The sequence below is a fragment of the Equus quagga genome, chromosome 10, assembly GCF_021613505.1.
Source record: "Equus quagga isolate Etosha38 chromosome 10, UCLA_HA_Equagga_1.0, whole genome shotgun sequence".
In the NCBI taxonomy this organism is placed as follows: Eukaryota; Metazoa; Chordata; class Mammalia; order Perissodactyla; family Equidae; genus Equus; species Equus quagga.
The window spans coordinates 15,125,864-15,270,042 of NC_060276.1; the positions used below are offsets into that span (position 1 = coordinate 15,125,864).

General features: G+C 41.6%; 1 protein-coding gene across 1 annotated transcript; it reads right to left on the minus strand.

Moving 5' to 3' along the window:
- Positions 1-2,630: 2,630 nt before the first annotated feature.
- Positions 2,631-97,879, minus strand: ADGRG4 (adhesion G protein-coupled receptor G4). Its single transcript, XM_046673739.1, is given in 23 exon segments — positions 2,631-2,707; positions 8,239-8,403; positions 9,341-9,442; positions 14,530-14,810; positions 17,453-17,531; positions 20,875-21,143; positions 22,998-23,119; positions 25,786-25,889; positions 27,610-27,655; positions 28,850-28,969; positions 33,946-34,080; positions 44,832-44,994; positions 46,265-46,481; positions 55,664-55,782; positions 57,571-57,703; positions 59,177-59,340; positions 60,874-60,953; positions 62,785-62,833; positions 64,415-64,479; positions 70,392-70,486; positions 71,488-77,499; positions 92,246-92,860; positions 97,825-97,879. Coding segments are annotated over 23 exon segments (9,267 nt in total).
- Between the last annotated feature and the right edge of the window lie 46,300 nt (positions 97,880-144,179).

A 144,179-nucleotide genomic window follows, 5' to 3' on the forward strand; every position in this document is an offset into this window, starting at 1 on the left:
AGAGCCTGTGCCCTGAAGCTCCAAGAGGCTTTGTAAATTTGTTGACTAGTACTTAATAAGGAGCATTTGCCTGTGGTGTTGAGAAATGGAATCCTGCCGTACCCAAGCTGCCCTCCTCCAAACCTGGAATGCACCACTCTCAGCCTAACTAAACACCGTGTGATTTCCTGCCCGTGAAGGACTTCTCTTCCACCATGTCCTTGCTTTAATCATTCACTATTCCAATGTTTGTAGCTGGTCTCCCCAGGTAAACATTAAGCTGCTGGAGGTAGTGGTCTAAGTATGACACGTCTGAATCTTTCTCTCCATGTCAGGGCTAAATGAATGCTTGGGGCTTGATTGTTGATTGAAAGCAGCCCAAAGGTTCTAGGGTCTCTTTTCCATAATCGCTTGAGTCTGTCTTCACACAAGAGTGGGCCATTTTGTGGGCCCAGGAAGAGCAAACCAAAGGATGCCTGAAAGATGTTTAAGCAGTGTTTGCCCTACAATTTCAAACTGTCGACTAATTTGCAAAACACCCATGTTTTACTAATTAGCAGGAGAAGTCATGACAGGAATCATGAACTTTTCTATAAAATAACATTTCTGTTCTTGACAGCATGTCAGGTCATTAGAGAGGGGCTGCATCTTCATCACTCCCACAGCAGCAGAACAATCAGAGCCCCATTGCTCAGTGAAAATCAACACAATCATGGGCATTTTCACAGCCAAAAATGATCCCCCAAATCAAAGCATTTCTGGAATGTATATATGCGTAGACTTGCTTATTACACCCAAATCTTGTCCTTAAATCTGTTTTTGAATGAAGATGACTTAATATTCTCAATTCAAAGACATTTTCTAACATTCAAGACACTTTGTTCATCGTTTATGTTAGTCTTTTCGCACTCACTCACTCACTCACCTTCCTCGACAACAAAGTACCCATAAAGCCCTATAGGGAACAATGGTTGTGGGATTTCCTCAGGACAAAACTTCCTGGGCAAAGGGATTGACTTGGAGGCAGATATTCAGGGGCCTAAGGGCCTACATACTTTTTTTAATGTTGCATGAGATGTGGATGGGGCAAAGAGGAGCCTAAGAGCTTGGTAGCAGTGACTGGCACCAGTCTGTTTGGCAGTCAGTGATGAATCTTGCTTAGGGGATCCAATGTGGGACCTTTAATGGAGCAGACATAGTGAGTGGGGCCACGAGGTGTGAGAGGTAAGTGGTGGAGGTTAGAAAGAGAAAGGGGTTAAGATGTACTGTTTCACTGTGCTAGAAAATTTATAAACCTCATCTCACTTAAGCCTCACCTCAACTCTATAATGAATATACTACTGCTATTACCACTCCAAATCTCACGTCTAGAAATCTCTCTCACCTCTCCATCAAGAGCTTGGATTTGAACCCAGATCTGCTGTCTCCATAGCCCACCGCACCATACATATTCACAAGGGTAACTGGGGACTTGGCTTATGGTACTGAAACCCAGTTTATCTTTCTTTCTTATTGGAAGGGTCCGACTGTCTTTATTTATTTATGTCTTCATTTATTTATTGCTTAAAGAGGTAATATATTCTCTCAGTACAAGATTCAAAAAATATAGAGGTATATGGTGAAAAGTAAATCTCCCTTCCTCCCTAGCTACCAGGCCCAATTCTGCATCCTGAAGTCAACCACTGATACCAGTTGCTTGTGTGTCCTTCCAGAATGTTCATCTCTTTACTCATTTCTACCCAAGGCCAAATGCAAGCAGCCTACCTGGCTGGAAGCCTCGGTGGCAGTATTTGGGATAACATTAAGAACACCACCCATGGTGCTTAGCCGCAGAGTGCAAAGCAGGTAAAATTCATCTTCAATGCTCACTCTGTTGCGTTTGGGTGGTTCTTCTCACCTCCATCTCCCTACAGTCCTGCTCACCCTGACCTGTTCTTTCCTCCCTAGGGGGAACCACCAGCTTTAAACAGCTCCTGTTCTGATACATTCCCTCAGGACCCTGCTTGCTGTTCCCTCAGGAGATGTCTTGGCTGAGAAATTCATCCCCACTAAGGAATTCATGGGTGTCTATGGCTTGATGAGCCACCCTTTTCACAAAACGAGTTTACATTTTATCAAGGGGCTTCAATCAAGAGAGTAACTTGAATAATGGAAATTTCAAATGACAGCCCAACAGGATGGAGTTTTTTTCCAAAAGGTATGACCTGGTGGCTCTTCCTCTTTACTTCCCCTGTGGATGTCAGGCCACCTGCGTATGGGGCAGCTTTGGCCACCTTTGTTTGGCTCTCAGGGCAATAAGGGCACTGATTTTGATTTTTTTCCTTTTAGAATGTGAACACTTAGAGTTTTTGAAACAAAATGTCCAATGCTGTAGAACTTTCTCCCCTAATATATCATAACTCTAGGCTCAAATCTTACCTAAAATGAGAAACTATAACAATGAATAGGAGAATTATTCTGATTTTAATATTCACTAAATGCTATCTCATTCTGCCCCTTCCAAAATAATATTTAGAATATGAAGTTGGAGCAGATGGCGTCACAAATTCAACATTTTTCCCAATCTAGGGGTGAAGGGAGGTGGGTCTCTCTGCTGGGAATTATTGAAGAAATCTTTGTTTGTGAATGGAATTCATTTTTAATTCATCAGGTTATATTCTTCTCACACAAGTAGGCACAATTTCACAACTCAAGGGAGAGAAACAGTAGGGATTGTCATCAAAATGATCTGCATTAAAGAAAAAAAGAACATTTTCAGCCATGGCATTGGGGACTTTGCACATAGTAGGAGCATAAGAAGTTTTTTTTTTTTTTTAAGATTGGCACCTGGGCTAACAACTGTTGCCAATCTTTTTTTTTTTTTTCCTGCTTTATCTCCCCAAAGACCCCTGTACACAGTTGTATATCTTAGTTGCAGCTCCTTCTAGTTGTGGGATGTGGGACGCCACCTCAACGTGGCCTGACGAGTGGTGCCATGTCCGCGCTCAGGATCTGAACCCTGGGCCGCCGCAGCGGAGCGCGCAAACTTAACCACTCAGCCACGGAGCCGGCCCCAGAAGTTTTTATCAAATGAAGGAATGAATAGAGGAATTAGAAAGGAAGTGAAAGTTATGGTGCTTTCCTTGGATAGTTTAATATGAATCTGGGATGGATTAATTCATCCTGATGGCACTGTTTAGGCAATTACAGGTGCATGTGTTCTTCCTGCATTGTGAATAACAGGCTATGTTATTCAAAGTAACCTTAGCCTAGGGGGAGATATTCATGGACAAACCATGGAGTCCTTCACGAAGAGACAATATAAAATGGTAACACACATAGCTATATCCCATATGAGTTTGATATTCTTGTTCTGAAGGTTTAGCTGTTTCTCAAGACTGAGGATACCCAGTGGTATAGAGGGTGTAATTTTTCATTCTGTGCTAATGGAATCGAGCTTCTGGCTGCCACAAGTCTGATGGCAGCATCCAGATTGCAGTTTTAGAACTGTGGTCCAAGATGCTGGACTACTTGCCCTACTGGCTGCGTTACTGTCACAACTGATGAGCATTTTGATGCTGGCTGCAGGCCCCTGGGCTCTCCAGGTCTATGGCTCGGTACAGCAACATTCAAAATCCTGTACATGGTATTTGCTACTGGTCTTCCAAAGAAAAATATGTACATTTGGGCTGTAGATGATTTGCCACTGAAACAATATCCCCTGGGGACAGCAGGGAAGCCAATACTAACTAACCCTCTTGAAAAATATTTCCCAATCAGCCCCAACTATTATCTGCTAAGGAGCTTCCATAACTCAAGCCCTCTATCTGCCATGGTTCCCCAGTGCCTCCATATGAGCATCAGAACCTATCCACAAGTTAGCTGGCCAGAGTCTGAGGGATGCTTTGGCCAGCGAAAGACTTTCTCCATATGCGCCAACTTTCCCATACAGAAATGGAGACTGAGACTCTATACACTAGTCAACCAGCCTAACTGGAAAAAAGTGTTGCCTCACACAGTCCTGAAGCTGGTAGGCACTTTGGAGATTGCCCATCCTAGCCCCCTCATGTTGAGGGTAGAGAAAATGTAGCTCCAAGTAGGGAAGTGATGTGCCAAGGTCACAGAGTTAGTGACAGAGCTTGGACTCAAGCCAAAGCCTTTGGACTCCAAGTTTGGTGCTTTTTTTTACCTACCACGCTGCTTCTGGATTGGCTGCAACCCTTGGAAACAGAACTGTTGTGTGGAGCCAACATAATGAAAACTACAAGTGGATAAGGCAGTTCTACCACCAGCTCTGAGAAGGTGGGAGAAGGACTACAGCCAGGCCACCAAAGGTGTTCTCTGTGTGTGAGCCGGAGTCTACTTTGGTCTTTAAGAAAGGAAACCAAAGGCCACCGCACCACCATTTAGATGGAAGTACACAACACAGAATCATCACAACATCAACTTGAGTTCTTAAGTTCTTGCTCATTTTGCCTTTCGCTTTACTTTTGATCTTTAGACCAATTCTTAACCTGCATTTTTCCTCCCAACACCACCTCCACCTCAACATCTGTCTCTGTACCTAGAAAGTGGGCTTCCTATGGAAGAAGGTGAGCATCTAAGAGTGGTGTGCAGCTCGGCGGGTATTTTTGGTGGGGTGTGATGAGCACTAACCCGAGAGCCAGGAGACCTGAGTTCTGGCCCCAGTTCTGCTGCTGATGGGCTGAGCGACTGTCCGTAAGGTGTTTTCCTTTTCCTGCTTAAGGTTCCTCATCTGTAAAATGAGGGGATTGTACTAGACAATGCCTAAAGTTCCTTCTGCTTTTTTTCTTTTTTTTTTATTAGTGTAACATTGGTTTATAACATAATATAAATTTCAGGTGTACATCGTTATATTTTGATTTCCATGTAGGTTACATCATGTTGACCACCCAAAGACTAGTTACAATCCATCACCACACACATGTGCCTAATCACCCCTTTTGCCCACCTCCCTCCCCACTTCCCCTCTGGTAACCACCAATCCAATCTCTGTTTCTATGTGTTTCTTGATCGTTGTTTTAATCTTCTACTTATGAGTGAGATCATATAGTATTTGACTTTCTCCCTCTGACTTATTTCACTTAGTATAATACCCTCAAGGTCCATCCATGTTGAAACAAATGGCCGGATTTCATCGTTTCTTATGGCTAAGTAGTATTCCATTGTGCATATGTATACTGCATCTTCTTTATCCATTCGTCCCTTGACGGGCACCTGGGTTGTTTCCAAGTCCTGGATATTGTGAATAATGCTACGATGAACATAAGAGTGTATGCATCTTTATGCATTCGTGTTTTCACATTCTTTGGATAAATACCCAGCAGTGGAATAGCTGGATCACATGGTAGATCTATTTGTAATTTTTTGAGGAATCTCCAAACTGTTTTCCATAGTGGCTGCACCAGTTTGTACTCCCACCAGCAGTGTATAAGGGTTCCCTTCTCTGCACATCCTCTCCAACAATTATTGTTTCCTGTCTTGTTAATTATAGCCATGCTGACGGGAGTGAGCTGATATCTCATTGTCGTTTATGTTTGCATTTCCCTGATAGTTAATGATGTTGAACATCTTTTTATGTGCCTGTTGGCCATCTGTATATCTTCTTTGGAGAAATGTCTGTTCAGATCTCTTGCCCATTTTTTAATTGGGTTGTTACTTTTTTTGTTGTTGAGATGTATGAGTTCTTTGTATATTTGGATATTACCCCCTTATCTGATATATGGTTTGCAAATATCTTCTCCCAATTGTCAGGTTCTCTTTTCGTTTTGTTGATGGTTTCCTTTGCTGTGCAGAAGCTTTTGAGTTTGACGTAGTCTCATTTGTTTATTTTTTCTATTGTTTCCCTTGGCCGTTCAGATATGGTACTTAAAAATATGCTGCTAAGACGATGTCAAAGAGCGTACTGCCTATGTTTTCTCCTAGAAGTTTAATGGTTCTAGGTCTTACGTTCAAATCTTTAATCCATTTTGAGTTTATTTTTGTGTATGGTGTAAGATAATGGTCTACTTTCATTCTTTTGCATGTGGCTGTCCAGTTTTCCCAACACTGTTTATTGAAGAGACTTTCCTTTTTCCATTGTATGTTCTTGGCTCCCTTGTTGAAAATTAGCTGTCCATAGATGTGTGGGTTTATTTCTGGCTCTCAATTCTGTTCCACTGATCTGTGTGTCTATTTTTGTGCCAGTCCCATGCTGTTTTGGTCACTATAGCTCTGTAGTATATTTTGAAATCAGGGAGTGTGATACCTCCAGCTTCGTTCTTTTTTCTCAGGATTCCTTTGGCTATTTGAGGGTTTTTCTTGTTCCCTATAAATTTTAGGATTCTTTGTTCTATTTCTGTGAAAAAATGTTGTTGGAACTTTGATAGGGATTGCATTGAAACTATAGATTGCTTCAGGAAGTATGGACATTTTAACTATGTTAATTCCTCCAATCCAAGAGCACAGAATATCTTTTCATTTCTTTGTGTCTTCAATTTCTTTCAACAATGTTTTGTAGTTTTCAGTATACAGATGTTTCACTTCTTTGGTTAAGTTTATTCCTAGGTATTTTAGTCTTTTTGTTGCAATCATGAATGGGATTGTATTCTTAATTTCTCTTTCTGCTACTTTGCTGTTAGTGTATAGACCATATTCATTTATTTTTCTGAAAGTTTTTTAGTGGGTTCTTTAGAGTTTTCTCTATATAAAATCATGTCATCTGCAAATGGTGACTGTTTCACGTCTTCATTTCCAGTGTGGATCCCTTTTATTTCTTTTTCTTGCCTGATTGCTCTGGCTAGGACTTCCAATACTATGGTAAATAAGAGTGGTGACAGTGCGCATCCTTGTCTGGTTCCTGTGCTTAGAGGGATAGCCTTCAGTTTTTCTCCATTGAGAATGATATTAGCTGTGGGTTTGTCGTATGTGGTCTTTATTATGTTGCGGTACTTTCCTTGTATACCCATTTTATTCAGAGGTTTTATCATAAGTGGATGCTATATCTTGTCAAATTCTTTCTCTGCATCTATTGAGATGATCATGTGATTTTTATTCTTCATTTTGTTAATGTGGTGTATTATGTTGATTGATTTGCGGATGTTGAACCATCCCTGAATCCCTGGAATAAATCCCACTTGATTGTGACGTATGATCTTTTTGATGTATTTGTTGTATTCGATTTGCTAGTATTTTGTTGAGGACTTTTGCACCAATGTTCATCGGTGATATTGGCCTGTAATTTTCTTTTTTTGTGTTGTCCCTGTCTGGTTTTGGTATCCGGGTAATGTTGGCTTCGTAGAATGAGTTAGGGAGCTTCACCTCCTCTTCAATTTTTTGGAAGAGTTTGAGAAGGATAGGTATTAAGTCTTCTTTGAATGTTTGGTAGAATTCACCAGGGAAGCCATCTGGTCCTGGACTTTTATTTTTTTGGAGGTTTATGATTGCTGTTTCGATCTCCTTACTGGTGATCAGTATATTCAAATTCTCTATTTCTTATTGATTCATTTTTGGAAGGCTGTATGATCCTAAGAATTTATCCATTTCTTCTAGATTATCCAATTTGTTGGCATATAGCTTTTGATAGTATTCTCATAATCTTTTGTATTTTTGAGGTGTCTGTTGTAATTTCTCCTCTTTCATTTCTGATTTTATTTATTTGAGCCTTCTCTCTTTTTTTGTTGGTGAGTCTAGTTAAAGTTTTGTCAACTTTGTTTGTCTTTTCAAAGAAGCAGCTCTTGGTTTCATTGATTTTTCTATTGTTTTTTAAGTCTCTATCTCATTTATTTCTGCTCTGATTTGTATTGTTTCCTGCCTTCTAATCTTTTGGGCTTTGTTTGTTCTTCTTTTTCCATTTCCTTTAGGTGCACTGTTAGATTGTCTACTTGAGATTTTTCTTGTTTGTTGAGGTAGGCCTGTATTGCTATAAACTTCCCTCTTAGAACTGCTTTTGCTGTATCCCATAGATTTTGGCTTTTTGTATTTTCATTTTCACCTTCTGTTTTTAACAGTCTGTGACAATTGTTTTAATTATCCATGGATTTTTTTGGATCTTCAGTCTCTTCTCTCCTCCGTTATTCTAATAGCCTACCAGATTTATACAGACTAAGTTCACTAGGTGCTTCTATACACACTTTCTCAGCCAAGAATGAACCCAGGTATATACATGCACATGTGCATTTCCTTCTGAGGAGGCAATATTTCCCAAGACCATTTATGTAGCTTCACATTCATTCAATATCTCTGAGACATCAGTGCAGGCGACATAGCATTTTCTCTCACCATTTGGGAAGCTCATTTGTGAAGGAGTGCCTTGTGCGGAGCCTAAAGACTTGAAAGTGGAGCTAGTTGCAGTTGACTTGAGGGATGGTGTCAACAATTTTTGCTTGAAGGTTTTCTTCAGTCTTTCCTTTTTATACCCAATATTTAGCCCATACCTGCTGGCATCTGAAAAGACACCAAAAATAGTTAAAAACATAAACCTTACTAAATTCTACACTTCAAATGGGTAAATTATACCTTAAGAATTTTGTTAAAAAGTATAAAGCCTGATGTACAGAGTGTTCATTCTGGGTATCTCAAGGAGTCAGCTTTTCTATGAAGTTGTAAGAAGTAAGTTTGAACTGTAATGTATGCTACAGGCAAAGTCAATTCACTTACCAAGGATGCCTGCTTTCCCTAGAGCCTGGCACAGGGGCCAGCAGGTTACTGACATGCCCAACATAAAGGAGCAGGATCTCTGTGCTACTTATAGAATCTTTGAGTTCAAGCATTGCCTTCTCTAAAGGAAATAGACTGAGCTTTGCATTGAGACTGAGTGAAGCTGCCTGAATTGGATGGAGGAGCCTTTTGATACATAGAAAATCAATTTGCCTGGACTGGAGACATCCTCAGAGGCAACGTCAGAGTCCTCTACATTTCCCACTGTGCAGGAAAGGTCCTCAGTCCGTGTGGGAAGCCCACTAGCTGGGCATCCTAGGGAGGCTGCAAGTTCTCTCCATCTCCACCATCACTCCTTGCTTCCCACAGCCACTCAACCCACTGTTGGCTACGGGCCAGAAAGACCCTGTGACTCAGTGCGTAGAACACAGAAGGCACTCAATCAATGTTCTTTAATTGAATTGAGACTCAGTAGACAGCAAGGGCAAGCAATCCAAGGAATTTGGGCCAAAAGAGAAGCTTTATTAAGTTAAAATATGGCCCAAATCACATCTTTCACCTGACTTCATTCATCTCGGCTCAAAAGTACAAATCATTTTCATGACATGAAAACAGCCTCCATTTTGATGTTGATGCTGTATGAACTCAAATCAGGAGACAAGTTAATCTGATGAGTTTTGTAAAACCTGTAGAATTCAAAACCTTACCCAAACTGACATCTTACCAGAAGAGTCACTCAGTCGAAACCACCTGCAACAGAGGTGTATCTGCCACTGCTCCCGGACACTCTCCTTCATTGCACAGTGGAATACAAAAATGAGGAATCCTAAGCCAGGAAAAGAAGGTCAGTCTTTTTCAGCTTCTTGCATTCTGTCACCAATGCTCACACTCAGGCCTGCTGTTGTCATCATTAATACCTCTTCTAAGGAACCCCAGGGTCATTACTGACTTTCTGCGCTTATCTTTCCAGCCTCCCTCCCAAAGTCAGTGATGGCAAAAAGGTCTCAAGACTTCATGTTAACCACAGTATTCCCCCTGGGCTGCTGTCCATCCTGGAGCTTGAGAGATGAGGCCTGCAATGGGAGCTAGCCTCTGAGACGGTTCTCAATGATCCCCACATCTTGGCATTCACATCCTTATGGAGTCTCCTCCCACATTGTACCAACAGAATATGGCAGAAATGATGGTGTAGTCACTTCCAAGATTAGTTTATAAAAGACATTGTGGCTTTCTCTCTCTCCCTATTATCACTTACTCTGAAGGAAGCCAAGTGTTATGTCTTAAAGACACTCTGACAGCCCTGTAGAGAGGACCACATGGTGAGGAACTGAAGCTTCCAGTCCACGGCCGAGTGAGTGAGCCTTCCTGGAAGCAGATCCTCAAGCATCAGTCAAGTCTCCAGATGACTGCAGCCCGGCTGACAGCTTGACTGCAACTCCATAAGAGACCCTGAGCCAGAACCACTCAGCTAAGCTGCGCCTGAATTCCTGACCCTCCGAAACCATGTAAGATAATAAGTGTTTGTTGTTTTAAGCTGCTAAAATTTGGGAGTAATAACACAGCAATAAATACCTAATACACATGTTCTTTGGCACAATTACACTGTGTGGAAATCATGAATTCGGTGCCCTCAATTTCTACTGCCAGCTCTGATTTTTGTCCTGCAAGTGAGGAAGGGGTGCTGATGGTATCCACTAGCAATTTTGGCCATTTCTCATCCCCTAAGTCTAAAATATCTTCTTGGGGGATGAAAGTAGGACTCATGATGATCCTTATTGCAAATGCCCTGGAACGCCAATTGGATTTCCTAAAGTTTGGAGGAGAAATTGTCAACAGCCTGGCTTTTATTTATGGTCCATGCTAAAAGTCTTTATTCACAAAGCCTTTCCAGATGCCTCAAACTGAAACTCAGCTTTCCCACTCCTGAGCTCCCATAGCACTTTGTTTCTTATAACGTTTGCCATGTTTAGCCATATTATTCTCCATGCACTGCCCATCTCTCCAGCTAGCTGTCAAGTCTTTGAGGGCTGAGGTAGCTTTCTCTTCCGTCTTTATATCATTTCTCCCTTTGCCTCCAGTATTCTGTGTAGCAGCTCAATAGATGTTTGTTGACTTGAACTCCAAAGCCCTTAACACACAAACTCTCATGGGTTTCTGCAACCTTTGTGATATCTTCTTGGGCCTCAAAATATTTCTTTTGGTCCAAGTGCAGTTTGGAAACCTTTCTTCTCTATATAAGGTTCAGCTTGCCTCCTCATTGGCCAGTTGTTCTGAAGGTAAATGATTAGTGATGGATTGGAGTGGTCTTAACTCATTGCAAGGTGAGCACGAGTCACTAGTAAATGCCCCCAAAGCTCATTTAAGCCAGGGAATTAGTGGAAGTAAAGAATCTTGCATGAGGAGAGTAAGCATCTCCTGCCATTCTTCCCTGGTTTAGCCCTTCCTCCTACCAGCACCAAACTGAGTTTGGGAGGCTTTGTTTTAAGAAGATGATAACAAGTAGAAGTATTCAGGAAGAGAGCAAACAAGAATAGGGATGGACTTGAGGAAAGGCTGAAAGAGCTGGGGTGCTGTAATTTGGATAAGAGAAAACTTGGAGTGTGGAATATAGGGTGAGGAGAGATGGTAGCTACAGTCACAGATCTGAAAGGCTGTCAGGAAGAGGATAAGCTAGGCTTGTTCTGTGTAGTTGTCAGGTTGGAACTCAGAGCAATGGGAGGAAGCCACAGAGCAACCGTGTAATGAAAAGTCAAGCTAGTCTTCACTAAGCAATGACTGTGTCCTAGGCATTGTGCTATTAGTCTCATTTTTACAGATGAGAGGCCTCAGAGTCCAAGTCTAGTAAACTTGACCGAGTCACAGAGCCAACATTGATCTGGCAGCCTCAGGACTGAACTCAGGCAATCTGAATGCAGAGCCCAAGGTCTTAACCACTGCACTATGCTACCCTCAGGAAAGGATGACCCAGATAAGATTAAGGGCTGAGTAGAAGTTACAATAGCAATCATGTACAATATGTAAATTTATCTAATCAACATGTTGTTTGCCTTAAATTTACACAAGGTTGTATGTCAAATATATTTCAATAAAGAGAAGTTCAATGCTCTGCTTTATGAAATGGTGAGCTCTGTGTCTCTGGGAAGTTTGAGGTAGAGGCATGTGACTTCTGTCACTCACTGGGAAATTGGATTGGGAAGCTCTTCATTCCCAGGTCCCAGCCCTGAGACTCTCTGATTCTGGATGGGAGGCAGCAATCGGGAGGCTAAACGGAATGACATGTTTCACTATGTCCCCTGAGGGCTTTATCTTCATTTGTAACCAAACAACACTGGTGATGAATCTGGCAGCGTTCACTCTTTTTCTGAGCAGCAGCCACCTGGAAGTTGTTGCAGCCACCGAATGAGAGCAAACCCCCATCTCAGAGCAGCTAAAACCTCTCCATCTTCAGCGCAAACAAGGGGCAACAGTGGCGACAAGCACCTATGGCTGCTCTGATTTCCTGCATGGGGTTTAGTTCGTTCTCAGGCTTAAAGGTTATTCTCTGAATTCCAATGAGCTGCCTGCCAGCTCTCCCTCTCTGCCTGACAGCCTTCTTTTTTCTTTCCAATAACAGATTGATCTGCTTACTCACTAGAACATAGGCATGCGGGAAGATGTCAGGTTTTTGTCACCTGCATTTTTATTTGTGCGTCCCTCCTTCAGAAATGGCTCATCATGGGCATAATTTTTTCACACCTGACCACAGGGCAGCCCCTTTCAGCCAGAATTGCAAACTTGCCATCTGTCTTTTAAATGGCTAATTTGTTAACTCGTTTCACTGCATTCTTGTTTCGACTATTTGGGGTGTGTATGTTTGTGTGTGCAACTTGAGTTTGAAACTCAGGGCTCTGAAAACACCCTCTCTGCAAGATGGCACAGTCTATCTTGTAGGTGGGACTAGCAACTAGAAATGCTTGGTGATTGATTGACATAAAGCATGTCTGACAGACAGACAGCTCGGCTCGGTTGATGCTGGGTCTACAAGGCTCTGGTTTCGGTTCTTGGGAGGTCCTCCTTGGGATTCTGCTTCTGCCAATGTAGGCTTCCTGCTTAGGTACTAGCAGTCCCTTCTACCATAGGAATGGAGCTCGCTGTTTTGAAAACACCTCTCCCCGCTTTAAGCTCTAAACTGCTTTCCCTTTCACCCCTCTTTTCATAGGGTAAGTGTGTTCCTCCTCAGAATTAGTGAGCCAAGCGAAGCCTGGAGTTATTGCTGAGGAAAAAGTCTGCACGGGCACCTGGCTCCTAATCCACTTCTCTACACATTCTACACCAAGGCTGGTTGGTTCTTAAAGCATGCTACAGAGACCAGGGTGTCTCAGCGTAGGCCAGGTAGGTCTGTCAATAGGGAAAGTATAGAACTATTACCAGGGCCTCAGTCAGCAATGCAGGAGACAACCAAGTGCTGCCAGCCTCAAAAAGCGAACCAAGCGAGAGGGGCATGGAGAGCTCCTAAAAATGTCATCCTCACCCCCAGAAGGCAGAAAGTAGGCATGCGGGGGAAGAACAACACATTTTGTGTCTTTTTGCATTGCAATCCGAATATGGCTAGATCAGGTTGGCAGAATCTGGTGGGACAGAAAGTTTCAGTTGATACACTTCATTGCTCTAAAATGAGATGGTTGCTTGAATAATAAGACATGAGGGCAAAAACTGCGCCTGATTCTAGATTGCTTCCCCATCTCTCTGCAGCACCTTGCAAATGCCTGGCATATAACTGCACACCCAATTAATATTTCCCAAGCTTCCTCAAGGGTTAATAACCACAATGACAAAGTGTTCTGAAGTGTTTTTAAATGCTGGGTTAAAACGAATCTTTGAAGGTTTTTCTCCCCCAGCAGAATTCCTCAGACCTTGACCATTCTAATGTATATTGTGCCATTTCAAGAATGGGGGAATGGGGGCCAGCCTGGTGGTGCAGCAGTTAAGTTTGGCGGCCTTGGGATCGTTGGTTCGGATCCCAGGTATGGACCTACGCACCGCTGGTCAAGCCATGCTGAGGCAGGCATCCCACAAATAAATTAGAGGAAGATGGGCACAGATGTTAGCTCAGGGCTAATCTTCCTCAAGCAAAAGGAAAAGAGGAAGATTGGCAACAGATGTTAGTTCAGGGCAAATCTTCCTCACGAAAAAAAAATGAACATCAACAATTACTCACAGGTATATTAACCAGATCCCTTGCTTTTACTTATCATGTCATCTTGGCCTACCATTTAATCATTTCCTCATCATTTGCTCCTTTCACCAGAAAACAGGAATGAGATTAAAGAGCTATAGAGCCATTCACTTAGGCTCATCTAACTCAACAAGTTGTGGTGACTTTTTCAAGGTGGATTTGTAGCAAAACGAAGACTAGAACCTTGGCCCCTTGCCTTGGTCCACTGCTTTTTGCTCTTTACCTTTGTTCCTCGATGACTCTGTAATTTCCTAGCCTGGCTCTTTCCCACAGTATTAGGATATCTAATGCAGCCAGAGTCTATGTGGTCAAAAGTTTAATGTTTCTACTGTCCAATAATTGCTATGTTCAACTGGATTGTGCATTTCGAAATGTCAGCGTAAGTGTGAATCTGGACACCTTACTGTAAGAAGCATTGTGAAGCAGCATTTGATATAGGCATTGCCAGTTAACTAGGGTTGGGTTAGCTATCTAGGCTTCTCTCTGCATCCCTGAGCAAGAGAGAGTGGGCTCATTTAATGAAGCCCTAGCATCTAGCTAATGTTTCCAATGGCTGCCTGTCAACTCATTGACAGCAGAAGCCTCTTGGAGTATCCTCTCCTCCTCCAAAACCCTGAAAGGTGAGATTATTTTCTAAGGCAGCAAAAGCTTTGGTGGAGGTCTAGCTAGCCACAGAAAGTGCAAAGAACAGCAGTTACCTTGCAAAGTGTTAAAAATGGCAAAAAGATACAAGAAAAAGATCCTCACAGGTCCCCAGGCAAAAAAGGCAAACCCCCAGGTGAGGCCAAGTAAGAATGTCAGGCTTGTTGTGCCTTTGAGATCATGCAGGATCATCTTCTGCCGAGTCTTCTGGCTATGGGCTTTCATGGAATTCAGTTTGGCAAAAACAATGCAGAACATGGAGAGATTCATGAGAAAGATGAAGCAAAAATAAGCCACAACTGAGATGTAAAAGATAGAATCGTCTTTAATCCAACAACTGCAAGAGACAAAGAAGAGAAGACCATTGTGAGGTAGAGAAACATAAACTCCTATTTTTCAGTAAGACTCTGAAGATCACCTAGTCACAGTTTCATTTCACCTGAGAACACCTAGACCTAGAGAGACGAAACAACTTGACACAGTTCATTCACACTCACTAGGGGCGGAGCTGGGACTAGGAACTTAATCTCCTGAGCCCCACTCCAGGGTTCTTTCCAGTGCCTAATTAGAAATCCTAGAGGATATTTCTGCCCTATATGTGCAGAAACCTCTCAATCCAATTTCCTAGAAGGCTACTGTCTTCCTCAACAACAGAAGAACAAATTATGTATTTCCCCCCAAAGTGGCTCTCCTCCCCCATGTCTTACACCTGAGCTTTTATTTGAGGGATGAATTCCGCTTTTCATGATAAGTATCACAGTAAAAGGACAGTAAGCAATGACTGGCTTTTCTGAATGCTGTATCAAACAATGATAAGATTATCAGAGTTAATGAAAATGCAACAAAACAGCACAGCTCTCGTTGCATTGCTTTAAAATATGATGTATATGTTAAACGTCCCACCACATTTACAGGTTAGGACTACAAAAGGCAATACTGGCCACTGGATTGATTAATGGCTCCACAGTTTCTATTAAAGAAGAAATATGTGAGCCAGCCCTGATGGCCTAGCTGTTAAAGTTCAGTGTGCTCTACTTCAGTGGCCCAGGCTAAGCTACTGGACGTCAAACCACACCACTCGTCTGTCAGTAGCCATGCTGTGGGGGTGGTTCACATAGAAGAACTGGAAGGATTTACAACTGGGATATACAACTATGTACTGGGGCTTTGGGCAGGGAAAAAAAAAGGGAGGAAGATTGGCAACAGATGTTAGCTCAAGGCGAATCTTTCTCAGCAAAAAAAAAAAAAAGAAGAAATGTGTAGTGATCCCTATGAACAAATATTTTAGCCAACATCATTTCCAATTACTGGAGGCATCACCTCTGATTTTTGAACATAGACAAGCTTCATTAATTTAATCGTGTGTCAACTTAGCTGAGATCTCTTTTCCAGAACCAAGAAAATCCCTTGTGGTCACATTGTTCATGTTGGTGTGGATACTTGCATGTATTTGTGAGTTTGTGTGTACTGGGAGGGGGCGAAAAAAGCATTTAATTTCCCTAATAGAGACTAATACTTAGGGTTCCTTGAATATCATCTTCAGCCTTAAAGAAGGATATAGAAAACTCTTGAAAAGTGGCAGAGCTATATGTTTGGATAGAGAATCATCTCCTAAACATATTGTTAAGTATCAAAAAGTGTATCTCTACCCCTTAGGTAACAAAGTGTGCAAGAGAATATGTATGCAAATTTGATTGCTGGTAATAAGAGTTGCATCAAGGGAGAGAAGCTGGGTAGCTGGGGTTGGGACTGGGGCTTACTTTTCATCCTCTACCCTTTTGTACATTTGAATTTTGTACCGTGTGCATGTATTACTTCTTCAAAATATAATTATTTTTCAAAAAGCTCTTAGAGCAATCTACCTCTTACTAACCAACGCACATATGAAAGGGCTCTACTCAGGGCGAGTGGAGTTGGTTTTGTTCTTGTTTTTTCTTTTGCTTTTGATCTTTGAAGAACCACCATTAGACAGACACTAGGGATCCTTTAAGCCACAAAACAGGCAAGGAGGGAGGACAAAGGAGGAGATGAGAAGGAAGGGAAGAGAAAAGGGAGAGAAAGAAAGGATAACAAGGAATTATAATTAGACGGCATCTGCTGGAAAGGGCAATATAATTTTGACCTTCTGGAAACTGTCATCTCAATATGAAAGACAGAGGAGTCTCGGGGGCAAGACCTCCTACGTTTCACGCCAGTCTGGTGGGAGGGAAAATCTATAGCAAAAAATAGCTTGGGAGGCAACGATAAAGAGAATAGCTATGGGTATGTAAAAAAGAATCAGAGTGTGAAATGAGACTGTGCAGTCTAAAGGACTACATGGTTACTACCTACAGGTCTGTAAAAGAAGGTTCTAGAGAGGTGGGGCAAAGTGAATGGCTAGTCTCTTGTGGCTGTGGATGAGAGAACCAAAGAGATGGGTTTATATGTTAAAAAGAAAAGAAAAAGAAAGAAAGAAAAGGATGTCTAGGACAACAAAGCTGAGCCAATTTGCAAAGGAAAGTGGTGGAGTCGTCTGCAGGGGAGAACTTTGTTGTGGAAAGGTAGAAAATGTTTTCCAACTCATCTCCGTATTTCCTTATAGTGGCCACTCCAACTCCTTCCACCTTCTGTGAGCTTTCTAATCATAATCACAATAGCTGCCAGTTATGTAGCACTTACCAGGGAACAGGCCACATGATGAGCACTTTATATATATGATGTCATTTTAATTTACGCACAACACTGAGAGCAAACATTATTATACCCATTTTCCAGAGGAGGAAATGGAAGTAAGAGGTAAGGTAACTTGCCCGAGGGCATAAAGAGCCCAGGCACCTGACCATTATGTGAGTGTGCACATGACTGTGTTTAGATCAGAAAGACTGAGGCTGAGTCCTCCCTAAAGTCAGAGTCAAGACTAAGCCCTAGGCCGGGAACACCCCACCGTTCCCTGATGGTCAAGAGCATCACCACCTGAGAAGCAGAGATGCCGGTACTTACAATGGAGTCTTTGAGCTCTGAGTTCCATACAGATCTCTTTTCACACTGACTATAACTGCCACCATGATTGCTGGGATTCCTAGAGTGAGGAAGCAAGCCAAAGGCATCCCATTAGGAAGCGGGGGAGAGATCCTGATCAATGAATGTGGGCACTGATACATTAAAACACTTTAAATGAACCACAGATGTGCGGGCATCAAAATACCATTGTTTGCAGAATGTTTGTGAATTCTTCCAAGTGAAACATTTCTAGGAGTTCCCCAATCTGCTAAACTAGACAGCATGCCGATGGCTCCAATACAACGCCCACTGGTTATTAAAAATAGCTCAAGTGCCGAAAAATCAACTTGGCAACAGAAATATCTCGTTCATCGGAATATAAGTTCGCATCAAGCATTTCTTCTCAGATGATGGGCCGCCACTTTTTCTCCCTTTCCCTCACTTCCCAGTGTCTTTGTGTCTAGGTCACCTTGGAGGCAGGGCACAGGCAATCATCAGCAACCTTCAGTGCCTTTCTGACAGGGGAGCTGTTTCCACACTCGTTACTAGTTTGACATTTTGACTAGATCGACCAGTTAACAACCAGTCAATTCAGCCAGACTATAATAAAGCAATCAGTTCGGTCTAAGTGGTCAAACGTGACATGAGTATAGATACAGGGTTTAAAAATCCAATTTCACGTACATTTGCAAAACTTAAACGTTTTTCTTGTTTCTAACAATGCATTGCTCCTAAACTAAGAGCGTTACACCCGCACACATTTTAAGCATTTTGTAAGATATATCCAAAGCTGTTCCGAACCCCAGAGTGCCGAGTATGTGTGTCCTATTCTGTGATAAACTGGACAGTCCCTTCCAATGTGTGCATCACACCTAACACAGTGCCTAGCAATAATGTAGATGTTTAAGAATATACCTGTTGGAGGCCAGAAGGGAGGGGTGGACGGAGGCCTCACATTTAGGATGGAAGTTGTGAGGCAGTCTCTAAGCTGTGTTTACACTTTGATAATTAAAACAAAAAAGATCCCTAGCGCTTACCAAAAAGAAGGTGGACAACACTATTGCCTTGGGCCGGGATTTAGATAAAGGAATAAAACCTTTTCAACAGGTTGCTTTGGCATTAGGAAGATAGAACTTCAAATACAAACAGATGCCAATATTTATTTTCCTTACAGTTGATTGCATTTGTCTAATATTTATTGATTTAATTTTTTAATTGAAATATAATTGACATCCACTATCCCATTAGTTTTAGGTGTACATCATGGCGATTCAATATTCATATACATTATGAAATGATCACCACGATGAGTCTAGTTGCCATCTGTCACTGTACAAAGTTATTACAATATTATTAACTATATTCCCTATGCTGTACATTATTTAAATGCTCTGAAACTCCCTGTAGCGGGACAGCTCTGCAGTGGCTCCCTGGCGACCTCGCAGGTATCCACGTAGACTGAGTAGGCAAAGGCTTGAACAGCAGCTGATTTGAATGTGGGCAGAACGCCTTGTGATCTTCCACGAATTCAAGAAGACGGCAGGCCAGTGAGGAGGTGCTCTGAGGCTATCTCCTTCTCGCCTGCCTCTCCTCTGGGAGGCTGTCAGGACACTGTCTCTCATCGCCTCCCAGGTTCTGAGGCAGTGTGGTGCTTTGCACCCTACCCCCTCACAACAGAACTGTGGAATATAAAACCACATAGCTTCAGTTTCGAACTGGCTCCTCCGCAACAGGGAATCCCACAGCTCGTGTGGCAGCCATCTGTTCCCTTTTGTTTTGGTGTCGTTCTTTATAGTGTGTGGGACAAGGACTTGGGAGCTGGCACCTTTAGCTACTCTTCCTTTCGCCGCTATGGAAGTAATCAACTGAATCTGAAAGTGGCTCGTTGTATCTTTACTGGTCGAGCCAATCAGCCCTTGGCCTTGGCTTGAGTGTGTACTTGACACCCCCCAAGTTCTTCCTGCCTCCAAGTACCAAGCCTTAGCCTTTCCTGCCTCTCCTTGTACCCCAGGAAGTGTGTGTGGAATGAGAAGATCAAAGAGGTAAGAAGCATGCTCTGGGGAACACCAACATTGAAGGAGGAAGGGTCTGAAAAGGAAGCCGAGAATGAATAATGACGAGGGAGAAGGAAAGCCAGGATTGAGTGCTATTTACAGCCCCCCCCCACAGTCAGCCATACGGGGGTTATCTACTTTCTGGATTATTCATGAAGACTCTTCCACAACGTTTTTCAATCTTCCAGTTGACTGGAGGTGAGGGCTGCCAGGCATAAAGCGGAGTGTATTGACTGCTTTTGGCTCTGTGTTTCTGATGGATTCCAAAGTGTGCAAAAACAATTTTTGCGATTATCCTTTGTTAAGCATTTGCCTGTCTTTGCTCCCTATATTAGCGTGGATAATAGCACTGACTGCGTACCCAATGAAAGCATGTGCTATGTTAATGAACTCACTAAAAGGATGGGTAGCTAATTGGGAAGCTATTGTCTTCACAAAGGCAATGGAAGATAAAATCTATCTTCCTATGTAGCCTAAGCATCCCACCCAGTGTGCATCTCCTATGTGGCCAAGGCATTTTGTGAATTCAAAATCTGTCTTGAACAGGCAAAGGGTGGGGGAGGAGCTGAGCTGTGTCAGTTAGAAATACAGGAAAGCAAACCAAAGAAATGACATTTAAATTAGGAAATAGTCTTGCTGAGGCTCATTTCTGCCCCCTTCCATAGGGCAGCAGTGAGAGTGACAGTCATGAGGGGTGGTAAGAATCAGGGTGTGTCTGGGTGAGCACGATGTCACACATTGCAAGTCCTTTCCCTGTCCCTTAAATCAGGGGGTTAGATCAGATGGAGTGAAAGCCCAAACTATGGAGACAGACTCCCTGGTTCAAATCCCAGTTCTGCTACTTGCTAGGCTGTGTGAGTTTTGGCAAATTACCTAATCTCTCTGTGCCTCAGTGTCCTCATCTATTAAATGAGAATAATGATGAAGCCTTTCCCATAGAGACATTGTGAAGATTAAATGAGTATGTAAAGCTCTTAGAACAATGTCTGGCACATGTAAGCGCTACCTAAGTGTTGGCTGCTGTATCAGTAAGTATTTGTTGTGACTATAACTTCTACAAAGGGAAGGATAAAATCTGACAGGTTTACTCCCATAGATCCAGCATTTAGCTGAGTACACAAGCAGGTGTTTATAAATATTTGTGAACTAATCCCTCCCCATAAAGTTTAAAAGTTGAATTTATAGAGCAACATAGGCAGAAGAAGGGATGCACACCCAACCTCAGCGAGGTAGTTCTTAATTCCTTACCTATGATAATAACAGAATTTGGTCCCCAATAATTTGTCTAATAGAGCTAGAATTAGAAAGACACACACAGGCTTTTAAGGTTTTAACATAGGCATCGAGGACAATGGCAGATATACTTACCCCAACCAACTAGGCAAAATTTAAGGATATAATTGGGAATGTATACATTGAAGACTTGGACTAGAGCAAAATACATGTGGAGCGCCTCCAGGCCCATCCAAGTCAAAGAAACCAGCAGGAAGTAATGAAGCACGACTGCGGCTGTGATGCAAAGTCCCTCTTTCTGAAATGATGACGACCAGGAATTGACCAGAAATACCAGGTTTAGCATCAGTAGTGCTGTGCACAGGTTGATCAGGATTTTGGAAGGATGATCTTTGCGAAGTTTGCTAAAAGAAAAGGCAAGATGTTTAGTTAGGTAGGGTCTCTATTTTTAATGAAGCGTTGCCACATCTTATTTGCATAACGAGTGAAAGAATGAAAGAACTGCCTGTTAAAATTAAATTACTCATGGTACCTTACAAGTACTGAATTTTAGAGTTCCCCACCCTCTTTCCAAATTGAGTCAAAGTATCCTAAATATAGTGACCTTCACTAACAGGAGTAATAATAGCCTCTCTCAATTAAGCAGTATCCCCTTTTTTTTTTCTTTTTCTTTTTCTCTTTTGGAGAGAAGGAAGGAGTTTCCTGGATAGTACAATTCTGTCTTCACTCCTTCAGCAGACTCAAGGCTGGATCTACATATGACCGAAGAGCAGGATGACCATGAAAACCATTTCAAGTATTGGGTGTTTCCAAAGATTCAGACATTTGGCATCACTAAGTGATCACAATTGTACTTTGTGGAAACTGACCCAGTATTTTCCAAATTAAATATGTATATTTCCTTTTCTTTCTCATTTCTAATAAATAATTCTTGATTTAAATTTTGCAATTTTAATTTTGTGTGTGTAGGTTTTATTAAATCGAGGTAAATAGTAAAGTACACAAGTCTTAAGAATGTAACTCAGTGAATCTTTTCATATGAATACACCTGAGGAACTTCCACCCAGATCAAGCGATAGAATGTTTTCAACATCTCAGAAGGTTCCTTCATTCCTTCTCCCATTCAATACCCCCCACTAGAGTAACCAATATTCTAAATTCTATCCCCATAGATTTAGTTTTGCCTGAACTTGGAATTTCATATAAATGGAAGCATACAGTGCGTTCTCTTCTTTTTCTGCTTCCTTTGCTAAACTCTATGTCTACGAGATTTAGATATTATGTTCCATTGTATAGAAGTTCATTCATTTTCACTGCTGTGAAGCATTTCATTTTATGAATATACCACAATTTATTCATCCAGTCAACTGTTAATGTACATTGGAATTGTTTCCAATTTGGGGCCATTATCAATGAAGCTGCTGTGAATATTCTTGTATATTGCTTTCAGTGGCTATATGCACTCATTTCTCTAAAATAGTGAAATTTCTGGGTCAACAGCTAGATATATATTTGTGTTTAGTGGGTATTGTCAAAGAATTTTCCAAAGTGTCTGTGCCATTTTTGCATTCCCACCAGCAGTGTGTAAGAGTTTCCGTTGTTCCACATCCCTGTTGACACTTGCTATTGTCAGAATTTTTCATTTTAGTCATTCTGGTAGGTGCGTAAAAGTATAATTCTGGTTTTAATCTCTGAGGAGTAATGATGTTGAAAACCCCGTGATGTACTTATTAGCCAGATGGGTAGGATTTAGGGCTAGGCATGGATATCCTCTTTTGTGAGGTGCCAGTTCAAATCTTTTACTTATTTTTACTTGTATTGTCTGTCTTTTGCTTTTGATTTGTAAGAGTTTTTTATATATTTTGCATACAAGTCTTCTGTCAGATATATGCATTGTGAATATCTTCTCCCAATCTTTGATCTGCCTTTTCACTTCTTAACAGTGCTGTTGAAAGAAGTTTGTAATTTTAATGGCCCAATTTATCAACTTTTTCTTTTATGGTTAGTGTTTTTGTATCCTCTTAGAGAGATCTTTTCCTATGCTAACACTCTTGCTTTTTTAAAAATCCAGTCACAATCTTTTTTTTTTTTAAGAGGAGAATTGGTTGTTGTTGTTGTTTTTTTAACCTGTTCACTTCATAACCTAATGGATCTGACTTCTTCCTATTGTGATGAATAGGAAACTTTGTACGAAGTTAACATGGTTCCAATGACAGCAGCATCCACCAAACCAAATTAAACTTACTCTATCAACTTACTGAAAGGCTATGTACGTCACCACTGCAACTCCCAGGAAAATGGAGGAGATTCCACATCCAATGTATGTTATAAGCACTAATATCCGTTCATTCACTGCATCCACTGCAGACCTGGATAAATCCTAGGGAATGCAATGTGTTGTATTTTATACATTCACCAGAGCAAGTTTATGGTAAAATGCTTCCAGTGCCCATTAACGGGAGGTTCCCAGGATGTGTAGCATCTCTGCTATTGCTCTTATAAAACCAGAGTATGCAGATGGCTATATGATAAGACCGTATATTGTTTGTTGAGTGTGTCTGGTGCGACTCACTGTGTACAGGGCCTGAAGAGCCATCAGCAGCACTGGAAGAACATTTAGTCCTTGGTTTTATTGTCATTAACATGTTCCACACTTAAAATATAACCAAACTAATAGATGTGAATTTGAGATGCAAAGTGAATCATTATCTGAACTGAGCGTCCCAAAACACTACACAGAACATCAAAAAAAAGATGTTCCTTTTCCTTAGACCTTACATAACTTTCATAAAATTAAAAGACAAAATGGACCTTAGGGAGCACATAATCCAGTAGTTCTTAGCCTGAGGACCATAAAAGACCCAAAGGGGCATGCAAAATTATTTGAATATATGTGTACACTTTTCTGGGAAGAAGGCCCATAGCTTTCATCTGATGCTTATAGAAATTCATGACTCATAAAAGGTTAAGAAGCGCTGGTCTACCCTGGTAGTTCTCACTGGGAGCGATTTTACCCTTCCCCCAGGGATATTTGACAATGTCTGGAGACATTTTTGGTTGTCACAACTGGGGAGGATGCTACTGGCATCTGGCGGGTAGAGGCCAGGGATACTGTTAAACATCCTATAATGCACAGGACAGCCCCCCAAAACAAAGAATTATTTGGCCCAGAATATCACTAGTGCCAAGGTTAAGAAATCCTGGTCTGCTCCAATCTTTCACATTTTAGAAGACAACTCTAAGGTCCAAACAAGTGAAACAACCTGACCAAGGTCACACAGGTAGTTAGTGACAGAGCTGGAACGTGAGCCCTGGTCTTTTGACTCCTACTGTAATGTTCTACCCAATTTGGAGGGAGCTAAACAAAGTTCTTACAATTCAATGAGCATCAGAGGAGCATCTCTTATTTATTGAATAGATTTGGTAAAAAAAACAAAAAACAAAAAAAAGAATAGAAATATAGAACAGACTCTCAGCCTTCACAGAGCTTACCATTAGCAGGAGAAACAACTCATGCATGACACATTCAGATAAAAGCGTACGATAATATATAATAAAGTAACTTAAAAGAACTAAGAAAGTACTCAGGGGCGGGTAGAGAAGAAGGAACACATTTAAGAGCTGTTTTAAAGGAAAACTCAGCAAGTCCCAATGTTAGGGAGGACCAGCGGGAACAAGGGAAACTATAGTTAAGGAGAACTCTGAGGCTCTATGCCTGGATATGCGAATTAATGAGATAACTCTTGTTTGGTTAAGTACTACAAATGTTAAAAAAAATACCTCTTCCCCACACTGCAACTTGACAATAACTATTAAAATTAAAAATTATAAGGACCATACCCTTGTGGTACATATATACAATGGAATACTACTCAGCCATAAAAAAGGACAAAGTTGTCCCATTCACAGCAACGTGGATAGACCTTGAGAGTATTATGTTGAGTGAAATAAGCCAGACAGAGAAAGATGAACTCTGTATGACTCCACTCATAGGTGGTAGTTAACATATGGACAAAGAGAACTGATCGGTGGTTGCCAGGGGAAAGGGAGGTGGGGGGAGGGCACTAGGGGTCAAGTGGTGTACCTACAACATGACTAATAATAATGTACAACTGTAATTTCACAAGGATGTTAACTTTTATAACCTTAATAAAAAAAAAAAATTATAAGGACCATACCCTTTAACCCAGCAATTCAACTTCTGTCAATTTATCCTATAGAAATACTTACATCAGTGTTAGAAGATAAATGAATAAAAATGTATATTACAACATTGCTCATAATGGAGAAAAACAGTAACAACTAAAATGCCTACTTAGGGTGGATTGGTTAAATTCATTGTGTTAAATTGTCAGAATGGAATACTACAAAGGTGTTTTAAAAATTTAAGTAGATGGATATGTATTTGCCTGAAAGGTGTCCAATATATATTGCCAGGTGAAAAATAAGTGGTAAAAACAGTGTAAATAACTTGATCCCATTTTTTTTTTTTTTTTAAGATTTTATTTTTTTCCTTTTTCTCCCCAAAGCCCCCAGGTACATAGTTGTATATTCTTAGTTGTGGGTCCTTCTAGTTGTGGCATGTGGGACGCTGCCTCAGCGTGGCTTGATGAGCAGTGCCATGTCCGCGCCCAGGATTCGAACTGACGAAACACTGAGCCGCCTGCAGCGGAGCGCGCGAACCCAACCACTCGGCCACGGGGCCAGCCCCAACTTGATCCCATTTTTATAAAACAAAAACATGTTAATATACACATAGGAAAAGAATCTGAGAGAATATACATGAAGGTGTTAAAGGTGTTAATTTCTTGGGAGGGGAATTATAGGGACCTTTTCTGTAATGTTTGAATTTTGAGCAGCAGGCATTAATTTTATAAGGAGGAAAATAAATATTTGCTTCAATCTGCTCTACTTTGGTTGAACAAAGTGGGACTTTTTCCACCCACATGCCATTTTTCCATTCCTTAGTTCACATGTATATTCCTGGTCTGTAATTTAATAAAAGTTGTCAAAATTCTATGAAGGAGTGATTAAGGGAAAACTTACCATTAACACTCCAAAATGGGTGAGGTGGTCACACTGGCAGATTGTGTGATTTACGTTTGTTTCCTTTACTTTACAGCCTGATGAATTCCATCCACCTCGCCCATCTGCAGGAGACAGAAGGGAATTTCAAAGCAATTTTGTTTTTCTCAGAAATATTTAACTTTTTGTTATATGCACCTTCTGAACGTGTGTTGTAATTTTCATTGTTTGTTAAGACAGCAAGATAGAGGTATAATTGAACACGGAAATTAAGTCTAATAGGCTAAATTGACTTGTTAGGAACTTTGTGAATGGCATAACTTTGGCTCTTACTTTTCCTGTTCTTGTACCATACTTCTACAGATTAGGACAGACTCTTACCATGAACAACAGTCCTGCCGCCATGCTGTGGTGACAGAGTAAGGACTGTTTTTGAAAGTAGCACAAATAGGAAACAGGTATTTCTTGAACTTTTTGAAGGACATGAGCTATGGAATACAGTCTGACACTTGAGCCAACTCAGTGGCATTGCGATAAACATCTGAAACAACTAATTCAACCCAGAATTCAAATGGTCTCGAATGCTTTACACTCAAGCCAGATCATGTTCTGGAGGTCCTTAGGGCCAAGGAAAGCCTCTGGTCTACTGGACACCTGCCTCGTTTCTCACTCCTGAGCATATTCATGGTTCTAGAATCAACTCTCAGACTTCCATAACCTGCAGGTCTCGAGTAGTAGACCAGGTGTAGAGTCGAACCTCCAGGGTAGCACTAGACCAGAGTGCTTATCCTAGGGCAAGCAGCTAAGTGTGCTCAAAGTTTGTCCATCCAGGATAATTCCATAGATCCCAGAGGTTCTGGATTCATGGACAGAGGGGTGGGAGCAAAGGGTGACCTGGGAGGAGCCCAGCAACTGGCATTAATGAACACACGGATCAACTTCTTGAGGCTGTGAGAGACAAAGCTCATCATTTTATCCTAGGAGACTTGGAGGGGACCCGGAAAGGACAGTGCTATCTCTGTTGTAGGAAAGGAACAGTATTCCCACATCCCAGGGAGTTGAATGGGAAGAAAATGTCTCTTTCTCCCAGAATTCCAAGGATACTAAAAAGGGAAAAGTTGCCAAGCAGAGCTTCTACAGGTGGAAGGACTGGTCACATAGCCACTCCTGGCATGCCAGGGGAAATTGATTCTGTGTGGGAATTCTCTGAGATTTGGCGATATCCCTGGAGATTCCAGTGGAGATGGCAAGCCTAAGAGGAATCTGTTCAGTAACCCTGATCCCCAGTCCTTTCCATTCTCGTCCCTAAAGACTCATACCTAGCCAAGCAGGAAGGACCCTGAGAGACCAACCAGGAAGTCTTATGCCCTCAATGAAAAGATAAAAAGATTGGGGCTCTAAGAGAATACATGGACTATCCACGGTCACACAATCAGTCTAGAAGAAATGAGGGGGAAAAAGGGAAGGAGATAGTAGACATTGCAAATCTCCATGGGAAAGCACAGATCAAGAGCCAGATGTTCACTCCTCAACTTTCTTCAAACAGCTCAAGGCTGCTCTGCACTAGGTCTTCCAAATTTTCTTCCAATCTTGCCTATCCCTGAGTTGTGTGATTTTTCTGATCTCCCAGATAAGTCTCTTACCAAAAAGAAAGGTTTAAACTCGCATTCCCTAATTAGATATAAGACTCATATTTGGATTTTGGTCAGTCAGAGTTCTCTGTAGGCTCTGATAAGATAGTAGCTTCAATATAACTCCCTCCCATCCAACTGCCGAATAGGAAAATGGTCAGGGGCAAAGTCTTGTTGAGAGCCAAAGACAAAGCTTGCTAGGAATAAAACTTACTGTTACTCCCAAAGTCCCAAAAGGCACAGTGAACTTGATCGTAATTCTAGATAAAAGAAAAATCAGAGGTGAAATACCTTTCCTTGTGATAGTTCCCACACAATGACAACTACACCCGTGTTTTTTTCTCAATGTTTTTCAAACAGTAGACACACACACACACACACACACATACACACAGACCATTTGTGAGTTGTTTTTAAGACTCAACCCAAGTAACTTGGGGTTTACAAGTGAGAAAATAACATATTAATGCATGGTGATCTGGCACATGTCCTTTAAAATGTTTGGTAACAGGAATTTGCCATACCCTCCTGGTGCAAGGCCCAAGAGGAGGCTGTGGATGGCTGGCGCCCGTCTGATGTGTGGTAGGTACGCCTTGTGGAAGTTGGGAATTTGGGGCTCACAGCTGAGATCAAGCCTTGTAGAGTGAAGGTTGGCTGCCTCCTCATTAAGCCTGGTGAGCATTCCTGAGAACTCACCAGCTCCCACAATCTTCAGGGGACTGGAGGCAATGAGAAATTGGTCATTGGGGGATGCTGGGAGGGCTGTGGCCCCAGTGGGAATTGAGAGATCTTAGCCATTTGTCATGTTTCATTTGGTATCTGGTTGTTTTTTTTTTAAGTTCCCTCTCCCATTCTTCCTTCTTCCCTTCTAGAATAAGATCTGTGAAAAAGATGCTGTACCATATGGTCTTTTAGATTGGGAATAAAGGAAGCTATTAAGACGTCACACTGGACATACATTACCATCAAAGAATGGCATAGTAGTTCGTTCTTATACTGCAGCTAAATTTGATCATTTAGTAATATATACCTTATGTTATGCCATATGACTATAGTTTTAATCCTTTGGTGATAATTAATACATATTTTAATGTTCTTCATGGAAATTCAAAGGATAAAAATTTTCAATTATTTCAAATTAAATTGTTTGCCTCACTCAAAAATAAATGGAATTAAATATCATTTAGTGTGATGGAACAGCTAAAACATCCACCTGCCCCCGATCACTCCTCAGCCAATCTGTCACAGTGCTAGAAACCCACCATCAGTTACCCCTTTAGGCTAAGGCATTATTTCTAGAAGGCCCCAATTACAACAAACCTCTGCTACCTAGAATGGGACAATCTTCATTAAGTCTTAGAATCACATCTGTTAACTAGGCAATTACTTTTAACAGGAAAATCATGGAAGAGTTCCGAGGCCTTTTTATTCTGACATGCAAATGGATATGTTACCTGGTTGCCTTCAATGTGCTGCAGAGTAATAACCACTGGGTCAGGCAAGTTTTGAATGGATGTATCTGAAAGGCTGGCACTCACAACATATGTGGTTAATGATTTAGTGACGTTTTTGATCTGTAGATGAAACATGTAAGAAAGAGGGTTCAAGTTCTACATTTCTAATTTCTTGCGTGTTAATAATCTAGAATTTTGAAGTGCTACACATTAGGTACTGAAATATGGAAAATAAAATCACAAGCTAAGGGGCCGGCCCCATGGCCGAGTGGTTAAGTTCGCGCGCTCTGCTTCGGCGGCCCAGGGTTTCACCGGTTCGAATCCTGGGTGCTGACATGGCACCACTCGTCAGGCCATGCTGAGGCAGCGTCCCCACATGCCACAACTGAAGATACACAACTATGTACTGGGGGTGCTTTGGGAGGAAAAGGAAAAATAAAATCTTTAAAAATAAAAAAAATCACGAGCTAGGAAGAAATTTTTAATTTTTTTATTTCTTTGAGGAAGATTAGCCCTGAGCTAACATCTGCTGCCAATCTTCCTCTACTTTATATGTGGGATGCCTGCCACAGCTTGGCTTGCCAAGCGGTGCCATGTCCACACCAGGATCTGAACCGGTCAACCCTGGGCCCGCCAAAGCGGAACGTGGGAACTTAACCGCTGCGCCACTGGGCCGGCCCCCAGAAGAAATTTTTAAAGGTCGTTTAGCTCATCTCCTGTCTTCACATAAGGTCTCGATTATGCCAAGCTAGAACAGTTCATTAATCCACCCATGCATCCAGATATCTACCCAAGAAGCATTGGTTTTGCTCCTACTACTCAGGACTGCGCTGGCAACAAAGTGAAACTATTCCCTACTTTGATAACTCTCTGGACCCTGACATTTCACAACTTATCCCGGTTCTAACTCTCAACCATCCTTACTTACTTTTAGGGGACCCCTCCTTACAAGGAACATAAATCCATCACGTGTTAGTTATAAACCACTTCCTGTTCCATCCTCGCTGGAGATGGAAGCAGTTGATTAACATGCGGCTTGGAACAAGTCTCTGAGGACGGTCATCTCCTCCCTAGAGGACCATGAACCCTGAGGCCGGAGCCTAGGCCTTGGGTGTCCTGGTGTCCCCTGCATGGCCTAGCACATAGCAGGTGTTTCATCTTATACCCACGGTGAGCCAATTACTTTGTTAAGTGATTTGCGCACACAGTGTCTTCAGCCCTCACTGAAACCATATAGGCATTTTTCAGATAAACTGAGGCTCTGGGAGGCTCAAAAACTTGGACAAAAGTCACATGGCTAGTGAATGATAGGACAGGGATGCTTAATAAATGTTGGTTTAAAGGGAACAAACTAGAACGTAGCCATTGAGATGTGGAGCTTGCTAATTAACAGGGCCAACGTGCCACATGCCAAGGCTCTGGGAGGCAAAGCAGCTGGGAGACCGCCTCTCCTGGGGCACAGGTGAAGAGATGAGGGTTGGGCAGATCCAAGACAGGAGGGAGAAGAAGCAAATCCTCTGAAGACTTGCCAAGAAAGCCTAGAGGAGCTGGGCCCAAATAATGTCCCTTGGGGAGACTGCCAGGCAACTTTTAGAAGACTGCAAGTCCTCCTATTTCCGAGCCTTGCAGCCATTGAGAACTGGGTAATTGGGAATGCAGCCTGGGGCTCCAGTGGGAAGCTACGCACTTCCTGTTCCTGACCAGCTCTGTTCATTCCAACCAGCCTGATGGTGCTCCCGTCCCAGAAGAATTCCCCTGGGGTAGCCTAATGCAGAGGGCAGTCTGCAGTAAGATATGGTGGAAAGGGCCCAGTCAAAAGCCAAAAGACCAAGTGTTAACCCAAGCCTTCTTGTTTCTTGAAATTCCCTTCTCCTTTCTGAGATATTGGTGACATGAAGGAAGGTGAACCAGATGATATTTAACAACCCCCTCCCCAACTTAGTATAATAGAACAGTTTTCAGAAGTGGAGAGGCCAAAGCAGGAGAAGCACACGGTGACCCAGGACTTAGTTAACCTGTTCTCTGGCTTTATTTCGCTTACCTACAAAATGGCGGCCATGCAGAGAAAGGAACTAAATCATTTTTCGCTCCTCCACCCTTTGTGCTCTAGGCTCAAGTTTTACCTATTTCACTTCTGAACCTTTACAGAAGCTGCTCTCTCTGCCTGAAACACTCCCCCCTCCTTCTTCTAACCCTCTTTCATTGTCTAGCTCCTACTCAACATCAGGTCTCAGTGGCCACCTCTCTTACACTAGGCTTTTCCTATCTATGCTCCCAGAGTCCCTGTGCCATACTAGACTTGCCTAGTGCTTCATCCCTCTGCCTGAGGAACGCTAGTGGAGGAACGGAGGATGAGGTACGTGTTTTCCAAGAGTGGTGTCTTATCAGTGATTTTTAAGGTAATATGTTGTAATGACAGTTACAATTTTGATCAAAAGACGGTAGAGGAAACAATGTGAAAGCAAGGCTGTGAGACACAGGAGTCCGGGGAAAAGGTAGTTAAAGGGTGGGTTCTCTTGCAAGCATTCACTCCCCAACAACCAATGGCAGAGGTCCCAGCCTCAGGCTATCCCCTTCAGTGTTAGAATCTTTAGGTCTCTGTTTTCTCCCATCAGACTGTAGGTTTCAGGAGGGTAGGCACCACGTGGATCTCTCTTGCTCACCACTGTATCCCCAGCACCCAGCACCACACAACACACATAGTAGGAATTCAATAAATATTTGCTGACTGAATAAGTAACTGCATGAATAAATGAATAAATTGTGTCACCTCCAGGAGGTCCCTTCCCCTTTCTGGGTCTCAATTTCTTCATTGGTAAAATGAGGAAATGGGACACTATGAGCTATAATTGACCTTCCAGCTCTGAATTTGATGGCAGGCTATTTCTAATCCTTCATCTAGCACTATGACGTCTGTAGGCTAATTTTGTGAAAGATCTTTAATATCTTTCAGTGGAAGGTATGAGTGAATAAAAATTACTTATTAGGTGTGAAATCTATGCAAAACAGGTTTCTCTTTTATTCTATGAGGAAGCACAGCCCTTTGAACAAAGGAGAGAAATTAAGACCAAAATAATGACATCTCAGGAGATACAGAGAAATTACAAGCCTAACAAAGGGTCAGAGTGTTATGAATCACATTCTTAATTTTTATTATAATTTTATTCATTAGCTGGCTTGTCCTGGGTCCAACCTAATTTTTTCCATTAAAAAAAGGTCTAATAAATATATTTCTACCAAAAACATATTGGGTACCTAGCCCTGTGCTGGGTGCCATGAAAATAAAAAATGTCTGGGCCATGACATATGCCACAACCTACTTGGAGAAACCAGTCTAGAAACTAGGCAGAAGTATAAGACAAGAATACAAGCAGGGGTTGGGGAGGAGAGCAGGGGCTCACAGACTCTGGGCAAGCTTTCTGAGTAGGATTGGAGCTAAGCCCATAGGAGCAAATAGAATTTAGAGAGATAGAAAGGGGAGAGGCTTGAGAATACCAGGAGACCAGAATGTCTTGCAGACACAGCTGGAGATAACGTGGTATGTTTGAGCTGGTGTGTGGTATAGGTATGTGGTATATTTTAGTTGGCCAGGTACAACCTCCCCCAAAATAACTCTGAATATTTGACCATTAGAAATTCATTCCTCTGGGTAGTCTCTTTGGAAAATGCAAACACACCTGGACAAGTTAATGTATTGACCTCTTAAACACTTGAACTTTGGAGTCAAACAGCCTGTGTTTGATTCCTAGCTGCGCCACTTCCAAGCTGTGTGACCTTGGGCAAAATTACTTAACCAATTTGTCTTATTCTGTTCAGGCTGCCAAAAAAAATCCCAGACTGGGTAGCTTCTAAACGACAGACATTTATTTCTCACAGTTCTGGAGGCTGGCAGTCCAAGATGAGGGTGCCTGTGTAGTCAGGTTCCGATGAGAGCTCACTCTCTGGTTCATAGGTGGCACCTTCTTGCTGTGTCCTCACATGGTGGAAGTGGTAAGGGAGCTCTCCGGGGCCTCTTTATAAGGGCGCTCATCCATTCATGAGGGCTCTGCACTAGAGACCTAGTCACCTCCCAGAGGCCCCACCTCCTCATACCATCACCTTGGGGATTAAGATTTCAATACATACATTTTGGGGGAACACAAGCATTCAGACCACGGCACGCTTTGAGTCTCAGTTTCTTGTGAGAAGTAAATGAGACAGTAAGTGTAACTGTTAACAATTAATAGCGATCATCAACAACTTCATGCAAATTCTGATCGCTGTCTTCCCCGTAGCTGGATGGGACAGAGCGGGCTGAAGGAATGGGCCTTTGTTAGGCAGAGCCCCAAGACAGACAAATAATAATAGCAATACAAACATGTGGTGCTTATTACGTGCCAGGCAATATCCTAAGCACTTTCTATGAATTAACTCCTTTAATCTTTCAAAAGTCCAGTGAGGTACTGCTATCACCCTGTTTTACATAGAAGGAAACTAAGGCATGTGGAGGTTGAGTAACTTGTCCAAGGTCACACAGACAGACGATGGCATAGCAGCTTTCAATTCAGGCACTTTGGCCCCAGAGTCCACACTTTTAACCGCGACATCATATTGACTCTCTGTTTTAACAATGGGTGAGGACTGGAGCCCTCAGAGAAGGTTCTGTAGATGCGGGGGTGAAGAAGCAACAAATGCCTGCAGGCAAGTGTTCTGCTGGACACCACTTAGCTTCAGATACATTGGCCCGAGGCGGGGGCATGTTGGCTTTGAGGAGCCGGGGAGGATTTGGGAGGGAAGCACTGACAAGCTGAAAGGGCATTTCATTGGAACTTGCTGTTCTTTTCTGGCTTTAAAATATCTTGAGGCCTCTGTTTGGTCACCAGATAATCCTTCAGGTTCCTTCAGAACTGAAAAGCTGTGAAAATTAAAAACTGTGGAACATCATTAAAGCAGACGTTGATTCATGTTGAGGGCCAGGGGTCGTGCTAGGAGACTTGTGGAATAAATCACACAGCATATTCTAAAGTAAACAGAACATCATGAAAATAGCAAGAGTTCATAATTACAATGAGTCACCGAACGTCGGTCCATGACAGTTACCAGAGGCAAGGACTTACCTTAAAGAGTGAAGTCTGGCCAAAGAAATTAAACAAGATGGTCTGTAAGTTGCTAAGAGAAATTTTCTCCCTCAGTGATTTAGGCAAATATATGGAAGCCAAAACCCTCCCCAGAGGGACTTCGCCTAGGTAAATCTGCAAAGAAAAGCCAGAAAATGAAAACTGGAGTCATCACCCGTCATCTTGAAGGTCCCCCCCACCTCCCACTGCAGCCCCAGCCTCAACCCCAGAGTACCACGTGGACGGCTGAAGGGGGGGAACTAGCTTCACAAGCTATGCTGCACCTTTCACACACACACACACACACACACACACACACACACTCAGATCACAGACCAAGACGTGACCTGGGTGCATGTAAACAGACACACACACACATACCACCTTTTCCCTTCTGAACCCATCCTTGAGTTTCTCCCCCTTTGATCTGCTTCCACCCAGGTATTTAGAGAGGTGGAAAAGGGAATGACACATTAGCTGATTTTCCCTGATTCTCAGAAATAAAGGCCAGTCTTCGAAAGCAGGCCACCTTCTGCCATATAGTTCTGAGAGAGAAAACACAAAACAAAAAAAAGCCCAATATAATGGCGTTAGGCACTTGCCCCATAGTTTATTGAGCAATGCTTTTGTTAAGAAGTGGGGCAGGGAAGAGGGGCATTAGGCCTTAGGAATTCTAGGGGCTCACTCTCAGAAGATTTTGCTGATTTGATTAGTAATAGTATTTAATAAGTACTGGAACATTTCTGAAAGTGAAAGGCGGCTTTACCAATAATTATACTGGGACCACAGTTGTAAACTCGGACCCCCTCAGGCAAAACAGGGTATGTGAGCACTCCCACATGCATTCTCTCATTTAATCCATCTATCAGCTCTGAAAGGTATGTTGTATTATGCCATCAGGAAATGGACACGCAGAGAGGTTAAGTGACTTGTCTAGGGTCACACAGCTGGGATATAGTTCAATAAAGATATATGTGATTTAGGCCCACATTTTTCTCCTTATCCATGCTGCCTCTCAAGGAACTCTTATCTAGCTGGGGGTATCATAGGGAGATGAAAGTTTATAATATTTCTAAAAATGACTCATGAGCCCAAAAGGCATATGACTCTTCTCCTGACATAAATGGATTCTGCTAGAGCAGTCAAGTACTGTGGAGAGGTTACGATTTAGCTTCAACGTGTAAGCACTTTGGTACCAAGAATGTGATTGGGGTTGGTTCACTTGTTTCTCCACCCAGGCCAATAATAGAAAACCCCATATGTAACCAAAAGGCAATGGGAAGTCAACATCTGCTTTCAGTATGGCTGAGTCGCTCCTGGTGGACTCGACCCTCTTGTATATAACAACTATAGAAAACAACCGTGACTCAAAGGCATTGCAAAATGAACAGAAGCGGGCAGATTCTGGAGAAGAGTAGACACTTGGAAAAAGGTAACATCACAAGATCAGTTACTTGTTTTTATAGGTTTTAGCCTGACGGCAAGCTGAGACCAACGCTGTGAAGGACACTCAAAATTCTGATGGAAAACCTGCAGTCCTTCTGGCATGAAAAATCAGAGAACAAAGGTCAGGGCAACCACAGCCACTGGAAGGTCAGGGGGGAATCCTGGAGAGGAGAGAGCTAAAGAGGAGAAGCCAAAATTCTGAGTATAAACTCTGTCTGACCTCTGAACCACGTATGTACAGGACAGAATCCAACTAAGGATAAAGGAACTTAACTGAGATTTGAGCTGCCATCCAAGAGATGGAATCTACAGTTTGATTCCAAAAAAATTAATTGTTGGGTATAATAAAAATCAATAGTCTTGAGAGGAATATAGTGGAATCCAGAGTCTCCACAACGTAACATTCACATTATTCAGAACGTAATCCAAAATTACTCACTATGTGAAGAAAAAGTAAATGTGACCCATTTTTAAGTGAAAAGACAATCAATGGAGATCAACTTTGAGATGACCCAGATGTTAGAATAAGCAGACAAATATTTTTAAAGTAGCTAACTATAACTATGCTTGGATTTTTTTTTTTTTTTGAGGAAGATTGGCCCTGAGCTAAAATCTGTGCCCATCTTCCTCTACTTTATATGTGGGACACCTGCCACAGCATGGCTCGACCAGCAGTGCATAGGTCCGTGCCTGGGATGCAAACTGGTGAGCCCTGGGCCGTCAAAGTGAAGCATGTGAAATTAACCACTACATCACTGGGCCAGCCCCAAACTATGCTTGTGTATTTAAAAGAAAATATGCTTGCAGTTAATGTAAAAAGAAGAAAAAGCAGAGAAACAGGAGCGAAAAAAAGAAAATAAGGAAATTCTAGAACTGAAAATACAATATGAAAATTTTTAAAATTGCACTGGATGTCTTCAATAGTAACATGAAGGTGACAGAGGTCAGTGAACTTGAAGATAAGAAATTATGCTATCATAAGAATAGACAGTAGAAATGATTAAACACAGGAACAGTCTCAGGGAGCTGTGTGGCAGCATCAAAAAAATCTTACATACATGCACTTAGTATCCCAAAAGGAGAGGAGAGAGAGAATGGTGAAGAAACAATATTTGAAGAAATAATCGTGGAAATTTCCCCAAATTTGGTCAAAAACATAAATTTACAGGTTCAAGAAGCTCAGCAAACCTCAAGCAGGATAAATACAGAGAAAAACATGCCTAGGCCCATAATAGTCAAACTGCAAAAAAAAAAAAACCCAAAATTCAAGGGAAATACTGAAAGCAATCAGTGAAAAATGACACATTACACATTACACACAGACAAACAAAAATTCAAATGATTACTGACTTCTCATCAGAAAACGTGAAGGCCAGAAGAGAGTGAAACAACATCTTTAAAATGCTGAGGGGGAAATGCTGTCAGTCCAGAATTCTATCATAAACAAAAATATCCTTCAAGAATAAAGGCAAAATAAAGACATTTTCAGGTAAATGAAAACTAAGAAAATTCATCACCATCCTGATGTTCAGGAAGGAATGAAGAGCATTGAAAATGGCAAATATCTAGGTAAATACTAAAGACTATTTTTTCTCTCAATTTCATAGAACTTTTAAAAGTAATGAATATAACATTGACCTGTGGGGTTTCTGATCTTCTTAGATAGAATGTATATGACAACAATAACATGACAGACGGCATAAATGGATGTTGAAATTTCTACGTTTTATATGAAGTGATACAATGTTAACTCTAAGTAGGATGCAAAAATATAAGGATGTATATTATAATCTCTAGAGCAACCATTGAGAAAATAATGCAAATAGATATAACGAAAGAGTCTGAAAAAATTAAAATTCAATTGTAATAAATACTAAAATAAAGCAAGAGGCAACATAAAAGAGGAACAAAATTCGGAGGGGCAGATAGGAAATAAAATAAAATGGTAGACCTAAATCCAACCATGTCAAAAATTACATTAAGTTTTAAAGGACTACTCACTCCAAATAAAAGGCAGATATTTTCAAGATGGATAAAAAAATGAAACACAAACCATATGCTATCTACAAGAAGTGCACTTCAAATATGAAGACATATAGAAAGCAATTAAATGAAAAATATGTATAAAATAAAAACAGTAAGCATAAATAGGATGCGATGATTATATTAAAATGAGATGGGGCCGGCCTGGTTGCGCAGTGGGTAAGTGCGCACGTTCCGCTTTGGCAGCCTGGGGTTCATCAGTTCGGATCCCGGGTGTGGACATGGCACTGCTCATCAAGCCATGCTGTGGTAGGCGTCCCACATAGAAAGTAGAAGAAGGTGGGCACGGATGTTAGCTCAGGGCCAGTCTTTCTCAGCAAAAAGAAGAGGATTGGCAGATGTTAGCTCAGGGCTGATCTTCCTCAAAAAAAAAAAATAAATTAATTAAAAAAATAAATAATTAAAATAAAATAGACTGCAAAACAAAGAATAGTACCAGAAATAAAGAGGGCTATTTCATTGAGATAAATAGGTTAGGACTAGAGTTAGTATTAGGAAGATATAACAACATAAATGTGTATTCACTTATTAGCAGAGCCCCAAAATAAACAAGGCAAAATTTGAGAGGACTAAAGAGAGAAATAGACAATTTCGCAATCAAAATTAGAGATTTTAACACCCCTCTAAACTAGGATCTGAACAAACATTATCAACCACTTTGAGGCCTGATTGATATTTATAGTATACCATATCCAACAACTGTAGAAGGCACATTTGTTTTCAAGTGCACATGGAATACCAAGTTTTTCAAGTGTATGAAACACTTGAAAACACTCATATACTGGGCCATAAAACAAGTCTCAATAATTCTAAATAGATTGAAATTATACTGAGCATATTCTGTGAACAAAATCAAATGAACAAGAAATCAATAATAACAATATATCTTAGATATGTCCCAAATATCTGGGACTTAAAGAACACACTCCCGAATAATCCATGCAGCGAAGAAGGAAGTAGAAAATATTTTGAACTGACTAATCAAGAAAATTGGGGCAAGAAGATTGAGGCAACTTCCTCAATCAAATAAAGAGCATCTGTCACTATTTGCAGATGACACGATTTTATATACATAGAAAACCCTAAAGAATCCACTGAAAAACGTTTAGAAGTAATAAATCAATACAGTCAAGTTACAGGATACAAAATTAACATACAAAAACCAGTTGCGTTTCTACACATTAACAACGAAGTAGCAGAAAGAGAAGTTAAGAATATAATTCCATTTACAGGGCTGGCCCTGTGGCCAAGTGGTTAAGTCCACATGCTCCACTTCAGCAGCCCAGGGTTTGGCTGGTTTGGATCATGGGTGTAGGCATGGCATGACTCATCGGGCCATGCTGAGGTGGAGTCCCACATAGCACAACCAGAGGCACTCTCAACTAGAATATACAACTATGTACTGGGGGACTTTGGGGAGAAGAAGAAGGAAAAAGATAAAAAGAAGATTAACAACAGATGTTAGCTCAGGTGCCAATCTTTAAAAAAAAAAAAAGAATACAATCCTATTTACAATTGCAACAAAAAGAATAAACTATCTAGGAATAAACTTAACCAAAGAAGGGAAAGATCTGTACACTGAAAACTATAAAACATTGTTGAAATAGGGCCTACAATGGAGAAAAGAAAGTCTCTTTAACAAATGCTGCTGGGAAAACTGGACAGCCACATGCAAAAGATGGAAAATTGACCATTCTTTTTCACCACACACCAAAATAAACTCAAAATGGATCAAAGACCTAAAGATTAGGCCTGAAACAATAAGTCTTCTGGAAGAGAATATAGACAGTACACTCTTTGACATCAGTTTCAAAAGAATCTTTTCAGACACTATAACTCCTCAGTTGAGGGAAACAATAGAAAGAATAAACAAATGGGACTTCATCAGACTAAAGAGCTTCTTCAAGGCAAGGGAAAACAGGATTGAAACAAGAAAACAGCCCACTAATTGGGAAAAAATATTTACAAGCCACTTATCCGACAAAGGGTTAATCTCCATAATATACAAAGAACTCACACGGCTCAACAACAAAAAAACAAACAACCCGATCAAAAAATGGGCAGAGGACATGAACAGACATTTCTCAAAAGAAGATATGAATATGGCCAATAGACACCTGAAAAGATGTTCATCCTCGCTAATCATCAGGGAAATGCAAATCAAAACTACACTAAGATATCACCTTACACCCGTTAGATTGGCAAAAACATCCAAAACCAAGAGCGACAAATGTTGGAGAGGTTGTGGAGAAAAAGGAACCCTCATACACTGTTGGTGGGAATGCAAACTGGTACAGTCACTATGGAAAACAGTATGGAGATTTCTCAAAAAGTTAAGAATAGAAATACCTTATGACCCAGCCATCCCATTACTGGGTATCTATCCTAAGAACCTGAAATCAGAAATCCCAAGAGTCCCTTGCACCCCTATGTTCATCGCAGCATTATTTACAATAGCCAAGACGTGGAACCAGCCTACATGCCCAGAAACTGATGATTGGATAAAGAAGATATGGTATATATACACAATGGAATACTACTCAGCCATAAAAAAAGACAAAATTGGCCCATTCGCAGCAACGTGGATGGAGCTTGAGAGTATTATGTTAAGCGAAATAAGCCAGTCAGAGAAAGATGAACTCTATATGACTCCACTCATAGGTGGAAGTTAGTATATTGACAAGGAGATCTGATCAGTGGTTACCAGGGAAAAGGGGGGGTGGGGGGAGGGCACAAAGGGGGAAGTGGTGTACCCACAACATGACTAACAAAAATGTACAATTGAAATCTCACAAGGTTGTAATCTATCATAACATTAATAAAACAAACAAACAAACAAACAAAAAAAACATTGTTGAATTAAGTTGAAGACATAAAGAAAAGGAAAGATACTCCGTTCTCTTGGATTGGAAGAATTAATATAGTTAAAATGTCCATACTTCTTAAAGCAATCTACAGATTCAATACAATCCCTCTCCAAGTTCCAATATTTTTCACAGAAATAGAACAAAGAATCCTAAAATGTATATGGAATTTAATCCTAAATAAATCCATTTATATGAAATATAAATCCTAAAATTTATAGCCAAAGGAATCCTGAGAAAAAACAACAAAGCTGGAGGCATCACATTCCCTGATTTTGAAATATACTACAAAGCTACAGTAACCAAAACAGCACTGTTCTGGCACAAAAACAGACACACAGATCAATGGAACAGAATCGAGAGCCCAGAAATAAAACCACACATCTACGGACAGTTAATATTTGACAAGGGAGCCAAGAACATACAATGGAAAAAGGAAAGACTCTTCAGCAAATGGTGTTGGGAAAACTGGACAGCCACATGCAAAAGAATGAAACTAGACCATTGTCTCACACCATACAAAAACTAGCTCAAAATGGATTAGACTTGAAAGTAAGACCTAGAGCCATTAAACTTCTAAAAGAAAACTTAGGCAGTACGCTCTTCGACATTGGTCTGAGCAGCATATTTTCAAGTTCCATGTCTGACCAGGCAAGGGAAACAAAAGAAAAAATGAACAAATGGGACTACATCAAACTAAAAAGCTTCTGCACAGCAAAGGCAACCATCAATACAACAAAAAGACAACCTAACAATTGGGAGAAGATATTTGCACACCGCATATCAGATAAGGGGTTAATATCCAAATATACAAAGAACTCATACATCTCAACAACAAAAAAAGTAACAACCCAATTAAAAAATGGGCAAGAGATCTGAACAGACATTTCTCCAAAGAAGATATACAGATGGCCAACAGGCACATGAAAAGATGGTCAACATCATTAACTATCAGGGAAATACAAACCAAAACTACAATGCAATATCACCTCACTCCAGTCAGAATGGCTATAACTAACACGACAGGAAACAATAAGTGTTGGAGAGGATGTGGAGAGAAGGCAACTCTCATACACTGCTGGTGGGGGTGCAAACTGGTGCAGCCACTATGGCAAACAGTATGGAGATTCCTCAAAAAATTACAGATCTACCATGTGATCCAGCTATTCCACTGCTGGGTATTTATCCAAAGAACATGAAAACATGAATGCGTAAAGATACATGCACTCCTATGTTCATCGCAGCATTATTCACAATAGCCAAGGCTTGGAAGCAACCTAGGTGCCTATCAAGGGATGAATGGATAAAGAAGATGTGGTATATATACACGATGGAATACTACTCAGCCATAAGAAACGATAAAATCCGGCCATTTGTGACAACATGGATGGACCTTGAGGGTATTATGCTAAGTGAAACACATCAGAGGGAGAAAGTCAAATACCATATGATCTCACTTGTAAGTAGAAGATGAAAATGACGACAAACAAACACATAGCAACAGAGGTTGGATTGGTGGTTACCAGAGGGGAAGGGGGGAGGGGGAAGGGCAAAAGGGTTGATTAGGCACATGTGTGTGGTGATGGATTGTAATTAATGTTTGGGTGGTGAAGATGTTATAATCTATGCAGAAATCGAAATGTGTAATGATGTACACCTGAAATTTATATAATGTTATAAACCAATGTTACTGCAATAAAAAAAGAATAAAAAAAATTTTAAAGATTAAATAAATAAATAAAGGGCATCTGAAAAAACAAAATAGAACAAAAACGTGGCCAACATCACAGTAATGGTAAAATAGTGAATACTTTTCTTCTAATATCAAAAACAAAACAAAGATGTCCACTTTAACCACTTCTATTCAACATTTTATTGGAAGCACTAACATCAAAAGAAGGCAAAAAAGCCAAATAAAGTTCAATAAGGAAGACCTAAAACTGTCTCTATTGACAGATGACGTTGGCTTACATAGAAAGACCTAAGCAATCTCTAAAACAGCTACGATCTCTAGTAGGTGAGTTTAGCAATTTCACAAGATACAAAATTTAGATAGATAGATAGATGATAGACATAGAATATCAAATGTATTTTTATATGCCTGCAGCAAATAATTGGGAAATGAAATTCAAACATGATTCCATTTCCAACAGCATCAAAAAATGTAAAATACTTAGGAATAAATTTCACAAGGACATGCAATGCCCCTCCACTTAAAACTACAAAACATTCCATTAAAAAAAACTACAGAACATTGCTGAGAGAAATTTAAATAGACCTAAATAAATGCTTCTGAATTAGAAACTCAATATTCCACTGCTATATGGTATATTTGAAAGTTTTTAAGAGAGTAGATCCTAAGAGTTCTCACCACAAGGAAAAAAAGCATATTTTTCTTTTGTGTGTATGTTTCTATACGAGATGATGAGTGTTAACTAAACTTATTGTGGTAATCATTTCACAATATGTGTAAGTGAAATCATTATGCTGTACACCTTAAACTTATATGGTGCTGTATGTCAATTACATCTCAATAAAACTAGAAAAAAATTTAAACAAAAATAAAAAACTCAATATCACTAAGAAATCAATTCTCCCAAAATTGATCAACAGCTTCAACTCAGTCTCAATCATCATCTCAGCAAGTTTTTTGCACAAATTGATAAGCAGATTAAAAATTCGTATGGACATGCCAAAGGCCCAGAATAACCAAACAATCCTGAAAAAGAACAAAGTGAAGAACTCACATGACCTGACATCAAGACTACAAGAATCAAGACAGTGTGGTAACGGCATAAGAGTCTCCAAAAAATAAATGGAACAGAATAAAATGCTCAGAAACAGACTGACTTACATTTCCATGAGTATTTGATTTTTTGTCAAAGATGACAATGCAAGCCATTGGAGAAAGAAAAGTCTTCAATACATGGTGCTGGAATAAGTGGATATCCATAAGGAACAAAATGAATTCCAAACCCTACACCATACTATACCCCATACCACACACAAAATTCCATTCAATTAATTAAGATTATAGTCCTAAACGTAAAAGCTAAAACCACAGAGCATTTAAAGACAAGCAGAAGAGAATATCTTCATGACCTGCTGATAGGCAAAGATGTCTTAGACAAGTCATAAAGGGTTATTTATAAAAGGAAAAAAAACGATAATTTAGACCCCCATCAAAATTAAAACTTAGGCTCATCACAAGACACCATTGAGAAAATGAATAGGCAAATCACAGAGAAAATATTTTCAAAACATATATCTGATGCTGTATCCAGAACATGTAAAAACATACTTACAACTCAATAATAGTAAGACAAGCAACCCAATTAAAATGGCAAAAAGATTTTAACAGATACTTGACCAAAGAAAATATACAAATGGCCAATACAAAAACGAAAAATCCCTCCACATCATTAACCGCTTTAGAAAACAGTATGAGAGGTTCTTACAAATTTAAGCATACGTCTTATGAACCAGCAGTTCCTTTCCTAGGTATTTACTCAAGATATATCAAAACATATGCCCACACAAAGACTTTTACATGAATGTTCATAGCAGCATTATTCATAATAGCCTAACCCTGGAAACAATCCAAATGGCTGTCAACAGAGGAACAGACAATCTGTAGTAGATCCATACAATGGAATACTATTCAGCAATAAAAAGGAATAAACTACAGAAACAAAAGAATGAATCTCAAAAAAAACCACCATTATGCTACATGAAAGAAGCCTTCTACAAGACAGTACATATTGAATGATTCCATTTACATAAAATTCTAGAAGAGGCAAAACTATAGTGGAAAAATATCAAAACAGTGGTTGCCAGTGGAGATCGGTAGTGACAGGGATCGACTGGGAAGGGGCATGAGGGAACTTTTAGGGGTGATAGTAATGTTCTATATCTTAGAGGAGTTTGAGTTACACAGATGCACACATTTGTCAAAATTCAGAGAATTTACACTTAGAATTTGTGCAGTATTCTATATGCAAATTTTATAATTTTTTAACTGTAAAAAAAATATGCTGCTCTCCTGAATTGTTGTCAGCAGGGGTTGGTGGTCTATGGCCCGCCAAAGGCCGAGGTAGCGTGGTGTGGTGGAAAGAGCATAGACTTGCAAGCTAGCCAGACGTAACCCTGAATCCTGGCTCAGCCATTAGGCTGTGTCCTTGGGCAAGTTATTTAACTTCTCTGTTTCCTTATCCACAAAAAGGAGACAGAAGAGCAACCCTCAACATATAACCAGTGCTCAAAAAATGGTAGCTAATAACAAACTGACATTTGAGTTGATTTGGGGTCACAGGGCCAAAGATGGTATTACTGCCCATCTCATGGACACCACGCCAAGGTGTTAGCCTACTAAGGGTTGGATATAAATCTTCCCTAGGATATTTGTATTTTCACAAAGTCTCTTGAAATTAAAATCTTTTAAAAAGTACCCTCAACCCCTTCCAAAAAGTAGGTGAATGAAGACTTGAAAGAGTGCTTGGCTGATTGGCTCTCAGTTTCCTGAGCGGCACTCACCTCAGGGTCTATGCCTTCTTCGTAGGAGCGGATACTGAAGGCCGTGCCTTCAAACGTGTGCTCCACCCGCAGGACAGCCAAAGCCAACCTGTCCACCGTCAAATTTGCTGAACTCCCGAAAAACTCCATCTTGTGCCCAGTACGCTCGATTATCTTCAGAATTCTGGGAAAAAAACAAGCAGGCAGAGCAGAGCATTCCTACTTTTTCAATGTAAAACCCATCCGTCCTCCTTACAAGATTTCCTCAATGTAAGACTTTGTTTGAGTTTTAATCACTATCTTTATACTGTTTAGGAATTATTAGATAAGAGCATGGGCTTTGGAGTCAGCCAGGCTAAGGTCTAAATCTTAGCTCCTCTAATTTCTAACTGGGGGGGCAAATAAAATAACCTCGATGGGCTTCAGATTCCTCACCTGCAAAGTCAGAGGTAACACTGGTACTCATCTCAAAAGACTGTTGTGAAGATTAAATGAAATTGTTGTATGTAAAGCCAGATCCTGCAGGGCCTCATAGGCCAAGAAATGTGGATTTTATTTTATATTCACTGAGCGGTTTTAAGAGCGAGAGAATGACATGGTCTGACATGCACATTAAAGATTGTTCTGGCTGCTATACAGAAGAGGTACCACAGAGAGGCAAGAGCAGAGGCAGGGAGACTAGACAGGCTATTGCAGAGGTCAGCTGAGAGAAATGGTGCTGGGACTAGGGTGGTGCTGATGGAGATAGAGAGAAGCAGATGGATTCCAGGAGTCTTTTTTTTTTTATTGAGTTAATGATAGGTTACAATCTTGTGAAATTTCAGTTGTATATTAACGTTTGTCCTTCGTGTTGTAGGTGCACCACTTCACCCTTTGTGCGCACCCCCTACCCCACCTTTCCCCTGGTATCCACTAAACTGTTCTCTTAGTCCACATTTTTAAATTCCTCATATGAGTGGAGTCATACACAGATTATCCTTCTCTCGCTGGCTTATTTCACTTGACATAATTCCCTCAAGGTCCATTCCAGGAGTCTTTAAGAGACTTTTAAAAAATTAGGTACAGTGACTCATATCGGACTTGGTTATTGATTGGCTGTGAGGCAGAAGGAGGTAATTAGCATTATTCTCAAGTTTTTTGCTTGAGCACTGGGTGGATGCATTTTCTAGAAATGGGGAACATTAGAGGAGTACCAGGGCTGGGGGAAATAGATTGGAGGTTTGGTTTAGGGTAACCTATTTATCTGGAAAGTCGCTATCATTAAGATTCACTTAGAGTTTGAAAGCATTCTTTGACAATTGGGATTTGAGCAGGATGACCCCATTGCATTGTACTAGCTTTCAGGGCACAGCTACCTGACCTTTAAAACTGAGGATGACTGTATGCAAAGGAATTAATCACAAATATTTTAAATTTTATGAAATAATTTATCTTACCAAACTATTAGTACTTACTCATTGCTTACTTCATGCAGATGAGATGTGGAATTGTTTTGCTTTCCCAAAGCAGCATTGATTATTTGTAATATAATCTGGGTTAGGTTCATACTTATCTCATCACATTGTGAAATATCAGATACTTTAGAAACAATAATCTTTGTTTCTTCTTCATCCAGAGTGGGGCATTCATTTATCAAATTTAAAATGTGTTCTGCAACTTCATCTGCATTCTCTGGGGAAATAAAATTGAAATGGAAAGCCTGCATTACTTAGTTTTGGCCCATGCTGGTCTGCTCCCTTCTCTTTAATCAGTAAAGGCAGAGAAATGGAAATAGATACCAAGATAACAAAGTTCACAGAAGGAAAACGCTGGACCTCAAGGTCTCCAGTAGATGGAGTCTCAGAAAGTAGCACGCAAGTCAAGTTTTTTATTCATTAAATCCTTTTTTAACGCAACAGGGAAACCTTTTTGTCACTGAAGAATTATCTCGCAATTAGATTCTAATTAAGTTAAGACTTTTGAGTATTGGGTTGAGTTAAGTAGATCCCACCTGTACTCAAATATCAGCAAACACTCAGTCTATGTTTTCGTAATCAAGGGTGGTGATTATGTTTTTCTGTCAAGAACCAGCAACCCGCAGGAAAAAAGTTAATATGGCCCACATAACAATAAAAAGCCAATTAATTTAGGTTTTTTTAGAGAGGAAGAACAATAGACATTAACTCGCTCACTTTTTTCTTCACTTTTTATTATGGAAATTTTCCAACATGCACAAAAGTAGAAAGAATAGTATAATGAATCCCCATTTACCTCATGAATCACCTAGCTTCAACAAGTGTCAATGAAGAGCTAATCTTATTTTATCTACACTCCCGCCCACCTTCCCTGAACCCCAGCTAATTCTAAAGCAAATCCTAGACATCATAACATTTCACCCATAAATACTTCAGTATGCATCTGTAAAACGAAGGACCTTCGTTTGTCATAACCACAACACCAGCATCATGTCTTTAAAAGGTTAGCAATAATACTCAAAATCATCAAATATCCGGTCAGTGCCCCGATGTCCTTAATTGTGTCATAAATGCTTTCTCCAAATAGTTTTTTGTTTGAATTATCACTCACTTTTAAAGTTAAAGGCTTTGTTAAACAAATACAACACAAATTAGATGTTAGTTCAATATAACCCACATAAAGCTGAGCTCCCTTGTGGTGCCATCCTAGCTTAAAGCAGTCACATTCGAGTTCAGTAATCATAATAGTGGAAAATAATTGAAAAATACAATCTATTCAGAAAAATTCCAGAGAGAGATTACACTCAAAACACACTTAACCCGGGTTACATTACAGATAACCAACTTTGCTTGGGAAAACAAAATAACATAGCACAAACTTCATTTTTTCTCTCTCTCTGTTTCTCCTTCTCTTTCAGTGTCCTCCACAGTTGGCAGCATCTCCCCAAATCTTTCTCTTCTACCCCCAAACCCCCTACATCTTTACCCCCAGCACAGCCTGCACAGGCTATTTTTTCTCCCTTTTCCACTCATTTTCTTGCTTTATTCTCTCTCTCTCTCTTTGCAAATGACTCTGCCTTTGTCAATGTAAATTAAGCAATCCTAACTATGATCCTCTCAATTTCCCCCTCTTAACCATTACCCCAATCTGCCCAACAATGGCTTACACTGGAACTGACTTGGCAAAGAGAGTTCTCCTTGAGATGGAAGGAAGGGAGAGATCGCACAAGGTTGTAATTACTTGAACAAGACTGTAATTGCGTCTCAATTAATATTTTTTCTCTGTTACATCTATCTTCTGGGCAGTTAAAGAACCTGAGAAAACAATAAAACTAGAGATGGAAGAAAAATACAGTGTGCTCACTCACAGATCTTTCTAGTGCTCTTATTAAATTGTTCGGGCTTTGTTGTAAATGGGATAGCCAGAGCTGCCTTCCTGGGGTCATTATTCTTTGGGCTTCAGTGGTGCAACCTTACCTGATGCAGTCCCTGCTGTGGCAGAATGAAAGGAAATCACAGGACAATGGGACGCTAACTATATTGTGGAAAGTAATTACAGATTTTCATCTAGAGTTATATGGTTTTCAAGCAAAATTTAGGACAAGTTACACTCGTGTGAAAATTCTAGGTCCCCAAGCAAAAGCAATGAAAGGAATCCTCCTTTATTAGTTGTAGAGTAAATAGATCCCATTGCTTGAAATAGTTATAATTAATCTGCCAGTAATTGCAATAATCAAAACAATAATATCTGTTATTTACCAAGCAATTTCTGTAAGCCCATATTTGAGTTATCTATTGTTGCATAACGAATCACCCCAGAACTTAATGGCTTACAACAACAAGTTGTTATTATCCCTTATGGTTCTGTGTATTGTCCGGGCTCGGCTGAGCAGGGCTCACTCGAGTTCTCTGATGTAGCTGCTGTCAGATGGCAGCGGGGACTTGAGTCATCTGAAGGCTAGACGGGGATGGAAGTCCAAAATGGCTCACTCACGTGGCTGGCAGGTGATGCTACCACGGACTGGTCAGGTGGGGCTGTTGTCATTTGGGGGTCACTTGGGCCAGTTGAGGCTGTTCCCTACACATGGCCTCTCCTGGTGGCTTAGGCTCAGTGGGATGCTGGATCCGGCTTGTGGCGTACTGGAGCCAGCTTGTATTAACTTGTGAGAACTAGCTGTTAAATTTTCAGGAATTTTGTGAGCTGGTTGTTAAACACAACCATTATTAAAAATTAAATTATATAAACTTACAATTAAAAACAATGGTGATACTCAAAACTCATCACTTCCTAATTATTTTGCTGCATTTGAATAATCTATCCTCATGTGATTATTTACATCTACTGTATCTGGTTGTGCATCTCTTATCAACTTCATGTTCACTGACTACATTTTGTACTTTGTATTCAGCCACGGGGGGCGTATTACACCAAGGAAAGGAGCAAATGTTACAAATCATTACCTTTTTTCGGTAGAACTGGTTCTTAGGCATTTTCCAGCACACCACTGTTTGGGCTTCTTAGAGCATGGTGTCTGGGTTCTGAGAGGAAGAATTCCAAATGAGAGTGTACCAAGAGAAAGGAAGCAGAAACTTCCAGTCCTCTTAAAAATTAGTCCCATACTTTGCAGTGTCACTACTGCCAAGTTCTGTTGGGCTAAGCAGCCACAAGCCAGCCCTGATTCAACTCCCAATCGGCAAGGAAGGAATGACTCGATGATGGGCATTTTGGAGACAAGATATGACAGCAAGGCATTGTACATACATTTTACCATTTAATCAGCATAATAATCCTATGCAGTGGATACTAATATTATCCACTTTATACAGATTAAGAAATTAAGACACAGAGAGGCTCTAACTCAGGCCTGTTTGATGTCAAAACTTGAGTTCTTCAATAACAATTTCTACTACAGCATCTGTGCCTTTGTCCTTTTTCTCCACGGTGTTGGGGGTTGGAACAGCTGTGTTGGGCAGTTCTTCTCCCTGACATCCTGGGAATTACATTGTTCCCTTTCAATCACGCATTATCCTGCCCTGATGGTGGGATGGACACAGACAGGAGATGGTTTTGTGAAAAGTTCAGCCAACTTCATTAAAGTGTGACGCATCTTCGATACCGCAGAAGTAACAAATTTGAGCATGTCAAAGAACCTATAGAACTTTGAAATAAGGGTAACTTTTCTAACTCTCTGGTATTTTGGGCTAAATAAAATGAGCATTTTCACGGGGGAATTGATGAGTTTTTCTCCAGCCAAGATATCTAATGCTTGTCAGCAACATTGAAAGCTAAAGAAAATAGTTTTAACGTGAACACGTTTTTCTTTCCTTTACATGGTACTCGTTTTCATGAGCTCCTAACTTACAAGGAGGAGAGAAGGATTCCTCCAAAGCTCATCAACTTGAGAGTTTACTCTTCAGTTAGATGCACTACAGCCATCATCCAACTGTTCTCTTTCTCTGCAGTAGATTTTTTTTTATAAAGTGATTTCTGACAGTTCATTTTCTAAAACTCTCAGCCCGATGCGATGCTTTTGTTGTTATTATGGTTGTTGGTTAACTTTTCCTTCCACAGAGAAAATACTATTAGCATGTCTAAGAAAAATGTGTCATTCAGAGGGAGGGAGGTCAGCATGGAACACAGACCTCTCTATCTTGCTGCCCACTCACTTCAAGCTGACACATTCCCTATTGCCCTGACTCATGATTTCGGATCTAGAAACCGTCAGAGCTATGCTTGCTTTCCTACTTCTTCTAGATATTCCTTGGCAAGGATCTCAAATTTACATCTTCTGCAGGGAAGACAAGTCGAAGAATTTCACTGCCTCAAGGCAATTTAGCTCTTCTGCAAGACATTGGAATGCCTGTGCCTCCATTTCCAACTGTTCATTATGGGAGGGACCCACTTTATGCAGGAGAGTCATGCCTGACAAGGTGTGTATAAACTGAAATTCTATAAGGAAAACCTTTATGCATACTTTAAAAATACCAATAAAGAGGGGCAGGACTTTCTCTTTTTTTTTTAAAGATTTTTTTCCCCTTTTTCTCCCCAAAGCCCCCGGTACATAGTTGTGTATTTTCAGTTGTAGGTCCTTCTAGTTGTGGCACATGGGACACTGCCTCAGCATGGCTTGATGAATGGTGCCATGTCTGCGCCCAGGATTCAAACTAGTGAATCCCTGGGCCGCCGAAGTGGAGTGCACAAACTTAACCACTCAGCCACGGGGCTGGTCCCGAGGACTTTCAGAACGGTGCTGTAAAGAGGAGCTTGGGGAAAAGTTCTCTAAGAGAGACACCTATTATGCGAGAAAAATTAGCAAAAACAATCATTCTAGGTCTCTGGAGATTGATGGGAGGGCTTACAACAAATTGAGATGCATTTATTCAACAAAATCTAAAAAAAAAATGGAAGTACAGTAGGAGGCCATGGCATTTGAATGAGGAACTGCACCCATTCCCCACAGGTCTGCCTTGTGGAAGACTTGTTCCATTGGGTTAGGCAGCCAAGTGGCAGTTACCATCTTGCCCAGGTCCCTCGGGTGGAAGAACTATTCTGAGTGGATTTGACAGCCAGTGAACATTGACAGTTCCCATCTTTCTAACTCTGGGCTGTGGAAGATTCATACCAAGCAGTGGCAGCAAGAAGTTCCCCCTCCCTGCAAATATACACATTGTTCCCACTCCATAGGGAAGACCCTGGTGAAGTGCACATTCACCACCACCACCACCACCCCTCAAGCTCTTGCCCCGTTGGACAGATATTTTGCCCAGAGGAGGGTAGGAGAAAGCCTCAAAGACTGGCAATACTCTGCTCCTTCCAAGGGAACAGACTTTAATTGGATCAGACTGTGGAGCAATTTATACCCCAGGTTTTGCCAAAAACAACAGAGCAATCAACTAGCAATTAGGAGGCTAACAGCTGGGTGTAATACCAATAGAGGCAGACCAGTCAGAAGCTCAGTGGGAAGATCAGAGAAAGGGATAGTCAGAGAGAACCCAACTAGAACTGCAGTCATCCCTGGTGGTCAGAGAAATTGTGTTCAGGCCCAAGGCTGTATCTTCTAAGGAGCAACATCAGAGGATGTACACTGCAGGGGAAATAAACTTCACTAAACTAGTCCAGCCAATGGAATTTTTTACAGAAATATAAAAAGCAGTTCTAAAATTCATATGGAACCACAAAAAAACCAAATAGGCAAATCAACCTAGAGAAAGTAGAACAAAGGCATCATACTCCTTGAAATCAAACTATACTACAAAGCTACAATAATCCAAACAGTATGGTACTGGTACAAAAACAGACATATAGACCAATGAAACAGAATAGAGAGCCCAGAAATAAACCCACACATATACCATTAACTGATCTGCAACAAGCATGCCAAGAATACACAATGGAGAAAGGATAGTTTCTTTAACAAATGGTGTTGGGGAAACTGGAACTGGATATCCACATGCAAAAGAATGAAATTGTACCCGTATATGACACTATATACAAAAAGCAACTCAATATAGATTTAAGACTTAAATGGAAGACCTGAAACTCTAAAGCTCCTAGAAGAAAACATAAAGGAAAACCTTCATGACATTCATCTTAGCAATGATTTCATGGATATGACACCAAAAGCACAGGCAAAAAAACCAAAAATAAACAAGTGGGACTACATCTAATAAAAAACTTCTGCACAGCAAAGGAAACAATCAACAGAGTGAAAAGACAACCTATGGAATGGGAGAAAATATTTGCAAACCACATCTGATAAGAGGTTAATTGCCAAAATAAACAAAGAACTCTTAAAACTCAATAGCAAAAAACCCCAAACAACCTGATTAAAAATGGGCTCAGGACTTGAACAGACATTTCTCAGAAGAAGATATATAAAAAGTCAATAGATATATGAAAAGGTGCTCAACATCAGTAATCATCAAGGAAATGCGAATCAAAACCACAATGAGATATCACTTCATAACTGACAGGATAGCTATTATCAGAAGTCAAGAGATAACAAGTGTTGGCAAGGATGTGGAGAAAAGGAAACGCTCGTACACTGTTGGTGGGAATGCAAATTGGTAAAGCCATTATGGAGGTTCCTCAAAAATTAAAAACAGAACTACCATATGATCCAGCAATCCCCTTGTGTGTATATATCCAAAGGAAATACAATCACTATCTCAAAGAGGTCTCCATTCCCATGTTCATTGCAGCATTATTCACAATAGTCAAGATATGGAAACAACCTAAGTGTTCGTTGACAGATGAATGGATAAAGAAAATGTGATTGATGGATAGATAGACAGGTAGGTAGGTAGATAGATAGATAGATAGATAGATAGATAGATAGATAGATAGATAATGAAATATTATTCAGCCTTTAAAAAGAAGGGAATCTTGCTATTTGCAACAACACGGATGTACTTTGAGGGCATTATGCTAAGTGAAACAAGCCAGACACAGAAAGACAAATACTGCATGACCTTACTTACATGTGGAGTCTAAAATAGTCAAACTTACAGAAGCCCAGAGTAGAATGGTGGTTGCCAAGGGCTGGGGGAAGGGGAAATGAGGGGATACGAATCAATAAGCATAAAGTTTCAGTTAAGCAAGATGAATAGTTGTAGAGATCTGCTGTATGACTTTGTATCTACAGTCAATAGTAATGTCTTATAAACTTAAAAATTTGTCAAGAGGTTGGTCTCATGTTAAGCGTTCTTACTACAAAAAAATTAAATTAAAAGAAGAAAGAAAGAAAGTAGATTAAAGGTTTCCAGGGGTGAGGGGGAGGGGGGAATGGAGAGTGACTGCTAATGTGTATGGGGTTTCTTTTTGAAGCGATTTAAATGTTCTGGAATTAGTAGTGATGGATGCACAATCTAGCAAATATACTAGAAACCGTGGAATTGTATACATTAAATGGGTGAATTTTAAGATATGTGAATATCTCCATTAAAAAATGTTTTACACAGGGGCTGGCCCCGTGGCCGAGTGGTTAAGTTCGCGCGCTCCGCTGCAGGCGGCCCTGTGTTTCCTTGGTTCGAATCCTGGGCGCGGACATGGCACTGCTCATCAAACCACGCTGAGGCAGCGTCCCACATGCCACAACTAGAAGGACCCACAACGAAGAATATACAACTATGTACCGGGGGGCTTTGGGGAGAAAAAGGAAAAAATAAAATCTTTAAAAAAAAAAATGTTTTACACAATCCTAACAAAACGAGTAAAATGTCTTGGAATAAATTTAACCAAGGAAGTGAAAGACCTATACAATGAAAACTACAAGACTTTCCCGAAAGAAATTGATGACGACATAAAGAGAGGGAAAGACAGTCCTTGCACACAGATTGGAAGAATAAGCATAGTTAAAATGTCCATACTACCTAAAGCAATCCACAGATTCGGGGCAATCCCAATCAGAACCCCAATGACATTCTTCACGAAAATAGAACAAAGAAGCCTTAAATTCATATGGGGCAACAAAAGACCCTGAATTGCTAAAGAAATCCTGAGAAAAAAGAGCAAAGCTGAAGGCATCACAATCCCTGACTTCAAAATGTACTACAAAGCTACAGTAATCAAAACAGCATGGTACTGATACAAAAACAGGTGCACAGATCAATGGAACAGAATTGAAAGCCCAGATATAAAACCACACAACTACGGACAGCTAATCTTCAACAAAGAAGTCAAGAACATACAATGGAGAAAGGAAAGTCTCTTCAACAAATGGTATTGGGAAAACTGGACAGCCACATGTAAAGGAATGAAAATAGCCTATTCTCTTATGCCATTCACAAAAATAAACTCAAAATGGATCAAAGACTTAAAGGTAAGACCTGAAACCATAAGACTTCTAGAAGAAAATATAGGCAGTACACTCTTTGACATCAGACTTAAAAGGATCTTTTCAGACACCATGTCTTCTCGGACAAGGGAAACGATAGAACAAACAAGTGGGACATCATCAGACTAAAGAGCTTCTACAAGGCAAGGGAAAACAGGATTGAAACAAAAAGACAGGACACCAACTGGGAGAAAATATTTGCAAATCATATATCCTAAAAAAGGGTTAATCTCCATAATATACAAAGAACTCACACAACTCAACAACAAAAAAATCAAACAACCTGATCAAAAAATGGGCAGGGGATATGAACAGACATTACTCCAAAGAAGATATACGGATGGCCAATAGGCACATGAAAAGATGCTCATCATCGCTGATCATCAAGGAAATGCAAATCAAAACTACACTAAGATGTCACCTTACACCCGTTAGAATGGTTATAACAACCAAGACAAACAATAACTAATGTTGGAGAGGTTGTGGAGAAAAAGGAACCCTCATACACTGCTGATGGGAATGCAAACTGGTGCAGCCACTACGGAAACAGAGTATGGAGATTTCTCAAAAAATTGAAAATAGAAATACCATATGACCCAGCCAGTGGCATACTCCACTTTGTGTCTGAAAAGGGAGGGGGAATATATTTGTATGAACAGAATATGTGTATATTTCCTTATAAATGCATAAACCATCTCTGCGGATAGTAACTGAATGGCTGGGTTCAGCAATGGGAAGGAGGTGTTTCACTGTATATCCTGTTTTGTTTTTTTTAATATTGGACTATGTGAAGTATTATCTACTAAACCTTTTAAAAATGGAAAATAATTAGCCAAAACTTATAAAATAAAAAACTTTATAAAACAAATTAAAAACATTGATAGTCTTAACTTATCGTGTCCCACCCCCACCTCCACCAATATTAACCACCTAGTTTCTGAAATTGGATTGTTGTAAGTTAGATTTCCCTACATGAGGTTTGACTGTGCTCTCTGGTGTCAGGTCAAAGAGACAAACTGACTGAGGTTCCATTATTTCTCAAATGTGCACAGAACAGTCTTACCGTCACTTATAGTAATATTAGCAAGATCCACAATATTATTAGGAAGTCCTTGAAGCAACTTGCATTGTTTAAGCTTTGGTTTTTCCCACTGAGATTTGCCAGTGTCGATACTGACTGAGCTGAAAAAGAGAGGAGAGAGGAACCAAAAGCTTTCTCATTGGAGGATGAGGCCAGAATAGTCATAAAGCAAACGGTGAAGGAACCCGGCGTATGTTTGGCTTGCCTCCCCTTCGCCCACTGCCAGCCTCCTGGCTGAGATAGCAAAGGCAGGAGCCCAGTGTTTGTTAAGTGAAGAAAACTTTGCTGTTGGGGAGCAAGCGAATCTGGGGTTGCCACGCAGGAGGTGTAAACAGGCAAGAGAGCCCGAGATGGGGCACAGCAATGTCCAGGGGACCAAGAGTTGAGGCAGAGATCTTGCCCCTCTGGACACGACTCTTTACCCTCACTTTCCCTTCTTAACCCCATTTTAAGAGGAAATTCCTCTTAGAATGTGGTCTCTCTCTCAACATATTAGTTTACTCAAGGCAATTAGTATAGAAAGCTCATTGGCTCCACCTTCCCCTATGCCTCATCCAATTCAACCCAGCTCATTTCCAGTCCGCTAACACATTTATTGAGCATCCACTATGTTCTCAGACTGGTATTAGGTAGTGCAGACAAACACAGCAGGATCTCAGCTCTCGAGGAGCTTGTCACTTGGTGGTTTGAGATTGTAAATGTAAACTACGTTTGCTAGGGAAGATAGGAGATGAAAAGCTGTAGAAACAAAACTGAATCTATCAAACCTCCAAGCAAGGAGAACTTTTATTTGCAACTTTTGAGCTGAGCTGGGCGCTGAAAGGACAGAGATGGAGAAGGGTAACCCCCATACCCCCAAACCAGAGCAAATAGCGCACGCAGAGAAAGAGACGCAAGGAAACACCCAATTAGTCCCTTTTTGGCTGGAACACACAATAAAGAAGCGAGCCTGTTGGTCTTGAGTACTGTATTTAGGGGTTTGGACTTAATTCTTGAGGTCATGCGGAACCAGAGCAAGAGAGTGATGGCAACAATACTTTAGGAAAATCACGCTGGCAGCAGTACAGGGTATAGCTGGGTGGTAGCGGACAGTTAGAAGGCAAGGAGACTGCTCTGACAGTAGGCAAGAGACAGTAAGAGGCTGCCCCAGGGTAGCAGCAGTGGGATTGGAAGGGAGAGCCTGGATGTGAGCCGTGATTGTGACTGTAAAAGCCGCGTGATTTGCTGACTGATTAGATGCAGGCAGGAAGAGGTAGGATACAATCCAAGATGTCGCCTTCCAAAAGAGAGCTTTTAAGCCTCTGTCAAAACCTGCTGGCCCTCTGGTCTGCCCACTTAAGTTAATGGCATAAACCATTAACAGCAGAGAGTAAGAAAAAGGGGCTGATGGTTTTAAAAGGGAAAATGATAAAGTCAACAATAGAAGAGTAATTTAGTAAATTATTATGGCCCATCAACGAGGTAGCTTCTGAGGCGGTTTTTCAAAATGGTCATTAAGAAGATGAATGTAAAACATGGAAAATGTTTGACAAACCACTGAGTGAAAGGCTAAATGACACTAATGATATAAGGATGGCGATTACCACTACGTAAAACATAAAGGCACTCAGTGAAAGGCCAGATGAAACAATACATCAACCTAAAAACAGCTGTGTTCAGGCGGTGGGATCATGGGTGACTTTTTTCTCTTTGTCCTCTTGAAATTCTTTTCTAGAATGTTGTTGTGTTGCATGTGCATGCTTAAGTAGGTCCAAAAGGTGAGAGAAAGAAAGACAGACAGTCGAGGCGGAGGGAGGGAGCAGGCTCAGAGAAATGACACAGAAATATGCCCCCAATTAAGTAGATCTTTGTGTATCTGAACTAGCAATTAGAGCTTGGCCGGTACATACCAGATTCGAATAGCGTTTCCATCCTCATTTTTTATGCATCTAGTTTGGGCTGTCTCCGTAGGATTGGTTAAGAGCCACTCATATGTCCCTTTGTATTTAGAGGCTGTTTTATCGGCTTCGCACTTTCCTGGCTCTACAGAGAAAATGAACGCACGTTTTAAGGGCAAAAGGCACTTAAAAATACCATGAACATCCATTACAACCCATCATTATTACCCTGCGCATAAACATCAGCAAATAAAAGAGGAAATTTTTTCGACCAGGCCATTTAAACCAGGCTTCACTGAAAATAGCATTAAATGGAGTCTTTTTTAAAAAATAAGCCTCTCAGTACAATCTCACATTTAGTCCTTTTCATTAAAACCACCCGTGGACAGAACAGTTTTTTTGTTTTTAAAAGTGATACACATGCATTGAAAAGAATTCAACCCACACAAAGGGGTATAGAGTAAAAATCAAAAGTTCTCACCTGCCAATTGCCCTCCTTCCGAGGTACCCACTGTTAATAGTTCGAGGTGCAATGACAGGAGAGTAAAGGCTCGCTTCTCTTTCTGGATGGCTCCTCCCTTCTTAATGGACTCCGGAGGAGATTTGACTTTAGCAAACTTAATGTGTCTGCCGTCACCAACATAGACCTGGAAACTCTGTTCTGGCGTTGGTGCTGAGGGCAAGATTTTGCTGCCAAATGTTGTCACGGTAAGGGAGATGTGACCTGGGCCAAGTTTGTGTGGTAAGTTCCCAGATTTTACTGACCACTCACGGCATTTGTGACCCTGATTTCAGGAATCTTTCCCTCGGGTGTTGAAGGGCCCAGAGAAGTGGCCCAGCCAGCCCTGCCCAGCCAGCCCAGTCCCCTCTCTGAGTGAGGATGAGAGGGGCCTTCTGGGCACTCTCAGGACACATTCTCGAGCGTCACTCGCACGGCGGGCTCTGCCTGTGGCTTCAACACTTCTCTGCCTTCCATCTCACTCTCATCCTTTAACAATCACAGCCTGCCCTCTGCTACTTAATTATTTTGTTGCCAAGGATTGTGGGTTCTAACGCCTATTCGTGTTATCTGGGTTAGCTCAATGTTTTTACTTCACTCTATTGGGGAAAGGGAAGAAAGTTGGCAGCAATGAGAAGGAGGCAGAGCGGCCTGGTAACCTTTCTCTTTTACCTTTAAAGGCTTGCTAATCTAAAAAGAAAATGCCCATGAGAGAAATTCTGGACTGTTCCCAGATCACTTTCCAAGATGAATAGCTAGCTAAATCAATCAATAAATTAGCAAGTATCTATTGGGCAGCTATTATGTGTAATGAGGAAGCTCTCCAGGGCTCTGGATATTTACACAAGAAAGACAGTCCTCCCATGCCATTCATGGACTGGCCACGCTGATATCCAGAGCTGATTAACAGTCTCTGGTAACCCCTCTGGCACTCTGTTTTTTGGTAAGCTCTTTAAAGGTAGAAAGGTTGTTAGGGCAAGTGGGCACCGAGGATATGAAAAGGACCATGAAGACAACGTCTCTCCCCTCTGAAGTCAGGATCTCTTACTAGGTATGCATTATGAGCTTTATAACAAGGGGAGTGAATTCATATGGAAATACCCCCCTCCCCGAAATTACCTAGTTTCTTCACTACAACGTGTTCAGACTTTACTAATAACGTCAATTGATCTTGTGTGAAGTTTCCATGCGTGAAGTTGCCATGTATTCTACTTTTGATCCTTCTAATCAATTCGACAGGTGCTAAAGAAGAATTGGCCTTTATGATGACCTGACAAACACAGCTAAAAAAGCAGAGCAAAAAAGAAAGATGTTGCAGTTATGTCAACAGAGCGCAATTTGGCCCGTGGTACTAAAATTCTGTACAGATGAATTAATTGGTAGTCCATAAATGTTAAACACTTTACAGCTATGAAGTGGCAAATCTTAAGAAATGATGGAAGACAGCATATTGAAATCTTCTGATAAATTTTCTCCCATCCAAAACAAACAACTCAAAATCCATTTTCAAAAGAACGGTCGGCAACATTTGCCTTATGTTGAAATTGACTAGCCATGCAATTTCTCTAGGAGTTTGTGATAATTAATAGAGAGGATAGAATATTCAGGATTTATTACTACAGAGAGAATATTTTATCCTTCTAGTCTCCAATTTATCCATCGTTACTGCAATAAGGCAAATAGGCACATGCTCAATTAGTCTATAAAGATGTATTCTGCAGAAGGTCTATTTCTATAATAGAATAATAATGATGACAATGATAATGATAGTAGCTAACATTTGTAGAGCTCTTTCTTCATGTGTTTGACTCATGTTATGCTCACAACAACCTTATGAGGTGGTGCCGTTATTATTCCCATTCTACAGATGAGAGAACTGAGCCTTAGCCAAGGTGACAAAGACCTAGTATTTCATTTCTGAATATTCTATCCTCCAAAAGATATGTTTCAAAAGAATAAGGCTGTCCTTGACCTCACCCTCTGTAGCGCAATCCTCAAACACTCTAAATTCCTCTACTATTCCATTTCAGAGCACATTTCGGATTCACAAACTTACTTATACCTTTTCTCTATTTACATTTGTAGACACATCTTCGTGAAGAACACATTTGTTCTGTTTCCTACTGCTGTTGAAAGTTAGACGTGCTTGTGTTGACTCAAAATTTCTCTCTATGTCTGATCTCAGCCGTGCCTCCCTCTCCACTGAGCCATATTTGGTGAAATACCTGCTCATCCTACCCATTCCATTTAGAGGCTCTCTCTTCTCAGCTCTCATCTTTCCAGTCTGAAGAGGACGCCTCATTTTTAAACCTCTCCTCTTGCTACAACAGACTCTCTACTTTTAGTACCCTGAACATTTCAATGACCTTTCCATGAGCTTTCTTTGGCTATATGTCCTTCTTGAGTTGAGTCAAGCAGACCAACGACAGCCAGTGTTCCAGGAGGAGCTGGATCACGGGCCTGAACAGGACTGAGGCTGCTTTCTGTGTTGTTTTTCAATTTGCTTGGTCAGTATTTTCTGGACTTTTTTGATGACAACAACAAACGTTTTATTCCCTCATCCCAAAATTATGACCACTTTGGACTCTATTTTCTCTTCACTACAAAGAGGCAGCTGGCAGGCTGTTAGGCTGTGCTGTGACCAACTGAAACAACTTATTTCATGAAGGTAAGAGCCCAATTACAGCATCTGTAAAACAACCACTGGATACTTTGATCTCCATCTGACAACTCTGACCAACAGGCTGCACATACAGAATTAAATGGAAGGAAAATCAGAACTAAATGTACCAGCTATGAATAAACTCAGCTCCTACCTGTATGGTACATGGGAAATTGTAGCCATTCCTTGCCCTTCTCTCTGTTCCAAATAATGCAAAAGAAAAGTACATAGTCACTGAAATCTTTAAACAAACGTCAAAATTGAGTACAGGGCTTATTGTCGACAACAGCAATCATAATTGTACTTTACACTTATGAAACCCATTGCCATTTGCAAATCACCTTCAAAAACATCAATGCATTTAGTCCTCACATCAACCCTGTAGGATGGGCAATGCACGGATCGTCACCCCATTTTCTTGATGAGGAAGCTAAGTCTCAGAGAAGTTAAGTGATCTGCCCAATGTCGCACAGAGCTAGGAGCAGAATCTAAACCTTCTGGATCTGGATCCTGACATGGTGATGACAATAGTAAACACTAACAAGCATTTACTACTCTCTGTGTCTTGTGCTAAGTACATTACATAAATTATTCCATTCCATCTTTCCAACAGCCTTGTGAGGAATGATAATATTGTTATCCTCATTTCACAGATGAGGAAACTGAGGACAGAGAGGTTCATTAAGATGCCCAAGGACTCACAGTCAGGAAGTGGAAGAGCACGGACTCCAATCCAGGCAGCCTGACTCTGGGGACCATGTGATCACCAAAAGGCTTTTACATGTATTATTTGAGAGCAATTTTACTTATGTCATGTTATCTATAATGTATTCAATAAAAAAATTCTAACTCAGCTATTTACAGAAAGTATTTTATAGAATTTTTTTTTTCGGGAAGATTAGACCTGAACTAACATCCACAGCCAATCCTCCTCTTTTTGCTGAGGAAGATTGGCCTTGAGCTAACATCCGTGCCCATCTTCCTCTACTTTATATGTGGGACTCCTGCCACAGCATGGTTTGATGAGGAGTGCGTAGGTCCACACCCAGGATTATGAACCAGCATACACTGGGTGGCCGAAGTGGAGTGTGTGAACTTAACCGCTAAGCTACTGGGCTGGCCCCCAGAAAGTATTTTAAATAATTTCCAATTTTAAATAATTTTTAAAATAATTTAAAACTTAAAAAATTAATTAATCTTTTAAAATTTCCAATTTTAAATAATTGGAAATTCAAAAATTTCCAAATTTTAGGGGCCGGCCCCACAGCCGAGTGGTTAAGTTCGCACGCTCTGCTGCGGTGGCCCAGGGTTTCGCCAGTTCGGATCCTGGACGCAGACACGGCACCGCTCATCAGGCCATGCTGAGGTGGCATCCCACATGCCACAACTAGAAGGACCCACAACTGAAAAAAATACACAACTATGTACCGGGGGGCTTTGGGAGAAAAAGGAAAAATAAAATCTTTAAAAAAAAATTTCCAAATTTTAGATAATTTGGAATACACCATAGGCTTGATTGCATTTTGTATAGTCAAAACATTTGTCTCATATTTAAATACCTTAAAAGGTGTGTGTATACTATCCTTTCAGAGTCTAACATTGCAAAATTTCAAGGCCCTGGAATAAGTACTGAGAATTGGGGCAAGATGATGGGAGATCGTTTTGCCACACTCTGACTTCAAATCTATACAAATAGAGGGTGAATTTATTATGTGAATGCCAGTCTTCCAAAAAATTGTGTTACTCTTGGAAGAATCAGGCTTTTTTGCAAGATGTCTACAATCAAGAAATTCCATTTAGTATTTACAATCCCCAAGTCATTCCAACACTCCCATAGCCCACAAAATTTGCCTCAAAAAACTGCCACCTAGATAGTTCAGAAAAGCAAAGGACAGTTTTCTTCATGGGTTCTTGTGCAGATCCCAAAAAAGGTGATGTAATTTGACCCTCAGTTCTCACAACTGAGCCTTGCCTGATAAGACAGACTTGGGCGGAGGAGCTATTTACTTACATCTGATCAGGTATAGGATGGCTACAAGTAGATTCGTTTCGAGAAATTACTTACAGAAGTTTGATCCACAATTATTTCTTCTCCCACTTGCTCAGAAGTGTCTCTGTATCAAAAGCATCAAAAAATTTTAGAAAAATGAAATATAGTACCAAATGCACAAGGGCACAAATTCAGGAGAAAGACAACTCTGAGGCAGAACAGTAGACTCTCCCAGCTGGAAATTCCAATAATACTAGGGATTCAAGAATACACTTCCAAAGAACTTGGTCATTATTTGGTAGGCCTTTGCCTCAGCAATCCCACTTCCAGGAATCTATCTCATAATAGTACCAGCAAGGGTACATAAAAATAGATGTACAAGAGATAAAGATATGTAAGAAATAAAAACTATACATCTCCGGTTAAAAAAAAAAAAATATATATATATATATATATATATATATATACGTACAAGGGTGGAAATAACTGAACTGTCCAGCACCAGGTAATTGGCTAACTACACCATGGCACACCCACACAAAAGAATCCTATGCAGTAATTTAAAAGAATAACCTAAGTCTGTATATACCGGTCTGAAAGAAATGTACATGATGTATTCTAAAGCGAGAGAAGAAAGTCGTAAAACAGCATGTAGAGTAGGATTCCATTCTCTTAGGAAATGCATGGCAACAAGTCTAGAGGAATATGTGAAATAAGCTATTAACCAGAGCTCTTGGAGGGGTGGGGAAGAGTGGGTTTCTGGATATTTTCACTATCCATGTTATCCATATTTCTGTAAAGCTTTAAGATTTTACACTGGCCACATGTTACTTTTGTAATGGGGTAAAATAATAGACGCAATTTTTTAAAAGAATGTTGTACACTTCAGACATCCCCAATTTTCTTTGAATAAGCTACCACGGATTTACTTCCATTACTTTCTATGAACATTCTTGAACCTATTTATATTTGAACATGCAATAGAAACCGAAATCCCAGTGTATGGAAAATAGGCAGTCACATTTAATGTTTTAAAAATTAGCTTCCCATGGTTTACCAGAGCCATGCCTATTTTTCAAAGGGACTCTTCTGGATGTTTCTTTAACTGGGAACTAATAATATATGCAGGGAAAGAGTAAAGGAAATATTTCTCAGATGACCAATTGCCTTTGTCTTGGTCTCCTTGATACTACTCAGTGCCTGCTGATTTCACTGCAGCCACCTCTCCACATTTGTGCCCCAGGCGTGGCTTGGACTCGTCAGCATTCCTCAGTTTAAACATTTCAAGTTCCCTTTGGGGTTTCTAATTCCTGAAAACGCATTATCCAAAAATAAAAGGCCTTACAAATCTTCATGTATTAGCCATCCTTAGGCTGTCATCCCTTTAAGGCATGATTTTTTTCCGGAGTCACAGAATCATAGCGTTTTAAAGTCGAAAGGGGCGTTAGAGGTAACTGAGTCCAATTCCACTGTTTCCCCTATTTACTTTCTTCTGTTTTGTTCTCCCATTGGCTTTATACCCCACAGTAATGATAGAAGTTTCTTCCTCATTCCAAAGAGAACCTACACTCAGAAAGGAAGCCATAACTCAAAAAGCACCAGTCCCTAAACCTCAGACAAAAGCAAAGAAATCCCCTTTGGATAGGAACAGACCCGGAATGCCCTCAAACTGCACTTCAACCCACAGTAGTTGACACTCACATACCTGCTTTTAATTTGAATAGCCAGATTAGCAAGAGCAAATTCACTGTCCTGAAAGATAGAATTCAACTGTAAAAGACAAAACATACCAGTTTTAGTATTCCTGCTCCTCTAGCCTAACCCAGCAAAGTTACCTGAGACGATGAGATCATTAAACTGCATTCATTATTTCAATTGATTCAACATTTCCGTATGCTCCACTCAGTTTTTCAATTTACATTTTACCTACTGTCATGGAGTGAATTGTGTCCCCCACCAAATTCATCTTGGGAAGCCTTAACTCCCAATGTGCCTGTATTTGGAGGTGGGGCCTTTAAGGTTGCCATTAAAGTTAAATGAGGTCATAAGGGTGGGGCCCTGTTCTGATAGGACTGGTGTCCTTATGAGAAAAGGAAGAGACACCAGAGCTCTCTCTCTACCCACACAGAAATAAACCCCATGTGAGGACACAGTGAGAAGACAGCCATCTGCAAGCCAGGAAGAGAGGCCTCACCAGAAACCAACCCTGCTTGCACCTTGACCTTGGACCTCCAGTCTCCAGAACTAGGAGAAAATAAGTGTCTGCTGTTTAAGAGACTCTGCACTCTGTATTTTGCTATGGCAGCCCTAGTGGACAAATACACCCACCCATTTTCAAGTACTTATAATCATGTCATACACACTTGAAAATAAATGCCGATGGGGGCTGGCCCTGTGGCCGAGTGGTTAAGTTCACGCGCTCTGCTGCAGGCGGCCCAGTGTTTCACTGGTTTGAATCCTGGGCGTGGACATGGCACTGCTCATCAAGCCACGCTGAGGCAGTGTCCCACATGCCACAACTAGAAGGACCCACAATGAAGAATATACAACTATGTACCGGAGGGCTTTGGGGAGAAAAAGGAAAAAAATAAAAAATTTTTTAAAAAAAACAAAAGAAAAAAGAAAATAAATGCCAATGAAGAGAGAGGGGAAACAGACAGGACCACATAGCGATAGCTATTAAAATGTGAAACGTTCATGTCCTTTGATCCAGCAATTCCAGTTCTAGGAATTTATCCTATAGAAACACTCAAATGCCCCCAAAATTTATTGTATGGGTATTATTGTCAATATTTGTTTCTAAATAGGGAAAAAAGTAGAAACAACCCAGATGTCTACCAATGGATGCCTGGATTTTAAAAAAAGTACTATAATGGGATCCAGCAAAAGTCCTAAGAGGTCCAAAAAAGTCCAAAAAAGGTCCTAAGAGGGCAATTTATAGCAATACAGGCCCCAGTTAACAAACAAGAAAAAGCTCAAATAAACAATCTTAAATTACACCTAACAGAATTAGAAAAAGAAGAACAAACAAAGCCCAAACTCAGCAGAAAGAGAGAAATAATAAAAATTAGAGCAGAAATAAATGAAATTGAAAGAAAAAGACTGTAGAAACGATCAATGAAACTAGGAGAAGTTTCTTTGAGAAGATAAACAAAATTGACAAACCCTTAGCCAGACTCACTAAGAAAAAAAGAGAGAAGCCTCAAATAAATAAAATTAGAAATGAAAGAGGAGAAATTACAATGGATACCACTGAAATACAAAAGATTATAAGAGAATATTATGGAAAACTATATGCCAACAAACTTGACAATCTAGAAGAAATGGATAAATTCTTAGACTCTTACAACCTCCCAAGACTGAATCAAGAAGTAGAGAATCTGAATAGACCAATCACAAGTAAAGAGACTGAAACAGTTGTCAAAACCCTACCCAAAAATAAAATTCCAGGACCAGATGGCTTCTCAGGAGAATTCTACCAAACATTCAAAGAATACTTATTACCCATTCTTCTCAAACTATTCCAAAAAATTAAGGAAGATGGAAATATTCCTAACACATTCTACAAAGTCAACATCACCCTGATACCAAAGCCAGATAAGGACAACACGAAGAAGGAAAGTGACAGGCAAATATCACTGATGAACATAGATGCAAAAATCCTGAACAAAATATTGGCAAACCGAATACAATACATCAAAAAGATCATACACCGTGATCAAGTGTGATTTATACCAGGGACACAGGGATGGTTCAACATCTGCATATCCATCAATGTGATACACCTCATTAACAAAATGAGGAACAAAAACCACATGATAATCTCCATACATGCAGAGAAAGCATTTGACAAGATCCAACATCCACTCATGATAAAAACTCTCAGTAAAAAGGGTATAGAAGGAAAGTACCTCAACATGATAAAGGCCATATATGACAAACCCACAGCCAACATCATACTCAATGGGAAAAAACTGAAAGCCGTCCTTCTGAGAACAGGAAGAAGACAAGCATGCACACTCTCACCTCTCTTATTCAACAAGAGGTTTTGGCCAGAGCAATTAGGCAAGAAAAAGAAATAAAAGGAATCTAAATAGGCACTGAGGAAGTGAAACTCTCGCTGTTTGCAGATGACATGATTTTATGTATAGAAAACTCTAGGGGCTGGCCCCGTGACTGAGTGGTTAAGCTCGCACGCTCCGCTGCAGGTGGCCCAGTGTTTCATTGGTTCGAATCCTGGGCGCAGACATGGCACTGCTCATCAAACCACGCTGAGGCAGCGTCCCACATGCCAGAACTAGAAGGACCCCCAGTGAAGAATATGCAACTATGTACTGTGGGGCTTTGGGGAGAAAAAGGAAAAAAATAAAATCTTTAAAAAAAAAGAAAACTCTAAAGAATCCATTGGAAAATCATTAGAAATAATCAATAACTATAGCAAAGTTGCAGGGTACAAAGTCAACTTACAAAAATCAGCATTCCCATACTCAAATAAAAAACCAACAGAACAAGAATTCAAGAATACAATTCCATTTATAATCGCAACAAAAAGAATAAAATATCTAGGAATAAATTTAACCAAGGAGGTGAAAGACCTATACAAAGAAAACTATAAAACATTACTGAAAAAAATCAATAATGACATAAAGAAATGGAAAGATATTCCATGCACATGGATTGGCAGAATAAACAGAGTTAAAATGTCCATAGTACCTAAAGCAATCTACAGATTCAATCCCAATCAGAATCCCAATGACATTCTTCACAGAAATAGGACAAAGAATCTTAAAATTCATCTAGGGCAACAAAAGATCCTGAATAACCACAGCAATACTGAAAAACAATAACAAAGCTGATGGCATCGCAATAACTGACTTCAAAATATATCACAAAGCCATAGTAATCAAAACAGCATGGTACTGGTACAAGAACAGACACACAGATCAATGAAACAGAATTGAAAGCCCAGAAATAAAACCACACATCTATGGACAGCTAATCTTCCACAAAGGAGCCAAGAACATACACTGGAGAAAGGAAAGACTGTTCAATAAATGGTGCTGGGAAAACTGGACAGCCACATGCAAAAGAATGAAAGTAGATCGTTATCTTTCCCCATGCACAAAAATAGACTCAAAATGGACCAAAGACTTGAAGTTAAGACCTGAAACCACAAAACTTCTGGAAGAGAATATAGGCAGTACACTCTTTGACATCAGACTTAAAAGGATCTTTTCGAATACCATGTCTACTCAGACAAGGGAAACAAAAGAAAAAATAAACAAGTGGGACTTCATCAGACTAAAAGCCTTCCGCAAGGGAAAGGAAATCAGGATCAAAACGAAAAAAACAACCTACTAACTGGGAGAAAATATTCGCAAATCATATATCCAATAAGGGGTTAATCTCCATAATATATAAAGAGCTCACACAAATGAACTATAAAAAAACAAACAACTCAATCAAAAAGTGGACAGAAGATATGAACAGACATTTTTCCAAAGAAGATATACAGATGGCCAATCGGCACGTGAAAAGATGCTCAACATCACTAATTATCAGGGAAATGCAAATCAAAACTATACTTAGATACCATCTTAGACCCGTTAGGATGGCTATAATCACCAAGACAAAAAACAAGTGTTGGAGAGGGTGTGGAGAAAAGGGAACCCTCATACACTGCTGATGGGAATGCAAACTGGTGCAGCCACCGTGGAAAATAGTATGGAGATTTCTCAAAAAATTAAAAGTAGAAATACCATATGACCCAGCCATCCCACTACTGGGTATTTATCCAAGGAACTTGAAATCGACAATACAAAGAGACTTAGGCACCCCTATGTTCACTGCAGCATTATTCACAATAGCCAAGGTGTGGAAGCAACCCAAGTGCCCATCCACGGATGATTGGATAGAGAAGATGTGGTGTATATATATACAATGGAATACTACTCAGCCAGAAAAAAAGACAAAATGGTCCCATTCACAATAACATGGATGAACCTTGAGGGCATCATGTTAAGTGAAATAAGCCAGACAGAGAAAGAGAAACGCTATATGATTTCACTCAATCATCTGGTAGAATCCTGTGCACCCTGTTAAAGTGTGTGAAGTACATCTATATTCACTGGCATGAGTGCGCTCAAAGATACATGATTAAGCAGAAAAAAAGCAAGTTTCAGAAGAGCAAAACTAGCATGATTCCAATTATCTTTGTAAAAGAACATACACGCATCAGTGTTATTACATACATAGAAAAAAATCTGAAAGAAAATACCTCAATATGTTAAAAGAGGAGTTAATACAAAGAGCAGAATTAGAAAGGATATTTACTTTCTGGGTTTCAGAACTCAGTGTCAGAATTTTTTACGGTGTGTATTACTCTTATTATCAGAAAAACAGAAGGATGAATAAAACATGTATTATGTAAGAGAGAGAAAAAATTAAAATGCAGAAAACAAAAATATTTAAATACAGAGGCATAGACTTTGCTTTCACTGCTCTCCTACTTTCTCCAAATAGGAAAATTAGGCAAAGATCTAGAGTTTGTGTCAGTGGAGCAGATGTACAGTGCTAAACAAATTAAAATAACAGCATCCCATAAAAGCTTTTAGCACTGGCACTCTGAAAGAGAGACTGCATACATCCTCATGGTGTTGCTTACAGAATGGATAGATTTGCAGCAAAAAAAATCAAAACTAGACAAAGGGTTAATCTCCATAATATACAAAGAACTCACACAACTCAACAATAAAAAATCAAACAACCCAATTACAAAACGGGCAGGGGACATGAACAGACATTTCTCCAAAGAAGATATACGGATGGCCAATAGCTCATCATCACTAATCATCAGGGAAATGCAAATCAAAACTACACTAAGATATCACCTTACACCTGTTAGAATGGCAAAAATATCCAAAACCAAGAGTGACAAATGTTGGAGAGGCTGTGGAGAAAAGGGAACCCTCGTACACTGTTGGTGGGAATGCAAACTGGTGCAGCCACTATGGAAAACAGTATGGAGACTCCTCAAAAAGTTAAGAATAGAAATACCTTATGACCCAGCCATCCCACTACTGGGTATCTATCCTAAGAACCTGAATTCAGCAATTCCAAAAGTTCCATGCACCCCTATGTTCATCGCAGCATTATTCACAATAACCAAGTCATGGAACCAACCTAAGTGTCCAGCAACTGATGATTGGATAAAGAAGATGTGGTATATATATACAATGGAATACTACTCAGCCATAAAAAAGGACAAAGTCGTCCCATTCACAACAACATGGATAGACCTTGAGAGTATTATGTTGAGTGAAATAAGCCAGACAGAGAAAGACAAACTCTGTATGACTCCACTCATAGGTGGTAGTTAACATATGGACAAAGAGAACTGATCGGTGGTTGCCAGGGGAAAGGGGGGTGGGGGGAGGGCACTAGGGGTGAAGTGGTGTACCTACAACATGACTAATAATGATGTACAACTGTAATTTCACAAGGATGTTAACTTTCATAACCTTAATAAAAATAAAATCAAAACTAATTAGCTGTGAAATGTATTATGGGTAGAAAAACGTAGAGCCTGGTTTTGATCTACTCAGTCTTTGTCCTATACATATATATGTCAAATATATATTCACATATTTTAAGTGGCATAAATATTCAAAAGATTATTTTACCCAATTTTCTGCAAATTCATTCACAACACTGTTAGCAGCGAGCCTTGGCTCTTCATCAAAGACAGAGAAGCTCATTTCAATGTTGTAGAAAGTAACTGTAATTAAAAATAAAGAGATTAATTTTATTCATTTAGTTCAAGAAATTTAACTTCTGTAAATTCAGTTAAAACAGCTCTTCATTTTAAAGAAACCAAACAATGAAGTCTCGTTCTTAAACTCTGCTCAGTTTAACTCCAAGGTCAAGAACCAGCACTTTCAGCTCCTCATCCAAAAGCAAACAGGAGGTACCATTGCATTTTTGCTTTAGTTATTTGGGCAGTTCCCTAATTTCTACACAGTTGATGGACATTCTGCAAATCCCCCAAATCTTCAATTTTCATTGGCCAAAGGATTTCCAGTCCATTTAATGGCCAAACTGAACATTATCTCAGAAGATCACTTGTACTGAGAAAATATTTATTTCTCCTCGTGGTTTTCTTTCTGCTTCTGGTTTTTCTCTCTTTATTTCCCTCCTTCTCTTGTCTGTCCTATCAAATTTCAATTTTGGAATGTTAAAAGTTGAAGGAACATCCAAAATTTGAACGATACAGAAGCCAAATACTTCCTGGCCACAGATAAGCATTCCAAGCCCGCTGGAGGTAGAGACTGGAAAAGGCTGAGACCTGAATAAGAAGAATTTAAAAAATCAGGCTGGAATATCTTCTGATGTTTTCTGGTACGTAATCAACATGTCAGACCTAAGGCCATATAATCCTCCTACTGGGAAAGGGGGGAGAGTTCCTGACCCACGTTCACGTTGGCAGCGTCAGAGTCAGAGTATCAGGAACCAAATGGGTATAAAGCAGGCTTAGAAATGTCATACTGACTGAAAAAATACATTTGCATTGTATTTCAATAAAGCGAAGATAAGCAAGACGGCTAGAGAATTCTGTGTTTGGACAAGATACTCATAGTATCCACTGTCTAAAGGAGATAAGATACACGTGTACCCTTCTTCATCCTTTTCTGCCTTTAGAGAACAGGCCACCTTGGAGAACACATGGCCCATTGTGCGTACATTCTATTAGTGATACACTGCACACATTGTGGAACATACCTATGGATACAGTGGCAATAAGCGAAGTTGATGTTTCCATAAATAGAAAGGAAGATGTGGAGTCCAGCCAACTTGTCCCAAAAGAGGAAGAAAGTAGTGAAGACACAGTTGCTGTAAAAGGATGTGTTACTCCAGTGGGTATGAGTGGAAATGAGGCTCCAGTAGCAGTAGATGAATTGATGGTTATATTTGGTAGGGAGTCCACTGTGGGCTTAGGAAGAATTAAAGTAGGGGATGCTGATGCCGCTGGGATTCTGGTCTGTGCAGATGTTATTGTAGGGCTAGACAGAAGCATGGAGCCAATAGATAGGGTGTGGTGAGTTGTAGGAGGTGACCTACTCATTCTGCTAAAGGATGGAGGTTGAGACACACTCCTGAAGTTGGCAGGCATAGTGGTTCTATAAGATGCCTCAGGGGATTTGGAAATGTACACACTGTCATCTGTGATTTTTACAGATACGGGGAGAGAAGTTGGCAAGCCAGTAGTGACACTGCCCACTGTAGGTGTTGGAGTGGTTTTGGTGAGTATGGTGCTTACAGTAGCAAAGGGTAGTGTTGTAAAGTTAGTGAATGGATGTGTTGGGGTTATGTCAGAAGTCAGAAATGTGGATTTTGACCCCTGTACTGTAGAGGAAGTTATAAAGTGAGGAGTATTGGATACAGTTGCCAGAAGGGAACCTAAAGGGGGACTAGATAAGATCCAGTTCAGCATGGGTGAAGTAGGAGCCTTTGAAATTATAGATCCTGCAGCAGCACCAGAAGAATTCAATGGAAATGTGGTTCCAGGAGTTACAGATGTGGTTGTCTTCTCAAATGCGTGCTTAATGTCAGCCAAAGTGGTAGGAATAGATCTTGAAGATATTGATAACGAAGGACTCTCAGACATCCCCAAGGTAGGAAGAATTCCTGATGTGGAAATTGATGATGTTGCCATAACATCTCCAGATACAAGACCGGTCTGAGAGGCTGTGAATGTTGATAAAGACCCAGGACCAAGGTATGGCGTCTCTGTTTCCATCATGTTGGGTGTAGGTACATGAGTAGTGGTAGAAATTGGAAATTGGGAATCTTCAGCTGTGGGTGTGTTCCAGGAAGTCATAAGTGGAGACTGGGTGTTACTAGTTGTGGTTCTTGTTTCCAGAACTGGAAATTCAACCATTTGGGATGTAAGAGGAAGAGAAGTCTTTAGAGTAGAGACCTTGGCTTCACTACTATGAGCTGAAAAAAGAAATGATGTCAAATAGAGTGGAGTTGCACTGGATGGAGTCCCTGGAGGGTATGAGACAGGGGTATTCACAGATGTGGCACCTTTTGCTGGTTCATTTGTTGAAGTATTTTCTGACAAAGAAGTCATCTTTTCTGTATTCAAAGAAAGGTAATTGGTACCTTTTACAATTTTTGTGGGTCCAGGAGTGCTCTTAAAGCTAGTCAAAGATGGGGAAACCTGAATATTCAAAGAAGTATGGAGATTATCTGAAGGAGTGGATAAAAACACACTTTCAGGGGCAGCAGTTCTGGAATAAGTATTTGTGAGAGCTGTTACTCTACCACTGCTTACAGGAGACAGGGAGCCGAGAGTGATCCCGGATAGTATGCCCAGAGTTGTAGCCTCATCTCCTTGTGATGATTGTTGGGGTGTTGATAGCAATGGTGAAAATGTGGTCTTTGGAATGGAAAAAACAGCTTCAGTGTTCTTAGAACTGAGTAGAGAGGAGGAAGTGGTGCCTACAAATGGAGTCACTATCCCAGCCATAATAGTGGTTGGAACGGTTTTCACAGACGGAAAAGTTGGCTCTGTTGGAGAGGAAAGGGATGCAGGTGTGATCCTGGAGGACACCTCTGTCATTTCTGAAGTAGTGAAAGCAGAGGAAACCATTGTGCTTTTTGAAGCAGACCCAGCATATGTCACAGGTGTGGCATCCAATGTAGATGGCTGTATGGTCATAATAGTCTTGGGGGTAATTGAAGACAATAAACTAGAGAATGATCCAACTTTTATGGAAGGGTCAGAAGAAACCGCTGAGAGTGAGAAGGCAGAGTCATTAACTGACAGTGAAGATATCTCGGACACAGGCTCGGAAGTGGCTCTAGAAGTGGCTATAGAAGATTTAGTCATTAGTATCGTGGGAGTGTCAGAAACTCTTTTGGAGGTCAAGGCAGTTATACTAACAGGCAGTGAGGACATTCGGTAGATAGGAATAGATGTTTCTGTAGAGGTTTTCCTAAGAAGTGCCGTAGGTACATTTGGAGCAGAAAGCGCTGTCGTGACCTCGTCAGTAGAGGTAACTGTAAAATTGGCACTAGATAGTCCAGTTGTGGAAAGAGACGGGGACTCAGGAGGGGTCTGTGTGCTTTCAGAAATGGTAGAGCCAATTGAAGTCACCTCAGGTTGAGTCCTAGGTGAAAGCAAGTGTGAAAGAGTTGTGTTGATGTTAATAGGATTTGATATTCTGGTTGTCCTGGAAGTTATGATATCTACAAATGAAGTATCCTGGTGGTATGAGAAAGGGTGGGTCACGGAGGTGGACCTTACTATCATTTTCTCAGTCCTGGGAGTGTATACCGAAAGGGCACTCATGCCTTCCTCTCCAGGAGACAAAAATGTGGTAGTTGGCAGAGCTTGTGAAAGGAGATCTGTTTTCCCAAGACTGGTAGACATGTCTGAAATGTGTATGTCTATTGTGGTACCTGAGGTCAAGATGCGTGTAGCCTGCATACTCCCAGAAGTGGGAGATGAAGCCAAAATCCTGTCAGGTGGAGTCGCAAGTGGAATCTCTGAAGGTGAATGTGTTTGGTGACTGGGAATTTTTGTGGTCTCAGTAAATCCTATATCTGTCATTTTGGAGGATGGAGTACTCTGGGAGTCTGAAATCAAAGGATTCTTTGATGGGGACATTTCTGTCACCTCCATAGTTCTAGGGGTGTTTCCCAGGGAGGTGGTCATCTGCTCTTTGTCAGGAGATAAGGTAGAAATGTCAGTCACTAATAGGGTGGGGACCTGTGTGTTTACAAGACGTGTGGAAGATTGAGCAATGTGACCATCTGCTGAAGTAGTAAGCTTATTGGCAGAGGCGTGTGAGGGCATGGTCTCATCAACAACAGAAGTTTCTGTGGGGCCAGTAGCCAAACTAATGTCTCCACTACCACTGAAAGTATACGGAAAGCCGAGAGCGTGGGCAGAAGTCTTCTTCACTTGAGATATGGGTCGGGTTGCTACTCGTGTAGACATAGTTGAGATCACATGAGTGGAGGATGCAACAGGAATGTTGTCAGGGAGAGATTTGGAGCAGGTAAGAGTGGGTGTGGATGGGGTTACTGTGTCAGCTGAGGTGGAGAGAAGGGTGGTCTCAGCCTTAGTTGCCACAGGAGTGAAAGGTTTCAGCGAGGGGACTGGAGTTTCTGTCAGAGAGGGAACTGCCATGGATGTCCTCCTGACAGAGACTACTGTGGCCTCTGAAGTGGTATGAATCGAGTCTCTGTGGGTAAGCACGGTATCGCTGGTTGTGGAAGCAGTCTGATCCAACGGTGGCACAGATGCTGCAGTCACTGTAGCTGATGACATAGTTGAGACATCTGAAAACATAGATGTGGAGGAAGCCCCCACCAGTGTAGAAGGTTCAGGCATGGTAACCTTAGTCTCCTCAGGCACCACCATAGAGGTGACAGCAGAGACATTAACTGGTAGTGAGAAGATATGGGTAATAGGCAACGTGGTTGCTGGGGAACGGGCAGCTGTAGGCTGTGGAGGCAAGGTACCAGCCGACAAGGACATAACTGTCCTGTCTGTAGGGATAGTGGCAAAACTGGTCCCCAATATCCTTGTGGTGGAAGAACCCGAGGGTTCAGGGAATGTCTGTGTGCTCCCAGAAGTGGGAGATGGAGCTGGATTCCCCTCAGATGGAGTCTCTGAATTCCAATTTGCTGTGTATGTGTGAGCGGAATTAAAAGTTTCTGTAGTTCCGTTACGTGAACTCTTAGGTGTGGTTTTCACCAATTTTGTAGAAAGCCAACTTCCTCTCACCTCAGTAGCTGCAGCTTTATTATCCAGTGGGGTAGTCAACTTTCCTATATCGGGAAAAGGGGAAACAGTGATAGAGGCTATCATCATTTGTGCAGAAGGATCTGTTGCTTCCAGCATTGTTGCAAATGGAAAAACCTCAGTTATTGCTGAGGTTCCCTTAAGATAATGGGAAGTTGTTTCTTTCCTTGTCACAGTAGCGTCAAATCTTTGTGTTGTTGCAGACTCTGGTACAGGGGCTGTTGTCACTCCAAATGCAATTGTACCATTTGTCTCTGTTTGTATGGTCTCAGAAGCACTCTCCTCAGTAGAAAAATTTGGTTCAGTGTCAGCAAGGGTAGATAGTGTATCTACTGGTGGAGCAACCATCTCCCTTGGTGCTGAAAGAAGTTCATTTCCAGCTACTGTGGACATAGTGGGGATTTTTAGTAGTAAGGTGGTAAGTTTAAACTCAGGCAGTTTGGTTACAAATGTGGTTCCAGAAACTGTGGAGAAATTAGCAAACCACGGAGATGTCAATTTGGATAGAGCCATTGTGTATCTGTCTATAGTAGCATCAGCAGTAATGATAGCATCAGTGGTAGTGGCATCCTCACTCTCTGCGGATGCTTCTGGTGGGATGATAATATTAGCAGTTGTGAATGAATTTTCTGTATTAGAAGTACTCCCATGGAATACTGATGTCAACAGGGTCTCATCTGGCCTGGAAGTCCAAGTGGTCTCATTGGTGGAGCACAGATGGGCACCTTCATCGGTTATTGATGTGGGACCAGACTCAGATACCTTGGAAGTGGAAGTTGATCTAGTGGAAATCAAAGGAAGCATGTTTCCACCACCTGTGGATGTATTCTGAGTAAGTACTGGCCCAGTGATTGTAGGGGAAAGCATAGTTTCAGTCACTGTAGGTGCAAGTGTGATTCCAGGAGTCAAGGCTGTATGTGTAGTCTCAGCATCGATAACTGTCTGTACACTCTGAGCTCCGCTGAATGGAGAGGATGTCCTGAAAGAAAGGGCCATAGAAGAGGCCTCTTTTGTCATGAAGGTAGATATTGTATCCTTCACTCTGGGTGAAGGGACATCCTGGAAATTTGTAGACTTCAATTCTATTTCAGCTGTTCTTAGCACAGGCGTCGTCTCAATAGGCTCAGTTGGGAGCGTCATTGAATGAGCTGTAAATGCTATTTCCATATCAGTTGTTGCCAATGTAGATGCCGTCTGATTTCTAGGAAATACAGACTCCACTGGAGCAGCTGTGGAGATGAGAACAGACTCAGTTGGGAATGCTGATGTAGTCCCAATGTGAGTAGTTGTAGCTGAAGTCTGTTCCATCGTGGCCCAAGGTACAGTTCCAGCAGCTGCAGATACAAGAAATTCCTGGCTACCTGTGGAGATAGGGAGATCCCCAATATCTGTGGATTTGAGTTTGGGCCAAGATGATGTAGGCATAGATGTCGACTCGATAGATGAGAATAAAGATATTGTCTTCATAATGGCCGACTGAGATTCAGTCGCTAAAGTTTTGGATACAGTTGAATTCTTGGTAAATCCAGATGTGTATAGGAAATGAGTAGCTGTAGTTCGATGAAAAGCCTCAGGAACGATGGCTTCAGCCATTTTTGACGTCCTTGTGCTCTCTGAAGATGGGGATTTAGTTATTTCCATGGAATTGGTAGTAGTGCCTCTGGAGGTACTCTTGGTCGGCAGAGCAATGGCTGCTGAAGTAGACAAAGCATCTGCTGCCAATGTAGCTGTCTCTGCTATGGATGTCTTTAAAAAATTTGGCGCAGTCATTGTTTCTAGAAGCGGAGGTGTTGTATTGGAATATGATAGGGTTGTATGATCAGTTGCAAATACAGGCATGCTTTGGGTCATCGCTGAAGAAGAATATACAGTCTTTTGCGGTTTGAGTCCAGTAACTTGGGGTGGAGTTGTCAAATCTATTTGTTGTGAAAGAGTTGTACTTGTTTCTTCAATTGTCGTATTTTCAGAAACAACTGAAAAATTAGAAAGCACGTGTTATTTTGAATTCAGCTTTAGAAATCAGAGACAGTTCTTTAAGAAAGAGTTCTCTAATTTTTTCTCATATTTTTAATAAGAGGTAAGTATCTGATACAATCAAATCACTTGATTACTTGGTTTTTCTTAAGATGATTTTTGACTTTCTAAAAATCTCTATATGGTTCTCATAACACCCTGTTTAAGTAACAAGGAGGAGAACATCCTTTCCATAGTGTCTCCATAAAAAAATATAGGCACTCCTAAAAGAGGGGTGCATGCTAGAGTAGTGCACTGATTAAGAGGATTAGCTTTGGGAAATGGACCAATTTCTTGAAAGACACAAGTTATCAAAACCCACTTAAGAAGAAATAGATAATTTGAATAGTCCCGCATCTATTAAAGAAGTTGGATTTTGTAGTTAAAAACCTTCCAACAAAAGAAGACCAGCTTTGGATTCAAATAGATGTGGTTTTAAATCCTAGCTCCTTCAGTTACCCATTATGTAACCTTGGACTAGTTACTTAACCGCTCTGTGCCTCAATCTCCACCTCTGTAATGTGAGATAATAACACCTACCTTTTAAAATTGTTTTGAGAATTGAGTTAATGCATGTCAAACACTTAGCGTAGCACCTGGCACACAGTAAGTGCTCAGAAAATAATAAACTGTTGTTAATAAAGGCTTGCTGGGTGGGGGGAGGGCACAAAGGGTGGGGGGGTGCACCTATAACACAACTGACAAACAATAACGTACAACGGAAATTTCACAAGGTTCTAAACTATCATAATCTCAATAAAAAGTTAAAACAATGAAATAAATAAAGGCTTGCTATTTTAGACTTGGTCAAATTTTTATGACTCATCTAAATAGTATAGATTGAAAATGTTTTGATCTGGAATCCCAAGATTAAAATTTCTTGATCATGCACCACTGATGTATTTGTATTTGTTTATCAATAATGTATACATATAAAAATTTGTATTATGTACATTATAAATATGCACAAAAATAGAAATGTCAAGAGTATGATAAAAATAAATTTAAAAAGAAGTCTTAAAACCTTTTCTTCCTGCACTCTAACGCATTGTCTGTGTACCCTCTAGAATCACGCACTCCACTTTGAAGACCACTAGAGCCTAGCTTACGTCTCGGTTCAAGTCAGTTAAATTCAACAAGCATTGTGAACGCCATTCTAGGTTCTGTGAGAAATGTACAGCTGTCCCTTGGTATCTGCAGGAGGATTGGTTCCAGGATGCCCCCCCCCCACCAAAACCCACAGATGCTCAAGCCCCTTATATAAAATGGCAGAGTATTTGCATATAACGTGCTCACATCCTTCCGTACACTTTAAATTATCCCTAAATTACTTATAATACCTAATACAATGTAAATAGTTGTTACATTGTATCGTTTATGGAATAATGACAAGGAAAAAAGTCTGCACACGTTCAGTACAAATGCAACTATCATAGGTCTTTCGATCTGTGGTTGGTTGAATCCACAGCCGTGGACCCCGTGGATATGGAGGGCTGACTGTATAGAGATTATGGCATAATTCCTTCCCTCAAAGAGCTCACACTCTTATTTAAAAAATCTTGTATTACTGAAATAGTTTTAGACAAATTATAACATAATATTTTTGAAAACAAAACAATAAAATAATAGTACAGTTTATAGTAAAGTGAACAATGGGATAGAATCAGGTTCCACATGTCTCTAAAGTGCAATGGGAGATCAGTGCACTGAGATTAATGCTGGCTTCAGGCTAAAGAGGAAGCTTTGTCTTAGAAGATGTAGGCCTTTGAGAAATGATGGGGTTTGCATAGAGAAGGCAAAGGCACTTGGCAAGGAATATGGAGGCATTGAAAAGATCAGTCTAGCTGGGAAGGAGTATATTGGATAGGGGTGAGAAAGACTGTCAGACCAGGATGGGACCTGAAGGGGAGAGTGGAGAGACAGATAAGAGAAGATAATATAGGGGCTGGCTCCGTGGCTGAGTGGGTTAAGTTCCCGCACTCTACTTCGGTGGCCCAAGGTTTCGCCGGTTCGGATCCTGGGCACAGACATGGCAGCACTCATCAGGCCATGCTGAGGCGGCGTCCCACACAGCACAACCAGAGGCACTCACAACTAGAATATGCAACTACATACTGGGGGGCTTTGGGGAGAAGAAGAAGGGGAAAAAAAGAGAAGATAATATAATAACTTCCATGCACTTACTACAAGCCAAGCATTGTGCTACATGCTCTCATTTAATCCACCTAACAGTCTTATAAGGGAGATATTACAATTACTCCCATTTTAGAGTTAAAGAAACAGAGTGTCAGAAACTTTACATGAATTGCTCAACTTCACGCTTGGAGTTCAAACCAAAGTCTGTCATCTGTGCTCTTACCACTAAACCATTTGGAAGGATTTAGATTTTTTTTTTGAGGAAGATTAGCCCTGAGCTAACATCGGCTGCCAATCCTCCTCTTTTTGCTGAGGAAGACTGGCCCTGAGCTAACAACCAAGCCCATCTGCCTCTACTTTATATGTGGGATGCCTACCACAGCATGGCTTGCCAAGCGGTGCCATGTCTGCACCCGGGATCCGAACTGGGGAACCCCAGGCCACCGAAGTGGAACCTGTACACTTAACCACCGCGCCACTGGGCCGGCCCCGGGATTTAGATTCTTGAGCAAGGAGAATAAGTTGATAAAAAGTAGTCTCGAAGGAAAATGAATTTCGTGGCAGTGAACAGGATGGGTAGGAGTGGGAAGAAACTGAAGGCAAGGAGACTCTTTAAGATGCTGGTAGAGTCCTCCTCCCCACCTCACTCCTGCCAACTCTGGGCCAACCCAGCTATCCATCGCCTCCATATCTGCATGTGAGCCATCAAGCACTGCTGGACACAGTTACACAAGAGGATGAATTAGTATTTCTATAAATTCATGATCCGAAACCCTAAATAAGTTTTTTCACACTGCCCAGTCCTACTGCCCTATTACTTTTCTCTGGCCAACTTATGCTCCTACTCTCTGCAGTAACTATTTCAAACCTTCCCCCTTCTCAAACTCTACCACCACGTGTTTATCAAGTAACCATGTCTCTTATTTCATAGGAAAAGATAACTGAAGTCATCAGATAGAAATTTAACTGTGCTAGCATCTCAGAAACCTTACACCAGGAGCCGGTCCAGTGGCATAGTGGTTAGGTTCATGCACTCCACTTCAGTGGCCCAGGGCTGGCGGGTTCAGATCCTGGGCACAGACCTACACACTGTTCATCAAGCCATGCTGTGGCAGTATCCCACAAACAAAATAGAGGAAGATTGGCAACAGATGTTATCTCAGGGCCAATCTTCCACACACACACACAAAAAGAAACCTTACACCAGCAGTCATCCTTCCTTTCCCTAAGGAGCCTTTCCCTATTGATCTAAAATGAGTTCCAATCTCTTGCAATAAAAAGTAAAAACCCCACATTCCTCTGTAGGTACTGTCCTCTCTCTCTTCTCCCCTCAAGTTCAAACTTCTTTAAAGAAAGTTTACCTATACTGGCTGTCTCCATGCTCTTCTGCCCCATTCTTTAGCTCACACTAATCTGGCTTCTGCCATCATCAATCAACTGAACAGCACCCACTAAGGCCACCAATGGCCTCCACATGCAAATAGTATGGATACTTTTTCAGTCTTCATCTTACTGGACCTCTCAAGAGCTTTTGACAATGTTGACCACTCTCTCCCTCTTAAAATACTCTTTTCATTGACTTCCATGACATAACGCACTGTTGGGTTTTCTCCTACTTTTCTGATCACTCCTTCTGTATCTCCTTTGCAGACCCATCCTATTCCACCTGGCCATTAAATATTAGAGTTCCCCAGGGCTTGGTCCCAGTACCTCTTCTCTTCTCACTCTATAGTTTCTTCACACCTAAGACTCCAATTTACATCTATACACAGATGAATCTCAAAGTTATATCTTTAGACCAGATCTCCATTCTGAGCTCCACATTTATATAACCAATTGCTTACTTGACATTAAAAACATTGACTCATAAACACCTCAAACTCAATATGCCCTAAGTTGAACTCACTATCTTCTCTCCAAACTGGGTCATCTTTCAGTATTCCCTCGGTGAATGGCACCTTCATACATTCAATTATTCAAGCCAAAACCCTCTCCCTCCGTCTCCTTCATTTTCTCTCTCACCTGCCACAGCCGACCCATAATCTTATCCTATGGATCTTATCTCCTAGATATCTCTTGACTCCATCTGTTTCTCTCCATCTCTGTCACTTGTCACCCTGACCAAGCCACCATCAATCTCTCACCTGGACTTCTGCAGTAACCTCCCGACTGGACTCTGCCTCTACTCTTGGGGCCCCTCCAATCTGTTCCATAATGCAATCAGAATGATCTTTTTGAAATGCAAATGTTATCATATCAAACACACACATTCACACACTCAGCTCCCTTTAGTGGCCTTCCCTTGCGCATAGGATTAAAACACACACACACAGTTTTTTTAGTAAAACCTATAAAGCTGTGCACAGTTTGGTCCCTACCTACCTCTCCAGCTTCAAATTGCGTGGTTTCCCCCCTGTTTTCTGGGCTTCAACCCGTCAGCCTCGTTTCCATCCTCCAATACTTGGCATGCTCTTTGCTACCACAAGATCACTGCATATGCTGTTACTCTGCTTAGAATGTTCTTCCCATCCTTCTTCATCTGATGTAGTTCTACTCATCCTTTAGATCTCAGCTCAAACATCACCTCCTCAGGGAAGCCTACCTTCTTTGGCATCCATGACTAGGTCAAACCAATCTATTCTTGGCTCTTTTTTTTTTCAAAGATTTTATTTTTCCTTTTTCTCCCCAAAGGCCCCCGGTACATAGCTGTATATTCTTAGTTGTGGGTCCTCCCAGCTTTGGCATGTGGGACTCCACCTCAACATGGCTTGATGAGCAGTGCCACGTCCGCTCCCAGGATCTGAACCGGCGAAACCCTGGGCTGCCACAGGGGAGCATGCAAACTTAACCACTCGGCCACGGGGCTGGCCCCTATTCTAGGCTCTTATGACACCTCATACCTCTTCTTCATAGTACTTGTCACATGTACAGTTTTACATTCGCGTGTGCTTATTAATGTCTGTCTTACTCACTACACCGTATGGGCGAGGATCTCATCTTTCTTTGCTCACCATTGTACACTCAGTGCCTAGCACAGGGCCTGACACATGGTAGATGTCCAATAGACATTTGTAGGCTGACTGAACAAGTGGAAATGATGAGGGCTTGGAATGAGGTTAGAGTGAGGATTCCTAGTCCTTCAGCTATTGGAAAGGAAGAATTGACAGGTTACAGTAACAAAGAGATTTAAGAGATGGAGAAGACAGAGAAATCCAAGAAAACTCAAATTTTGCTTTTGGGCAACTTGAAGAAGAGTGGTGATATTCATAGAAATAGGAAAATTGGGAAAGCAGGCTCACTCAGAAGAAAAACATCCAATTCAGACTTGGATAAGTGGAATTTGGGAACATACAAGTGAAAATGGTGCATGGTATAATTCAAGACTGAGTCATAATTTTTCTCCAGTACAAATCACTCAAAATGAAATCATGCATATTTACCATTGGGAAATTAGCATTTTGAATTTATCCACCTGGGAAGCATATTGCATACGATGAACGAATAATTATTTTTGTAGACAATCTATTAACTCGTTTCGCTGTTTTGAGCATTAAAATTACTTTCAATTTGCATATATATAAATTTTGAGTTGTGTATAGGATGCTCTTTAGGATTTTGTGGTCATTAGAAAGTAGAATGAGTGACAATCGGAAACCTGCAACTTGTATAGATTGAGTTCACAAAAGTAGATACATTTCTAAGGAGAAAAGTCAAAGTTATATAAGAAGTATTTTTTCACTTAATTTTACATCATTTCAATTATCAGAGATTCGTATTCTGCTAGGTTTTATCAAGAAGTTGGTACGTTTCAGCAGCACGATATTTATTTCAAGCTTTCTGCCTTCAAATCTGTCCATAACTACAAGTAAAAGGAGAATTGTCAGGATCTTGGTTTCCATTTTTGCAGATGGCTTTCCCCTAGCCAACTGGCCTAGGAAACTGTTAAAGTGTTACTTATATCACATTTGAGGAGTGTGGCATCCCAGAGTCTGAATCGCTCTCTATGAATGCACTAATGTTGAGACAAGAGTCCACAATTCCTACTCCTTTACAAATGATTAATGACAGAGCTGCATTCACTTTTTAGGAAAACAATAAAACACTAAATGCCACAGAAAACCTAAGTTATCTTCTTTGATGCAGCATTCAAAGAACACTACTAGAGGGATGCTAATAAGTAATGAGAAACTTTTAGAGCACAGAGGGGAGTTAGGCATGATATTTTTATTGGAGAGGGCTGAGCTATAGATGTTAGTTGTCATTAGCACTTCCAATAAGCATCTCAAAGAGAAGTATAAGATTTAGAAAAAGAAAAACAAATGAGTTGAACAAAATTGTCAAGCAGGTGTCAAGCAGGTGTCAGGCAGTTTCAAGTACCAGATATCTCTTAGGAGATAACGCAACTTACGTTGCTTCATTTTAACCTAAAGCCTGGATTTCTATATTTCAGCAAACCTCCCACTGAATCTTTCAGATGAAAGGTTTTTTCCAGAGGGCTTACTGTTTCACGTTTTCCCTCTAAAGTCTTTAGTAATAAAGACTCAAGTCTTCATTAATTACAATCACAGAATTTTAGAACTAAGTCTTGGAGATTGTATTCAATCCCTTCATTTAGCAATTAGGCCCACAGAGGAGCAGTGTTGAGAAGATGAGATTTCCACAGATTAAATATGTAGAGAAGAAATAAGACAGTTTGTGCCAGTGCTTCAATTATCTAATACCCACAAGTACATGCCCTCAATTTACACAGAACCACCACAAACTCAGGAGAAAGAAGAGACTGTACCTAAAAGAATCAAAGAGAGACAAACTTAGGCAATAAAAGCCAAGTTCTGCAAGTGCTGAACAGCTCAGGAAAAAGCAATCACCCAAAACAGTGAGACATAAACCTTAGAGGAGAGCATCACAGTGCTCAACCGAAACATGAAGGTGCCCTTGCAAGCCTAGGCATAGAAACCCAGTGGGGATCCCAAATTACAGCCATGCCCTGAAACAATATCTGCCTTGAAGAATCAGTCATTTCCCAAATAAAGGCAGTTCAATCAAGTGTCAGTAGCTTTTCAAACAGGATCCATAGGTATTAAAGATCCTTTCAAACCCAAGTCTAGCAATTAATTGCAAGGGGTTAGCAAACATGTTCAGTTGATACAGAAGAAGCATTTGACAAAATCCCACATCCATTCATGATAAAATTTCTTGGCAAGTTAGGAATAGACAGTAGTTATATTAACTCAATAAAGAACACCAGCAAGAAACTGCGGCTAAAATGAACCATAATGATGACAGACTGAACGTCTTCCCACTGAGACTGGAGCCAGGCAAGGCTAGCTGCTCACGCTTATTCAACACAGTGGCGGAAGTTAGAGGCACTCCAGTTAGGAGAGAAAAAGAAAGAAAAGGCATTGCAGATGACGTGATTGTCCGTGCAGAAAATCCCAAAGAATCTAAAAAAATCCCCCTTGAACTTAAAAGTGAGTTCAGTAAGGTTGGAGGATGCAAAATTAACACTAAGCAAAGCGTTCTTAGACTTGATACCAAAAGGATGATCTGCAAAAAGAAAAATTGATAAATTGGACTTCAGCAAGACTAAAAGCTTTTGCTCTGTGAAAGTCCATGTAAAAAGGATGAAAAAGCAATCTACAGGCTAGGAGAAAATATTTGCAAAACATATATCCAACAAAAGACTACAACATATAGAGAACTCTCAAGACTCAACAGGAAAAAAAATCTAATTTTAAAAAATGGCAAAAGACCTGAATAGTTCACTAAAGAGCAAGTACAGATGGCAAATAATCACAAGAAAAGATGTTCATCATTAGGCCTCAGGGAAATGCAAATTAAAGCCACAATGAAACATCGCTACACACTTACCAGAATGGCTAAAATAAAAAAATAGTGACAACACCAAATGCTGGCAAGGATGCAGAGAAACGAGATCACTCATACCTTGCTGGTAGGAATATAAAACGGTACAGCCACTTTGGAGAAACAGTCTGACAGTTTCATACAGAACCAAATGTGCAACTGCCGTACAACCCAGCAATTGTATTCCTGCACATTTGTCTCAGAGAAATGAAAGCTTATGTTCACACAAGAACCCGTACACAAACGTTCATGGCAGGGGTTTTTTTGGTAATAGCCACAAACCGGAATCAGTCCAGGTGGCTTTTAACAGGTGAATGGTTAAACTAACCGTGGTACACCCATTCTCTGGAATAGTACTCAGCAATAGAAAGGAACAGACTATTGATACAAGCAGCAACCTGGATGGGTCTCTAGAGAATTATGCTAACTGAAAAAAGCCAATCCTAAAAGATTGCATACTGTGTGTTTCCATTTATTAAAGTTTTTGAAATGACAAAATTTTAGAAACAAGAGACAGGTTAGTAGTTGTCAAGGGTTAGGAACAGAGGAGTTTAGGGGGAAAGAGTGGGAGAGAGGTAGGGGTGTTCATAGATAGGGCCATGGGAGGGATCCTTTTGGGGTTGAAAATGTTCAGTATCTTGACTGTGGTGGTGGATGCACAAACCTACACAGATGATAAAATTGTATAGAACTTAATACACACAAATGAGTACAAGTAAAACTAGAGAAATCTGAATAAGCTCGGTGGATTGTATCAATGTCAATATTCTCGTTGTTACCCAATCGCTTTGCAAAATGTTACCATTGGGAGAGACTAACCAAAGTGTACAAAGGATGTCCAGCTGCATGTGAATCTACAATTATCTCAACAAAAATTTCAATTAAAAAAAGCAAATACAAAAGCCCAGACTGTGCAGAAAGTTGAACGATAAGAGAATGTTCATTTGTACTGGAGGGAGCACAGAAGTTGGGGAGCCTGGCCTCCATCTTTGAAAGGCTTGCAAACATGTTTTGCCACAATCATTCTGCTCCCCTTTGGGAACAAGTGATCCCTTGGCACAAATGATTTGCATGAGCTTTGCTGTCTCTGTATTTTAAAGTGGGGATGATCCATGTTAATTCACGGGGGCCTGTGGGCCTCATTGCCGTTTGCGCCTTCACTGTAGACAAAATTGCATTCTTGTAATCATTGGGAGCTGGAGAACAGAGGTATAGAGTAGCTGAATATTTATGAGGCATTTGTTGCAGATGTACCTGCCAACAGAATATTAAGTAGAACATTTGCTAAGGTACCAAATCCTGCTTATGATTTGGGTGTATCATGTCATATTAAATCTTTGTGGTTTTCTAGCCCACATCTCACATCTGGTTTTTCTTTCAATCATAACTTCTGTAAATATAATCCAGAGTGTGTTTATTAGATTTGTGAGAGACAATAGTGACCAGAAACTGCCACAGACAGATCTGCCTGTGGGGTAGGAAAAATATGAAATGAGCATCTTTAAGTTGATGAGAGAAAACTTTTTTTCAAAATGGTGTCTATATGCAGTTTCCAGGCAAGGACATGAAAAATGAATTCTGCGACAGTGAGAGAGACAGGCCGGAGCCTCCATCTCCGATTCTATAGGAGAACGGCACCCTATGCAGGAGAATACAAATAAGGGGGTTTGAGCAAACTACAAACAGCTCCTGCTTATCTCTCGGGATGAGAAATGAGGCTAGCGCACAGAATTGATATACAACGGCAAAACCAAATTGCCTTTTAGCTAGTAGAGCCCATCACTGTGGAACCTTTCCTATGAGAGCTGATAATTGCTTAGAGCTCTTAACAGTGGGCCAAACAAATGCCTTTAAAAAGTACATAAACTACATAATCAATCTTTGCATATTTTAAAAATGGTTAGTTCATAAAGTAATTCAAAGCGGCTGGAGCACTCGATCAATTAATAAATCGTGGCGAATCAATAGCTCCACAGATAAGGGACCCCATGTTTTGCTACAGCGTAGATTTCCCAGGATGGACTCAATTCATGTTATTTCATTCTTTTCAAAGAGGAGATTTCTCAAATGCATAACTAAGAGTAATTTAATCTGCATACCTTTAGGAAGACACTTCGTCTTCATATATTCATAAGTCAGAACAAATCCTTTGCTGGATCATGTGTCTGGGCTGTGCATGCCTCGAGAGGAGTTTGTGCATGTCATCCGTCCCTAATGGTCACTTCAAGAAATTCCTTTCACCATCCACCCCTCTTAAAAATACTGTAGACTCGGGGCTGGCCCCGTGGCCGAGTGGTTAAGTTCGCGCGCTCCACTGCAGGCGGCCCAGTGTTACGTTGGTTCGAATCCTGGCCGCGGACATGGCACTGCTCATCAAACCAGGCTGAGGCAGCGTCCCACATGCCACAACTAGAAGGACCCCCAATGAAGAATATACAACTATGTACAGGGGGCTTTGGGGAGAAAAAGGAAAAAATTAAAAAATCAAAAAAAATACTGTAGACTTTAGTCACAGCTAAAAACTGGAAACAACTTAAAAGTCCTTCAAAGGGAGCTCATTGAATAAATTACAGCATATCCCCATTCTATCCTACTAATCAGCATCCCGAAAAATCAGATAGCTCCATATGTTCTGCTATGGAAATATCTCCAAAACATGTTATTAAGTGCAAAAAAAGATACAGAAGACTATGCATATAATGATGATCTAAACTATGAAAAAGAAAAACAAAGAATATTTACATGTAAACCCACGTCCTAAATTGTTAACAATCATTACTTCTTGAGAAGCCACTTGGGGTAAGGGATTGAAGAGAAGGAGAATTTTACTTTTAATTTATATCTTTATACGTTGTTTACATTTTTACCACGCATATCTACTACTTTTACTTTAAAAAATAAATCAATTTTTAATGAACAGTTAAATTAATAAAATAACTAGTAAAAATGGTAAATCAATTTAAATTGCGAAACTTTTATCCTCTTCTGTTGAAGTTCTACTTTTAGTTATGTGTCCTATGAAACTACAAGCACACATATACCAAGATGTTTGTACAAGGAAGTTTATTATAGCATTATTTGTAACTGCAAAAAGTTGGAAGCAACTTAAATGCCCATCAGTGGCGACTTAGTTAAATAAATTAAAGTACATCTATACAACGAACATATGCAGCCCTAAAAATGGATGAAGTGGATCTCAATGTACTAACGTTATATGATAATATTAAGTTAAAATACATCAAATTGTAGAACAATATGCACATATGAATATATTATTTTTGTTTTCTTAACTATACACACCCATGCACACATACACACACACTTATCATAAATCGATAGGAAAAAAATCTTTAAAAAATAGACACTTCTATGGAGAAGATGCGAGGTAGATTTCACTTTATACTTCATGTACTTTTGTATTGTTTGAGTTTATTTTATTCACAGACATAATGTATTGCATTGGTAATTTTTAAAAATAAAGAAAAGATGCTTAAAAACTAAAATTACTAACGACTGGCAACTTTGCTGTTACTATTATTTATCACTGTGTTGTTTAAATATTCCTGAGACATCTCAAACTATGGTGAATACTTATTAAACCTAGGTAGGGTTCATGGTTTATGGCAAATGTTCCCCAAAAGCCTTTTCTCATGAATACATAAATATATACATATATAATTTATGTGTAAATAGATTTATTGAGATCTGTAACCGGGCAATGTGCTCATTAAAATTTATTTTTTAAAGGTCATAATCCTTCTATGGACCATAAATACCAATTTATTAGGCCACAGTTGAAGCTAGACACGTTGTAATCACTCCTGTTTATTTACGTAGCTGCCCCCTTTTCCCAGATGTCATCCCACCAAGACGGAGGTAGAAGAGATTCTGTGGTGGTACAGCTCCTTCAGTGATGAGCAGGTAGTGACTGCAGCTCATAGCCTCATTTCCCAGGTGGGTTATCAGCACCAGCAACTCCCTTCAAAGGAAGCTTCTAAGACAGCGGTTCATAATCTTTTGGGGGCCCCAGACCCCCTGGAGGTAGTCCTGCATGGTGTAGGGGTAAAAAGAACATGGGCTTTGCAACCAGACAAATCTTTGTTCAAGTCCCAGCTCCACTACTTATCTGATAGGTGACCTCAAGCAATTTACTTAATCTCTCTGAGCCTCTCTTTCCTCATCTATAAAATGCCTGGCACACGGCAAGATCTTAGTAAAAGGCAACAATTATCATATTATTTTAGATAACGAAAACTAAAGACTCTGTCCTCAGAAAAAAAATCCACCTTGCATTTTTAGGATGTTGCATACAATTTCAAGGGCTTTGCCTACCCATCAAGGCCATTCTGGACCTCAGGCTAGGAAGCCCTGGCCTAAGGTTTGGAAAGAACATTCGAAGAAACTTGAATAGTAGAAATAACATTTTCTACTCCTTTTGCTGATTGTCACGTTAGATTGTGCGTTCTTTTGCTGGTTTGTTGTGTTTGATTATTTGTGTATTATGCCCACCAGGACCTGCTCAGACCAGGAGGATAGAATGTACATTGAAAAGTGTACAAAAGATCAAAATAAATGAGGATTGTCTAGCACTTTAACACATCAGTTAGATTTAGCAATTCACCAGCAAAGTGACGGGAAAGGCCATGGCAATTCACTGGCCAGAGTAGGTTTTCAAAAACCACCGCTAAGCATATGGATTTAATGGAGTCATACTTCCCGTTCCTTAGATCAAAGGTAAAGTTACTTTAAGCTGCTTTGGGTGAGCTCTTCAGGCTTAACCTACTAGTCTCTAGCTCAGTTTTGTACTCAGAGCCCACTAAGACTGTTCTCTTCTATTTTCAAGGCCACAGAAAAGAGAAAAACCAAATGCCTTCAGGTCGTAGCTCAAAGGAATAGCTTTCCTGTTCCTTTGCATTAGTCTGATCTCAAAAAAAACACAGAAACCCCTTGGAATGTGCCTCTGCCATTAACTCAAAGAGCAGCCAGACCCTTGGTGAAAACATATCTCCACAGTCTTTGAGAGCCCTATTAGGGATGGATCCAGCCCCCATTCCCTCCCTAACCCCTGCTCCAAATCCGTAAGAACAATAAATAATAGTACTCTGAGGACATGTGCACATTTCAGGAAATGAGAAAAAATCCTGTCTTGATGCCATTATCGCTGACTTTATCCACGCTTCAGGACCGCTGCTGCTAATGGTGGAGAATATTGGATTTGAGGGGAGAGCGTGGTTGTACAGAGAAAAACAATCCTATATTTCCTCCTCAAAATTGGAAAGAAGGGGAAAAATACATGTGAATTCCAAGAAGCCAGTTTTCTTACAAGAAAATAGTTCGCCAACATCATCATTACTCTCAAAAGAAAAATGAATTGGTCTCTAAGTGCCATTCCCCACTGAAAGGAACCAGGGCTCTTTGGTAAAATGGCTGATTCTTGGGCTGAGCAGGGAAACTACAAGATAAGCCTGTAAGATCCTGTTGTGCTAGAAAGCAAGGAAGTGTTCAAAAATGATGGGAATGTGTCAAAAGGACATAAGAGCCAGATTGAAGGACTCCTACTGGCCAAATCGGGGCCAATTTGAGCATCAAAATAAATGATAGCAACAGACTGTAAACCATTGAATAAAATAAGAATCCATGAGTTCATGCTGATTTAAACAGAAACAACTGAAGGAATAAATAAGTAAATGTGGAAGAAGAGAACCCTCTTCCTTAAACTAGAAGCCTACCTAACAAGTGTAGAAAAGTGATGGAGTGTGACAAACCATCATTTTGCAACCATCATAGTAATGTGATTGAGGCAAAAATCATCAATAGATGTAAAACTACCGGGTGAAAGTTTGATAAGAACAGGATATTTACATAGCCTCCAAATACCTCCCCAGAAATTATTTATTATTTACAAAGGAAACAATAGTAACTTTACAGTGGAGAAATCCAGCAATCATCATCAGAATCAAGTGATGAAACTTATCATCACCAGTAATGGGACAAATTAGCATCATGAAACACAAGGAAAGACTAAGGATCGGTTCCAGATTAAAATCTAAAGACACATGATAACTAAATGCAACGTGTGATCCTGAATTGGATCCTGGACCAAACAAAAAATAGCTATAAAAGAGATCATTAGGATAATTGGCTAAATTTGAATATGGACTATGAATTAGATATTAGTATTTTATCATTGCTAAATTTCCTGATTCTGATCGTTGTACCATAGTTGTGTAAGAGAATGTCCTTATTGTTAAGAGATGCACACTGAGATATTTAGGGATAATAAGGCATTATGTCTGCAACTTACTCCCAAATGATTAAGAAACAAATAATTTGTGTGTGTGTGTGTGTGTGTGTGCATATGTGTGTATGGAGGGAGAGGGAAAGAGAAAGAGAGAGAGAGAGGGAGAGAGAAGGATAAAACACATGAGGAAAATCTAACAGTCAATGAATCTGGGTAAAAAGTATGTAGAAATACTTCGTCCTATTCTTGCAATTTTTCTGTAAATTTGAAATCATATCAAAATAAAAGACAAAAGAAAATAGCATTTGCTCTGCATTAAAAAGTAAACGACAAAACTATGGTGACTTTGGGCCCTCCAAGGAAGACAGAGGCTTGGCCTAAGAGTGGGTTATTTGGAGTAGCCGGCAGAAGAACACCACACCCCGACTACCCTTGTTAACAAGGACAATTCAGAAGTTACTCACAGCAGCGCAGTCTCCTGTCAACAGTTGGCAGGATCTTGTTGACAAGCCAAACATCTTCTTCCCAACTAACTACGTTTCCACCCAAACACTTCATAAACTCCTCATTTTCCAGGATGCGGTCCCAGAGTTGAAAGTAATACAAGCTGCCAGTGAAGCCAGGCATCCTGCTTTTAATCTGGGTGTTCCCATTCTTGAGAAAATATCCTAGAACCAGAGTCCCATTGGGTGTCAGATTTTGTGGGTGATCCAGCATTATCAGTATCCTTTCTTTATTCAGAAAAAGTTCTAATGAGCCCTTCACACCATCCCGTATCAAGCAAATTGTATGCCATTGAAATGGAGTCAGGTGGTAATGGATATAAAAGGTCTTGCCCAAGTTGTGTAGTATTAGCTGCTGATGGTCTCCTGCAAGTCCAAAGTCTATGCCTTCTCTGCCCAGGAAGGCGTTATTGATAACATAGGAGAAGGCCGTCCAATCACGCGATTCGCCGTCCCTAAATACCAGGTCAATGCATGCTGTGAATCGACTGAGTTCAGGAATGGCGTTGGTCAGCCTCACATATGTGTCAGTTCTTCCGTAAAAATCCAGCCTTTTTCCTTTTAGTGAAAGTGCATCTGTCCAAATTTGGGGAAAAGGAACGAGAAAACAAATGAAATTTCAGTAACAAAAAAATCAATTTTACCATTGTCTTTAGCCATATAGTCAAATCCAGATTATACAATACTATTATGAGTCAATACTGGTACAAATAAGCCAAAATAGTAGATATACAAAAAATCATCTCTATTTGACATTGGCATGTGACTTTTTCTAGCAGAAGAGTTTCTTCCTAATTCTATTTTGTCTGGGCTAATATGAAACATTAGATTACTGTCTACAGAGCACATACCAGCTGGACAGTTTGGGGGATGCAGTTGGGAGTGTGTGGCTAGTTGGGGAGGAGGTCAAGGGAAAGGCAGCTGGGACTTAAAATTGGCTGCACATAATCCTCACTCATATAATCAAAAGATCACTATTTCCATCTACCTAACTGCCTTCTTATATTCATGGTGCAACAGCAATTTATTTCTCCAATGCCTTTTCCTGAGCCAAATTACCTGATTTATTCTGTCTCTGGAGACTGCTTCTCAGTAAAAGCACTGACAGAGGCCTGAAGGATGACAAGCTGGACAATACTTAAGCTCCAGGCTTCTGTTTGCACTCAGGAATGGGAGAAATGGTACTACCCTGAGTGTGTCCTGATTCCCTCCTTCCAGCTCCTCACTGAGGGGGCTGCAGCAGCTTTAAGAGGCTCTGGATGGCCATGGACCCAGTTACTATTGGCTCTAGAGTCAGATAGCCCAGGTTGGAATCCCAGCTCTGACACTCATTAGCTGTGTAACTTTGAGCAAGGACCTTAACTTCCTGATACCTCAACATTTGCTTTAGTAAAATGGGGATTAAGGACCACAGTGTTGTATGTATGCACAACTACGGGCCATCATTCTCATTGTAGTCTCTATACCAGATAATACCCCTACTTACTGACTTTACAAGACTGCTTGAAGAATAAGTGAGATGATATGTGCGAAGCCCTCACAAACACTGCTGAAGGACATGTCCGCTGGTACAGTCTTTTGACGGGAAATTTGGCAATATCTATGAAAATTTAAATTGGCTATGCCCTTTGTTTCATAGGAAGCTATTGATGAATCGTGATACTATCACCATTACAAACCTCAAACCACAGGCCGCTAGGCGAATATCTGAGGATTGCCAAACATCAGCCTAATTCCAGTCCCAGCACAGCCAAAGACAAACCAAAAAAGCTTTACAGCAGAATGGCATGCCAACCTCTCTCTGAACCAGGGTTGTAATGTTGGGACTGCCACTCTAAAACTGACAGCTATAATAGCACACCGGAGGGGCTGGCAGGAAGCGACCACTTCCCTGCTCCTGGGAGATAGCCCCAAATAAACTCTTCTAGATATTCTCTAACCCTCCAATATTCTCTCCCTCCTTTCCTCCACTGAACATCTTCCAAAAGCAAACCAGTACATGCCTGCCCACACACATGCACACACACACACGCCCATGTGCCGGAACCCATACCATCCACCTGCCAGGGAGCTATTTCTGAACTGTCCATGGTGGATGAACAAATGCTTATTTCAGTCCCTGGCTTACGTGTTATATTATCTTATCATCTTCCATGTTGCTAATAAATCAAGAGTTAATCCCACAAAGTGATAATCACTATGAAACCCAAGCCTCGATTATGATTGGTTAACATTGCTCTTCTGTTCAACCCTCCAAAATGACATCACACACAACATTTAAGAATGGGTTTTTGTGGTGAGCATAAATCTCCAGGGCTTACTTGTCCCTTAAAAGAGAATGTATCATAATCTCATATGGTCTACAAGGGCCCCTCCTCTCTGCAATATACCAGTTGCCAAAGGACATGAACAAGCAACTTAAAAAATCAGAAGTATGAAAAGATGGCCTCTCACTATTTTTAAAACACAAGTCAGAACAACACTGAGATACCATTTTTGCCTATAAGAATAACATTTTAGACTGTGAACACCCAGTATTGATGAGCCTGTGTGGAAACAAGTCACTTTTATATATTGCCGATGGGAATACCTATTAGGACAATGTTTTTTTTAAGGGCAATTTGTCAATATCTATGAAGATTTTAATTATGTATACACTTTTGACCCAACAATTCCATTCCCATCAATTTATTCTAGACAAGTATACGTATATACAAAGATGCAGGTACAAGATGTTTATTGTAGCATTGTTTCTAATTGAGAAAAATAGGCAAATCTGTATGCCTATCAATTAGTGACTAGTTAAGCAATTGTTACCTCTATGTAATGCAATATTAAAACAAACAAGGTACGATGAAGAGATTCCCAAAGATCAATATTGTGTGAAATGGGAGTTACGTAAGTGTAGGTATAGTATTATCCTATTTAAAAAAACAAAACAGGGGCCAGCTCTGTGGCCTAGTGGTTAAGTTCGCACGCTCCACTGTGGCGGCCCAGGGTTCGGATCCTGGGCGCGGACATGGCACCGCTCATCAGGCCACGCTGAGGCGGCGTCCCACATCCCACAACTAGACAGACCTGCAACTAAGATATACAACTATGTACAGGGGGGGTTTGGGGAGATAAAGCAGGAAAAAAAAAAGATTGGCAACAGTTGTTAGCCCAGGTGCCAATCTTTAAGAAAAAATAAATAAATTAAATAAATAAATAAATAAATAAATAAATAATATGTACGTCTGCATACACATCGAAAAAATCTGGAAGAACATATACCAAAGAGTTAAGAACGAGTATCTTCAGGAGTGAGATTTAGGAGGATTTTTACTTTTTATTGTTGCTTATTTCAGTAATATTTGCATTTTTATACAGTCACGTGTTACATTTATAATCAGAAAAATACAGATGGATGGATAGATAGATAAATAGGTAACCGATAGATAGGTGGTAGGTAGGTAGGTAGATAGATAGGCAGACAGGCAGAACCACTTGTGGCCATAGTTGAGATTCTGCAGGCAGAGGCACGCTCTGCTTAGATAGGAGAAGAAGCGTGGTGTCGTGGGGTCCAAAGAGCCAGATTTGAATCCCATTTCCGCCCCTTACTAGCTGCATGAACATGGGCAATCAGTGCATGTGAAAGCTTTTAGGACAGTGTCCAGCATAGGGTGAGCACTATACGAGTGTTAAGTAAATAAATTCACATCACTTCTCTGTGCCTCGTCCCTCCAGGGTAAGATGGGAGTAATTACCTACCCCCCAGGGCCATTCTGAAAGGTGGTGCAACAATAACTAACGTTTAGGTTATGTATGTGAGAATGTTTATAAACTGTGAAGTCCCATGTAAATGTCAGCTGCCACGTTTTCCATTGCCATTATCAGAAGCCTCTTTCTTCTCCCACAGCCTCTTTTGTACCCTCACACATGCAAGCACACCTGTGCTGAGTGCCGCTGCAGCCTCCAGGCCCCCAGCAGGGCTCCGAGATGGCCAGACAATGACGAGGCGGACACGGGCTTTGCCCTTTTGTTTGGCCCGGCAAACAGCATTCTCCGCCGGGCCTCTCCAGGGCCTGCCTCAAAGGCCACTTGTGTCTTTGCATACGATTTAACTATCCATTGCAGATGTCTACTTGGACGCTGCCATCTGTTCCCTGGCAATTTTCAAGTCCAAATTGCATGATTGCTCCCCTGAAGCGTGTTCTTTCTTGATTCACTCCTCTGTGTCTCTTTGCCTCTATCCTCTATTTTCTTTTATTTTAAATTACATTTATTGTTTTCCCCACTATAAAAAAAAAGAGTCTGTAGTACCTAGAGCAATCTACAGATTCGATGCAATCCCAATCAGAATCCCAGCGACACTCCTCACGGAAACAGAGCAAAGAAGCCTAAATTCATATGGGGCAACAAAAGACCCTGAATAGCTAAAGCAATCCTGAGAAAAAAGAACAAAGCTGGAGGCATCACAATCCCTGACTTCAAAACATACTACAAAGCTACAGTAATCAAAACAGCATGGTACTGGTACAAAAACAGGTTCACAGATCAATGGAACAGAATTGAAAGCCCAGAAATAAAGCCACACATCTATGGACAGCTAATCTTCGGCAAAGGAGCCAAGAACACACAATGGAGAAAGGAAAGTCTCTTCAACAAACAGTATTGGGAAAACTGGACAGCCACATGCAAAAGAATGAAAGTAGACCATTATCTTACGCCATATACAAAAATAAACTCAAAATGGATCAAAGACTTAAAGGTAAGACCTGAAACCATAAAGCTTCTAGAAGAAAATATAGACAGTACACTCTTTGACATAGTCTTAAAAGGATCTTTTCAAATACCATGTCTGCTCGGACAAGGGAAACAAAAGAAAATATAAACAAGTGGGACTTCATCAGCCTAAAGAGCTTATACAAGACAAGGGAAATCAAGATCAAAACGAAAAGACAACTCACCAACTGGGAGAAAATATTTTCAAATCATATATCTGACAAGTGATTAATCTCCATTATATACAAAGAACTCACACAACTAAACAACAACAAATCAAACAACCCCATCAAAAAATGGGCAGGGGATATGAACAGACATTTTTCTAAAGAAGATATATGGATGGCCAATAGGCACGTGAAAAGATGTTCAACATCGCTAATCATCAGGGAAATACAAATCAAAACTACACTAAGGTATCACCTTACATCCATTAGAATGGCTATAATAACCAAGACAAAAAATAACAAATGTTGGAGAGGTTGTGGACAAAAGGGAACCCTCATCCACTGCTGATGGGAAGACAAACTGGTGCAGCCACTACAGAAAACAGTATGGAGATTCCTCAAAAAGCTAAAAATAGAAATATTATACAACCCAGCCATCCCACTACTGGGTATTTATCCAAAGAACTTGAAATCAGCAATTCAAAGAGACTTACGCACCCCTATGTTCACACAGCATTATTCGCAATGACCAAGACATGGAAGCAACCCAAGAGCCCACCGACTGATGACTGGATAAAGAAGATGTGGTAGATACATACAACGGAATACTACTCAGCCAGAAAAAAGTCAAAATCATCCCATTCACAACAACATGAATGGACATTGAGGGTATTAGGTTAAGTGAAATAAGCCAGACAAAGACAAACACCATATGGTTTCATTCATATATGGAAGACAAACAAACACATAGACAAAGAGAACTGTTTAGTGGTTACCAGGGGGGAGGGGGGTGTGGGGTGGGCACAAAGGGTCAAGGGGCACACCTATATGGTGACTGACAAATAATAATGTACAGCTAAAATTTCACAAGGTTGTAAAGTATCATAACCTCATTACAAAAAAAGAGGTGTTTTTTCTATTATAAAAATGAGACTGCACAGGCTTTTTAAAAGAAAAAATGGGAAGTATTAGAAAGTAAAAAGATGAGAACAAAGTCAGCCAGAGTCCCACCATCCGGAGACAACCTCCATTAACATTTTGGTATATTTTCTTTGGCTTTTTTTGTGTTTCTGCGCAGGGGTTTTGCTTGTTTCTTTGTGGCTGAGATCATATCATATGGAAAATTTAGTATGCTGCTTTTCTCACTTAACATTATGACATAAGTGTTTTCCATGTTAGGAGAAATTTATCATAAACCTCATTTAAATGGCCATGTTACAGGCCTGGGATTGCCAAGCACCGTTTTATTTGCATTGAGAAAATTCACATAACGTAAAATTCACCATTTTAATCATTTTAAAGTATACAATTCAGTGGCATTTAGTACATTCACAGCGGTGTAGGACCATCACTGTTGTCTAGTTCCAGAACATTTTCATCACCCTAAATGGAAACTCTGTACCCATTAAGCAGTCATTCCCCATTAGCCCCTCCCCCCAGGCCCTGGCAACCACTAATCTGCTTTTTGTCTCTGTAGATTTGCCTATTCTGGACATATCATATAAATGGAATCATTCAACAATATGTGGCCTTTTGTATTTGGCTTCTTTCACTTAGTATAATGTTTTCAAGGTTCGTCAGAGTTACAACGTGTATCAGTACTTCATTCCTTTCTACGGCTGAATAATATTCCATTGTAAGGATATCCCACATTTTGTTTATTGTCTCATCTGTTGATGGATCTTTGGATTGTTCCTGCCTTTCGGCTGTTAGGAACAGTGCTGCTATGAACATTCATTCCATGAGTTTTGTTTGAACACATGTTTTCATTTCTTTGGGGTATATACCTGGGAGTGAGTCATACAGTAATTCTATGCTTAACTTGTTGAGTAATAGCCAAACTGTTTTCCACAGTGGCTGCTCCATTTTACATTTCCACCAGCAATGTATGAGGGCTCCAATTTCTCTACCTCCTGGACAATGCTTGTTGTTTTCTGGTTTTTTTAATTAATATTATAACCATCCTAGAGGGTGTGGAGTGGTATCCCATTGTAGTTTTGATATGCATTTCCCTAATGACTAATGACACTAAGCCTCTTTTCACATGAGTGTCGGCCATTTGCATATCTTCTTTGGAGAAATGTCTGTCAAGTCTTTTGACCATTTTTTAATTGGCTTGGTTGTCTTTTTGTTGTTGAGTTGTAAGCATTCTTTATATATTCTGGACACTAGGACCTTATGAGATATATGAACTACAAATATTTTCCCCTGTTCTGTAGGCTGTCTTTTCACTTTCGTGACAGTGTCCTTTGATGCACAAAAGTTTTTAATTTTGATGAAGTCCAATTTATCTATTTTTTCTTTTGTTGCTTGTTCTTTTGGTGTCATTTCTAAGAATCTATTGCCAAATCCAAAGTCCTGAAGATTTAACCCCATGCTTTCTTCTAAGAGTTTTATAATTGTACTTCTTACATTTAAGTCTTTCAGCCATTTTGAGTCAATTTTTGTGTATGGTGTGCAGTGGGGAGCTCCAACTTCATTCTCGTACATGCATTTACATACGTATGTATGAATACATGTATACATGGATATGTGTTTACACATCCAGTTGTCCCAACACCATTCGTTGAAGAGAATATTTTTCCCCATTGAATGGTCTTGACACCCTTGTGGAAAATTAATTGACCATACTTATATGGGTTTCTTTCTGGACTCTCAATTTTGTTCCGTTAATCTCTGTCTATCCTTGTGCCAAGAACACACTATTTTGGTTGCTGTAGCTTTGTAGTAAGTTTTGAAATTGGGATGTGTGAGTCCTCCAACTTTGTTCTTTTTCAAGATTATTTTAGCTATGCAGGGTCCCTTGCATATGAATTGTAGGATCAACTTTTTTCATATCTGTAAAAAAAAGCCAATGAAATGTTCATAGAGTTTGCATTGAACCTGTAGATCTCTTTGGGGAATCTCACCATCTTGATATCAAACCCACAAACAAGAAATCTTTTCCATTTATTTAGGTCTTCTCTAATTTCATTCAGCAATGTTTGTCGTTTGGGTGTAGAAGTCATTCATCTGCTTGGTTAAATTTATTCCCAGATATTTTATGCTTTAAGGTGCTATTGTAAGTGAAATTGTTTTCCTAACTTCATTTCAGATTGTTCATCACTAGTGCATAGAAATATCACTAATTTTTGTGGGTCAATCTTGTAACTTAAAACTTTGCCGAATTTGCTTATTAACTTAAATACTTTTTTGGGGATTTTTTAGGATGCTCTGGATGTAAGATCACACCATCTGCAAAGAGAGATGGTTTTACTTCTTCTTTCCAGTTTGGATGCCTTTTATTTCTTTTTCTTGCCCAATTGCTCTGGCTAGAATTTCCAATATAATGTTGAATAGAAATGGTGAAAGTGGGCATTCCAGTCTTGTTCCTGATCTTATGGGGAAGCTTTTAGTTTTTCACCATTATTCACTGCGGGTTTTTCACAGTGGGCTGTGGGATGTTCATTGTGGGTTTTGTGTAGATGGCCTTTATCAGCTTGAAGCCATTCTCTTCTATTTCTAATATGTTGGCTGTTTTTTATCCTGAAAAGGTGTTGGACTTCGTCGATGCTTTTTCTGCGTCAGTTGAGATGATCATGTGTTTTTTCCCTTCAATCTATTAATGTGGTATATTACACTGATTGATCAATTTTTCTTTGTTGAACCACCTTTGCATTCCTGGGATAAATTCTACTGGGTCAAGTATATAATCTTTGTAATATACTTCCTGATTCAGTCTGCTAGTATTTTGTTAGGAGTTTTTGCATCTATATTCATAAAGGATATTGGTCTGTAGTTTTCTTTTCCTGTGATGTCTTTATCTTCCAGCTACCAATTTTTACCTCTATAACAGATTTATATAGCAAGAGATTGTGCCCCAGGTCTTTCTCTGGCGGAGCCTGGGGGGAAATGAAACTCTTGCCATAAATGGTTACTCACTATGTAATTTTATTTTCCTTTTTGCTAAATTCCAAAGCTGCTTTGCCTGGTGATGTCATGTTTAAGCAATTTTTAAGCAGAACTGAATTCACTGAGCATTAAGCAATACCAGTTTTTCCCAGAATGCTCCAACTTTTGTATTATCTGATTTTTCAGGGCAGTGGTATAACCAGAGTCTTGACCTCTACTGTCAGTTTCCATTGCCCAGCATGGTTGGCACATAGTAGTTCCTTTATAGCTATTTACTGAGTAAACGATTGTCCTTTGTATCATGGCGATGAGTTGGAAGCTGATGGGCATGCAGATGGAGGGCTGTCCCTTGTGCAAAGGTACCAGGGATGTGGGCAAAGCATCTGGCATAGAATGAGAAGTTCTGAACCACAAACCAAACTTGTGCCCTGCCCTCTGTTTTAGAGAACTTCTGGCAAAAGATCGGGGGAGAATTCCCTCTCCCTATCATACCTCAAAAGTAATGAATACATTCATTTTAAAAGTCAGCGAGGGCCAGCCCCAGGGCCTAGTGGGTAAGTTCAGCACGCTCTGCTTCAGCAGCCTGCGTTTCATTCCCAGATGTGGACCTACACCACTCTGTTAGCAGCCATGCTGTGCTGACGGCCCACATATTTAAAAACAGAGGAAGATGGGCATGGATGTTAGCTTAGGGTGAATCTTCCTCAGCAAAAAAAAAAATAATAATAATAATAATAAATAAGAGTCGGTGAGTAAAATGTTTAAAACCCTAAGAAATAATCAGAATGACTTCTTTCAGCAAAGTTTCTTCATTTTCTGAAGACAGCATTAAGTGCTCATTAGATGTAGTCTGCACTCGACTTCTGTTCTCTCTCGGCAGTTTTCCTTGAAACGTTAGTGTGTCAAAGGTTAGGGGACTGAGATTCTAGCTGCACGTCCCTGCACCAACTTTGAGGGGTGGACAAATAAGGTCCATCCATGGTCAGACACTACAGGCATCACGTGGTCACTGATTCTTCCCCATGAATTGACCTAGTTTCCTCTACTTCACGCAAAATTTCTGATCCAGCAGGCCTGACCCAGCATCAGTGTCTGAGGGTCTTAGTCAGTAGGGTGCTATAACAAAGTCCCACAAACTGGGTGGCTTAAACAACAGAAATTTAGTGTCTCACAGTTCTGGGGGCTAAAAATCTGAGATCAAAGTGTCAGCAGGGTTATTTCCCTCTGAGGGCTATGAGGGAAAAATCTATCCCATGCCTCTCTCCTCGTTTCTGGTGGTTTCCTGGCAATATTTGGTGTTCCGTGGCTTATGCCACATCACCTCAATCTCCACCTCTATCTTCATATGGCCTTCTTCCTGTGTGTGTGTCTGTGTCCAAATTTCCCCCTTTTATGAGGACACCAGCCATATTGAATTAGAGGCCCACCCTCCTCCAGTGTGACCTCATCTTCACTTAACTAATTACATTTGTAATTCCCTATTTCCAAATATGATCTCCTTCTGAGGTGCTGAGGGTTAGGACTTCAACACATGAATTTTAGGGGCACACAATTCACCTCTTAATACCGTGTAAGGCTTCGGCAGCTAACCACCTGGCAATACTTCCTATCAGAGGAAGGGTAGGAGGCAGAGCAGACTTTGGGGAAGGGGCCCACCAGAGGCATTGGCTGTGTTTATACCATGGAGAATCTGGCCACTCTGAGGGCGAGCATTCTACCAAGGGCACACCATACCTGCCTCAACTAGGAAATGTCACTACTCATTCATAAAAGGGTAGTGGGCTTGGGGCCAGCCAAGTGGTGTAGTGGTTAAGTTCGTGCGCTCTGCTTAGGCAGCCCGGGTTCGCAGGTTTGGATCCTGGGCACAGACCTAGCACTGCTCATTCAAGCCATGCTGTGTCAACATCCCACATAAAATAGAGGCAGATTGGCAACAGATGTTAGCTCAGGGCCAATCTTCTTCATAAAAAAACAAAGGGAGTGAGAAGACATTTATTTTCATAGTATATGAAATCTTTTCCTGAGTAAGGGGGTCTTCTGGCTCTTAGTATCACAAATCCTTACAAATGAATGTTCAGGGGCATTGAAAAACTTTGTAGACCAGGTCCTGGTCTAGCAGACTCACAGCTGTCTGAGTAGATATGATGGTGTTTGAATCCGGGTAGTTCCATTACCCACATCACCGTGGCCATAATGTGGACAATCACAGAGAATCGGAGTTACTATTCACCACTCACTGCTCGTACTTCCCACTGGTCTTGTGAGTAATCAACTAATCTTTAGATAAACCAGATCTGCCATATATAAAAGCATTCAACTTTGAGCCTCATTTCTGTCACCAGTCATCAGCCACAGTTATCCAACACATCCCCTCCCCCGGTACCCAGGCCACTGACCATACATGTGGCCTGCCAAGAGTTCCTCTTGGAATAAGAGGCAGAAGAATTACTCCCACATAGGTAATGTGATTCTTCCTTCAAATCTTGCATTCAAGGCCCATGTCTCACTCAACAAAATGGATGTCCTCACTCATAAAGCCAGAAGCACCCTAGAAAATTCATTTACTTGACAAAAATGGTCATTAAACATCAACAATGTGTCAATGCTATAGTACAGTGATAGAGTGAACTCATGTTCACACCAGGTCCCTGACCTTAGTCAGTTTACATTCCAGAGAGAGAAGCGGTCAATAAACAAGTAAAGAAAAGAATGACACATTGTGAAAAGTGATCTGAACGATATTAACAAACAGGCCAGTGAGCTAGATAATGGGAGAGGCAGGGGTGAGGAGAATGGGTGTGTCTACGTTAGATAGAATAGTTAAAGAAGATCTCTCCTAGGAGTCATTTTAGCTTAGTCCAAGGAGATGTGAAAGAGCTAGGGTTACAAAGATGTAGAGTAAGAGTGACCCGGACATGGGTAATAGCATGTGCAAAGGCCTTGAGGTGGGACTGTGCTTGGCTTGTTCAAGGAATAGGGAGGAAGCCAGTGTGTCTGGAGTGGAGTGAGAGAGAGGAAGCATGGCAGGAAATGAGGCCCCAGAGGCAGTGGGAGACCGGATCATGCAATGCTTTTTAGGTCTGATTAAAGAGTTTGGATTGTATTCTAATTGTGATGGAAATGTATTGACAAGTTTTGAGTAATAGAGTGACATGATCTGACTTGATACATTAAAGAATCTCTCTGGCTGCTGTGTCGAGATTAGGCTGTAGGAGAGCAAAAGCGGAAGTGCAGAGACCAGTTAGGAAGCCAATTCTGCTTTATTCCTTCCCTCCTGCTCTATTCTGCAACTCTCCAGTTCCTGACCCCAGTCTTCATCCCTTCTGGCTGGCTCTGTTCTCACCCGTAGACCTTCTGACAGATTTGGTTTCTTCTTCTTGATCCTTGGTATTCTTCCATGGCCATGGTTTTCTCCACACTCTGGCTCCATCCCGTTAGAGCATCTGAGGCCCCCTCTGCCTGATCTAGGTTTGCCCGTAGCCCTCTCCCTCAATGACCCTCATAATTGGGAGGCTGGTGACATCTGGAGCCTGAAGGGAACTGAACCCTAATTATACCGTTGTTTCAAAGACAGTTTTTTTTCCAGGAAGAAAACGATGAATTTCTCACCAATTGAAGGACAATTAGACCTAATTGTTTGACAACCTAAAAGAATCATTGCCTTGACTCATGGATTTGAGATCCAGTCTGGAAAACCTTGTGATTGCTTTAAAGTGACCTCTGCAGGTTTAAAATCTGCACGTTTATTATGATTTCCATTGACCATGGCATTCCTCACAAAACCCAGTCTAACTTTCCAGTACCATGCTCTCTTCCACTCTTTCTCCACGACTACACTAAAGGCTTCCAGGTCCCTCTATTCTATGCTCCCATGAACTCTCACAAAAAAAACCCACTAAGAGTTTGTGTCACACACACCACCACCATACAAGTGTTCAAAGTTTCCTAATTTCAAATTATGTTAATTTAATAAATCAGCAAATATGTGCTCAGCACTTAACCTGTGTGTCAAGACCTGTGCTGGATGTTTTGGATAAAGAAATGGAGAAAACACAGTTTCTTGCCTTTGAGGAAACAGTCAAGGAAAAGGTAAATAGACATCTTAGCAGGTAGTCAAGGCCAGGTGACAGAGTTGCCAGTGTGCCTCTTAAGTCCAATTTCAAACTTTATTATAAGAAACACAGGTTCCCATCAGGCCCTGCACACAGCAGGAAGTCAGGCAGTGTTCGTTGCTGATGGTGATGATGAGTTGGTATTTTTCCAGAAGATTAGCTCTCAAGTCTGAGGGCTGTTCGAATTAAACCTCAGGTCTATCTCATCAGGAATTGCCACTAACTGGCATGTACGACCTTTTAGCTAAAGACTGATGTGCTAAATGAGCAATATTATTAACTGAATTTACTTCATATGTATGAGATTGCAGTTTTCCAAGGCATTTTTCCTTAAGTCTCCAAATTACCAGCTACTTCAGTTGAACTGTCTTAATCATCCATTTGCTGCAGCGCAGAAACCAAGAGAGAATCGATCTCCATTCCTGTGATAGAGTCTAGGCAAGGTCTGAGCCGCCTCAGAACAGATGCCTGTTTGTCACTGTGAATCAGTGACCAGTTTTAGCATCCCTCAATTTCCCCACCTACATTCTATGATTGTTGCCATATATGTATAATGGAGACAGAAGGATGATATCATAATGCTCCAGGGAGCTTTAAATAAAGCATTATGCATTAGAGAAAACAGCCCAAAGAAACCCCAAAGCTTCTGTTAGGTGTGCATTAGCCACCAAATGGCACTTCAGAGCTGCATTAAGAAACGTCAAAGGCAGTAGTCCAAGCTACTGTCTACTTGAGGCCAGTTCTTCATCCGTAGTGCAAAATCCTGACTGAATGGATTCAGTTACTAAAGCTCCAGCTTGTCCTACAACCATATTGACCAAAAGGATGCCATTGAGAGGCAGCCTAGCAATTTTTCAAATGGTTTATTTCTGTAACCTACTATACATGAGATATTGAAATAGATAATAAGAATCCATTTTCTTACCTGAGAGAAAGATAAAACTCGACACGAGAATCAATCCACAAAGCCTCTGACATATGATGTGTTCTTTCATTGTCCAAACCTGTGTTCAAAAAGTCAGAAACACACCCAGCTCGGATTCAGAATAATTTCTAAGTGTATGTGACCACACTTCTTCTTCACATCCCACGCGAGGCTTTTTCCTATTGCTTAAAGCCGTGTCAGCCAGCCACAGTTTAGAGGCTTGCCTGAGTTATGCAGACTGGCTGAAACCTCACTGATTGATTTATTTGCATATCTAGTCAGCACATTTTATTGAGTGCCTACTATGTGCCAGATACCATATTACACACCGAGAGGCCGCTGGGAAGACAAGACGGAGATCCCTGTCCTCATGGGGCTGTTAGCCCAGAGGAGAAGACACACGTTAAATGCATCATTACAAAATGCGCTGCATTCAACCTTAATGCACACAGCTTCAACCCAACAACTTGCAGTTTCAATGATCCTAAACTTTTTGAAGGAAGCGCTATGCAAGAAGATCTTAATGGCAAAAGTAACTCATCAAATCATTTCAGTTTTTAAAGCAGATCTGTTTAGAGAAACCTGACCATTTCATTACATTCACCCAGCTTGTCTCCTTAAAGAATCGTACCTTAAGCTGCTTATTTGGAAAACACACTGGAAATCTCCCTTTCTCCAGCCAAATGGTGTTAAAACTACAAATCCTACGGAAACGTATTGCAGAAGCTTGGCAGTAGGGTGCTGACGGGCATTTTCTGATTTTAAATAAAATACACTTCGGAATGATATACTACTGATTTAAACATTTCTTTTCCTATAGGAAAATGCAACATATTGTATTTCTTTCCACTTCTAAGTGGGATTTGGAGTGAAGAGACTCATTTTACATTTAAAGTAACAGAAGCCAATGAGGACACCAAATGAATCCTGGGCTTGCTACGAGCACCGGCCATTAATAAGGCTCCTCGTATTTACCAAGTGCTCTACTGCCATTCTCATTGGAATAATAAGGGAATTTGTATGACTTGGATGGATTTCCTAAACTACAAGCTTAGAAGTAGGGTCTGCCTAAATCTTTTATGACTTGCAAGATGAAACGCAGCTTAAATTTACAGTGCAGTAAGAGGACCAGGCTCAGAATCCGTAACTAGCTGTGAGATGGCACTGCTGTTCCTTCATTTCCCTGAGCCTCAGTTTCCTTATCTGTAAAAACGGAGATAATAATCTGCCTATTTCCTAGAGCTGCTATAGAAGAGGATCAAATGAGGCGATGGAGGCAATTTTCAAAGTATGAAGTGCTGTAGAAATGGATATGATGGATATCTATAAAATGAAATTTTCAGCAGCAAACAACCCAATTTATATCTTTCTTGCATTTCCTCTAAACTTTTATGACAATTCCAAGGTATGTTTCAGAAACTTACCTGGCACTCGATAAATAAATGATGGGCCATTCACACTGCGGAATACTATGCAGTCATTAAAAGGAATAAGGTAAGTCTATATGTCTGTAAGGCCGGAAAAGGTGGGCTGGGGAAGGGGAAGTGGAGACTGAGGATTTTCCTTTATATACCATACAATTCTGTACTTATTGATTCTTTTATAATTTTTATATGTCACCTATGTAATGTTAACAGTTGAAGGAAAGGAGAAAGGAAGGAAGAGAGGGAAGACAGGAAGGAAGAATGGGAATTAAATAGGTTTCCTCTATACTTTGTACCATTCTGTACCATTTGACTATTTTACAATGAGTATACATTACTTTTATAATTTTTATCTGTTTTTATTACTTATTTTATTGAGGTCATATAATTTTTTTAATGAAAGAAAGAAGAGATGGAGGAAAAGAAGAGAAATAAAAAGAGAGAAAGAAAGGGTAGAGAGTAAGAACTTTTATTTTATACCCCACACAATTATATGCAATTTGGTTCTTTAATGATGAATATTTGTTACTTTTATAATTTTAAAAAATTTAAAGGAAGGAAGGGAAGAGGGAGGTAGGGAAGAAGGAAGGAAGGGAGGGAGGAAGAGAGGAAGAAAGCCACTTACCTGAGAACTGGACACCCTTAACTCCCCCTCCTCGTGTCACCGTAGGGTCCAGAAGAGTTTGCTTTATGAATGACCAGATCTGGTCTCGAAATCCCTACGTTTGATGTGAAATGGAATAAGCAAAAAACAACAGACTCATTATCTGCTGGCCGTGCCTCAGTCACCTTTTCTGGATCAAACCAGTCTCTCCGCTCTCAGCTTTATGGGGCTTATTGACCAGAGCAGATCCTCTTTTTGTGGCTTGCAGCACGTCATGGGGCTGCTCTCCCGAGCATGAAATCAGCGTGAGCAAAGTTCTCAGGTTATCACATACCTGCAATAACCCATTAATTTGAGGACTCCTTCCCAGTTTTCACTAAGGATTCTCTTCAGTTGCTGGTTGATTATCACTTTAATTAAAGTGGATATATTAAAAGGGTACTTGCTCACTTAACTAAGAATTGTTTCACTTTATTGAGAAAATGGTGGGGGGGGGGTGTAGTGTTCAGAACTATGAGCAGAAAGTAGAGGCCAAAAAAGTATTAACATGTTTGCATCTCACACTGTCAGTAAGGTGAAGCCAGCTGTTTACCCTCACTGCAGATCCATTCTTCAAATTGCCTTGAAAATAAATAGATTTACTGAGCTGGTCTTATGTCATCCTCAGAAGGAAGATGTAGTTTTTGCCCCAGAATATGTCATTACAGCCCTTTTGGGATGATGGAAATATCATCAAATCTCATCAAGCATCCAGAGATGATCCCCACCAGCCTCCGAATTTCCAAGACCCTGAGGACCAGAGGGTAGGATGACTTGCTCAGGGTCATAGGGCTTATGATAGGCAAAGTAGGAGCTAGAACCAAGGGCTCCTGACTCCCAGATCAATGTGTTTTCTTCTCCATCTCACACCTCAAATGGAAAAATATAGTCTAATTAGAGGCTAAGTCAACCTATTATCCGTAGGCCAGTGGTTCTCCGTGGGGGGAAGGGGAAAGGAGGGGCTGGATCAGAAGCACCCATTACTCACCCCCAAGCCCAGAAACTGATGGGTATGGTGGATGAGAGCCCAGGCTTTGCAGAAAGATAGACTTGAATTTGAATCTCAGTTGTGTGATTTAGGGTCAATTCCCTAACATCTGTGGAGGCCCCAGTGTCTTCATTTGTAAAACCTGAATAATGGCACAGACCTCACATCGCTGTTAGATTACATGAGACAACATGTGTAAAGGGCTTAGCCCAGTGCCTGGTGCAGGGTTCCAGTGCCGCTGCTCCTGCCTAGAACTCCACTGCTTCCCCTTTCCACTAGGCACAAGGCTTAGCTTTTGTGGCCTGCTCCCCACCTGAGGTTACCCAGCTTACAAGGAAATATGGGGCAGTTTGGGGCTTCCCTGACATTGGTTTATATTTCACACCATGCCTGCTCGTTGGCCCGTCTCCCCGCCCGGCCCTAACACTACGAGCTCCAGAAAGGCAGGAACTCCACGTTATTCAGTGGTTCTCACACTGCCTGGCACATAGCACTCAATCAATATTTGATAAATGAAGGACTATGCCTTTCTCCCCTACTAAAGTGTGCACCTACTAAGGACAGGCAAACATCTCTATTCTCCTCGTGCCCCGCCCCAGGGGTTAGCACAGCATCTGGCACATAGTGGTGCTTAACGAATATTTGCTGAGTTGAAAAAGAGTTTAGAGGGCAACATATACCCTGATCTGTTAAAGAAAATTCTCGGGAAGGAGAACTTGGTGAGAATAGCTGATTCTAGAGGAAACTGAGAGGTCTTGGATGGGAGGGAAATGTACTTTTCTCTGCATAAGCTTTTGTGCTGTTAGAATTTTTCTTTTTTAAGATTTTATTTTTTTCCTTTTTCTCCCCAAAGCCCCCCGGTACATAGTTGTATATTCTTCATTGTGGGTCCTTCCAGTTGTGGCATGTGGGACGCTGCCTCAGCATGGTTTGATGAGCAGTGCCATGTTGGCGCCCAGGATTCGAACCGACAAAACACTGGGCCGCCTGCAGCGGAGCACGCGAACTTAACCACTCAGCCACGGGGCCAGCCCCTGCTGTTAGAATTTTAATCATCTGCATGCGTTACTTTTTCAAAAAAAAAATATTACCTTTATTTTTTTAAAAATCCATTGTAGTGCAAATGAAAAATTGACTGGAAAATGAAACGCGCAGAAAAATCCAGAGGTTGGAAATTTGGGTCAGGAAAAGAACACCACCTTAGGAGGGACGGCTTTGATGGGTATCTTGCACTCTCTGGAAGATGATAAGGAGAATGCTGACCATCTGTTCTCCATATCTGCAGAGTAATAGGAAATGGACTGAAATTGCAGTGGGAGATGTGAGTTAAACATAAATAAGTCATTATTGACTATAGGAGTTGATAAACACCAGACGAGGCTATCACGGGACGTTATGAACCAGCCATCCCTGGAAACTCAAAGGTCTATATAGCCATATGGCTCTGCTGATTTACATGTCCTCCTACAGAGAGGAGAGCTGAGCTTGTTGAGAGTCTGTCCCCATTTCTGACACTAAAAGAGACCCTTAATCTAGCGAAGGTCCAAGCTGTCATCGTTCCCTCTTCCCTTTCCTAGTGTGAGCATCCCACCAGGCCAATTGGGAGTCAGGTGACTTTCATAAAACATGGCTCCCAGCCATAAGCCCGCTGTTGAATTCAATGTTAAACCATACAGGGAAACTGGACAGTCACATGTAAAAGAATGAAAGTAGACCATTATCATACACCATGCACAAAAATCAACTCAAAATGGATTAAAGACTTGAGTGTAAGACCTGAAACCATGAAACCTCTAGAAGAAAACATAGGCAGCATGCTCTTTGACATTGGTCTTAGCAGTATATTTTCAAGTATGATGCCTGACCAGGCAAGGAAAACAAAAGAAAAAATAAACAAATGGGACTACATCAAACTAAAAAGCTTCTGCACAGCAAAGGAAACCATCAACAAAATGAAAAGAGACCCTGACAATTGGGAGAAGATATTTGCAAACCATATATCTGATAAGGGGTTAATATCCAAATATATAAAGAACTCATACATCTCAACAACAAAAAAACCCAGCAACCCAATTAAAAAATGGGCAAAAGATCTGAACAGAGATTTCTCCAAAGAAGGTATACAGATGGCCAACTGCCACATGAAGAGATGTTCAACATCTTTAACTATGAGGGAAATGCAAATCAAAACTACAATGAGATATCACCTCACTCCTGTCGGAATGGCTATAATTAACAAGACAGGAGGGGCCAGACGGATGGCTCAGCAGTTAAGTTCGCACATCCCGCTTCAGCAGCCCAGGGTTCACCGGTTCCGATCCTGGGTATGGACATGGCAGCACTTGGCATGCCATGCTGTGGTAGGCGTCCCACCTATAAAGTAGAGGAAGATGGGCATGGATGTTAGCTCAGGGCCAGTCTTCCTCAGCAAAAAGAGGAGGATTGGCAGCAACTAGCTCAGGGCTAATCTTCCTCAAAAATAAAAGACAGGAAACACTAAGTGTTGGAGAGGATGTGGGGAGAAGGGAACTCTCATACACTGCTGGTGGGAGTGCAAACTGGTGCAGCCACTATGGAAAGCAGTATGGAGTATCCTCAGGAAATTAAGAATAGATCTACCATATGATCCAGCTATTCCACTGCTGGGTATTTATCCAAAGAACATGAAAACACAAATGCATAAAGATACACACACCCCTATGTCCATCACAGCCTTATTCACGATAGCCAAGACTTGGAAGCAACCTAGGTGCCCACCAAGGGATGAATGGATAAAGATGTGGTATTTATGCACAATGGGATATCACTCAGCCATAAGCAATGATGAAATCCCGGCTTTTGTAACAATATGGATGGACCCTGAGGGTATCATGCTAAGTGAAATAAGTCAGAGGGAGAAAGTCAAATACCATATGATCTCACTCATAAATGGAAGATAAAAACAATGACAAATAACCACATAGCAACAGAGATTGGATTGGTGGTTACCAGAGGGGAAGGGGGGAGGGAGGAGGACAAAAGGGGTGATTAGGCACATATGTGATGATGGCTTGTCATTAGTCTTTGGGTGGCAAACATGATGTAATCTACACAGAATTCGAAATATATTACGATGTACATCTGAAAGCTCTATAATGTTATAATCCAATGTCACCACAATAAAAAAAAGAGGAAAAAAATGTTCAACTATAAAAACAGTGAAAGGATCTGATGCTCAAGGAAAACTCATCTGTGTGGGTGACTTCCCAAGAGATTTTCAAAGACAATTTTGATTTTATATTTGATTGCCACCTTATCACCACCATGCAACTGATTCCCTACGGGTTGTCCTTCCCATGCATACCTTCAACCTTCATACTTTTACGCTACGTGTGGATATCCCTTAACAACATGTATTATTATTCTGTATAATGATACCATACGTTTATGTTTTTCTTCTTTTTTTCTTTTTAAAGATTGGCACCTGAGCTGCCAATCTTTTTTTTCTTCTCCCCAAAGTCCCCCAGTACATAGTTGTATATTCTTTTATTTTTTTTGAGGAAGATTATCCCTGAGCTAACTACTGCCAGTCCTCCTCTTTTTGCTGAGGAAGCCTGGCCCTGAGCTAACATCGTGCCCATCTTCCTCTACTTTATATGTGGGGCGTCTACCACAGCATGGCGTGCCAAGCGGTACCATGTCCGCACCCAGGATCCTCAACTGGCGAACCCCGGGCCGCCAAGAAGCAGAATGTGCGAACTTAACTGCCGCGCCACCGGGCCAGCCCCCATAGTTGTATATTCTAGTTGTAGGTCCTTCTGGTTGTGCTATGTGGGATGCCGCCTCAGCATGGCTTGATGAGCAGTGCTAGGTCCATGCCCAGGATCTGAACCGGCAAAACCCTGGGCCACTGAAGTGGAGAACTTAACCACTTGGCCAAGGGGCAAGCCCCTAACACCATTTGTTTTTAAACATCACATAAATGTACATGCTTTTCAACATGATATAAAAGGTATCATACCACAAGAGAGGCAGCGCAGCACAGCATAGTAGTTAATAAAATAGACTCTGAAGCCAGACTGCTTGGGTTCCCTCATGTCTCACTGCCTCAGCTTCTTCATCTGCAAAACGGGGATGCTGGTGATGCTAACAGTATTCACCTCTAGTGTTTTTACGGTATAAATGGGATAATATATGTAAAGCACTTAGAACACTGCCTGGTACATAAGACATTTATAAGTACTAGCTATTAGCTATTCTTCTGCAACTTATTTTTCAAGCTCAACAGTATTCATTTGGTCAAGAACATTTGATAATTCTAAGATGCTGGGGATTCAGCAGTGAGCAAAACAGATAACTCTCTCTCCTCTCATGACATTTAAGTTCTAATGGGAGTAGACAGACAGTAAACAAGAAAAATAAGTAAAACATATACTAAAGGCGATACATGCCATAGAGAAAAATGAAATGGGAAAGAATTTCTGGAAGAAGAGTGGGGAATGCAATTTTATTTATTTATTTATTTTTTTTTTTTGAGGAAGATTAGCCCTGAGCTAACTACTGCCAGTCCTCCTCTTTGTGCTGAGGAAGACTGGCCCTGAGCTAACATACTTGCCCATCTTCCTCTACTTTATATGTGGGACGCCTGCCACAGCATAGCGTGCCAAGCGGTGCCATGTCCCAACCTGGGATCAGAACCAGCAAACCCCGGCAGCCAAGAAGCGTAATGTGCACACAACCGCTGCGCCACCAGGCCGGCCCCGGGAATGCAATTTTAAATAAAGTGATCAGGGACATCATCACTGCTTAAATGACATTTGGACAGAGACCTGAAGGAAACGAGAGGGTGAGCCATGGGGACACCCGAGGAAAGAGCATTCTGGACAAAGGGAAATACCCTGAGCATTACAGGGCACTTGAAGCCTTTGTAGAGCTGTACTGCGGGCAGTATGCCGGGAGCAGAGGGAGCGAAGGGGAAAACAGTGCGAGAGGAAGTAAGAGACGCAATGGAGGGCCAAATCACCCAAGGGTCTGGCGGGCCATTTTAAGAACTTTGGCTTTATTCTGGAGAAATGGGGGAGCTATTGCAGGGTTTTCAAAAACTTTTTATTTTGAAATAATATCAAACTTACAGGGGCCAGCTCCGTGGCCGAGTGGTTAAGTTCGCGCCCTCCGCTGCGGGGGCCCAGGGTTCGGATCCTGGCACGGACACGGCACCGCTCGTCAGGCCACGTTGAGGCTGCATCCCACATTCCACAAGTGGAAGGACCTGCAACTAAGATATACAACTTGGGGGCGGGGGGGCCTTTGGGAAATAAAGCGGCAAAGAAAAAAAGATTGGCAACAGTAGTAAGCCCAGCTGCCAATCTTTAAAAAAAAAAAACTTACAGATGAGTTATAAGAAAAGTACAAAGAACTCTCATCTATCCTTCATCCAGATTCTCCAATTAACATTTTGCCACATTTGCCTTCTCTCTCTTTACATATATTTTTTAAACATTTAAGTGTAAATTGGAGACATTATGCCCCTTTCCCCAAATACCTCAGCTGGCATTTTCCTAAGAACAAGAATTGTTTCCTACATAACCACAATACAGTTGTCAAAATCAGGAAATTTACCTTGATGTAATGCTATCTCCCATACAGTTCATAGTCACATTTAGCCAACCGTCTCACCAATGTCCTTTGTTACACTTTTCCCTCTGATCCAGGATCCAATCTAGGAGGACACACTGCTTTTAGCTGTCGTTATTTTTTAGTTTCTTTTAATCTGGAAATATTCCACAGCCTTTCTTTGACTTTCACGATGTTGACATTTTTGAAGTGTACAGGCCGGCTATTTAATAGAACGCCCCTTAATCTGGGCCCCTATAATCCTTCCTCATAGTTCAGGTTATGTATTTTTGGCAGGAATAGCACAGAAGTGATATTGTGTCCTTCTTGGTGCATCCACATCAGGACACATGTGATGTCAGTTTGTCCCATTGTTGAGAATGGTAACTCTCATCACTTGGTTAGGGTGACGTCCACCAGGTTTCTCCACTGTAAAGTTATAAGTTTTCCATTTGCAATTCGTAAGTGATCTGTGGGTAAATATTTTGAGTCTGTGTAAATATCCTGTTCCTACTTGTCTTAGTTCGTTCAGACTTCTGTAACAAATTATCATAGACTGGGTGGCTTAGAAACAACAGACATTCATTTCTCACGGTTCTGGAGGCTGGGAAGTCCAAGACCAAGGTGCTGGCCTATTCGGGGTGTCTGGTGAGAGCCCGTCTCCTGGTTCAAAGGTGGCCATATTTTTGCTGTGTCCTGTCATGACAGAAGGGGTGAGAGAGCTCTCTGGGGTCTCTTTTATAAGAGCGCTAATCCCATGAGGGCGGGGCCCTCATGACCTCTTCACCTCCTAAAGGACCCACCTCTTAAAACCATCACATTGGGGCTTAGGTTTCAGCATATGAATTTTGAGAGAACACATTCAATCTACAGCACTCCTCAAAACTTCAACTAATAGTGTTAGCATTCATTGCTAATTTTTGCATGATTGTTGCTAAATGGTGATATTCTACTTCCATCATTTTCCCTACATTTATTAATCAGCTTTCTACAGGAAGGAAGAGTTTTCCCTTCTCTCATATTCACTCATTCATTCATTCATTCATTCTTCTTCTTCTTCTTTTTTTTGGGTGAGGAAGATTGGCCCTAAGCTAACATCTATGCCAATCTTCCTCTATTTTGTATGTGGGATGCCACCACAGCATGGCTTAATGAACAGTATGTAGGTCCACACCTGGGATCTGAACCAGAGAACCCTGAGCCGCTGAAGCGGAGTGCAAATACTTAAACACTATGCCACCAGGCCAGCCCCTTGTTCATCTTCATCAGTATGGACTCATGGATTCCTATCTTATCCAGTGGGTTACAATCTATTACCCTTATTATTTTGATGCTCAAATTGTCCTGGATGGGACAAATTGTCCAATAGGAGCCCTTTCAAGCTGGCTCATGTGTCCTTTTGACATATCCCCATGATTCTTTGAGCACCTCCTTACTTTTTGCACAAGATATCCCATGTTTACCTTGCATTTTGCCTGCTTCAGACCTAGAATCCACCATTTCTCTTAGGTGCCCCTGCTTCCATTGAGAGGATAACTGTGTCTAGAAACCAAGATCTGGGTCATTCCTGAGTTTGAAGCTGAAGAATAATGTGAGTCGACATGTTGTAAGAGGATCACTCAGGCTGCTGAGCTAAAAATTGACTCTAAGGGGACTAGGGAGAAACATCCCCCTCATGCCCCACTGCTCCCCTTCCTCAAATCCCATACTTTGCCTATAGTGGACCATTTAGAGTGCCCAAAATGCACCATGCTGTTTCATTCTTCTGTGCTTTTGCAAATGCTGTTCCCTTTGCCTAGAATAGTCTTTCCACAGGCTGCCCCTCTTGACCTTGGCCATCTGACAATTTTCTACTCAGTCTCCGAGACTTGACACAGCTGGTTTTTCCTCCGTGAAGCCTTCCCTGCGCCATTCCCTCCACTTGCATCCCCTCCCAGGCATAAACTAGCATTCAGGCCATTGTGGGAACATACAGCCTCTCCTTCAGTCACCTTTCTGGACTCCTAGGAGAGAGAAAAATCACCTTTTGGGGTTTCTTTTGTCCTAATGTATCAACAATAATGATTGACCCTGTTGTTGTGGGGCCCTAGGAAGCTCAGGTTCACTAGGGCCTGGCCCCATAATATAAGTGAAGCCCCAAGGCTGGAATGGTGGACTCCTTGAGACTACACGGGGGTAGCAGGACTTCCAGGAGAGCAGAAGTCTGCTCAGACAACTCTAGCAATATAGGGAGGCTGGAATCCAAAGGAACCTGGGCCAGAGGGAATAGGGAGGTAGGCTTGGCTAACTAGAAGGCATGACTTAGCTGAGTTTTGAGGCTTATGTAAGAACATGCCCCGTCTCTTAGTGCCCTCCAAATCTTATCGGAGCCCATCAATGACCTTCCTCTTGTTATCTGACTATGAGCTAAGGTCAGCCAAGTAGGTCACACCTTTTAAATCAGCTGGAAAACTGTGTAAGACGCCTTAAGTTAATCTTCTGGAAAAGGTCTAGCTTTCTGAAACATTTCCTTCAGAGTCTCAGAGATGGGTCTTATTAGCAACTCTTGGGTCCCATCAAAGTTCTCCAATGTCAACGCCTTCCAGTCAAAGACCATGGAGAACACATCTGTAGTTGAACAAGTTGGGTTTACTGCTTATTGCAACAAGGGAGAACACACACCATGGGGAACCACGAGGCATCTCAGTAAGAGGGAGTTAGAAAAGACGTGTTACAGAATTTGGGCTTTGGATAGTTAAATCAAAGAGGGTCTAAGGAAGCAAGGGTTTGCTTTAAACTAGGTGCTGTCACACAGCGGGGACAATTTTATCATCGGGTATCTCAGTAAAGTTTATCTATAGGGAGGACAGACTAGAACAAGGATAAATATAAACATACTATAATTGGTAAAGAAGTAGCAGTCACTCATATTAGCCAGGAGAGGGAGATGTTTGGCATTTTGTGGGCTGCACGGCAACCTTGTTTTTGTCTCTGCTTAGACAAAATTATGAAACAGCCTCGTTTTGTCTTACTTTATCATGGTGTTAGAGTAACCTTGTCTGACACTGGTGTTCTGTAAGATTGTTGGTGTCTAACAGGAGCACAACGTGGTCTAGCTCTGAGCACCAGGCCAGCTTATACCAACGCTGAAGCCTGGCTGTGAGTATCAGACCACTTCCTGGATGTCAGACGCTGCTTCTTTTCTTTCCCTTTTGGCCAGGGGCGGATGAAGTCAGGCTGCAGGACATTACTCCGTAATATCCAGATTTCCCTACTGCTGATCAGGAGCTTATTTAGAAAACATAGTCTGTACTTGGAGTAGAGTTGGTCTCTCTTGCTTGATGCAGGAAGACTTGCTGCATTCTCTGAGACAAAAATGGCTGCACAGAAAGAAGTGAGTATAACAAGAGTCTGAGCAGGTTGCATCAGCCAGCTGTAACACAAGCAATTATCAGAAACATACATCGGTAACGGGTCTCAAAGTTGGGGGCCTAGATTATGAAACCCAGGCAGTGAAAACAGCTCCCAGATTCCAATAAGCTCTGTTTTAAAGCAAGTGGCTTTTCCTTTTAGCCTGGCCACAAACTCTTCTCCCTGCCCCGTATACTTATAGAAGTATAATAAGCAACATGTGCTATACCCCAAACTCCCCCATGGCTGGCTAAGAGGAAATCAAGGGCTACGTGATTGCCCGGGATAACTCTAGCTAATGAATTTAGACGAGATTTTTGGGCTTCCAGAGCAGAAGTGTGTCGTTTATGACTTCTAGTAGGGGCAGAGACAAGTTTCGGACCACCTTTCTAGTTGTATTATCCCCATTATGGGAATTGCAGTGCACAGTGTAGGCATCAAGAGGGACTCAATTATCCCCCTTGGAAGTTCTCTTGAATACCTTGTGATTGCCTCATTTTGGAGGCCTCTGGGTGTCCTTCCCAAGGTATAAGGCTGACATCCACATAAGAAGTAGCACCCTAGCGGAGCACAGATTAGGATTATTAGGAGTATTATATTAGGAGGGTAACTATCATTTACCACAATGAGAGTGAGCCAATTTGTGTCTCTCGAGATGGACAAGTCCCTTTAGTGGAGTTAAACAGTTCCTGCAAAGCAGGTTGAAGAGAAGAAACAGACCATTGCAACCAGGATAGCCCCAATATTAGTGTCTACACCTGACTTACCAGGCCTTGCTGATTGGATTATAATCACTTCAGCAGAAGCATTTTTGTTTGTTTTTGAGGAAAATTAGCCCTGAGCTAACATCTGCTACCAATCCTCCTCTTTTTGCTGACGAAGACTGGCCCTGAGCTAACATCCATGCCCATCTTCCTCTACTTTATATGTGGCACGCCTACCACAGCATGGCTTGACAAGCAGCGCAAAGGTCCACACCTGGGATCTGAACCAGCGAACCCCGGGCTGCCGAGAAATGGAATGTGTGAACTTAACTGCTGCGCCACTGGACCGACCCCAGAAGTGTTTTGTTGACGTGAGGTCGAGGTCCAATTTTTACAAGACCAAAGTTTGGGGTCAATGCTGTGAGGGAAACAAGTGCCAGAAGGGACTTGTAAAAAGGGAATCCACCTCCTGAAGTGTTTAAAGGAACAGCTATTAAATTTTTGCCGGCAGAGGCCGACGGGGGGTAACAGATCCAGCAGTCAGTTAAATTCAAAGTGGTGGTTATGGGAAAAACACATAGAGTTTTGTTTTTCCTTAAGTGGTAGGAGATCCAGGGAGGCAAAAATAATCAGACGGAAATAAGAGAAGTCACATTAGTGTTCTAGAGGGCAACAAAGTAGAATAGTAGGCAAGATTAGCAGAAGAGTAAAGGAACAGACAAAAGAGGGTTGAAGAATCAGAAAACTGATCTTGTTCTGTCATCTTGAGCGAAAGCTGTCCACCTCTGAAGTCAACAGCCTCTGGAAGATTCCTAAGAATCCAAAGCTTAAGGTCTCCAAGTGGAGTGGATGCCCAGTAATCAGGAGAAGCGACGTAAATCTTTTGAGTTGGGAACCATCAATCCAAGGCCCAACACCTGGGAGCTGTACCCGCTATGACACTTGTTAACAGCACCTCATAGGATCTTTCCCGCTGAGGCTCAGGAGCAGTTTTTTCTCTTTTCTAGAAGATATAATCTCCAGGTTGCAGAGCACGCAGAGGTCGTTTAGGTAAATATTTTGGAAATGCAGCTTGTATCCATTGGCGATAAAGCTGGAGGTACTATATGAGTCCCTGCATTAACTAATCTTACCTGTTTTTATTGGGTAGAATCTGAGACCGAGGGTGAAATTCCCAAACACATAAGGTGACCTGCTATTAATTCACAAGATAACTTGTGGGTCCCAGAGGGGGTTGATCTTACAGACAGTAAAGCTAATGGCAATACTTTAAACCATGGAAGTTTTTGGATTTCTGAGAGCTTTGCTAGTTTTGGAATTCAATTAATTCTTTCTACTTTTTTTTTTTTTTGAGGAAGATTAGCCCTGAGCTAACTGCTGCCAATCCTCCTCTTTTCGCTGAGGAAGACTGGCCCTGAGCTAACATCCACGCCCATCTTCCTCTACTTTATATGTGAGGCACCTACCACAGCATGGCGTGCCAAGCAGTGCCATGTCTGCACCCGGGATCCGAACCAGCGAACCCCAGGCCGCCAAAGCGAAACGTGAGCACTTAACCGCTGCGCCACCGGGCCAGCCCCTAATTCTTTCTACTTTTTATGAAGACTGGATGATAAAGACAGGGTAGTTTTTGGGTAAAAGGGAGAAGATTATAGAGCTCCTTAAGAACAGTGCTGGTAAAAAGATTTCCTTTGTCACGAGAGTTAAGTTGTAATTCCCCAGGTTGGCAAAAATGAAATCAAGATTTTATCTTTGCTACAGTTAGGGCCTGTTACACGTTGAATTGTGTACCCCCAAAGTTCATACATTGACATCCTAACCCTCGGTATCTCAGAATGTGATCTTGTTTGGAACTAGGGTCTTTGCAGATACAATTAGTTAGGTTAAAATGAGGTCATCAGGGTGGGCCTTAATCCAATATGACTCACGTCATATAAAAAGGAGAAATTTGGGAATTTGGAAATAGTAAAGAAACTTGATGTGAAGAAACACAGGGAGAAGACAGCCATCCACAAGCCAAGGAGAGGCCTGGGACAGATCCTTCTGGCACAGCCCTCGAAAGAAACCAACCCTGCCCACGTCTTGCCTTCAGACTTCCAGCCTCCAGAACCGGGAGACAATTGATTTCCGCTGTTTAAGCCACACACTTGCGGCCCTTTGTTACAGTAGCCCTAGCGAAGTAACACAGGGCTGCAGCCCTCTGACAGGAAAAGCTTTAACCCACCTTGAAAACAAATAACGACCAGGCATATTTATAGCCTATGAGGAGACATTTGCATACAGTCCATTTGGAGGTGTTTGAAGGGCGCTCCAGGCTCGGGCTCCTGTCCACGACCCACCCTGACAGTTGAACCAGGGTTGGGCTGTTAGCAGGCAGGACATGTTTGGGAAGCATCTTTGACAATCCCTCTAAAATTACCCATCAGTGTTAGTGTAATATCACGGCCAATTCATCTCTTCTGTTGTGGATCAAGTCATGAAGAATTCTTGCTAAAGTCCGTTTTAAAGGATTTGGTGCAACCAGTTGGCATCCTGAGAGTGCCAAATATTGTCTTTATGCAGTTAGCCTTCAAACTTTTCCCAGATATCTTTTTTCAAATTAGGGGATTATCTCTGACAGTTAACAACAAGCTCTGACAGTTAACAACAGTCTTTGTGGAATTTATTAATTCCTCTATGGTCTCCCCTTTCGGAATAATTACAGGAGGAATTACCTTGGCGAACGCTGCATGTTTAGCATAGCGGTCAGCTACGGTTTCATCATGAGATTCCAGATCCCTGCACTTTGAATGACGTTCCACCTTGTTTTTAGCTATTTCCTTAACAGCTTCTAAAAGTTCTTTAATTTGTTCATTTTTATAAATGTTTCTGTCAGAGTCAGAAGACCTCTGTTTCAAAGCATTTTGAAGTCAGGTCAACCTAAAACCATACACTTCCTATCAATATAAATATTTATTCTTTTATCTTTTGTCAGTTGCTAAGTCTAGGCGGGGGCAACCAATTAAACCACCTGAACTGATTTAATGTCTGCGAGAAGTGTATACTTTGAGTAAATTTAAGTTCGCGATAGCCTATCCTGCTTGTCAATTTTGGGTTTTACTTTTTATCTGTGAACAATTAACAACCCACAACGAAATTAGTGTTACTCAAGGAAGCCTCTGGAAGGTCTGTGCAGTTTATGGATAGTTTTTTTTTTTTTTTAACAGAGGTAAGCAATTATGAGGTTTCCCTTTTCAGGCAAAGGAAAGAGGCCAGGTTTATACTGTTGCAGCTGTGGACAGTGATGTTTGAGGAAGAAAGAAGCGAGTGAGCATCGTTTTTTTAATACAGGAGATTTGCAGCATGGAGAACCACTAAGCTTAGTTAGAAGTAAACTGAAGCTTTCACGTGCTTTGCTATTGCTGTTATAGCTCTTAAACGAGAGGGCTATGTCTTGGCTGCTGGGTCTAATGAAAGACTGAAATAAGCAATAGGCCTCCGACGAGCCCCATGTAACGGAGGCAGTATTCCTCTTGCCCCTTTCAGATTTTTTATGAACAAAAGCGGCAGTGGGCTTGTGAATCTAGAATTCTGGAAACACTTAGTGATAAACAGCTGTTGTATCAGTCTTTGCACCTATATTCTACCTTGAAAAGTATTCAATCATTGAAATATATTCATATATAACCCAGTCCTGGTCCACTTATGTCATAGTTCAGGCCCAGTCATAGTAGGTTGACTACACACAATAGTGCAACCTGGGTGAGGCCAGGGTATAAACACAGACTCGCCCATGGGACAGCTCAGACGCTGGAGAGGAGCCTAGATGAAGACATCAGAAACCCACCTTCGTGGTGAGGCTCGTATCCAGACAGTTACCAACATCCACCCACCCACCAGGCGAGCAGCTACACTGCCATCAATCAAGTCCCATCAGAAGAAGCAGACTTGTCCCAAAAGAGAAAAAGAACCAGGTAAGGGGAGGTGTGGTGGATGGGCGCATTGACCAAGGAGCAGAGTGGTCACCAAGCTAGGGCTTAGAGGTGAGACTCTCTGAGAGAGACTAGTTATTTATTTGTTCTATTTGCTCCAAAAAGAATTGGAGACAGCTTACAAGGATTCATTCAATATAGAAATCTAAACAAATTTTAAATAAAGTAGGAAACACAGGGCGAAGAAATAAAGATACTAAGCCAGGAGCAAGGTAAAGATCTAGTTCCGACGCTGGGTCTCAAATCAAACTAACAGTAAAGGGAAGCATCTAAACTAGGGGGTAGAAGGCTTCAAAGGAGATCATGGATGTAGACTTCGAAAGATGAGTGACGTTCATTTGGGTAGAGGTGAAGTAACAAGCATTCCAGGCGGGGGTGAGCGCTAATACCTACACCACAACTGCGTCCTAGAGCAGAGATGTTGGGGAGGAGCCTTGGGAGGTGAACGGGGCTGGAGGCGGAACAAGCAACAAATCCTCAGGGTCCTGAATGCCTGCTGAGGAGCATGACTGGGCTCCGCTGCAAGTACTCAGCAGTTTTCAAAGGTTCTGAAGTGTGGAAAACTTAGAGATGTGCCTTAGCAAATGTGTTGGATAATAAGGTAAATGATGAGTCTCAATGTGACTGTGTGTAAATCCCTAGGTATGGGAAGGGACAGGGACAAGTGTCTTTAACAAGGGTCACCTGGTTACTGTGATGTAAGGAGTCCATGACAACACAGAATAGCATCAGGGAGACTGGATGGGGATACAAGGGGACCAGGGAGACCAGATGGGATAGAGAGACTTCAGGGACCTCCTAGTTAATGACGGCCTTCTGTATTTGCACTTTTGCCCCCAGCTTTGCTTAGAGGGAGAGATACATTCCCTGATATAACCATTCGTGTGTCAGCAACAAGGTGCTTTCTGAGTGGTCAAAGGACCCATGGGCAGAGATGGGGAGGAGCCGTGATGCCTCCATTGTGAGGCATTGATGGTCCTGAAAACTAGGCTTCCCATTGGTGGAAGCTGGCCAATGGCTGCCTCCTACTTAATCACAGCCTCAGTATCAGCAGCCAATGTGCTTGATTCCCATCTCAATACCTCAATCATAGGGTAAGGCTGTTAAGAGGAATAGGCATGGCCCTGGAAGGTAGTGGTTCCCCCATAAAACTTCCATCTTCACACACTGCACCGTGCCCTAGGGAAAGGAATAGAGGGTGGCAGAAGTCATCCCTGACATCACTATTCACATATCAACTTAAGAGTTCTCTGAGTGGCTGAGGGACCCATGGGCGTGAGGGGCCATGATGCCTCCATTGTGAGGTGGTGATGATCCTGAAAACTAAGGATTCCCATGGGTGGAATCTGGCCAATGGCTGCCTCCTACTTAATTGCATCCTCAGTATCAGCAACCAATGAGCTTGATTCCCACCTCAGAACCCATAACACAGAGTAGGGTCATTAAGAGGAATAGGGATGGCCCTAGAAAGTAGTACTCCCCTCATAACATTTCCACATCACACTGCACTCTTCCCTAGAGGAAGGAATAGAGGGTGGCAGAAGTCATCCACGACATCACTAGTCACATGTTAGCACAAGGTACTCTCTGAGTGGCTGAGGGACTCATGGAGGGTGGGAGGAGGAGCCATCATGCCTCCATTGTGAGGCATTGATGATCTCCCAAACTAGGGTCTCCCATTGGTGGGAATGGCCAATGGCTGCCTCCTACTTAATCACAGCCTCTATATCAGCACGCAATGTGCTTGATTCCCACTTCGGTAACCATATTATAGGGTAGGGCTGCTAAGAGAGATAGAAGTGGCCCTAGCAGGTAGTGCTCCCTCCATAACACTTCCATCTTCGCACACTGCACCCTGCCCTTGGGCAAGAAATAGAGAGTGGCAGAAGTCATCCATGACATCACTATTCATATGTCAGCTCAAGGTGCTCTCTGAGTGGCTGAGGGACCCATGGTGGGGGAGGAGCCATGATGCCTCCATTGTGAGGCATTGATGGTCTCTAGAGCTAAGATGTCTCATTGGTGGAAGCTGGCCAGTGGTTGCCTCCTACTTAATCATGGCCTCTGTACTGGCAGCCAATGTGCTTGATTCTCACCTCAAAACCCTATCATTGAGTAGGGCTGTTAAGAGAAATAGAGATGGCCCTAGAAGGTAGTGCTCCCTCCTTAACACTTCCATCTTCACATGCTGCACCCTGGCCTAGGGGAAAGAATAGAGGGTAGCATTAGTCATCCCTGACATCACTATTCATATGCACACTCTGAGTGGCTCAGGGCCCCATGGGGAACTGAGAGGGTAGGAGCCATGATGCCTCCATTGTGAGGCGTTGATGACCTCTTGAGCCAAGGTCTCCCATTGGTGGAAGCTGGCCCAGTGCTGCCTCCTACTTAATCAAGGCCTCTATATCAGCAGCCAAGGTGCTTGATTCTAATCATAGCACCCCATATTGGTAGTCAGGCCATCAGCAGCAATAGGGTGGCCTTGGAATGTAGTAGTTCCCCCAAGACACATCTACTTCCACTCACTAGACCTCTTCCTAGGAAAAGGATTTGAGAGGGTAGCAGAAGTTGTCCCTGACATCACTATTCACATGTCAGTACAAGGTGCTTTCTGATTGGCTAAGGAACCCATGTGAGGGAGGAGGAATGATGCCTCCCTTGTGAGGCATTGAGAGTCTCTCAAACTAAGGTCTCTCAGTGGTAGAAGTTGGTCCAATGTCTGCCTCCTACTTAATCACATCCTCAATATCAGTAACCAATATGTTTTATTCTCTCCTCAGTACCCATATCATAGTTTAGGGCCATTAGGAGAAATATGGATGGCCCTAGAAGTTAGTACTCCCCTCATAACACTTCCATCTTCACACAGTGCACCCAGTCTTAGGTAAAGGATTGGAGGATAGCAGAAGTCATCTCTGACATCACTATTCCTATGTCAGCTCAAGGTGCTCTCTGAAGGACCCATGGGAGGAGCCATGACACCTCCATTATGAGGCGTTGATGGTCCTGCAAACTAAGGTTTCCCATTGGTTGATACTGGCCCAATGGCTGCCTGCTACCTAATCACATACTCTGTATCAGCAGCCCATGTGCTTGTTTACCATCCCAGCACCCCAGATCACAAGGTCTGGCCATTAAGACAAATAGGGGTGCCTTGGAAGGTAGTGCATCCCCCATGACACCTCCATCTCCACACAGTGCAATCCACCCATGGGAAGAAGTTCAGAGAGTTCCAGAAGTCGTCCCTTACATTACTCTTCACATGTCTAACCAAGGTTCTCTCTAATTGGCTGAAGGGACCCATGAGGGGAAGAGCCATGATGCCTCCATTGTGAGGTATCGACTGGCCTCTGAAGCTATGTATTCCCATTGGTGGAAGCTGAGCCAGTAGCTACCCTCCTCCTTAATAATAGTCTCTCTCTGCCAATCATAGTGGGGTTTGTGTTAGATCTAAAGGTGAAAAGGTCTCTCCCCCATTACCACTCTCCTGAGTATACAAAAAGCATAAGCGAGTTTTAATGAAGGGATTATTATGTCTTGAGACATTAAATGATAAATGTCGCTGAGAGTTTGTGGAATAGGATAGACAGTATTACACAAAGTAGGAAAGGAACTTTTAAATCTTTCCGCGTAATTCTATGTAAATGTATGCAATATATGGTCTATATAATTTATATACTATATAAACATATAATGTAAAAACATTGCCAGTCAGAAAAGGTATGGGCCTTTTCCTGACCCCATTTGAATCTTTTGAAACTGATTTTAATTTGCTTTGGGGATATATATTTGAATTGGGCCATGGTTGCTATGGAGATCTGAAAGCTCATCCTAACTTCTCTGTGGTTATGTCTGAAATGATGTCTTTGGGGAGATTCAAATTATGAGAATGAGAACTGTGGGTGTCTGCCTCTCAAGATGCCACTTGTTATCAGCTACCATCATCTACTAAACTAGAAAGACTCATAGATTCCCAATCTTAATAGATGATTACATTTCATAGTAGATCTTTTATCCTGTCAACCATCCTGAATAACACACGAAATTAATTTGGGGGCATAAATGGATGTGCTTTTTAGGAGAGTTTGGCTCTATTTTCAGCTGTGAATTATGCATTAGTAAGAATTATTTGGACAGCATTCATCACCATTTCCGAAGTTAATGAAATTCCATTACACTTCGGTACATTTTCATTTCACCCAGTGGTAGATTAATTCTCCCTCACTCTTCCTGCCCCTGTCTCTCACTCCTCTTGTGCATCATTTACAGTAGTTACAGAGTGGGAACATGGAGAGGGTTCATAACTAGCATAAGTTAAGTAAGGGCCAGGAAAGACAGATGTTACTGATTCCCTCCATAATCATGATGTGCTCTATAACTCAATGCCAAGAAGAGCAAGCCTGCTTGTTTTCACAGCTGTCACTGCTGTTTCCACTGCTCAAGAATTTAGGGCAGGAGCCGGCTTCAGGAGCTTAGCTGGGCTACAACTTAGAAACCTAGCACACATCTTGTCTCCTTAACACACAGCTCCCACTTGTGAGCCGCCCACAGCAGCAGCACATGCCACCCAGTCACATCATTTGGCCTGGGGAGGGTCCTTGGGCAAATGGGAGGGCCAATAGCATTGCCAAGTCCAGCTTTGCCCCACTGAGGAGCAGCAAATTTGGAGCTCTCCTAGGTGCTGGATATTTTCCTTTAATTATGGTTGGCCACGTCCTTCCCTGCTCCCACCCTGCTTCCAGCCCTAGTCATGGCTCAAGCCAAATCCTGTTCCCACAGGTCCCCTGCCCAATGGGCAAGAAATCTCTTCTGTCTAGTTGTCCAGCAACTAACCAAAGTGCACCCTGGAAGCTACTTTGACCCTCACTCACAGGAGGCTCTGCATATTTCTAGACTCTTCTTTTGGCTAATAGTGTATTTGTTAAAAGGGAGTTCTGGCTCTGAACTCAGAAAGATCAGGGCTAGAGTGCATTGGATTACTGTGGGAACACTGCCAAGTTCTGTCCCGACTTGAAACACACACTGTGTTTCCACAGTATGAAATGGAAATAATCTCTCTCTCACAGACTCCTTATGAGGAAGACATGAGAAAATGTATGGGAAAGTATGGAGCATGGGGCCTGAAACAGTAAATGGCAGTTATTATGATCATGACTAGCTCATTCTAATGATGCTCACTGACTGCATTCTGATTCTCTGTCTTGTCCCTTCTATTTGCTGTTGTGCACAGCCTCCTGCCCATCCCCCATGAGGCTTAGAGGGGAAAGGGTAGGCACTAAAATGTGGTAGATCCAACTCCACTCACTAACACCCCTGGCTTCCCAGTCTAGGTCAGTCTAGTCCAATCTTGGCTGGCCTAAGCATGCTATTTGCTCCCTTCCCCATTCCCCGATTCTCATAAATGCGCCCAGACACCTTTGTTGACATCAACTATTTGGAGATTGGCATTCAGCCTACAGAAAGTTTGGGAAGTTAGGGCTTCTCACTATTCTCTTTAACTGTTTCATTCAGCCCAGCAATGAGCCCCATCAGGCACTGTGCTAGGCAAAGAAGTATTTATTGAGTGCCTGTCCTATCCCAGGCACCACACTAAATACTAAAGATTTAATGATCAGCAAAATTAGACAGGGTCCCTGTTCTCATGAAACCTAGTCTACTTGGGGAGGAAGATATCAATAAAATAGATGCATTAATGATTTAATAACTCAAAACTAAGATAGGTGCTTTGTAGAAGCAGTTTTACCATAATGCTAAAAAAAGTTAATGAAGCTTCAGGTAAACTCCCGGGCCCTTCATTTGAACAGGCTCCTATAAGTGCTGGGAGATGCCGGGAGTCATAGAGTATTCTAGGTGGAGAGGGATGTGGATATTAAAGTCACTCCCAAGATGTTGCAGGACTCGACGTGAAGAGAAAGACCATTTTCAGAGTGTTCAATGATTTCATTATACAAGTAATAGGTGACGTACAAACTTTCAGCTTTCAGGCAGATGTGTATTTTATTTAAGAAAAAGAAAAGAACTTTTGAATCACTTATAGAGGGAAAGGGTTCCAAATTCCTAGATATCAAAACCATACAAAAACAAGTCTGTTTCCATGGATGAAAAAGTCCTCCATCAGTCAATTCTGTCAGAACACTTGGAAATGACCACAGTCAGATGGATTGTTTTCTGGTGGATGGTGTTCGGCCAAACTAACCGGAATAAAATCAACCAGATGGCAATCCCATTGATTGTACAATCATCGGTCATTTTCTAGTCCAAAAAAATAACCCCCACGTGAGCAATTCAGGCACGTAATAACAACATAGACTCTGGCTTATAGTAGTCATCACTTTAGATTACTCTTCAGCTTAATTTAGTTGCCCTGTGTAACACAATGTATATTTACTCAGATTATTTGACGCTCTCTAGTTCAATTAACTCCAGACAGGTCCCCTCCAGAGGTAAAAGACAGAGAGCATAAGTTTATTTGTCTACGTTAACCAAATTGGCAGGTAGTCAGGCAAACACCACCATGGCAACTTCTGTCTAGTGTGCTGCCCACAGCTCCCAAGCCTGGAGGGTGATTTGAGTCAGGTGGAGATAAGAGATTACCTTGACTATAATTCATAGCTGTTGGGGAAATGACAGAACTGGGGAGGTGCCCTACTCTTAGTGAAAGCAGAAGCCATTAATGAGGGGAAGTAATCCGTATTGATCATGAAAGGTACGTAAATCCTGTGCCCACATGCATATCCTTATCAGGAGATGTTCTCCAAGAGTCACCAGTCCTGGGAAGCTCAGGTTGCTGGGACTGATTTGGAACACAGCAAATTCGTACATAAACCTGAGGACCAAAGGCAGCATGATGCAGTCATTAGAGGGAGCACTGAATTAGACCGGGCACCCGGAGGTCCAGGCGCTGGTCCTGCCTCCACCACTGTGTAACCTTAGGCAAGACCTTTCTCCTCTCCTCTCCGCCTCACTAGGTCCCTCTGCAAAAGAAGAAGAGTTACACCAGGTAGTCACCAAGGTCTGTCTCTCTCTCCTCTCTCTCTCTCTCTCACACACACAATCTCTCTCTCTCTCTCAATGTCTCTCTCTAATTCTACAAGCTCTTAGCTACTAGGAGGGATCTAAAGAAGTGACCAATTTCTTAAGATTGAAAGAAGACATGGATTCTCTCAATGGTGGGAATTAGGTTTCCAGAAGTGTGTAATGTTAATAGAAAGAATGTCAAATAAACTCTACTCTTTGGACCAGGCTTCGGGCCGAGATCATGAATTTAAGTCTTCTTGACGGTTCTTCATTTTACTCTGGAATGATTTAGTCATCACATAACACGTGGCCACTACTGTTTTTGGCTACTGTCCCTATCAGGACCTACTTATAACAATGCTTTCTTTTAGAGACCAAATTATTACACATTTTCATCCTGCCTTTCTTGAAGATTTCTCATCTCAGCAGCAATATCCGAGAGGCCCAAGTCCTCTCTGCATTCTTGCCGGCGTTCGATAGTATCAGTTTTGGTTTTGCCTTCTTTTTGTTTCAGCTACCCTGATTGGTATGCAGTGGTATCTCACTGTGGCTTTAATTTGCATTTCCCTAATGACTAGTGAAGTCGAGCATCTTTTCATGTGCGAATTTGCCAGCATTATTCCTGGTGCATGATAATTGCTCCCTTCCAAGGTTTCAGGTGGTTTCCACTCCTTTCTTTGCAAATACATGATTTTAACAGAGGCCATCGAGAGACAAGACCTTACCTCTCCACTCAGAATTTTAAGTAGCAGTGGCGTGCTTAAGGAGAAAGGCATGGAGGAGCTAGGGAGACGAGGGGTGTGTCTTTGGGAATTTCTCACACACACCACACCATGTAAGCGACCACAGGCTTCTGGTAGTAAGAGTTGCCCGCATTCTAAAAAGTCTCTTCAACACTAGCTTCTCTGGATGAAACACACACACACACAAACACACACACACAAAGGGGCAATTTCTTTTTTTAATTAAAAACTTCTGTCAGTGAAGTGTACAGTGAAGGTAGGCAGCTGGATTGGCAGGCAGCTGTAACAAGTCGCTGAAGAACTGCCCCCATACGCGCTGCTGGCTGCATTATTACAGCTATGATTCATATAAAGTGAGACGAGGACATTTACTCTCCTTACAGTCTCCGCTTCACGCTCTGAAATGAAGTCTCCACAGTTTGCCATCTCTTTTGCTGTTTAACAACAAAAAGGCAGCTTGAATCTTGAAGCCTGGCACCTGATTACAAAGTCTCTTTTGCCTCACTAAATATTTATTAAGCATCGAAAATATAGACAGCTCTGGCGGTCTAGCGGTGAAGATTTGGCGCTCACTGCTGTGGCCCAGGTTCGTTTTCTGGTCAGGGAACCACACCGCATATCAGTCGGTTGTGGCAGCTGAGTGTTTCTGTGAAGCTGAAAGCTATGCCACCAGTATTTCAAATACCAGCAGGGTCCCCCGTGGTGGACAGGTTTCAGAGGAACTTCCAGACTAAGACAGACTAAGAGGAAGGACTTGTCCACCCACTTCCAAAAAATTAGCCATAAAACCCCATGAACAGCAGAAGAGCAGTATCTGATAGAGCTCCGGAAGGTGAGAGGATGGGGCAGAAGGACCGGACAGGGTCGCAGGGTCGCGGGGTCAGTAGGAGTCAGAATCGACTTGGCAGCACATGCAGAAACTAAGCCATACAACCTGGGGCAACTTAATGGTATATAAGACATAATCTCAACCTCCAGAGGGCAGCTGGTGGTCTGCTTGCACCTTGGGTTTATTTCAGGAAGCCTCTCAAGTTTTCGCTTATAGTCCAGACTTGGGGTATGGAGTCTAGGCATGAGGCGAGGTCTTTATTTTATATTTTTATGGGCCTTTCATTTTTGATGACCCTCCATGCAAACCTTCCTTTCGTCTGCCTCACTTCCTCTTTTTTAACAGCATTCACAGCTTGTGTTCGACTATTTCCTGTTCGCATTTTCTAAATGCCCTTGTTTATTATTCTCTGCCTTTAAAACAAACTGTAGAGAGCATAAAATGTTATATAAGCCTTAGCATACATTTTTAGCCTAAGGAACAGAAAAACAGTTAAAATGGGGAGGAGTGGGGCAGGAGTCAACCACTGTTGTGTATATTCTGCTCATATTGCACAGATTTACGTGTACTAGATGCGAGATGATAGACAGAGTCTTGTTCAAGGCACCTCTTCACCTAATTGATAACTTAATGGGAGGAAGAGGGGATCATGTTTGACAACAAACACTGCAAGGAAGTCCGTCCCTTTCAGTGAATAATTCTGTGCATGCTTGTTTATTACTGAAAAGAATTTTGTGTGTGAGAGAGGCAGGTTTGAACCACTCAGATACACAGTCAGTTCCTAATTACCCATGTTAATAGAGAGAAGCAATTGTTCTGAAACACTGAAAGAACAGATAATCAAAAATTCTTTCCCTTCATTAGTCACCTGTTCTCCTACAGTCTGTCTCCCCCTCAACCCCTGCCCAGCAAACGATTTGCTGTAAATGAGGAAACATGTTTTCCCGAGGTAATCTCTCCCCCTACAGGCAACTAGCCTACCCACCTGACGGATCACTTCACCAAGGAGAGGCTGTAGGATTATAACGCCTCTGCATTAACTTTCACTGGGGTCTGGGTGGCCAGGAGGGTGGTTTCCTAGGGATAGAAATGTATATGTCCACTAGCCAGAGTGTCCCCGCGCACCTCCTGCTTCCTGTATGAGCGCCTCGGGGAGGCTGAGCTCTCGGGGAGGAGGTGGGACAGGGTAGGGATTAAGGGCTGGGATAGTCAGGGGGCCCGTAGGACTCTGGGTAAACTGAGTTGAGGCTCAGCTTACTCAGCTGTAAAATGAGGATCATAGTTACTACCCATTGGGCTTTTGTCAGATGTAAATGAGATAATGAATGCAAAGCCCCTGACTCAATGGATGCCCTTGGTGATGTCAGCCATGATGACGATGATGATGATGATGAAAGGTTGTTGACTGCGCAAAGAATCATTACAAGAGTAACTGGATCACCTCCAGCAGGGGCTGTGTTTGTTGCAAGTGATTTATTGTAGTTGCAGTGAAAGCTTTCGATTTTTTAAAATACGTTCTAGCAGATGCAAGTTATCCAGCAGTAACTTTTGCTTTCCCTCTCCCTTCTGATCATTCCCGCTGGCAGAGGAAAAGGTAAGATTACACGTGGTACACTGGGAGCCCCAGGCACTCCCCCAAGGGTGGGAATGTGTCTCAGGAAGATTGAGCTCCCCAGGCTGGGGCCGGTGAGCGAGCCCTTCCTCCGCCCCAGCACTGAGTGCCTTCTAGCGCTTGAAGTTCCCCTCAGCATCAGCTCCTCCAAGTTTCCGGCCAGACCACCCACTCCTCCCCACCGGGAAGACTCAGCCTTCCTTTGTATATGTAAATATCCTTGATTACATCTCCTAATCTTCCTTCCTGTATTCTCTTCTGAAGGTGATTTTGCAAATATCTAATCTTGTCCGTTCTGGGTGGATTTTATCGGACCAGTCTTTAGAGTTCTGGGATCAGTTTGCTGTCACCCTTGCCCACATTAACTACCTATATGACCTTGGTCAAAACACTTTTCCTCTGTACTATGAAATGAGTTGCCCTAGAAATTCTCTGAGCATGATTCCTTCCTGCTCAGACTTTCTAGATTTCTGGGATTCCAGCTGGGAGAGGGAGAGGACCGTGGGAAAGGTCACAGGATGTACAGCTTTGGAGGAGGCCAAAGACCGGCCGGTCAGGTCTCCTTAGTAATACTGCCCAGGGGCTGGCCCCGTGGCCGAGTGGTTAAGTTTGCGAACTCCACTGCAGGCGAATCCTGTGCGCAGACATGGCACTGCTCATCAAACCATGCTGAGGCAGCGTCCCACATGCCACAACTAGAAGGACCCACAGCGAAGAATATACAACTATGTACTGGGGGGCTTTGGGGAGAAAAAGGAAAAAATAAAATCTTTAAAAAAAAATACTGCCCAGAGAAGCTCTTCTCCCAACCTCATTGTAGTCAAAGGGAAAGAGAAAGGCTGCAGAAACACTGTGAGATTTAACATATCAGTGAAGTCTCATAAATTATCTGGTCAACTGGATGATTTCTGGTAGTTTGTCCCTAGGCCACCACAGAAGGACCAGACCTTGCATGGAAGCCATGCTCCTTTTCCTCAGTAGGTGGCAGCAACACTTAGTGCTTTGCCAAATAGAAAAAGTGTCCTTTCTATGATGATCTCTATCATCTATATGTTTGATTTGGAAGCACCTCGATCCTTCGTATTTCTATTTCTATTTCTATTTTCTGAGCAACTAAACAAGTGTCATTCCAACGAGAAGTAATCGCAAATAATGCTACAGAGTTCAGGAAAAAGCATGGAATGTAAAGCCAGGAAAGAACCGAAGCAAGAACTGAGTAAGACTCCTTAATTTGTAGAGGGTGAAACAGAACTGGAGTGACTTGCTCAAGGTCATGCAGGCAGGTAGTGGCAGGGTGGGCACTAGAACTCGAGCCTCTTAATCCCAGTTTCTCCCCCTTTGCTTGGTTTGGGAGGTGAATATGCCCAATAGTTTCATTCAGTAACTGTGTGCCCTAGGGCAGAGTAGTTAACCTCTCTGGGCCTCAAGTTCCTCATCTGTAATATGGGCATAATTATAATATCTACCTCAGAGGGTTTTACTAGAATGAGAGACCATGCATGTAAGGGACAGGGAGGCACATCACACTCAGGGAGGCATGTCACAGACAGGCAGGTGTGTCACACACAGGGGAGCCCAAAGGCATTTTTTCCACAATTTCCTGGGACAGAGTCTGATACAACACACCACATACACGGTTTTCTTCTTCTTTTCCCCACCCAGGACAGTGCATACATTTTTAACAAAAACAGTAAAGCTGTATTCAGGAAATAAGAAATGGGAGAGGGCGGTGTCCAAAGAGAAGACATGGAAGGCCTCTTTCAGCGCTAAGAGTCTCCCAACTGTCTCTGGTTCGGGGATTAAGGTGAACTGTGTCTAACTCCAGGTTTCTCCCTCCAGAGGGGAAGTGAGTGGCAGCGGCTCCTTCACTCGCTGTCCCCAGCTCCGTCACTCGGCCGCCCACTGCAGTGGGAAGTCTCTGGGCACCCCGCCCAGTCTAGGTCATCTACCTCTTTGAAACATGCATAAGCCCATCAAAAGGAACATCATCAAAGCAGGTGAGTCTCGCCCTCCTCCTTCCAGCTCGACTTGGGGAGCACTGCATTTGCACATATCACAGTGTAACCATAATCGGGGACCCACTTCTCAGAAATGGCTCTTAGGATAAAACTACTGAATCTCTCCAGAAAGCCTGGGGCCGGGCCAGGTAATGTGGCCTGGTAGAGTCGCAGAGAATCGCTGTCGCTACGTTACATCCCGGTGACGACAACGCCTCACATTTATAAAACGCCTACACATCGAGACAACGTTTTGTTTCCTCTTTACAAAGGACTTAGGGATTTTCATTTCATTTGATCCTTGAAACAACACTGGAGTCAGTATGGCAGATAAGTCACTACCTCATAAGTGAGAAGAGTATGAGAGGCAAGACGAGATCAAGCACAAAGGCCTTCGAATCAAACAGACCTGAGTTCATGTCACAGCTCTGGCATTTCCTAGCTGTGTGGCTCCAGCAAGTTCATGTTTCTAAGCCTCAGTTTGCTTATCTGTAAAATGGGGATGATATTAGTGTCTGCTCCAAGGGTGGTTGTGAGGATTAAATGAGATGAGGCACTGTAAGCAGCAGAAGTCAGAACAGGTACCCCAAGTCCAGCGAGCCAAATGTCCCAATTCAAGCACATGGATACATAGATGCACAGTCAGCCTTTTCTTTCTGAAATGGCAGGCTTTTCTTATCAGCTGATCTTTGAAACCAAAATCACCCTTTTGGCCATGATGGAAATTCCCAAGTGGATCTCCAGCATTTTATTTGGTGAAGCACTCAGGATAGTCACACTTCCGGGTGTTGCTTTTGTTAGATTTTGCGTCGGATTGGTACAGAAACTGTTCATCCTGTTCTGTATTAGCATGGTCACTTGTGCTCCCAGACTCCACAGAAGGAGGAAGTCAGAAAAAGGCCAGGAAAGCACGAAGACTGCCAAGGGCAGAGGGTGGGGTGAGTGGGGGCAGGGAAGGAAGTTTCAGCTGGGAACCCCTCAGTTCCTTTTCTACGCCTAGAGAAGAGAGTTAAACCACTTTTTCCCCCCATTGGTGCAGTCTTTCATCACTAGTGACACACAAACACAGTAAACTGATGGTATTTTTCCGGAGAGCAATCGGGTTTGAAAGCTCTTTATATGTCTCATTCCATTTTTAAGAACATATTCCAAAGAAACAACCCCAAAAGGAGGACGGGGGTGGGAGGGCGGCGAGCTCTGTAAGATTGTTCCAAGCCCCACTATTTATAAGGGTGAAAAACTGGAAACGACCCAAATGTTCAATAATCGTAGAGTGTCTAAAAAAAGCAGAATCTACAAACCAGATGGAATGTTCTTTGGGCATTAAAATGGCAAGCATGCAGGCTGTGTTAAGTGAAAAAAGAAGATCACAGTGTGGTATAGACACAAACATTACAACTATGTAAACCTAAAATATAGTATGGACATGAATATAAAGGAAAGAAAATGTGTAGTGGATAGAATATTTTAATTTAGTGTTGTTTAGCTGCTGTGCGTGCCACTTTACAGACGTTACTTCATTTACTCCTCATGACAACTAATCATCTTGTCCATTTCTACACACACAAAAATCCCCCTGCTGGGACCATAATGTGGGTCATGTATAGCAGCATTTTGAAAATGAGACTTCAAAACACATGGCTCTGCCATTTACTAGCTGTGTGACCTTGGACAAGTCACCCCCTCCAAGTTGCCTCCTTTGTAAAATGAAGAGAAAGCTGATGAAATTTTAAATCTCTAGCTCGCCAAATCGAGTGTCTCTGAGCTATCCAATAAGTCATCATCTCAATTTTTCTGATTCTGGTGCTTCTGAGAATCCTCGCTCAGAATGCCCACCCCAAAGTGTCCCTGAACAACATGCTGTTTTGAAAAGTATGGTGCAAAATGCCGCTGGAGAAAAGAGTAACTGATTTTCCTGTTTTAAAACAACACACAACTCAAAATATTATATTACTATCATCCGTATTTCCATGAATTTGGGGGAGCAGACTGAAAGTGCTCCCTTTCTACCACACCCAGACAATTGGCAGAGGGGGAAGCGAACTCAGAGAGAATTTGGAACCGTGCACAGATCGTGTAAGTGAAAAATGTTGGAAATTCTGCGCTGTGGCATCCCCGAGGTCAAAGGGAAACTTGAATCTGCTTTGTTTTCAGTTACACTAAGAAAACCTTGCCACGGAGGAAGCAATCTTTCCCCCAAGTGCAAGCTGTCCTGCTGAGGTGGGTGGAGCAGTGTGTTTAGCCACGTGAACTGGGTTAACCCCTCCTAGCCCTGGGGCCACGTTCTCCCCTCTTTGCCTGAAACCTCTGAGGCGGACTGTGGTCGTCTGATTCACATTCTCATTTGATGGCGCTTCAGCTTCTGCCTTACTCTTAAGAGAGATGGTCTCTTCATGCAAGATCTAACTTCCCATAAGCCATTCCCGTTTGTGGGATGTGAGGAGAGCGCGAGCATCCTCATGGCTGCAATCTATGGGTTAGGACTGTATCTGCTGCCTTGTGTGCCTGGGGGTGGGCGCGGGTGGGTCTGTGACCACACTATGTGCTTTGCTGCCACCTCAAAGGAATAGGCCCTACCTTGTCCCCCTCTGAAACAGGCCTTCTCCCCAACAGCCGAGGGAAGCGGAGAAGGAAGTGGGGCGCAGGAACACAAAGGGTACTGACACTCTGGGAAGCGCCAGGATTCTGGTTTAAAACGATTTCAAGTACATGAATGACTCCTCTGTTTGTTTCCCCCCAAACAAGCCTCTTTGTTAGCTAGTTACACACAATTACTATTCTTTGCATGGAAACTTGATCTCTTGTCTCTGAAGGCAAACTCCTCCTCCAGCATTGGGGTTGCAAAGTGCTTGTTCTCTTGACTCCTGTCTTTATTCTCTATCACCTGGTGAAAACTCTGTAGCCCTCTGGCCGCAGGTGAAAACAGTGGGGGAAGGTGTGGGAGTGAGGCAAGGGAGAAAAAGCAAGATTAGAAAGAATAGAATTAGCTATTTCAAGCCAAGCTGTGTGGTATGTTATCATTATTAATAGTATTAGACATTTTAGAGGATAATTCTACTGACCTCATAGCATCATTGTCAAGAGCAAGTGAGACAATATGAAAAAAATGCCTACTGCACTGCCTGGCATGTAGTTCGTGCCTCCAGAATATTAGCTGCTGTTATTACTCCTAACTATTTTATATTGAGCTCCTACTGTATATTGAGCATGTTCCTGATCCTTTATGTCAACTCATTTGAAGATCAATAAAACAGTTTTAAGCAACTATTATCATCCTCATTTTACAGATGAGGAAACTGAGGCTCAGGGTTAAATAGTCTTTTGAGTGGCAGGCCTAGGACCCAAACCCAGATGTCTTGAGCCCCAAAGCCCATGCCTTTTTCATCACACTGCAACAGGTCAAGGGCGTGTTTGGGAGCTTTACCAGTTAGCCAGTCTGTTACTCAATTTCGAATGCTTATATAATGACAGCATTTCTCCCTGAACCAATTTGCTTCAAATGCCATTTCCTCCTTCTATAAACCGAACACATCCCTGACTCACATTTGAACAAAGTCATTTCACATTTCGAATTTTCTTTCCCTTTCAGGCAGCCCTATGGCAATTCCACAGGCCCAGGGCCAAATTCCAGCTCATAGCGGAGGATGTGTGAATACCATAGGCTAAGAAAATAGCATGAGACGAACTGACAGCAGTCCCCACAGTGCTATCTCACCCAGCAATTTCCCAGCAGGCTGTGGATTAAGATATAAATGAAACATATGGAGATGGGAAAAAGCATATGTCAGGCCTGCTGTGGCCCACGTTCCTGTCAAGCGCACGCACCGGGTCATTTTCAACCATGAAAACACCACCAAGCAGGCTTCCCAAATATTTCTACAGAACTAAAATTGAAATCAGAGCTTTATTTCTCACACCTTCCTTCTGAAGTCAGCCCCATCTGCAGTATCCCAGGGTACACACATCCAGAAGGAACTCGAATTTGGCACCCACACTCGTCCTCTTAGAAAGAAAAAAGAATTGGTTAGTTCCAGAAGACTGAACAGTTCCTCCTGGGTATGTTTCAGTTGAATTAATTATTTCCCAAGCATAATAATAAATGTCATCAACAACAACAAAAACACATTGAACACAAACCCTCTAGAGAGCCCTGAGGATAAGACATCTAAGAATTTACCATCCAATAAATAGCGACCGTTTATAAAGCCTGGTTTTAGGAGCCATTTCTTCCAGGAAGCCTCTCGGGCTACGCTAGCGTTTGGCCATCTCACTCATTCCCACCCCCACCCCCAGATTCAATTAGCATTTCGATTTTGCCATTCTCTTAGCCCTTGGTGTGGGCTGCCAGGCACTGCTTCTAGCGGCCCTCTCTTGCTCTGGCTCCTCGTACCTCTGGAAAGCTTGAGAACTCTGGAGTCAGGTTATCCTGAATCTGAGTCAAGCCTCTGTGAGGCGGGGGAAGAGTAAAGACCTAGAGGCATGCATGAGCCAAGGTGATCGCCTAGTTTCACTGCTGTAGAAATGGGTTCCTGGGAGGAAGTAGGGAAAAGTGAGGCCGGAGCAGCAGGTAAGGGCCAACTCGTATTGGACCCTTCCCAAAAACAACAGTTGCGAAGCATCCTTTAAGTGTGCCTTTCACAATTTAGCACTGTGTCCGTCTATTTCCCTCCCATCTCCGTTTCAATTTCATTGGGAGGATATAGGTCAAATTCCAGCTGGATTACATAATGGTTCCCAGCCCTGGATCAGCAATTCTCACTTTTTTTTTTCTTTCTAAAGATTGTTTGGACAGCATTTCACATGTATGTAGAGGAAAGAGCATTAGATAGGGTATCAGGAGACCTGGGTTCCAGCTGTGGGAACTTGAGTCAACACGCTTCTCTGAGCTTCAGGGGGAAATGACAGGACTAAACTAAGTGGCCCTGACAATCCTTCCTAGCTTTCACATTCCCTGATCTGTCCTTGACAGTAGTATCTGGAAACTAAAGAAAAGCAAAGTCAGGGGTATGTGTCTTTCAGGAGAGCCGAGCAATATGGTCTATTCCCCATTGGCCTCAGAGATACCCTGTGGTTTTTCTCTTCTCCTTGGGGGCCTGGAGGAGCTGGCTGTTAGGCTAACCTGAACCTTAGAAGTTTTGTTCTATGTTGCTGAGTACTTCACCCCAGCTGCACGTAGAGGTGATGAGAACCCATTGGTGAAGCCTACTTGGGCTCTCGGCTGCCCATGTGTGCATTCCGATAGACCCGCATGCCCTGGAGAGTGTGCACACAGGTCCCTTTGTACTCTCGGGCCCTTTTTTCTCTCAAAGTACACATTCTCTAAATAGATCTGTGAGCTGGCCATGAAGAAACAATGAGGTTTATTTACAGTGCAGGCTTTTGACTACACAACTGCATCAGCCCATTAACAAACAATTGAGTTTTGCAAAGGGAAATTCTCAAGAAGAGCCAGAGTTAAGGACAGATTTTGTTTTTAACCATTAAAAATGGTTTCATCCTGAGTCTCAAAATCTTAAAGACCTAAGACGTCTTAGAACACCATGTGGTCCCAGATAGAACTTGATGATTAATGAAGTGCCATGTATAACTAGGAATGAGATTCCTTGCAGCCACACAACCTTCTAATGTCTAGGTTAATACCCGAAGCAACAAAGCCCTCTCTCTGCCACAGAGGCGTCTGAGTTTGCAACACGCCAAACTAGGGGCTGAGTGTAGTGGGTGAAGGGACACGATCTACCCTAAATCTGACCAGAGTTCCCTGGGAAACGTCTCTCTCGGGTCGTCAGGAGAGCAGTTTCTTCTGCATTTCACTTCCTGTGTGTGATCTGGATGTCTTTATTTTCCCCTCATTCACCTAACTAGCTCCTTTCAAAATGTAGGCGCGTATGTGTATACTGGGAAAAGAGAAGGAAAACCGTGTGTGTATGTAGTGTGTGTATCAGACTCTGTCACAGGAAATTGTGGTATAAGATGCCCTTAGGCTTTCCTGCCATGCCTCTCTTAGGTGATGCTCCTCCCTCCATTGTGATGCCCCTCCCTGCGTGGGATGCTCACCGGCAAAGCCTTGGTGATAGCTTGGCTTTCAATACACCCTAGGGCAAAGCATCTGCCTGCCCTTAGTAAAAAAAATGTTAAGTATCAGGATGTACATGACACTAGATCTGTACTAGAATTTTTAATATTTATCATCATCGAATTGTAGTGGTATTATGTACTCAGCTGTAGTTGACATCGCCCGAGACATTATTCAGTACATTTCCTTGGAGGTGTGTGTTATACAACTAATAACACTTATAAAATCAGAAACTCTGGGAATGGGGCCCAGCAATCTGTGTTTTAGCAAACCATCTCGACCCCTCTTTTCTTCTCATTTTCTCCCATCTGAATTTTACCAATTTTTAGCTCTATTCGAAATTCTAAAGTGTCTTTAAAGGGCATTCCTTGCTATTTGATACTTTTTTGGCATCTTCTAAAGCTTCCTTTATATTACAGACCTGTATTTAGAATGAGAAGGCACAGCCCGTGTTTGGTCTACTTTATTTGAAGTCAAGAAAAAAAAAATGAGGACATTTTCTTGCCCTTTAATAATTTTAACTCTAGACCTTTTCAACACCCCGGTGGCCATCCAAAATATTTTCATTTCTTCCTCCTTCAGTACTGTGGGGCTTTTAGTACTCTCTTTCATTCATTCAACAAATACTCGATGCAGGATAAACAGTGCTATAGATGTAGCACGTTTTCCTTTACACATTCATTTCAAAGTCAGTCTGGAGTACTCAGTGTTTATTGACTCTGCTGAGTCTTTCTAGAAGGAAGGTTGCTTAAGAGGAGTCATATTTATCTCCTTTGCAAGACATATATTAAACATCCATTTTCTTTTTTTCTTTTTAGATTTTTTTTTCCTTTTTCTCCCCAAAGCCCCCCCCCCCCCCCAGTACATAGTTGTGTATTTTTAGCTGCGGGTCCTTCTAGTTGTGGCACGTGGGACGCAGCCTCAGCGTGGTTTGATGAGTGGTGCCATGCCCACGCCCAGGATTCGAACCGGCGAAACCCTGGGCCGCTGAAGCAGAGCACGCGAACTTAACCACTCGGCCACGGAGCCGGCCCCATAAACACCCATTTTCAATGGTTTCTTATTGAATACTTTGAGTCAACTGTATTAAAGGCTCAAGAGACAGCCATCCGGATACTTGTGCTGGGAGATGTAATTGTAGGAAGACCCTGCCTATTATAGAAAGTGCAACTTTGAAAAGGTTCGCTGTATCAGCCTGAGTGTAGGGACTGGATCAGTGAAGAAGTGGAAGACGTGGGTTAGGAATGAAGAGTGGATTAGGGCTCACCACCTGGTAAACTGAGAGTCACAGTGGAAGGAGTACTGGATCTATGTGGGCTTGAATCCTGGCTTTGCCACTTCCTGGCTGTGCTAACCTGGGGCAAGTTAGTTAACCTCTCTGTGCCTGTTTCCCCATCTGTAAAATGAAGATGATAATAGAAGCTATCTCATAAGGTCATGGTGAGGATTATATAAAATAATCCATGTAAAACCTTTAGCACTGTGCCTGCCATGGAGTGGGGCACTGGATGAATGACAGCTCTTCCTATATACCCATAAGTATCCAAGACCCACCTACTGCTCCAAGCAGATTGCCACCATGCCCACCATACCCTTCCCCTCTGAGGTTTCTCAGGGTTTGGAAATACCCTCCAGACTGGCTGTGGTGGCCTCTTCTTCCTCTCCTCAGCTCACTGCCCCCACCCTGGTGCGTTCAGGTCATGAGAATCAGCACCCCACCCCACCGCAGGAAAGACCAGGGCCTCCCTAAAAGGAAAGGGTACAGACATCAAGGTCACCCTGGTCCTTCATGCAAAGGGGAGGGGGTTTGGGAGGAGGGGTACAGAAGGGTCACTTAGGGGAGGCATGGGGTGCGGTGCTGCAGTGGGAATCCAGAGCTGGGAAGGCTGCCAGCAACCAAGCGAGAAATGACCAGAGCCTGAGGTAAGTCTGTAACTTAGGAGAGAAAAAAAGCGCAGATTTGGGAAAAGAAAGGAAAATGTGAGTAGATTTGGCAAGAGATGAGTCCAGAGTGAAACATCACTCTCCTCCGTCATCACAGCCAAGCTGCAGCAGATGCTAGGCAAGAGGCAGAAATGAGAGGAGAGAACACAAACCCAGAGCCGGCTCGGCTGTGTGCATGACGGATGAATCTGACAGGTAGTGCAGGAAGGAGACGAAGAGCCATCTCATGGCTGTGGAGCTTCAAACTCCTAGTACGGTGCTGTCGTGCTGGCAGTTGAAATGCACATTTGTTAGACTTGGTAAGTCCACCAAGTGTTTATTACACGTGAATTCAACTCTTTAAGACTTCATCATTTAATAGAAAAAAAATGTGACAATTCTTAGACCTATTACGACTGTGGTTTCTGAATCTTTTTCCTGCGGGTGTCAGGTTTAAGGGAAAAAAATAGCCAAGTAGGAAAAAAAGTGAGCAGGATTCCAGTTCTCTTTTGCTCACTGAGAACATCCGCTTTCCAATACAGGAGGAGCGAGGAGGCGCCTCCTGGGTTCTTTCCCAGCTCTGAGTCTGGGTTTTCTTCAGAGTAGACTCACTCTCCCCAAGCTGGCAGCCTTCAGTTCCAACATTTTTCTGAGAAATGTACAGACAGTCTTGTGGAGGCTCCTTAGGGAGCTCTCCTAGCCCCAAGGAAACATGTAAGGGGGTGCTGGCGTCTAATCCTTAGCTTAGAATCAGTGGAGGGCAGGGTTACTTCCCTGTCTCTCTCCCCAACCTGCCAGGCACAGAGTAGGTGGTCAGTAAAAGTTCCACTGAATGACTTACCTGCTGAATGAATGAATGAGTCCTAAACTTCACAGGATCTGTCAAAGATGTTAGCGAGAACTAAGGGTGATTGATAGAGTAAAAGAGACGTAAAAGGCATATCAATTAAGGCCATGTGTAGACCTTGTTAGGATTTTTATTCAAACATAAAAAAGGAGACAATTTAGAAACTTAACACTGATTAGATATTTGATCATTTGATTTACCCTGCACCATGTTTTTCAAAACTTTCTCTTTTTTTGATGAGGAAGATTAGCCCTGAGCTAACACCTATTGCCAATCTTCCTCT